This window comes from Ammospiza caudacuta, chromosome 1 (genome assembly GCF_027887145.1).
Source record: "Ammospiza caudacuta isolate bAmmCau1 chromosome 1, bAmmCau1.pri, whole genome shotgun sequence".
Lineage (NCBI taxonomy): Eukaryota > Metazoa > Chordata > Aves > Passeriformes > Passerellidae > Ammospiza > Ammospiza caudacuta.
Window position 1 is genome coordinate 47,239,721 of NC_080593.1, and position 108,322 is coordinate 47,348,042.

The following is a 108,322-nucleotide window of genomic DNA, read 5'->3' on the forward strand; positions in this document are numbered from 1 at the left end:
ATTTAAGAAATGTTATAAAATTAATCAAACATCTTATGATCCATTTTTTTTAAAATTTCTGCTAGATAATAGCTTGTAATTGGAAAGTTATTTATTATGGTGACAATTGGGCACCAACAGAAAGCAACACAATGTGCTGGTGAAGTGACAGTGCTGTTGTTGTGTTTCTGGGCAAATTAGAGGTCTTTGATGAAGAGCTCTGCAGCTTATGCAATTGGTGTGAGTTTTGGGAAAGCAAAATCATACTGAAGTTGTCTTTCCCTGCTCAAAACCTTGTACCTGCCTACTCACAGGGCTCTTGTGGAAAACTCTCTTTGGACGCTAGCAACTGTGTAACAGTGGCATGCTGGCAGGGCGAGGGTTAAGAGGTAGGACTTTCTGATGTCCATGGTAGAACTTTCTGATGCTGAGATGCTTCACAGTTTCACAGATGAAGGCTGAGATGCCTTTCACAGCTGTCCAAGCACAGAAAAGATTCCCTGTCTCATCAGAGGAAGTGTTCTGTCAGAAACGTGCAGTGAATGGACTGAGTGGAGGCAGAGGAGAGAATCTATGACAGGTACAGTCTTATCTGTCAAGACTACATTAAGTGGTATTAAAAGGTGCTTCCAAATATTTTAATGGTGGGTTTTGTTGGATTTCTTGGATGGTTAATTGATATTTCTATCTCTACAGTGCCTATTACTGTTTTAAATTCAAATAGTGTGTTGATTGTAGATGGAGACATTAAGAAAGATATATATGTGTAAAACCCAGTGAAAAAAAATGTATCCATGTGTGTCTAAAACCACATCCACTGACCAGCACTAGAATATATGCTGTTTTTTGCAGGATGGAATTGTCACCCTACTGAATTTATTGGGAAGTTTTCCACATATTTCAGAAAGCCCTTTAGCTTTTTTTTGTTGTTAGAAGGTAATTAATATTTTAATTCTGTTTCTCCTATGAGATGCCGGTTAAAAAAAAAAAAAAAGAAAAAAGAAAAACATCCAAATCCTTACCCATGAAAAGACCCAGAAGAATGATGAGGCAGTTTGCATAAAGAGAGAAGATCTAGATGGTGTCATGGATTAAAATAGCTTTTTTTTGAATGGAGGAAACAAAGTCATCATGAAAGTGATTCTGGGTAGCATAGAACACATGTTCAAAGATGGAGGATTTTCAAATAGAATTAACAGCTTGGATATGAACCTTAAAGTTTGTTCTATTTAGATTTTGACCCAGCATGTGAATGGAAAAGCTCTAAACTGAGTAAATTTGAAGTGAATTGCTAAAGACACAAGAGGAATTACGAAAGCATGTCCCTTTCAGTGCAAGACAGAGAAATTCAATAAATAAGAATTACTAGCCTGTCATATTTTTGCTATCAGCAACATTCCCTCTAAAAATCAAACAGTTCTATAATGATCTCTAATATCTCTGTGCTGCTTCTGGGTGAAAACTGTCAAATATGTACATAGGTTGCAACATTTAAATAAAATGGCACCACATTTAAAATGTATCCTGAGGTACAGCTGAAGAAAATTACAAAATGTTCTTTGTATTAGAAAATAAAACACTGTTTATTAAATTAAAATCAGATGCATAAAGTATGTCCTACTTGCAGGAAGGTCAACTGCTAAGAACAGTGTCACTTCACCTAGATAATTTCAAACCTGTTAGGACTGCCAAGCACAGACCATTTTTACAGCTCAGTATGAATAATAAATGGGTGGCAAAAAGGGCACAGCAAATCTCATTGTCTTCTCTTTGCAGTGTGTTGTTTTGTGCAGCTGTTCAGAGCACGTATAAATAGCTACCATGCCGTGTTGTGTTGTACATCACTGCTGTAATGGGCTGATCAAAGCGCCAACTGATGGAGAGGTAATGTCTGATAGCTGAAGTGTGAACCTTTCTGTTCATTGCAAAAGCTCTTCAGAAGGCTGCTCTGGGTTCCTTCCAGGGCTGCACACAAGGCTGTGAGCTTTGGTGGCCAAAGTCCTATAGATTTGCACAGTGAATGAAGCAGATTTTGAGGAAATAATTTAAAAATTTCACTTGGTGTAATTGCAGCTGGAATGAGTTATCTAGAGAAATACCTAGAATAGAGCAGATGTGCAAAATTGCCCTGAATGTGTTGGTCTTTAGATAATTCACAGAAATTCAGTTCACAGAAAACTGAAAACTTGCTAATCCTGCAACTACTTGGTCTTTTTTGTTCGTTAATATCAATATCAATATAAAGATCACTGATTTCAGCTGATATTGGAATAGTAGCCTAAAAACCTTCTGAAATGTATTTAATATAAAGGTATAGGAAAAGCTGCCAACAGAAATGTTGCTTAGAGCCTAATTCTTCTCTGAAATACACCCGTTCTGGCATCCTTAGGTGTTGTGTCTTTGAGGGGAAAAGGTTGTTCATTTCATATTACTTACACAGAGCAGGATGAGCTTGCCTTAACTGCAACCAGAACAGCAAGGTAATTGCAAACATTTTCAGGCAGGTCTGTGAAGACTATAATTTTTGCTCCCTTTCAAACTTCACTGAGTTTAAGGAATTCACATATACCTATGTTCTTCAACTTCTAAGGGATCAGTGGGAGTACCAAGCAAAGCTATCAGCAGAGGCTGAAATTCACTGAAGACAGTACATAGCTTCACTGGGAAACTTTTATGGGGTCTTCAAACTGAAAAATACCAGTGACTTACATCAAAGACCAGAAAACATTTTCTCCTTCTGGCCATTTCTCATTTGATTCATGGAGTTCTGCTTTATTTCTGTGCAAAGGAGGTTGTGTGCTCAGATTCATTATATAACTGAGTCTGAAACTCATTTCATGACTCACACTTTGATGCTGACCTCTGCAGCTGCTTGGATTCTCAGCATTTACAGAGGGAGTATGAGTCAAAAGGCTTTCATTGCAAAGATGCTGTCACATTATTATAGACTCAGGCTGAAACTAATTTAATGAATGAGGATGCTCTCTGTATCAAAGATTGCTTCCCACGGTCAGATACATCACCTCACATCACCAAAGACCAGCAGCAGCTGCTAGTTTTGCTAAGCTAAAACTTATATATATATGTATATATATGAAAATTGCAAGGAAACCCCTATGGTCCCTCTTGAGCAGAGAGCAGGCCTCCAGTAACACACAGGAGGTGCTTTTGCATTTATCTCAACAAATGGAAATTACCTAGAGGCCTGTCAAGTTATCTGTGGGAGATATCTCAGCCTGTGCCAGCCCTATGGGGTGTTTTGCAGACTCCAGGACATCTAGGCAGCTGATTCATACTGCTGAGGTGATAAAAATGTGTGCATCATTAAGGGGTACTCTGAAGAGCCACAACTCTCCAGGAACAAAGTAGCATCTGTCTCTTCAGTCTGGCATAAAGAAACTAGCATGATTTTTCCTCCATTTTCCTTTCTCTATTACTTTCTACTTAAATTTTACCCTGGAATTAGGAAAAAAGCCTACAAAAAATGGATGAACCACATGCCAAGAGACACGTCTCCTATCCTCATGGCAAGAAAAATTTATTCCTAAACTCTTCCTGATGGATGTTTCATTAGCTGAGCTAGAAAAAACCCTGGGATGGGCTTACATTACATCCCCAGGCAACCTGTCTCAGAGATTTCCATTGCCTTACAAGTAGAGAAATTTTTGTGTCCCTAATGTCCACCTTAATTGTTGCTGCAGTTTGTGTCCCTCATATCATATCCCTTCCCATGCTGATGGATTTGAAGACTGGTTCTGTGTCTTTCTTCACTTACTTTCTCTCCTGATTAAACTGTTCTTTTATGTTATGTATAGGCCACATGCCATAAGATTCTGATAATTTTTACTATTGTAGATGTGTGCCTTAAATCAGTGAAAAAGTAATTCTTTGTATAAAATAATCATGCTAAATATTGTAAAGACCAGATCCTCATGGCTTGATGATCAAAGATTTTTAATGAAAGTGATGATTATGGAGAACTCTTAGAGAATCAAAGATTGATGCTTAAATGTTATTTAAGGCAATACAAATGCATTCGCACACAGAATACACATAAAGGATTCCACACATATGAAAATCACAGGCAGTCTGCAAAGATAGAGACTGAATGGATAAATTCTGTTTCATTCCTGACTGTCTTGAATTGTTGCTCTAGAAAAGCATGAAAATCATAGGTAAAGAGGAACAGCTTATCTGTAACAGCTCTTAGATATATTTAAGTCTCCTAAAGCAGTTTTTCATGAGCAAAAGCACTTTACCGGAAGGTGAAAAATGAATGCTTACAGGAATGCCACTTATGCAATCTGAAAGGAGTGCTAATAGAGTTTATTTTGTCAGTGATATTTGTTGTTATCAACTGAGATGTGCCTATGTGTTTGATGGCTCTATGAATTTCCCTGAAAACATTGTTTATCCTGTAGACTTGGATGGAAGTCACCATAAATGTCATCCTACTTTAGATCTTGACTCTTCAGAGCATTTAAGAACATACTTAATTCTGAATAAAAATTCACTACTTCAGTAAGAAACAAATATGTACTTAGCATTAAGCGCATCTTAAAGGACTTTTGCTAAATCACAGTGTTGTTTTCAGGTAGTTTCATTTTCTTTAGCACTCAATGATTCAGTGCTGTATGATTTATTGCTTGTTACAATGCATCTTTCATCACTACCTTTCCTGCTCCTTTGTTGTTCAGATGTGCATTGCTGCTATAAATAATGCTGTTGTGTGAATATGAAAAAAGAGTTTCCTCCAGCAACTATCATTGTATGCTGTCACAAAGTTTGTGAAGGTTAAAGATTAATGCTTAAATAAGGTACTTAATACTGTTCACATCATATATCATATATCTTCTATGCACTGGCATTATTTTTTCCTCTTTTGCTAAGGGAAGATGTGTTATTGAGTAATGATGGTTGCAATAGCTATTTGAAAACGGTGAACAGTTGTTTTTATAGCTGCAAATGATGCAGACCTTTAAAGTTTGGACCATTTACTGAAGAGATTATGGGCTTGTCTTGCTTTGCTCCTATTACATAAATTTTCTGGATGGAGAATTCATCTTGCAGTGTGCTAGTGCTCTGATGCTTACCTACACCTAAAGGAGGGATTGCAAGTTTTAAATTTCTTGCAGCTGAGAATACTTAAATGTAGATGAAGGTTTCAGCAGCATGAAAAAGTGCTCAGTTAGCTGAGCTCAGTTTTCTGTAATTTTGTTTGTTGACTTTTAAGATCTTTGCTCTAAGCAGCCATGTTTTCTGCCACAAACCATGTGGATCTTGCCTGCTGAAATCAGTGCTCTCTACTCTCCTAGCTGGGTGTCACAAGGGCTGATGGAGAGCAGCAGTGCAAAGTCCTCTTGTGAGTTTGTAATTGCTCTGACAAATTGCTGCACTGGGTAGGATCTATAGATGAGAAGATGTTTCCAGCAAACCCCTGATAAGAGGTTTAGGAGATGCTGTCTTTTATGGCATTGACACCTTATGGACAGTAAAAAGAATCATTACTGACTGACAGGCAGAACTTGACAAAACAGCTGCTAGTAAAGTAGGAGGTATGATTCTCTTTTATTAAAAGACAGTGATTTATTTGAAGGACTGGATCTCACACACATCAGGCTTAGTGTGTGTTTTCTGAATCCCAGGCAGTTCCAGCAGAGCCACGCCAGAGCTTGCAGTGTCTCTGTTTGAGTTCAGGAAATCGAAAGCTCATTAACTTTTGGCTCTCAACAGACAGCTGCTCACTGAAAAGCCCTCTCAGATCTTTGGCTTGTCAATTTGTACAAGAGTTTGGAAACAGGAAGTGGAAGAATAGGTACTTGAGGAGCGAAGGGAAGAAAGTTTCCATGAGCTAGAAATCCTGCTTTTTATCTTCCTCCATTTCTAGCTAGGATAATGAAACATGTCTGTGCAGCAGCTGGAAATACTTGAAAGTGTAGGTATGCCCATGGATACAAGACAGTAGAAAATTCAATGATGTGGGAGGACTAGGTGTGAGTAGTGTGACATACTGTGGTGAGCTTTGTGGAATTTGTCAGCTGTGTCATTCTTTCAACTTTTGGCTGGAGCCATCTGGAACCACCAGGATCTGTGTTAGTAACCTGTAACCACCTTGAGAAACCCACCCCGCTGTCTCCTGCACCTCTGGGGTATTTTCTTCTGGTTCCAATGGGCAGCATGTAGGGCTTCTGTTGGAGATACTGAGGATGAGTGCTGCTGCTGATTTTTAAACATCAACAGAGATAGCTGTCCTTTACCTTTTCCACGGGTAAAACTCATGGAGTACCTGCTCTTCCTGCTGTCACTGATAGTCTGTCAAGCCTCTATTAGCTTTTCAAAACAACCCATCAATGTTTAGCTGCTTTTTATATGCTGGATTTGTCCTCAGAATTCCACCTGAGTTTGAAAACAAGCATGATGCCTCACACATAGGGAGCAGCTGATTTCTGCCTTTTAAAATGCAGACCCTGTACTCTGTGCTTAATTTTCAGAGAATGCACGGAGTTAAAATGTAAAGCCATGGAGGGGAAAAAGTGTCATGATACTGTAAAATGCTAGAAACTGCATTTTCAGCCCCTTGCAAGCTGCTGTCTCCAATGTTTCATATGCCTGATTGAGGTAGTGGGTTTCTGGGAAAGTTGGTTTTGGTAGCATCAATGTACTTTACAATAAAGGCAGGCCGTAGGACAGCTGTGTCTATTGATTTTTTAAATAGAATCATGGCACAATGATTGTGCACAAATGAAATTTCATCTTGTTTCTTCAGGTTAAGGAACAAACTAAATTTTCACTGTGAAATGGGAAAAAAATTCACATTTGCTTTGGTCTCCAGAAGAAAGGTAGGTGTCAAGAGGTGTGAAGCTTCGTTTTAAAATCATGCAGGTCCCAGGCAGCCTTTTCCCCACTGCACAGGTGTGGGGGATTCACCAGGACAAGTTTGACAATTCCCCTCCTTCAGTGGATTTGGTTTGTTGGCTCCTGCAAGCAGGTTCCCTGTCCCCAGAGAGTTTGTCCTGCTGCAGCTGAAACCCTGCCATCAGAAATCAAATGCAAATGTGTTAATTAATGAGGAGTCTTTATGGAGTGAAGTACATCACCAGAATGCTGCCACTCAGGCAGTGTGGTCACTTTATAAGCTGGCTCCACTAGCAGGTGTTACCTTGGGTGGCTTTCAGGTTGCTCCATGCTGTAAAATTAACTGTTGCTCACTTCTTTCCTTTTAATTGCTGGTGTCAAATTGTTCAATTCACTCTTCCATTTGCAAGGCAGCAGTGAAGGTGCAGAAACCACTGATAGCTGAACTCATTATTTATCCACTTAGTAGTGTTCAGGAGGGACATTCTGTGGTTTAATGGTCTCTGCTATAAAAAAGCATTTAAAAATTCAGTCACTGAGTTGATGCTGAAGGTAGTGGCCAGAAACCTTAACCTACATACCATTGGAAAGATATCCCTAACTTTGCATGACTCTGTTCCCTCAGCTGGGAAATTGAGGCTCCTGGGGGACACTGTGCACTGGAGGTGAGCTCTGTTTCCTTTGGGCAAAGGTAGAAAGGCAGGAGGATGCTCGCTCTCTGTTACCCAGATCTTCTTACCACCCACCAGCTTCTTACCTGTTTGACACCAGGAACAGAGGAGAGGAGGAAAAATGCTCTGCCTCTGACCTGAACTGAAGGGTGCTGCTCTTAAGTGATGACACACAGACAAGATCTGGGTTCATCTTCAGGCAAACCACCAAGAACCAGTAAGAGGCCAATGCGATAAAATCTTAATGGTGTTTTTGCTTTCACAAGCAGTGTTCAAATTAGCAAAGACTTTCAGCTAAAATAACAGGTCAGAGAAATTTCAACTTCAGCACTTTCTCTGTGGAATATTTGATTTTCTTCATTTTACAAGTTTTGAAACATTATTGCTGCGTCTACTTGTAATTAAAGTAAGAAAAGCTGTTACCTGACCTAAAGCAACACAGCTGAAATTTTTTATTTTCATTTTGAGTGAGGTCATACCTCCTGTCCTCATAATTTATTAGCACAGGTCCAAAAAGTAATGCAGGAGAAAAGATACAGAAGGTGAAATGCATACCCAGTCTCAGCCAGACAGAGCTAAGGATATGCTATGATGTGGTACAGGCTCAGGTTAATTTTGGGCAGGTACCACAAAGATTTCACTGTAACTTATTTAATGTAATTGCTGACCTAGTATTGAGTATCTAGAGAGTCTGAGATGAATTAATAATATATGGTTTTTTTCTTTTTTTTTTTTTCAATTACAAAAACGGAATGAGAAATTTACACATATATTATACCTATGTATAATTTACAGTTCTGTCTTTGAAGTCTAATCTATTTGATAGTCTGGAACAGTGATTTCAAATTCAGCTATGCCTAATTATTTGATCTTCTCCTTTGACTCTCTCTTCTCCAAACAGAAGAGATTTATCTTTGGACCATGTTGGGATTTGAACAGAACAAATTAGATGTTGACTGGACATTTTTTAAGCATAATTAAAATGCAGGACCAAGTCACACTTCCATACCTTTAAGAAAACTTTTTATTACATTAAATATTTAATGCTCAGACAGTTAATCCATACTAATCTTACAGGACCATGCAGTGACTGTAAAATTGCAGGCCATCAATCCTTTCCTGAGCTCCTTGGATCTGTGATAAACATATGGGCTAAGACTGCCTTATAAAGTTCAGGCAAACACTCCTTGAAGTTGAGCCATGTTTAAATCAGTAGACCAGATCATCCAAGTCTGCTCCATCCAAGAGATGCTGTTCCCTGCTGTACTATTTGGTAATTGCTGGAGCGTGCTCATCAGGAGGAGGATCACCTGCTTTCTTTGCATGCTCTGATGCAGGGCAGGGACCTTGACCACTGGACACTGATGCTCATCAAACAGGGCAGCAGAAGGGGACAAGCCTTTGCCTTAGACTTCCTGCGTGTTGGGACTGAAGAAATGAGACAGATGAAAGACAAAAAAAATCCACTTGAGGTCCCAGGTTTTTAAGCACAGAAGCTGTAAAAAAAAACGTATAAAGTTCTCCAGTAGAGCTTTTGTTTTTGTTTCTTTCTTTAGATCTTACTTTCAGTTTGTTGCTCATTGCTTTTTACTTTCCTTCTGGTATGGGTTATGCACCTTTACACAGATTTTTGTGTGATCAGGGTATTTTTTTTGGTTTTATTTTGGTTTGGGTTTTTCGTTTGTTTGCTTGGTTGTGTTTAGGTTTCTTTAAGTTGTTTTTTTGTTTTCTTTTTTTTTTTTTAACTATCCATTCATTGTGTCTTAATGATTTTCAGTACAGGAAGTTCTGAAATGTAGCCTGTAAGTTAAATTCCTACTATATATCTATAGATGTATAGATATATATATAGAGAGAGATATACATATGTGTGTATAAATTTATGTAAATTTACCAGATATTTAATTTTTTAAAATGGTGCAGTTAAAGGATCACAGGTGTCAAACTCCTTATAAAAGGAAAGGTTAGTTTTGATAAAAAAGTTATGAATCATAGCTTTTCCACTCTTATGGCTCAAAAAGAATATTTTTAATTTTTTTTTTAAATTAAATTTGTTCAGCAAAATATCTATTCCTTTCATATCAGTGCTGGAGGGAATTCAGACATGTCTACTGGCATTTCTATCATGAAACACATAATGCAAGATTTAAAATTCTTTTTTTTCACTGAAACTGTCATAGATTGCTGCTTTATAGAGAGAAATAGAATAGAAGGGGCCAGGAACCAGCAGGTATCCTATGAGATGCTCTAATTTGTGTCATTCCTTTCTCAAGGTGGTGAAAGACATTTCCAAACTTTCACGCCCTGAGGCAGGGCTAGATTACTTGGATTTTAGTTCCCTAAAACACCAGCTGCTAAGGTCTGCAAATAAACAAAAAACAATTGTGTGTGTGCATGCTTCAGCTTTTTGATGGCAATCAAGGCCTTTTGTGGAAAGAGAAGTAAAACTTTTTGCAGTATGATAATGAAACTAAAAATGCAGTTAGGTCTATCACTAGCCAGTAGACTTTCTAACCAATTTAACAATTAAGCATGGTGAAATATGTAGCAAAAGGACAGATTCTAGTGATATTCAAGCAGTATTTCTTCAACTCCTAACACCAGATTTTCAAAGTTTTCTAAAGGAGACTCCCATGATTCAATTTTTTTTTGACATTTTGAAAGCATGTTAAAATCCCTTCAGCTAGTCCTATGAATAAAAATATAAAATTATTCCTTTTTTTGAAGAAAAAGATACGAAATGAGAAGTCACCAAATACATTTCATTTCTGTAGAGAAAAAATTCAAAAGCTCTGTATGCATACGAAATTATTTTGCTCATCACCTTCCCAAAGAAGACAGATTTTAATTAATCCTTTCTCTGAGAAAGATATTAAATCCTCATCTAATCCCCGAGCAGCAGTTCATATAAAGTCTGGAATCTTTTTTGCAAGTTCATAACCACAGAAAACATTATTTTCTCCTGAAGCAAATTGTGCTACAAAAGCTTTGAACGCTTTGAGCATAGAGGCATTTTCCTTTTCCTTCGTTTAATCTCTCACTGGCTTGCTACATGTGGATGCATAACAATAATTTTTTTCCCTTCCAATTTTCTTTCTGTTCCAGAGATAAAACCTTAGGAACTCTTCGACAATTTTGGTCTCTTAAAAAGTTCTGAAAACTTAGCTCTGAGCAGCAGGTGCAACGAATGTCTCCCACACTGATTTCTGGTTTGCTTCTAATGACTTTAGCAAATTGGGTATTGTATTTGCTACTTCATATATTCCGCCCACACCACTGTTATGCACTTGAAACTTCTCGCACTCCTGCTTCCTAGATGATACTTATTATTTTATCCTGTATTCCTTTAGTACAAGAACAATATTACCTGTTTCAGAGGTATGTTTGGACAGGCACTGGAAATTTCTCAGCTAACTAAAGGAGATGTTGTTTTGTCTGTATAGACAGTAAATCATCTCGGCTTATACATATACGCACATGTGAAAAGAATCCACAGCTTACCTCCCAAAAGCAGCAAGGCAGAACAGCTGCTCTCATACTTGGGTACAACCTGTGAGCTGAAAAGGGCTGAGCCCATTTATTTGCATGAAGATCTGATGCTGCAGGTCCTCAGCTTACTGCACATAAAGCATCTGTCCTCATCTAGCTCGTGAGGGCTGCCTGTGTGCAATGCCATTGTGAGGGAAATCGTGCCCACTCCAACAACAGCACCCTATTCCCATTTCTCTGAGCATTTGTATCATAATGCTCACATTTACAACGGTGAGCAAAGAATCATTAGCACGAGATATCCACATCATTGTCACCTTATTCAAATGCGGGTGATCTAAGAGGCACAACAGTCTCAAAATGTGGGAACATAAAAATGCTGGATTGAGTTTATCTGCCTAGTTAGAATTTGCCTGTTTGGTCACTGGGGATGAGGACACTTAGAGCAACTGTATCCACAACCTGAAACTGATTGCTAAATTTTGTAATTTTCTTTAGAAAATATTGTTTCTTTCAACTGTGTTTTCTGTGTTCAAGTCAGCATGTGAAGCAGTCCTGTTTCACTTCTTCATTGGATTGGAACCGTAATTGAGTGGTTTCATTTGTGCAGAAATGGAAATGATAGCAGTTCATTTCCACATTTTTAATGAAAATATATTTCACAGTGTGATCAGGAACATCAATGTACTGCTAAGGAATATCAGATAATATATGAAGAAGTATGCCTGAAAAATATATTAGCAAAGGACTATGTTATTTTGGAAATGAAGGCTTGTATCACACCAGACTAATCTACATTTACATTATAGTCTAAAAATAGCTGGCTTGCAGAAGACTACTTTTTTATATACAAACTATATTTTACAGAAATTTTATACATATTTTTTGCTCCTGCTGAATCTTTTTTTAAATTATTTGCCAAACACTAATTAAAATAAATTTTAAAAAGAATTTTTTTTTATAGCACTTGTTTTTCTGGCAAACGAAGTTATTAAACACCCTGCTTGTGCCAGTGTGCAGTGACAGATAAGCATGAACAAAGCCTTAGAGATTTGAGCCATGCTGAGACAGTTTCTTCAGTGGGTATTTCTTCACTTCTTTCTGGTTCCTCTTCCTTTCCACTGCTCTGCGGTTCAGGGAATTCAAAATAAGTGCTGGTACAAAGCTGCTGAGGTTTGAATAGCTCATCCCTTTTGCTGCCTGAAAATATACACAATCTCTCTTCATGAAGATGACCTGGGATGCAATTTTATATTATGGCAAATATTATCTCCTTCCCCCCACCCACTTAGTAATTCTGACTTGGGTCATGTCATTTCATGTGTTTATTCTGGAGACGGTAAAAAACTGAACCTCAGTACTTGAGGGTGTTACCTCGTCCAAACTGCTCTTCAGGTGCAATAATGATAGCAGTACAGTGCATTTATTTCAATATACCTTAGATTTTTTAAAGTGAAATTGGATATGACTTGTTCCCCTTCCATACAATGACTTTTTAAATTTCTCTCTCTCTGTGTGTGTGTGTGTGTGTGTGTGTGTGTGTGTGTGTGTGTGTGTGTGTGTGCATCCAGGTGAAGGCAGTGAGAAAGAAGCCTGCTACTGCAGAGCACTATTAGTCTGCTCTTTGTAATTTCTTCAGCCTTTTTATAAGTGGAATTAAGCCAAAGAGCAGTAAGAATTCAACTGGCTGCTCCTGTATTTAATAAATAATAACCCTGCCATGAAATTGCAATTGGTAATAAAAGGTCCTGCAATTCATCTAATGGCTTTCTACCTCTGCTGTAAATCTGTAACTCCACTCTGCTGCTCATCGCCACAAGACAGAGTGTATTCATTACTTCAGGTACAACTTCTTCCATAGAAAAGAAGAACAGGGATGCAGGCATTTAAATTTTTTTCTTCCCACACTTACTTTTCTTCCCAGTACCTCTCTATGGGCATATTTTTTGACCTACATTGTGGTTTGTACTGTTTTTTTCCCCAAGGTTTTAGTGTTGATGGATTAGACCAATTCCCTTTGTTGCCCCCTTCTATCTCTGTAGCATCTGAAGTACTATATGATCAGAGATTAAAGGTGGCAGTGTAGTCTGAAAACATGTTCTTATGCATTAATTGCAATCTTTTTGCTATGTTTGGAACTTCAATTTTAAACTTCACCTAGACTTGCAGTTTTTTAAAACCTTCTGCTCCTGCTTGGCGCAGTTTTAGTTACTGCTGATTTCACTGGCTCCAATCTGGAACTTGAGCACCAATGGTGTGGCCTAATGTGAATGAGGCCTTTTACTTAATTTGACAAACCTAGCTTCCCCAGCTACCAGTGTTCCATGCACCACTTGAAGTTGCAGCACCCACTTCCAGGAGCTGTTAGGCGAGATCACCATCCTTCAGGCTAACATGCCAGAGGTTGCCTGCTTATAGTTACAAGTCACAACTTTAAAAACAATAAACCATTTAACCCTTAGAACTGCTAGAGAAAAACCCAACTACTAGAAAAACGATCTGTAAACAGAAAAAACAGCTTGTAAACAGGAAAAAATAATTTGTAAACAAACGAAGTCCTTATATGAACTGTCACTTCAAGAGTCCCCAACCCCAGGTAATAAGATCCCAAGAACCCCCACCATGTATTGGTGAGGAAGTCTCTCACTATTGCCTTGGGCAAGCTGAACATCACAGGATGATTGTAGTGATAAGAAGTAATTCAAAATAACTGGGTTCTGGGACTTTTCTAATACTGTTAAATGGTTCAACGTGTAAACAGCTTTTGTTACTCTGCTCTGTGGGATTTCATCATATATTCCCCTTTTTTTTTGATGTAAGAAACATTTTAAAGTGCTATGTGCCCTTTCTAAAATGACCTGTCCAGTTGCTAAATGGGGAATACCAGTTTGCTGTGACACACCCTGGAGTTGTAGAAATGGTCTAGTTTTCCGTGAAGTGTATGCAGGGCCATTTTCTGTTCTGATGATGTGAGGGATGCCCAAAGCCACAAAAGTTGATCTCCTGTGTGTGATGGCATCCTGACCTTTTTCTCCTGTGTGTACTGTACCCCATATTGCTGATGAAAAAGTATCAATTGAGACATGTGCATGTTTTAAGCGGCCAAATTCAGGGATGTGTGTGACATCAGTTTGCCAGATTTGCAAAGCACACAGTCACAAGGGTTTATCACCATCTGCAGTGGTGTAGTGTGACCTTGGCAGTCAGCACAGGTGCTAACAATATTACAAGCCTCTGTGTTTGACAGCTGAAAGTGCTGCTGTAAGGCTCAAACACCTTGGTGGAAAAAATTACGTGATGCCTTTGCTTGTACTAGTGTATCTTGTTGTGATGCTATTCAAGCAGGGCTGGTGTTGCCCTCTGTGATAAAACTTGGTAAATTTGTGTGACTCTTGATGTGTAGGATATAATAAGGGCAAGTTCTGGCTTGGATAGTAAGGCATAGAGTTTTTGCTAAGTTAAATAGTTGTGCATTATAATTTTTCTTTAGTAGTGGTTGGTCTAATCTTTGTGTGATGTCAGCCACATTTGCAGAATCAGTTACAGCACTTAGCAGAGTGTGGGGAAAATGTTGGAAAGCCACAGCTACAGCCTGTAGCTCTACTATTTGAAGTGATCCATTCTCATATCCCTCCAATGTTTGCCACTCACCTTCTTCTTTCACAGTGGACTTTCCTGTTTTCCCAGAACCATCAGTAAACACTGTAACACTTTTTAAGGGTGTTTGGTATTTAGAGGTTTCAGAGACAGTGCAGTTTAGCCACTTAATTTTAGTAATATATGGCTTGGTAAGTGGTAAGTGATTTGTCCTGAAAAATTTTGCAAGGCACTTTGCAAGGCTGTACAGTTAGCAAAACACCATTCAAACTGCTCTTGTGTCACAGGAATAATAATTTGTGAAGGATCTCTAGCATTCAATTGTAAACACCTGTGACGACATTTGATGATTAACTGTGTAATTAGCTCAAAGATGGTGGGTCTTTTTTTGTTGGTGAGGTAAAAACACCCACTCTAGAATGTGCAAAGCATCAGGCCTGTCTGTATTCCACTGTCCAATAATACCAGTAGGATGAAAATTAACAATAAGAATGAACACAGTGATGCACACCTCTGGGCATATCTGATGGACTTGTCAGTTTGTGATAGCTTGCTCTACTGTTTCAAGAGCAGCTTTTGCCTCTGAGGTTAATTTTCTGGAGGAAGTTAAATCAGGATCACCTTTTAGGAGGTCAAATAAGGGTGCTAATTGGGAATTGGTTAAACCTAGATATGATCTGACCCAATTGATAGTACCCAAAAGTTTTTGTGCATCATTTAGAGTCTGAATTTTGGTTGAAAATTGAATTGCTTGTGGCTGAGCAGTTTGGTTCAATATTTTGAGTCCCAGATATTTTCAGGGTTCTTGCTGCTGCACCTTCTCTGGTGCTACCTGCAGCCCAAGTGTTTTTAATGCTTGTAGCAGGCTTGGCTGAATCTGTGAGAGTTCCTTTTGTGTTCAGGTTGCAATCAAAATGTTATCCATGTAGTGATAGCGGTAGGCCCCTGGAAACTGCTCTCTCACTGATGAGAGTGCTTGTGCAACACATCACTGAAAGATTGTAGGGCTGTTTCTCATGTCTTGAGGAAGAACTTGCCATTGGTAGTGTTGCATTGGTACAGCATTATTAATGGAAGGCAAACTTTGGGGTATCATCTGAGTGCAGTGGAACAGTGAAAAAACAATCCTTCAGGTCCACAATCAGGATGTCCCAGGAGGCAGGTATCATTGTAGGATAAGGCACACTAGCTTGCAAAGCGCCCGTGCCCTCCATCACAAAATTGATTTTTCTTAGGTCATGGAGCAAACTCCATTTACCAGATTTCTTTAGTACAACAAATACAGGGGCATTCCAAGGGCTCCTAAATGGCTCTGTGTGTCCTTGAGCTAGCTGTTCTTGTACTAATGATTTTAGGGCATCTAGCTTTTCTTTCTCAAGGGGCCACCGTGGTATCCACACAGGCTGAGTAGTACGCCATTTCAGAGCTGGTATGGGATACCTTGCACACTTTAATACAGTTAAAAATCCATTCTGTTTAAAATGGCCTCTGTTAAAAATCCATTCCCATCCGCACTCCCCATGCAGAAAAAACATCCCTTCCCCACAGGTTCAGTGATGTAAGGCCAGATTGTAGCTCTTTGGCCCTCAGGATTTTTCATCAACACAGGATTGCTGCTCAAGGAGCTCCGTGTGGCCCTCAGAGGCCAGCAATGGCAGATCCTGCAAGTGTTGTAGGCCATATGTTGGCAGAGTTATGTCTGTCCCTGTGCCAATCATTCCACTGACCTTTATCTGCAAAGGCTTTGCCTTAGGCATTTCAACAGTGCAAACCATGTTAGGTCTTTGAACACCCACAACCTGAGTCATGGTTTACAACATTAATGCCTTGTGTCATCACCAAGGGAGGCTGCAGCAAGTATATTTCAGCCAGTTCTCTCCCAGGTTAATAAGTCTGAGGAGGTCTTTTCAGACACATCGAGTTTGTGGCTTTTGTACCACGTGAGCAGGGCCAGCAGAGCCCACTTGTCATAATTAATCCCTTGTTTTTTAAAAAAGGAAGTCCATATCTTCAGAACGGGTACTTCTGGTGCAGAGGTCCACACTCCCATGGTCCTGATGGTGATTCCAATCTGCAAAGGGGGGTTTGAAACCACAGGGCATAATCTGCTGCCTACCATTGGGATTTCGCAGCCATTTTCTGCTGCCCGCAGCAATTCCCACTGCTTTTCTGCTGTCCCACTGCCTGTTTGCAGCAACTGTTCTGCTGCTCATGGCAATATTCCACTCCAGTTCCTGTCTTCCTGCAATACTGCGGTTGCTTGCTGTAAATGGCTGAGTTGGATCCTCACATGGGGCACCACATGTCACATGGAGTTGGTGGTTGGAGACAGAGACAACACATACCCCAGGATTCTCATGGGACAGCAGCCTGTTTTATTGTCCTCACCCTCCTTAAGCAGGAGGATTTGAATCTCCCAGTGCAGACAGCTCACTGGTCTGGCTTAAACACCACCCAGCTTCTGTGCCAGTGAGGTGTCTGCAGTTTAGAGTGGAATGTGACTGGGTGAAGTCAAATGTATTCAAATCCACCCTATCATAGCTCAACCCAGGGGCCAGCTTATGGAACTGGGCTGGGTTTCTTATTTATAACTGAGTTAATTGCTCAGCCACGGACCAGCATGTACCCAGAGCTGGGGATAACTATGCAGGCAGGAGCATCCAGGTGAATGGGGAATGAGATCCAGAAGGGCCTGAGTTTCTTTGCTTTCCAAAGCTCTTTCTTATGGGACAGGAGAAAGGTCAGGGTCAGAATGGGTATGTGCAAAAGAGCAAGGTGCTTACTGTCTTCCCTGAACTCCAAGCCTGAGTCTTAGCCATTGGATCATCCCCTGGAGAAGAAGAGAGATGTTAATAAGATCCGGGCATCCTCTGAAATCTAACAGGGGAGTAATTCCTATATCAGTGCAGGCTTGAATGGGAATAATGGAAATGACCTCTTGGTGCACTCACCAGAGGTAGCAGAAAGAAAGGTAAGGAGTGGGAGGAGGGGAGTATTCCTCTCCCAAAGCAGATATGATGTGGTTATCCATACTCTGCAGATTAAGATGAATTAAGAATCGGTATAGAAGTGACCAGATGAGACTATTTTCAATTGGAAGGGACCTACAATGATCATCTTGTCCAACAACCTGTTAAATTGGTTTTGGTTCAATTAAAAATGGGAGAAGGAAAGAAAATTTCTTCTAAACAACAAGGTGAAAATAGAATTGAAAAAGATTCTTATTAATGGTTATTAAATGCATTATGTGTCAGAAGTGGCTAAGAAGTTGGCTTTTGGAAATCCTGAACCCAATTTTCCTCCAATGGCCTTCCTGTACTGTGGCAAACAGAGCTTTGGACTGCTGAGTCTCTGGCCTGTGGCTCAGGAGATTTTACAACAAGCTGCTGATGCCAGCTGTAGACAAAATAGGATCTAGTACCCGTATCTGCACAGCCTCTTGGCCCTCCTCTGAAAGTACATTGGTGCTCATGGTAGTTAAATGGGATCTTAAGCAGAGGGAGGAGCAGGGCAGGACAAGCATATGGCTGGTGCTTTGTTCCCTGCAGTTGCCTTGTTAATGAGCATACGGTGTGCCGGGCGATGCAGTCGGAAGGGTTGGCTGCATTCCTGCCGGCTGTGCTGGGAGCTGGCCTGGGCTCACCAGAAGCTACCTTCCCCTTTTGGCACCTTGGCTTTATTTCTGTGCTCTTTTCCCTTTCCAGCTGCAGTCCTTTGAGAAGGGCAGACAGTACCTTGGCAATTGGAAGTGGAAGATTTTGAAGGAAAAATCTTTCTGGTGGTGATGCGAGCTGTGCATTTATTCTACCTACGTACTGGCACCTGTACACATAACTACATGCCAGCACCTGATGGATGCCATACATTTTGGCCACCTGCTCAGCTCTTGAAAAGTTAGAACACTCCAAGTGACTATGTTGACTGTCTCAATATTTTATAGGAATGTACATTCATCAGGCATCTGTTTCAGTTCATGGGGCTTGGCTCATTTTTTGTGGAAGCTGCTTGCCATTCTAGTCACAGAACAAGAAAAAATTCCGCTCTGCAACACACTAAATGAATAGAGAATCAGGCCCTTGCAAAATATATGATTTCCTTGATGGTAATATTGAGAGGAACAGAGTGAAGGGATTTGAAATCTCAGGGTGTCTGACAGTTCCACTAACACAATATTCATATTTAATGACATTCATCTCCATGTTTTCTTTATCTGCTTGCTTCTTTTCAAAGATAATCCCTTAAGGATTCCTCATTCTTCTGCAAACGTTTCTTAACAAGAAATGAGAAATGGCTGTGCATCCCTTTTGCAAAATGAACCAGTCTGGAATAAGACAACAACGAGTAATAAAGATGAGGAAAAATCTCCTATTTAAAAAAAATAAAATTGTTTAAATTATATAAGAAAGAGAAACCACCAACTCGCATTTTATTATTTATTATAAAAATGCTCAGTGATTTTTGAAACTCTAGCATTTTACTATGGGTAAAATCTAAGCATTTGCAAAAGATCTGATTCAAAACTGACATTAGAGGAAAATTCAACTTTCTGTCAGTTTGGGGATCTGATTCAAAGCTGGATAGAGACTTGACAGGTGAGAAAGATCAGCCTGGAGCCCAGCAGAGAACAGTTATCTAATTCTGTGATGCTTTCAATATTTCAAAATTAAGTTTATACAGATTCTGGATGAAAATCAAACTCAAACTTTTCCATCAAAGAGAAGGGCTTTTCAGCTGTGCTTACTGGACTCTAACTCCAGAAGCAAGAAATTTAGGGATGCAGTGAACACAGTGTGCTGTTAGTTGGCCCTGTGGCCCCTGGAGTCTCTGCAGAGTGTAGCTGAAATTCACACCTCACAAAGAGCATCCTGGGAATGGCTAAGTTTGGCAGTGTCAACATGCTGCTACCAGGTCCTGCTTTGGGATGCAGATCCTGAAACTAAATGTTTGGGAGGAGGTTATAACCAGCTTCTGAAATCTTACTTTGACTCCCAAATTTTTTAATCCTAGTAACAGCCACTTCATTCTGGAGGGTGGAGGATGGATATTAGGGGTTTCTGTCAAGAAAATCCAGTATCTTTTTATTTAGCCCATAAAATATCATTGCTGTTTCTAGTCTTAAAGATTTAGAAATTTGATGTCATCTCCACCTGGAGGGGCTCAAAAATTGTATAAATGTGAGTACAAATGTGTGGTGGAATACTTGCATCTTAAGTAAGGCACACATGAAATCCTCTGTTTCACACACAGCAATGACCTACAAGAGTCCAGAAACATGGGCATCCCTTCCCAGCCACATCCCAGGCGCTGGGACCACGTGGAGATGTTTTTGGTTCCAGATTTGAGGCAATCAATGCAGCCTGTTTGGGTATTGCCTACCCGGGGTGTCCAGGTCTGCATCCCTCTGGATGCACGGCGCCAAAGGAACACAATGCATGTGCTGAGCAGCTTGTTAAGTCAAAGGAGAATGAGTTTCTGACAGACAACAGGAATTGTGTCACCAATGTGTCAGTTCTGCTCTCCTGTGCAGCGGGGATGAGGGCACACCACTCTAAAGTGGTGTTGTGCTCCAGAACCAGCAGCTGAGTCCCTCTGAGTTGCCCCAAATGTTCAGCTTTTGGGGAGGACCTGAGCACTAGGAAGAGCAGGCTAAATTTCCTCTTCCAAATCTGGCATATAAAGATTTGGATAAGCGTGGGGGTTTTTTTTTACAGAAAAGCAATTAACTTGCTGCTCTTTTAGAAGTAAGAAATATCTCATTTTCTTTCTTCCCACAGTCTGATACCGTTATTTGTTCTTTACATTTAATATGATTATGCCTAACTACTCCTGGGTGCCAAAGCTCCAAAGAGCAGAAAACCAAATATTTTTTCAATTTTACTCTGAACGATGCCTAAATACAACAAAATGAAATCTAGCATAAAGTCTCAGTAAAAATAATATACTTGAGCAGATCTTTTTTCTGCCCATTTCAGATGTACCTAATCTTTTTTAAAATTTGACACATTAGAATATTTACACTGGCTGGCTTTTGGCAGGTTATCTGCATCATGCACAAAAATACTGCCACACAACAGTTTCTGCCAGGGAAGTCAAGATACAGAAACAGATAGCAGAGGAGGAACCAGATATTCCTGCCCAGTCCCTCCTCCTACTGCTGCTGAGTTTTGGAGTGTAACATCCTCTGTGATGGCACCTCTGCCTGCCATGGAGCATCCACACTGTGATGCACAAAATGAACCATCTCCACCTATTGCATTTCATGGCTGCTGTGCAGGAAAGACCAGAGTTTTTGCATGAGGAATTTCAGGCTTAAATAATCAAAATCATTAATTTTTACTTGATCTTTAAAAACTTCGATTCATTGCTTCCTGTTTTTCCTTTTCTTTTTTTACCTTTTCTTTCCAGAGTTGCCTACCTACATCTACCACATCACATCATCACATCATCACATCACATCACATCACATCACATCACATCACATCACATCACATCATCACATCAATCTCCTGGTTTCACTTTCTGCAGTTTACAGGGTTTCCTCTTCTTTCCAGAGGGGAGTGCCATGCCACTATGGGGAGATAAAGGATAGAAATTGCACATCTGCCCCGATGTTTCTGCACATGCAGGGTGTCAGTTTTGCTGCACACAGCAACCACAGAATACTCTCTTCACCTTTCAGTGGAACCATTTATGCTCTTAGGTTTTCTGGTGCTTTGCTTCAAGTTTTCTTATTTAAGAAAACGAAATGTGTGTAGCTCCTGAGACTGAGATAAAGGCAACAGCAAATGAGGAGGCCTCTAAAGCAAGTTCTCTCTATTCTTCTTTCATATAATCCATTCTTATTGCTTATGGATATTTAAATATCTTTCCTACTTATGAAGCATGCTGTGGTGCAGTGCTATAATACAGTGACTTTAAAAAAAAAAGCCACTCTAAAGGTTAAGAAGGAAGAAGCATTTGTTATTATACATTAGATGAAAAACTGTCTTGCAATAATAATTGGACAGCATTTTACATTAAAGCAGAGAGAAGACTGAACTTCTCTCCCTGTAAAACTGTCTCAATCTCTGAAAACTTTGAAAGTTCTCAGAGGCTTTCAAGGTCCCAACTGAGGAAAAACAAAAGTGTGTTACTGGACTCAATCAGCTATTCCTTCAGCACAGAGGAGCTTCTAGGATTTGATCTTGCATTTTGTAAGTTTTTGAGATTCAATCATAAAATATTTTATTTTGCCATTCATTTCAGAATTTGCTTAATATCACCATGGAGAGTGGGGTCGGGAAAAAAATCTGAGCACGAAATTTCAAAGAGTTGTTAATGACTTGTAGTGGTTTAAAACCAAAGTATTTTATTCTAGAGAATTAGCCTAATTCTAGATGTGGTACCACAGACAGCCCACGGCTTCCAATTCTGTGACTAAACAGCATTTTGACAACAAAACACGGCAGAGACAGTAACTGAGAAATACTCACTGGAGGAAAAGCTAATAGTGATGGAAAATCTGCATTAGCCTCTGCAGACCGGAGAGTGCTGGAGCAGGGCATGGTATAACCTTTTGCAGCACCATAAGCACTACTTAGAGAAAGTAGCTGGCAAAGCCACAAGACAAGTCACTCTAGGTTAGCCCTGAGAGCTGCCCACGATCTGGCATGTGGGGTGGATACTGAGAAGCCTCTTAGCGCCTGTAATATGCTTAAGCTTAACAGCTCTGTAGGAATGAAAGTGCAAAAAACCCAAAAGCTCAGTGTAATAAATTTCGACTCTAGATAAGAGAATTCTGTAAATATAAGAAAGAAACATTAGAAGAAGGAAGAAGAGGGGTAAAAAAATGGTAAAGTATTTTCAAGACGGTTGGATGCTACTTAAATACTGAGCGGAGTTTCAAAGTCAACCTGTATAATCAGCCAGAAAAAAATGCAAAAATGGTTCCCTTCTCTTTTATATAATATATATGAGCATTTCCCCAGTGCTTTTCAGCAAAAATGTTGTGGTTCTATAATATTTCTTTTAATCTTTTTTCTTTATATTTCTTTTTTATCTGTTTCATATTTCCAACCCATGAGTCATTTGTCACTGTTAAATATTGATCACTGGTGCATATTAGTCAGAGTTGATTGCCTCCTGACTGGTACTGATTATCTGTACTAGTCTAGACTGATTCCCTCCTCTAATGTCTCCACTGAATGACTCTGAGGACTCCAGCATCTTCTGGAGGGCCTGATTATTGCTCAGACACACAGAGGTTTCTGCAGTCTCTAGAACAGCCTGGTCTAAAGCCCTAGATCCAGGCATGTCCTAATTTGGGAGGATTCAGAGTCAAAATTTGGACCTGAATTTCCCTAATTTCCCCTATGAATACAGGGTCTGGGATTTGAAGGGCCTTTTAGTGACCCCTCTCTTGCTGCCCATGCAGGCAGTCCCAAAAAGATCAGGGACATGGACGACGTGGGCATTTTGTGGAGACTGCTGCTCCAGCACCTGGGGAAAAGGTGTGCTGTGCTAGCAAGAGAGAGGAGTCTAAAGACTCCTGAGCTCACCCATGGCCATCTGTACCTACAGAAATGCAGGACTGGGTTTTGCCATGAGCAGGTAAGGAGACATTTAATTGGTGGGGTGTGAGTGTAAAACACTTTGAGTTCTGCTCAGGATTGCACTATCATTGGGGCAGAGCATCCTCACAAAGATGAGCAAAGGCTGTATTTACAAGTGACTTTGAGCTCTGGTCAGGGAAGGTGAGTGCACTCTCATTTGTCACCTTGGTGTACAGCTAGAGTGACGCCACTGGAGATGGGCAAAAACATCTGAATAAACAGAGGGTGTGTGGGATCGGTGCCCAGAAAATCGGTGAATAGAGATATAATTGATTACCTGATTATTCTGAAGAGTCTTGAGCCTCTAAGTATTTAGGACCTGTGCCTTTCCAGACAGGTTTTCTGTATGGTGAAGAAAGCACTGCCTTCCTGGGTGTGCAGCACACTCCATCTTTTTGCAGAGGTGAGGGAGAGGTCTATTTATGAGGTCAGGTAGAGATTGACAGGTCCCTTAAGCCTACAAACTTAATAAGGTTTTATTAATATGGGAGAGCATATTGGTGTTTGTTTATGGATATACCGTAAGACTGAAGGTAATCAACATCATAGCGAGCCCAGCTAAGGTAAGTAAGCAATGCTGCTGAGTGGAATACCCAGGCTCCTGGGTTTAGTGCAGGGAAGAGCTCCATGCTTTTACAGGTGTGCCTGACTCCAGAGCTAACAGCTTGGGGTGCCAGGTAATCCAGAATAGACAAAGCACATGGCTGGGGCCATGTGTGCTGACTTTGTTACTGGCTGCTGCTGTTGGGAAGAGCATGTGGATGGCTGTCGTTAGAGTTGTACCAAAAGAAAGCTCACAGGAATGCCAGCTTGGCTTTTTTTTTTTTTTTTTTTCCTATCACTCAGCTGCACTGAAGCCCGACACCTCTGGTAGCCAGTGAGAGGCTGGTTCTGTGCTGCGCTCTTACAGGAGAAGCCTGGCTGCATTAACTCTTACTAAAACCAGCACTAGACAACTTCAGCAAAACCCAGGGATGGAGGTCAAGTCCACAGAAGCCAGCAGCAGCTCCCAGGGAGGCACCGGCTGTCTGGATCTTACCCTGGTCACTTTCACTGAAACGGTGACTTTCACAGAAGTGGTGGCAGAAGAGGAGTGGGGATCCTTTTACTATTCCTTTAAGGTATTACTTTAAGGGGTGCATTACTTTTCTCAAATGCTTGCAGCTTTGGAGCTTTTTGAGCACATATGTGGGGAGGCCACTAACATTCTTTAACTTTTTTTCCCAGATATTGGTAGGTTTTTTTCCCTGCAAAAACAGCTGACAGCATGTGTGAGGCATTTACTGAAAAGCAAAATACTTGTAGAAATTGAACTTCAGATTTACATGTCTTAGCTAACTCTATCCCCTTCCAAGAAAGGACAGTACTGGTTTTCTGTAGAGGTATTGTAATTATACATGCATCTTTAGTCAAAAGCTTGCATTATTTTAACACATTTTTAATGTAATTTCTTAGATGCATCATCTTGGCATAAGGGATTTCTTTTCAATTTTCCAGCTGTAACAAATATTGTACACAAGTGAGACGGGGTTTTTGTTGTTTGGGTTTTTTTTAATTGTGAGGGACAGGTTCTAATTTGTTTGTTTGTTTGTTGGTGAGTTGAGTGGGGGTTGCAGTGTCTTTTGAAATCTGTTGTTAAGAATGCATTAGATGAGTCATTCAGTAGTGAATGCTGTTCAATTGAATGGGAAGTGTATTCAGTCATCTCCATACTAAACATCATCCTAGCGATATGTAAATGGAGGAAAAAGATTGGAGAAGTTCTGAAGCTCACATTCCTTCAGATTTCTCTGCCTGTTGCTACTGCTTAATTTTGTTCTGAATGCCATGTATCTCTTTATTTTTATGGTACGTTGTACAAGCTCAAGTCATTAAAAAGTCTGGCTAGGAGTGCCCTGCCATTCCTTCTGGACTTCAGCACCAAAGAGATCAATTTCAGCAAGAAAGATCCAGGCATTTGCATCATTTGACAACATGAGAGGTAAAAGGGGATATATTCAGGAGCAATTTTGTATCTGTGAGAGTAGTAGTAGTGCTCTGACACAATCTTAGTGGAATCAGTGGAATTACAGCAGGTTCCCAGCCCTGGTTTAGAAAGAGATGATCCATAGGGCCAGTCTTAACTAGTGAGGGTCTCTTTTAACATGCTGCTTGAAATTGCTAGGGTAATACTTGCTAACTAGGATTTCAAGGGTGAGAAGTATTTTTTATTCCCCCTCTCCATGTTAGACTCCTAAAATGCTCTTGAAAAAAAATCACAAGGGACAAGAAAAATATTTTAACAACTTTCTCTTTATCTCCTGTCTTCTTTTCACAGTTAGGGCTGTAAATCTGAACAATGTCATGGGAGCAATATTTTATAATAGTAAAAGTGACAATTAATTCCATGATTAGAAAGTCCCCAGGCAGAAAAATGCTCGTTAATAGGAGAGATTGAGTAAATTACAATAATTAGGGAACCAAGGATAGTCATGCATGCTCATCCAGAGCTAAAGGAAACGATTCTGTAGCTGAGGGCTTCTCATCAGACTTGCTCTTGAGTCTCTGCCGGATGCCTGGCTCTGGCACATGTAGCATGAACTTTGCAAGGAGACTCACTGATTTCACATCAATTACTATCTGTTGATAGGCATGGAAATATTTTGACTCTAGAGACGAGTGACAGCTGGTGCAGCTGTAGGAAAGGAAGGAGAAAGCACCTGCTCTGATGACTGCAGTGCAGGGAAGACAGGGCTCCCTGCCAGCAATTTCAGCACTCAGTAAAACCCACGTGTGGAAGTTGCTGCTGATACCTGTTGACTCCGCTGGCCATCATCATCCCCCTGCTCTGCCCATATTGTGGCTGCATCCTTGCCACTTCAGCAAGCCAAGCAGCATCATCTTCTTCTTTATAATGCTGTAGTTAAGCAGCTAAAACAATTCAAGTTTCAGTTTGGAACAGGCTGAATGAATTTGAAAAACAGAGCTCAGTGTTCAAAACATAGCTTACAAATAGGGTTTGGATTTTCAAACACACTGAAGCTTGTGGCTGACTGTGAAGGCAGGGGGGGTGAGCGGTCACTACACAGGCTGAGCCCAGACCCTATGTGCAGACAGAGCACACAAGCTATATCTGCTTGGAAAATGCAGGTGTAACCCACCTTAGCAAAGCAGTCATAGGAAAACATGATCTAAACTGATAAAAGGAGACTAGGGAGTGACACCCTGTAACTGTGTTGATGACTTTTTCATGATTCTACCCAATGACAGGTGCCAGGGTGTCTCACACGCTGCTCAAACTACATGAGCATGTGCTGGTGTCTTCTTTTCCTCCCGAGTGGCAAAAGGATGGCCAGTACCCACCCCAGGTAGTGTCTGTGTTGTACTGTGGTGGCAACATGACAAAAGTAAAATAATGTGCATTAGAGTATTTCAGTGCCAGAAAGGCTGAGCTGTGATTGCTTCTCTTCCCAAAAAATTTGCGCTTCTGTCTCTTCCTCTGCTTAACAACTAAACCCTGCAGAGTTTCAGATTAGACAATGTTTTGCCAGTTCAGGTTTTTGCTGTCTTTTTGGGGGGAAGGCTGAGGAGAATTTTATTGATTTGTTTTATCTCAAAAAATGGAACATTTTCTCCACTTAGAGGAATGCAGATTTTCTTCTGGTAGTCATTACTACAGAAGGGCCAGCTGCTCGTCAAAGCTTTGCTAATGATGTCTAATTTTGGGGCCATGTGGGCTAACTAAACTGACTCTTGGCATACAGAATGGCAGCTTTTGGAGCAGGACTGGGTGTATCCATGCATCACTCAGCATGCAAGAAGAGCTGGTGCTTTCCATGGCAAAGGCGTTGCCTCATTCCCACTGCTATTTAGGTCTTGCTGCTGTGTCATGGCAAATTGTCCCTGAAAACTCAGATCATCTTTCTTCCTGTGTGCCTTTTTGTGGGGTATCCAGGCATTTTATACCTACCTGGTATAAAATACCAGGAAGGTTAGTGTCTTAAACTACAAGGAATTCTGCTGGCTGCTTCAGCACCTAATTCAGAACAGATGTGTAAATTTGCATTAATTACAGCTCCAACCTTCCAAGCCAAAGGAAAGTTCATTACAATCCTTTACAATCTCCTCCATATGTGTATGTGTAATCCATGTGTAAAAGGGCTCTAAGCATCAATAGCACCTGCCAAATACAGTAGTACAGAAAGCACAGAAATCATCCAAATACCTGTAGCCTTCCTCTACTTTAGGACCTCCTTAACTCTGCAAACCTGACAGGGTACAAACCAGAAACCTGTCTGGAGAAAAGGTGGAATCTCAGAATAGGTTTGGCATGATTTTGCACAATGTTTGGGAGGTTTTGTCAGGGCTAGAGGAAGCATCTCCTCCTGCCAGATTCTTAACAGACCAGAAGTTTTCACAATGGTAGGAGCATGTGCTTGTCCTCAGAAAGATTGGGTAGGGCTCATCTCTTTTTTAAGAGCTCTGCTGAGAAAGAAGATGCCCTGCTTTTACACAGGAAAGTAGAGCTTGGAGTGCTCAAAAAGAGAAAGGAACAGCAACTGTGAGTTTTCTCAGTGGGACTGTGTTCTCACCATCATTTCCTACCTCCCAGCAAAGCTGGGAATCCATCAAGTAGTGTTTTTTGTTTCCTGCTGTGTACAGTCCCCACCTGTACAGCAGGAAACAAAAAAGCAGGACACAAAGGTTTTGTTGTTTACATCCAAGGTTGTTGAGAACCCCAGTGTCCCCCCTTGCCAAGTGGGAGCCCCAATCACTGCTCCAAAAGTTGACGCACCCCTGCCTCTGTGCCCATGAGCCCTGGTCCCCGTGCCATGCAGCAAGGGCACAGCAGTGGCATTGAAGTGTTACCGCTTTCAGGAGGAACTGTGTGCTTATCAAAACCATCACAAATTATTTTAAATGTGTCTTTGACTGCACTCCCCCAGCATTGCAGCATTCACTGTACCTGTGTGTTTTAGCCTATGTAGCTCAGATTTTAAACAGGATAGCACAATCTAGCACAAGTAAGTACAACTCTAAGAACATGGGCTGCTTATCCATGGAGCTAATGCTCTTTACAAGGGTCGGGGTTTTTACCATTACCAGCAAAGAGCTGAGGAGACCAGCATGCTGAGAGGTTTTGTAGGACTGTCCTGTTACATGGATTTGGCTCCAGGTGTTCTCAGAGACTGCTGAAGTCACAGTCTAACGTCCCTATCCTTTAATCCAAATATAGGAGTCTCTTTATCTCCTGAAAAGTATTTGCTTATGCTATTTCTCATTCTGATTTTCAAGCAAAGATCACAGAGCATCCCATCATTGAATACATAATAGGAAAATAATAATGGGTGCTGTCAAATTTCTGGAATAATCTCTGCAAATGCAATCACACATTTTAGAAAATAGACATATCAAATAATTCAGAGGTAACTTTGCAATCTTTTGGTGGGGGAGAGGAGGAGGATTTGGTTTACACAAATAAGGTGTCAGGGACTCCTGAACACAGCCTCTGCAAGGTGCTGTAATGACTGTTGCTATTCCTGAGATAAGAATGATCTCCTTGGGCTGCTGCCCTGTTGTTGGCCAGGCTGGCCTCATCCAGCAGCTTAAACACAGCACAGAAGGGACTGGCAGTCTGACAGCCCAACAGGGAGAAGCTCTGAGCAGCTAATTTGGGCTGTTCTACACCAGCAAACGTCATACTACTGTCCCTGCTCTCCACATAGGCACACTGTTTGCCCCTGTCTGCATCTCCTACGTAAATGTCCCTAAAAAGTATAATTTTTTTTTACATTTTTGAGATATTTAAATTTTACCGATGAGGCATACATAATAATTTTAGGTGATTAAGAAAAACACCACTTTGGAGTTTTAAATAGGGCTGTCAAAAATCATAAGATTATGGATAGACCTTTGAGTGGTCTAATATTATCTTTCTAGATTGAAAATATTCTAAAAAAATATAGATAGGTACACCATTAAAAATGTATGTTTCCTGATGACATTTAAATCAGGAATATCTGTCTAATTCTGTGGAATTTTCCTAGAGTGCAATGAGTAAAACATCCTGCAATAACTGAACAGCACTGCCCACATTTCTTATCTGTCTTGTACCAAATCACAACAGAATGGCAAATAAGAACTATTTGGTGACAGAATTGAATTGAATTAATCACATTTGTTACTGACTGTCGCCATCACACCTATAGAGAATTTTGGGACAGAGTGGAGGCTTGTTCAGCTGTTGAGGTTGGAAAGATCATTGCAATTAGCATGCATTAGATTGTGTGCATTGAAGGGACCCTGCTCATCCATGGTGATGAAGTCAGAGCTAATAAATAGGTTTTTTTAAAAAGCATAGGTTAATCAAAAAAAAAAAAGCTAGATTTCAAAAAGAGGAGAAATTCATCTTGATAACAAAATTGCCCCTTTCCATGAGGAAGTGTCTTGATTTAGTGAATAGACTTTCTCAGCCTATTTCTCAGCTTTTCTGTTTCCCTAAGTCTAAAAGGAAGAAAATTTTGTAGATCTTTCCTCTATGTAACACATAAACATGAGTGAAATACCATATCGACACAAACTCGTACAAAACTGCTTCTCAAGTTCAACAGAACAGAAAAAGTCAGCTTGTGCTCCTTCCAGCTGTGTGTTTTTTACAATGATAAGGACTCCTTGGGAAGTGACTGTTGTCAGAATATTTGATATGTTGGTGGAGGTTTAATGTGGCAATGCATCCCAGCTTTGCCAGAATGTTCCGTAACCTTGGGCTGGGAGGATAACCCCAGTAATCAGTTGGAAGGCAGCCTCTGCACAGGGGATAGGAGGGCTATCAAGCACAACCAGTAGCATTTAAATGAGAAAGCAGCAGTCCCAGAGTCAAACCCGAGGCTGAACTGGTGTTTATGCACTTTGAATCAGGCTCCATTCCAGCCACACTAATTAAAAACAACAAAAAAAGATCAACTCCTAGAGGGCTTGTTGCCTGCTGAAATGTGTTTCTCTCAAATTCAATCATAATGGAAGCACTTTCAATGACAAAATATAAAACTTAGCTTTGAACTTTCTTTTCTCCCAGTCTTTCTTACCTTCACATGAGTTTCCCCTCGGTTTTTAAGTGTCAATCAAATTGTTTTCCCAAAATTTTCAGGAATACCTTGTGTGAGATCTGAGTAGAAACATCTTCTCAGTTTTGCCTTGCTGGATGGAGAACCCTCTTTCAAAACATATTTGTATTACAGGGGTGGACAGTACAACTTCCTGCTGCTTGTGACAGCCAAGGCTGAAGATTCCAGTGACCTTCCCAGTTTTATGTTTCTTTCTTATTAAGACACAGGCTATCAGCAAATGAATCAAGAGCTTTTCAGCCATTTTTTTAGCTTTTCTTTTTATGAAGATTAGGAGATGAATTAGTAATCTGAATCTTCACATTCAGGTCATTAGCATTTGTTGCTGTTTGAAGCTTATTTCTAGCCCAAGTATTCTGTTTGTTGTGCCTCTTCTTGTAAGATATTTGGTGCCCCTTGCTTTTTTCCTTCTTGACAGTCAGAACTGTTGTTAATAATTTACGTATACGCAACTTTCTTTGAGGAGATTGATGTTACATTGTGGGGTTTTTTCACAACCCAACTTGTGTAGAAAGTTTCAGCACAGGAAAAAAGATGGATGTTTCCTTAGAATTTTAACCAACCAAGTTTGTTCTTTGTTTTTATGTATTAAAAAACCTTTATTTTGTAGGTGGTAAGCATAACCGTAGTCATGACCCCTTCAGTGGCATCACACTTCATTTCTGGAAGCCCACAGTTTAAGCTGATCACACCTGGCAGAGATTCTTCATCTCAGGACTTCAAGTAAATATTTAAAAAAGGACTTTTAAAGTCTTTTTTCTTAAGGCAACGATGCTTTTCCCATTTCCATGCCAGTAGCCCTTACAGCCATACTCTTTACTTGCAGAACAAATTTTAAGTTATGCAAAGATTACCAGAAAAATCTGAGCTGTTCTTTTTTCTGTGATACAAAAAATAATATGCAACATGGGCAAAGCACTAATCTGATTATGTCTAAGTATCTTCTAGTTTTAAGAATACTTGTTAAGAAAATAGGTCTTATGCATACTTGTGTGTGTGCATAATAATTCAAGTAGAGAAGGACTTCTGGAGGTAACCTGAACTAGCCACTTGAAAGCAAATCCAAATGATGCTAGATTTTTCAGGGCAGTGTCTGCCTAATTTCTGAATATCTCTAGGGATGGAAATCTCACAACCTTTCTGTGTTCCCATCCTGGTGCTTGACCACCCTCATGAAGAGACTTTCCCTGTAATGTCATACCAAGATGTCCCATGTTGCAACCCTTGTTTGTGGACTCTTGCCCTTTCATGGTGCACATCTGAGAAGAATCTGGCTCCATCTTCTCTGCACCCTCCTGCCAGATAATTGTAGGCAGCAGTTAGACCCCAGAAGGCTCCTCTAGGGTTTCTGCTGTGTAGGAATCTGGCAGTACGGAAAAGAGGTGTTTTATTATTTTTGCTTTGTTTATTTATTTAAAAATGAAATTAATTATATCAGAGGTTTGGTCAGTACCTTTAAAACTCCCTAATTGGCTTAATGGGTGTATTTCTTTTATTCCCTTCAGTGTAGCAGTCCAAAGTGCAATTTGCCTTAGAGATAAGCTGATCATAAATCCCTGACAGAAATCAGTCAAACTGCATGGCACCTGTCTGCCTCTGGAAAATTAATTCTCCTGGTTTTGGGGGGGTTTTTTTGGGTCTTTGGTTTATTTTTGGGTTTTTTTTTTTTTGGTGTTTTTTAAGGGTTTTAAGTTTCCATCCTAAATGGGGGATGTTAAAATAGCAAATCCATCCTGAACATTTTCAGTTTTCAATGTTCAAGATACCAAATCTTCTAAAGTAGGATAAAAAAAAATTGCTAATCTAGACTGCTCTATTTTTCTGCATGGTCTGCAATTAATGTGATTATTTTAGAGAATGAAAAAAGATTTTTCTCTTTTTTTCCCTCCTTCAAGAAAGTGCAATGCAATCTACTAGTGGTGAACTTGACCAAGAGCATGACAGTTACCCAATTTAACAAGGGGATTTATATAGTCTTCTTATGTGTTAAGAGCACTCTTGCAAAATTGCTTGGCTTGCTTCATGATTACAGCTCTCTTACAATCTCAATTGCTGCTACGCTAACCCCATAATTTTTAAAATATACCAAAGGCAAGATCATTTGTGTATTCCCAGAGTTTATCAACTGTCAAGAAAAAGCTGTTCAGAGACTTAAGCTGCTACTGGCTTGTGATATGAGGAATCATTCCTCTTCTTCACCCAGGAGACCAAGAAGATGGTGCAGAAAGATGCCAGGTCAGCAGGACCAAGAAGTTGCCACAGGCCTGCAGTGCTCATATTAAGAGGCCAGTCAGCCACTCCAGGCATGGAGTATCTCTCCCTCCCTTTTTCTGTTTCCTCATTTCTTACCTGAAACCAAATTTTTCCAGAGCAGCCTCAGCAGTTAAAACGTTTTAGATTGGGTCTCTGTTCAAGTACAAATAATCTTTGCCCATTGCTAGTTGAACCTCTCTATTAGGCAACTTCTCTAATATCAGACAAAGGCTTTTGCACCTCAAGACACGAGGAACAGCCCCTCCATTGGACTGGGCTATCAGGTATATCCCCATTCCACAGTCACAGCTGGTGCTCCCCAGCAAGAGGGATACAAATCCTGAGGGAAGACAGAGCAAGGAAGTTGGCTGGGGAGAACTGGAAGGAGGGATGGCATTGTGGTACCAAAATGCCACCCAACATCTCCAAAAGGATTTAAATATGGTCTTGATTAAAAGGGTTTGCAGGAGTGATCTCTGCCTCAAATATAAAGCAGAATACACCTCTTGTTAGACTTATTCCAGCCTCTGGATTCAGAAATTTAATTAGAGAAAGAAAATTATAAGCCATTTTACAGCCAAAGGAAAATGCACACAGTCTTCAGAGAGGTTTTCTGGCTTCCAATTCACCCATGAAGAGGCATTTTCTTCATTGACTAAACATGGCTTTAATCTTAGAGAAACATAGCAAAACCTGAATATGCTCTCTGGATGTTGAGCACTTCCATGCTGCAAACACAGCAGCCTTGTGGAACAGCAATATGTGCAATGGCTCGAGTCAAACCAAGGAAATCCTCTTGACTTTCATTTGTTGGTGACTTTAATAATGTCAACAGCATCTCTAGCTTTTCTAACCTGAAATAACTGCTCTATGACACTAGTCTCTCGTGGCATTCTCATCTACTGTAGTTATTAATGCCCATTTCAAAAGAAGCCCTTGTCAAAAGAGGTTTGGGAGATATTATTATCTTCCTTTTTATCAGAATGCTTCTGATGTTTGCACAACATATTATTGAGGCATGTTTTTTGTAAATTACCTTGTCCAGGACTGTTATTAAGAAAGGATTTTTGTTTGATGAATGAACAAGACATGAATCTAAACACTTCTATGTCATAACAATCTGAAGATGATGAATAAAACTAAAGAAAGTTCAGCTGGAGTGAGATTCAAAAATCCATCAGCTATCTCTCTAATCTGATAACTATTTTTAAAGGCTTCACAGATGGCTTCACTGGCTTAATCAATCTCTCTATCTATGATATATTTTAAAGCTTCTTTTTCTTTTTAAATTTTCATCCTGACTTCTGTACCATAGTTTTGATTTTTTGTCCAGTCCACAGTGGATCTAAAGAAGAGATTAGTGCTTTACTTTTTTACATTAGTCTTTTTATGTCCTCAAGGCTATGTTCATCTTTTCCTGCAGTCAGCTTTTCCTGGATTTAGCAACTTGATTCATTCAGTTGTTTTGCCTGACTACATCCTTTATGTCAACTCGTTTGTGTGTCTCTCTTGAAGCACTGTGCCCAGGAGTGGGCATGGCCCAGTGGGAAGATGCAGCAGAGGCACATGAGCCTGGTGTTGATCCCAGAGTGGTGGGGGCTGTTGCTCCCATGGTCGGGTGATTCCGTGACGTTCTGGGGCACTTTGCACGTGTGCTGCCTGTGAGGGTTGATGTTTGGAAGGCTGGTTCGACCAAGAGAGATTACACTCACTGCACTGCAGCCCTGCACTTCTCCTTGTTGGACAGCATGTTGCTTTTTTTCCCAGTACACGTTTCCAATTCATGAAGATAATTTTGAATTCCAATCCTGGCCTCTGCAAAGGCCTTTATCACAGTGGGCATCCCATTAATAACCATGGAAGTTTTCATTCTGCAAGTTAACACAGACTGAGAGAGGCTGCAGTGATTTAAGTTTCCTATTGTTACAACTCCTTAATCCTCAGGAATGAGATCTTTTTTCTTTTAGTCAGAATGTCAGCTCCCACAAATAGATTAATAGAAATTTTGGCTTTATTTCTTTGTCTACGGCCCTTCCAGAGTTACCTCTATTTTCAGTGTTTGCATTTTTAAGTTATCTTTGCAGTCTGGTTTAATGTCTGGAGTCTAACATTGCTTAATTGTCAGGCATTGCTTTTAAATTGGCAGAAGGGATTTAATCTGACCATTTGTACTGTGCTCTTATCCTTCTAACACAGCCTCTGATGTTCCATAGCAATTTCTTCTGTGGGAAACATAAGAAGGTTTGACTGTCAGATCTTTCTTCTGTTCCTATCAATATCAGTTTAATACAGGAATATAATTCCTTTTAAGAAAATGCTCTTCTGATTTTATACCAAAGAAAACGGGAACAAGTCTAGTCCCTTAGTTTTCTTCATGTGAGAAAGATGTTCTCTGAAATGGAAAAACCAAAACAAACCCCAAGGAGAAATCATTGATTTCAAGGACAAAAGTGATGTGAAATCTTATCTTATGATTTTATTGTCTTCCAAAAAGATATTTCCTTCCAATTCCTGTGCTAAGAAAAGCATCCCCATAAAAACAGTTTCACCATATTTCTGCCACACATTTTTAAGGAAATTTGTTTCCAATAAATTAAAGAGATTTGCAGGTAACACAAAAAGACAATTTTTTTTTTTTTTATCTAAAGGCCAAGTATCTAGCCCACATGGGTTGTCTCATCTAGGTCTCTCTATACTCAGTGGAGACAAATCATCCCAAGGTAGGTGAGATGAGTGGTGACTCATCTCTGCGACACTGCTATTACCTAGACAATACTAAGACAATTTAGAACAGTTGTGTCTCTTTGGAACTTCAAAATTAGGTGAGATGACATTATGTTGGTGAAAATCATCATGCTGGGAAAAGTGAAATCCTCTCTACACAGCTTTCATTGTTTGCTTAAACTGTCTCTAGGCTCAGGCACAGAGTGCAACATCAAATTGCCCCTCATCAGGTCTTGCTTTCCCTGCGTGACCCTGTGATCCACAAGGTAGTGTGGGTCCCTACCTGGAGCAAAGCTGAGGCTGGTTCCCAGGAGAAGCTGCTCTGGGGGGCAATGGGAGGGACAAGGACGGACAATGACTGCTGGCCAGGAGTGGGGCTATGTCCCGAGAAGCACTAAGGCTAATTATAAAGCAGGAAGTTCCATGTCCCTGCTCCATTCATTTCATTGCACCTTCCCTCCCCACTCTCATAGTGAACTACTTTCTTTGAAAGCAGAAGGAGCTCTGGTTCCTGCTCACCATAGTGGCTTACAAATGCCTTTAATGAGTGTTCTCCCTGGTTTTTGCTCTTCTATCAGCCTAATCATGTAGGTTGGTATTACTGACAGCATCTCGCACCCAGCCTGCTGAGTCCAAGTCTGTAGGGCCAGCACCTGGCACCCCTCCTCAGCTGCAGCCCTCACCTGCATCCTCCATCTTCCCCTAACTCCCATGTTGTGGACTTGCTGTTTTGAATGGAAAGATCCCAAACTACTGCATTGACAATTGCTAGGATATAAAGATTGGATGTGCACGTACCAAACAACCAAACATGGACACACACATACGGCGTTGATCCTGCAGCCAGAGCATCCCGATGCTTTGAGAGCACGAACAGCATTCTTACCTTTTTTTCTTTATACACACACCACTAGGGGACGTTTTGTCATCACGTTTCAGTCGCTACACAAGTATACTTTTCTTTAGTGGGTCACGCTTCCTTTTCAGTCTTGGTGCACATCTAGATCATGGAGTGGATGTCTGAATTTCGTCAGGGCTCGTGAATGACCCAGACTCACTGAAGCTGGGGAAGAGAGAAGTATTTATTTCCTCCATTTCTCCAAAGGAGCCCATCTATCAACATTCCTTATGAAGTGAGGCAGCTGGTTATTTCACAGCTTGCTGGAGCAGCACAAGAAAGCTGAGAGCTGCCTCTCATTTTAGCACTAAGTGCAGAATACAGACACTGCTAGTTGTTTTGTGAAGGGAGAAGTAATATACAGCCCCTGCAAACCAAACTGGAAAGAACATCACTAGCAGTGATGCATGTTAAGTATTTTCTGAAAAAAAAAACCAAGAATGTCTTTTAGACTAAATAGTTTAAATCAATTGGCAAAACTCAAATTTCACTCCTGTTTTCTATTCTCATCTCATTTGTCTGAGGATAAGTGACTGTCCATCCACCCACCAATATGCTTTTTTCCCTTCTTTCCATTGCAGACAGAGCAGCTGGTGACTCTTTGGATTCTCTTTATTGTCACAATTTCTGGAAATGCCATTGTGCTCTTCTCTACCTGGAGGAGGAAGCGGAAATCTCGAATGACCTACTTTGTTACTCAGCTGGCAATCACAGGTAGTGTATGGGAGGGGAAAGGGCACCTGACCTGCACAGGAATCACTGTTAAAATGACAAATAAGAAAATGTGAGTTGAGGGGTGAAGAATCTAGTTGCCACCTAATGCCCAGTTGCAGTTTGCCATAAAGCAAATGGATGGCTACTTATCTTAGGGCTCAGTCTGACTCTGATCTAAAAAGATGTTGCTAGATGTAGTAGTATGCAGCAGCTGCAACCCATTGGTGTCACTAAATCTTATATTCCAGTCTGAGTTTGCATCTACATTTCCCAGAAGATGTCTCCAGTTGTTGTCATGGAACTGCTTAAATTAAACTAGTTTAAGATTAATCTCTTGTGTTTTTCTACTAAAACTACTCGATCAATTATTGTCCTGTGGTGAAGAGTGAAAATAACTTAATGTTGTCCAGTTTAATGAAGGGAAATGTAACAATATACAGGTGGAGAGGAATGCATTTAGGTGTTTTTTTTTAATGGACAAAAGGATGCTGATCCAAGGACTTTGTAGTTTTTAAACAGAGTGGGAAATGTACAGGAGCCTGGTTTGTAAAATGTCAGTCTCAGCAAGAAGGAAAGGAAATGAGCATAAGCAGCACATTGTTTCTCTGTGGTCTTGAATGGACTACATTTGTGGGGGTTTAAGTTTCCCAAGGGAAAATATGTGCTGTTTCTCTAACAGTGTCCTGCTACTAATCCCTGCTTACAAGACGTCTGTGTTGTACTGTTTGTGTATATAGGATATGTTTATAGGCTTCTATTGGTTTTTTTTCTTCCCCTAAGCTATGGTAGGAATTATAGCACTTTTTCACTAAAGAACCATTTAATATATGATTTTCCAACAATACTGCTTCCTCCTTTGCTGTCTGTTGTACTGGAAAAACAAAGCACTACGCTGCCCAATTTCCACCATGCATTTTTGTAAATAACTCCATGGTCTCAGCCATGTCTGCTCAGGAGCATGTTCAGTTTGAAGAACTACTCTTAGCTGAAACAGACCAGGGTGTGCAAATTGATGCAAAGAGGTAGGCCTGTAACAGGTGATGGAAGAATCCTTGTAAGGTGAGGAGGCGAGGGTTTGCAGTGACTTCTTTTCTGAAGTGCTGACAGCTGTTTTCCTATTTGCCTGAGTCATCTGTAATAAATAGTTTTACTTCTTATCTCAGTTGTGACCTTTATTGCCACTTCCTTCATGAGGCAGAAGTATTATCCATCAGGTAAGGCAGGTCAATACAGCCTCACCCCCAGCTTGGAAGCATCAATCACAGATCAAGCATTGCAGTGTTCACAGGAGTTTCAAAATAAACACTGCTCAAAGAGCTCCCCATCCCAGATGAATGGGATGTGCTCAGGCAGCCAAGCAGAAGTACAGGCAAAGAAAGAAGAGCAGAGGAAGCCCCAGACGGACATCATCCATTTCATACTTACTGTCAGGTGTACTGGGAGGAGTCTACCGCTGTTTCTGTGCTGGAAAAGTGTCCGAGGGGGAATTTTTCCATTTTGTACCCATAGGAAAGAGGACTTTTTCTATTAGAATGGAGGTCCATGAAGAACTATTCACTAGGGGTTTAAGTACTGTCAGCATGAAGGGAGAGGAAGGCATTGCAAGTGCAATTTTGAGGGAGCTGAAAGAATCAGTGACAGTGGCAAAGTCAACAAAGCAAATACACCATTAGATGCGGGCAGCAAATAGTGCTATACAGCTGATGCTATAATTTGACTGAGATTTGTGTGTTCCACTTGCTGATTCTTCTGACTTCCCATTCCCTAAAATTATCCTTGACTTTTAAAATTGCCTGAGTTCAACAGTCTATTCCATTTCATATTACAAAAATTCACATAGAAAACTCACTTGACATTCACATCTGCAACGTTAAAAGAAGTAACTTCAGCTCTAACAACAAGGCTCCTTTCAAGCAATGTCGATTTCTTTTTTGTGATGCAGGAGTCAGAACTCTAATTTATCTTCCCGCACCAAGACTGCTTGTCAGTATTTTGGCACAAGGAAATGACTTAATTCCTGAAATGGAGCCATTTCACTTTCTTATCTTTAAAAATATTATTAAGAACAAAGCAAGCTGGCAACAGCCATCATCCTTTCACAAGTTATGAGGTAGACGCAGAACATTATGAAAACACCGACTTGTCACATTGCTTTGACATGCCAAGCATATTTAAATCCTTCCAACTAGGGCCTAATCTCCTGGCAAACAGTTTCTGCTTAGTCAATATTACTACTTTCATCTATTTTGAGGTCCTTAAAATATTTATTATTTCTGCCCAGTAGCAGAAAGAAGAATAATGGATATAGTTTTATCAATGCAGACATTTCAAAGCCATTTAAAAACTTTTTGTCTATTGATCTGTGGCTCAATAACTGTGAGATACCCTCAATTCTCACATTTAGCCACTGATGTAGTACCAAAAATGAAATTAAAATTCAGCCTTTGTGTTAGAATAAACAAGGTATTCAAAGCAAAATTGTGCATAATACATGAATAAGAAGTGAGTGCTGTTGTTCTTCTTGATTGGTTGCCAAGCCAGATGCAGATGAGAAATAACTAACTGATTGAGGCTTCTTTCAACACTGACAGAATTCAGTGGTTCAACCACTCCACAAATCTAGAGAATATTCTTACTCATCCTTTATTACATCATAATTCAACATGGTGCTCAGACTTGTGGGGATCTGTAGGAATGTGAGTAATCCCTTCAACTTCAGAATGCTTAAGGATGTTGCTGAAGCCTGGATTCACAATATTTTACATTAAATATACACTTATACAATGCTTGTGTCAGTACCACATTTAAGTCTATGTCTAACTCTCAGTTCATGCATAAATCTCTTTGAAATTATCTGGGAATTAAGAACTAGGAAATCAGCTAAGAGTTAACAGCTGAGCTGAACAATAGTACTAATCACTCAGCATCAGCTAATTTAATGAAGAGGAATATTGCCATATTTGGCTTGTGTTCAGTTTTCAGTTTGCCTTTGGGCATATTCCTCTTCTGTAAAAATGTTGTTCTTAGAAACAAGTTTGTCTGTTCAGATGGAAACTAAAGCTAGGTTTCCTACAGATTTCTATCTCCAAGGTAATTTAGTTTCTCAGAAAGAGCAAGCTCTGAAGATTACCCTGTGAGGAGGGTATTTCTAAACACTTTTCCCCAAACACTTTTCTTCTGAGCTTAGCACAAGTTATGCTCATGGCATAGCTATCTCTCCTGGCAGGAAATCTCTTACATCTTCCCCTACCCGATGCCATTTCATGTAACTTCAGTGTCTTACTGTATTTAAGATGTTTGCCTCCGACTGAAATCACCAAGTGGTTCAAGATCAAAGACTGGGATGAGTTCAAAGGCGCTGTATAAAGCTGGAAGTATTGAAGTGAAATATTATTGTTTTCAGGAAACATGGTTTGTCCACACATTTGTATCTGAACAGGTCAATTTACCCAGCTCTACCAAATGAAGGCCTTCTTAAGTTTACTCTCAAAATGTAAAAACAGTGGACATGAGGCATATATCAAACTACTTGAGTAGTAGTGGATAAGAAATATAATTTATGGGCCAAAGAGCTAGTACTTTGTAACAGCAAGAACTGCTATTATTTGACCAATTCCAAAACCAATCAAGCAATACATTGAAAAAGTCTATATTTAAATGAAAAGAAATGAATTGAAGAGAATGAATGAAATGAAAGAATTTTTCTTCTCATTATTTTCCATTCAACTTTAACTACCACTGACAGAGGAATGTATTTAAGTTCCTTTTATTGACGAGAAGTAGGTAGCTTATTTAAATCTTTTTCTCCAACATTACCATCCGGAAATTTGGAACTTGAAATGTCACGACCTTTAGCTCAGTGTGCTTCTATTCCACCATTTAACAGAAATCAGTAATTTAGGAACAGTGTTACATTTTGTCCATTGTTAGGGGTAGAACTACATGTAGGCACTTAACTGCATGCCAAATTTTAAGCTACAGTCTGACAGTCTTGTTTGGAAATATGTGCTCACATATGTATTGCTTTGGCTGTAATGAAGAGAGAAAATAGAAAGAACATCACATAACTTTTATGGTAGCTTACATATAAAGAGGAAAACAAAAGATTTTCTGTAAGCATATGCAGCTGTACAGTCCATATTATGGTATAAATACCAAATCCTAAGGGATGACTTGAGAATTACATTAAAAAGGCAAGGAGGTAATTTAAAAAGTGATATAAAGATATTTGTATCATTACCTTCCTCGGTTGCTCCCAGAAAGTTGAAGGCCTTGGTCCTCACCAGCTGCACTCATTTTGTTCAGTGTTTGGTAAAAAGCCAATACACTGAGAACCTGCTACGAGAGGGCAACACAAGCATATAGGTGGAAATGGACCCTGCTAAAGCAAAGAGTGCTGCTTTATTCCTGTGCTGCTTCTGCCCAGAGAGAGCATGACAGTGAGACTAAAACCAGCTGGGCTCAATCACCGACTTCTAGGTCGACTTTGGATTAGATGACTGAAGGCAGAGACTAATTTTCCAGTTAAATGCACTAAATGAGTGTATCTAACTGTGCAGCCACAAGAGCTAAACATGAACAAATTTTGTTCTTTTCTTCTTCTTTTTTTCCCCTACACCAAAACCAGTAGGGTACTGGGTACTGACTGCTTTAATGTACTGTGCCTGTCCTTCAATAATTTTCTTCATTGTTCTATATGACTTGAACGAATGAAGATGACTTGTTACTCCATGATCTGTAGAAAAGCTTAATATAATAACACCATTACCAAAATTAACATGTAGAACATTATTAACAGATAATGGTCTCTGTTCTAGCTTTTCATCAGGAAAATGATACTTGGAATATTTCTGCACTTTAGGGAAATCATACATACAAATTCATCAGTTTTACAAGTACCTTAGACATCACAGTGATTATGAGCATTGGAAGTTAATTGCACAGAGGCAATTAGCAGCTAAATCAGCAAGTCACCTTAATGGAGGTGGACTGTTGGCAGCCAAAAAGTCCAAAGAGTTCCCAGTTATACTAGAAAACTTGCCTTTCTTGCCAGCTGGGTCTTGGCTGGAACCTACCAATATGATTTACATGGCTGTCCACCTAAGACACAGAAACTTAATGCACAAAACTGAACTAATTCCCAGAAATCTGTCTTCCTCCTCTTTCCACGCTAATTGTCTGCTATTTGTAGGAAAAATATGAAGGCTGAAGAAAGGTGAGAAATTTCATCATCCTACCTGAAGAAAAGAAAACTTAGAGGAAGTTACAATCATACTGCAGAATTCACTGCTGAAACTGAGAGAAGGACATGTGCATTTCTTATATTCATTATGATCTAAAACCTCTTGAAAGTGTAATTAATGTAAGGAAACTGTCTCTGCTAATGGATCATCTGTGTTCTGCACTGCATGCTCCCATCACTGCTGAAAGAGGTTTGTCAAGGTTGGAAAGAAAGTGTAATTTGTTAATATTTCCTCAGGCACAGACACTTAAATTTTACAGAATACCCAATGGCATCCAAATTCCCCACTTTTGCAAGCAGCTTGATTCCCAAAAACCTATCTGTAAGTCTAAGAATTCTGCAAATCACCTAACTGCACACATGGCTTGATAAATAGGGAAAGAAATAGATTACATCCACCTTTCCTCTGTAGGCTGTGAAAACGATAGCATTTAGTACAACTTTCATTTTGCATTTACAGAATAAATGTGCTTCAATTTACCAAGAGCAAAAATGGTCTCTGGGAGTAAACACAGCAATATTAATATTGCTTATTCAATGCATCCCATGAAACTATGTGAATTAAAAAAAAATTGTTTCATGGCTGCATTAGCTGCCTGGAAAAGTAGCAATCATTTTTCCATGCTGATTCTGCCAAGATGAATTCAGTAAGAGGAAAGCAACATGGGACTTTAAGCGAGGTATGTATTAGCATGCCCCCACAAACTGAAACATAATGCAGGATAAGATAAATGTGATCACAGCCTGCAATGCCCTGTGGCAGCACGAGGCAAAACAGATTTGCTACCCATTGCCATTCCTTGTGATTCAATAACATCTAGGAGAGACTTGAATTCTCCTTTGAACTTTTACTCAGATTTGAAGATGAATCATAGTTCCCTAGTTTGTAATATGCAACTTGGACACTGGTGCTGTGCAATTCCAGCTTGATATTATGAATCATCTTTTACTATACTCTAATATTTCTTACGTAAAGAGCCATGAGTATTTCTGCATGTATTCATTTATCTCTGCATAAATGGTTAGTCAAAACATAGTTTCTGTTTTCCCGAGGAAAATATCCAATACATGCATCCCTCTTAAAATGCATTTTCTCCCCAACCAGTCCTGAAGTAGATGGGGTAAAAAGTGGAATATCCTCAGAAGGCAGGAAAGGAAACCAGAAGTGAACTTCAACATCAAAACTGAAAGACAGAAAGAAGCTTTATGTGAAAGGGGTGTTCAGGGCCTCTATTTTGCAGTGTTTGGTCATCCAGCCAAAGGAAAATGCTCACAGAAAACGAATAGATTTTATGTTTTAGAGGTGAAATCATGAAGAATGAGGTCTGACATAGAAAACTTGGTATCCTGAAAATACTTTATTCTGGTCCAGTCTACTAGTGTAGGCACATTGAATTTGGGACTAGTGCTCCAACAATCCATGGAGTTATACTACTTCCCTGTGAGGTCTAAAGCAAAAGAAACTTCTCTTGGTGCAATATTTACCTCCTTGAAAAGGTAAAGTTATGACACCACAAGATTGGGACTATAAGAAAAAAAGGTAGCCTTGGAGACTTGGCAGTAATCCTGGGATCTAGGGCAGTTGGATCACCTTTGCCTTTCTTGTATGTGCCCAAAAGGTTGGAGTCAAGCAAGTATATGTGGAAAGACAAAGAAACAGCAATGGATCAAATCCTGATGCAGAAACCAGAGAGTTTTAGGCCAGAATGAGATAGCCCAAAAACCTGGCTGGGAGCTATTGTGGAGATGGGACATTTGGAGAATGCAGAAATGAGCTGTAGATTTGCTGACAACAACTTCTGCCTTAGAATTCAATTCCAAACCAAACTCTACGTGTTTTTAACCAGCCCACAGATGGAAGCCTGTTATGCTATATTTTTTTAATACTCATGTAGTTTTAGATAATTAGATATTTTCTTAGGGGTTCGCTGGAAAGTCCAGGGATGGACACAGTATTTGTGTTTGCTTAATTGCTTAGACTCTATCCACTGGAGCTCACTGCAGTAGGAAACAGCAGCACTAGCACAAAAAAAACCCAGAAAAACAAAAAAACAAAAAACAAACAAACAAAAAAGCACTGATGTGCAGTAACTATAGTAGTAGAATGAGTAAAATGCAGTGTCCCTCCCATTAGTGGCAATATAATGGTAATTTGCTACTGGAAGCAAGCATGATCATCCCCTTAAAAACCCTGTAATGACTTTTATTTATATAGCGTACTTTAATCTTACAAATGCAGGAACAAAATGTCCATGATTCACGATTTGTAATTAATGCAATCACAACCCGCTAGGCAGACATCCTTAAACAGTGGTTTTCTGTCTATTTTCTTTGAACAGTGGTCTTCAGATCCCTTTCAGGCAGCAAAAATCACTCTGCAGCTTAAACCCAAGTGCAGAGCTGACGTTCACACAGGCAAGGAGAACTCATGAAAAAAGTATTTTCTTTCCTCAATGCTGCACTAAATTGTTCTGGAAGGGGACAATTTGTGTGCTCATCATACATAGGAACTCTGTGTGGAATTTTCAGAGTGCCTAGGGATAGAAACTGTATCTTCCTCTGCAAATGCAAAACAACAGACACATTTTCTCTGCTTGTCAGTAGTTCCAGTGTAGGATATGGTCATGTGGGGTTTTTTTTCACATTCCAGTGGACCTCCTGGGACCTGAGAATTTAGTAACAAAGATGATATGCCCTCATTTCATCTGCATCTCAATCACTTTAACACTCTAAAGCCAGACATGTCCTTTTCTAATTTGGTGGTTTTTTGTTGGTTTTTTTTTTTTTTTTTTTTTGAGTTATGAAGTATTTTCAGTAGATGTGGTGATTCTTCTACAAAGATGTTGAGTATTTCCTTATACAGCTTTTAGCGACTTAATAGGCTTCAGTTCATAAATCCTCTTGCATCTAAAGCAGGGGAAAATTTAACTACAACAGGTCTATAAATATGCAATACAGTGTCCAATGACTATTCCCTTGCAGTGCATGTGTATGCTTAAAATCACAAGCAGGCACCAGACTTCTGTACTAAGTCATCTGGGAATGTTTCTGAATGCCATCTCTAAGGTTTGGGCCCCTGTACATCCCCAGAAAGGAAGTAAGAAATATCAACATAACATCTCAGTGACAATCTTGTCTTCCAAAATTCACCCTAGATCATGCAATTTTAAACTAAGATGGAATCGGTTCTTCTGCTTGCTTTGCCTGGCTAATAAGTCATTTCTGAAAGGATTAAAAGTGATGAATGGACCTTATATGTCCTATCTTTGTCAAAGGCATTGTTTTCTCATTTCAACAGACACACACTGGCTAAACTTGATTCCATTTACCCACCTACAGATTTCTGCACAGGAAGTCCACATTTACCATTTCTATTCTTTCAAAAGAAGCTGTCATTCCTTCAGATCTTTGCATACAAATGTTTTTCCTGACTAGACAGCTGTGTGACTAAAATGAAAGCATTTCCTTTCAGCTGGTTGTTTTGACTTTTTTTGCCAGTAGCTTTTTACTCTCCACTTTCACCTGCAATATAATTTCTCTAACCCTCTGCTGACACACTGTGCAGCCAAGTTACTCCACTGTCACAGCTCTGCTGGTACCAGTAGGGCTGTGTGGAGATTATAAAGGTTTGTAGGGGCAATGACAGCACTTTGAGGGCTGTAAGACAAAAATGTAGTATGGTCTGGGCTCATATGCTAGAGCAGCTGTGTGGCATTTGAAAGAAACAGCAAAAAGAACAACAAAATTCTAATCTTGGTAACTTTTCCAGTCAGCCAAGTGAAATGCAGACTAGGCAAGTATCTTCAGCTACCTTCCTTGTCTTACAGCTGGGTGGTGACTATTTACATTTGCTGGCCTTTGACCAAAGCAATTTTAATCTGTGACCTTCTCCACCTGAAGAAATTACTGTTATTTGGAACATTACACCTTTTGTTTTATACAACATCATTAATACTGAGATTGGCTCAGCTGCTAAGAGTTTGGTGCTAATAATGTCAATTTTGTGGGTTTGATCGCTGTATGAGGCCATTCACTTAAGAGCTGGACTTTGGTGATCCTTGAGAGTCCCTTCCAACTTAGAATATTCCATGATTCTTTCTAATAGCAGGGAGGATGGAGGGCAGATGCCCTGTTAGCCTCTTACTATGTGTACAGAAGGAGGTCTGAAGAAAGCCCACACCTTGACATCAGTTCTGGGAAGAAAAATGGGACATAATTGTCACAGAGATAATTGGATTAAATCTCATGACTGCATTCTTGCACACTGGTATTCATGTTAGGGATTATTCCTGCCATCTATTTTAGGCACCTCACTGTAGGTATATAAGATACAAAGTCACCCTTCTCATGCTCAATTTATAGCCAATAGAGCAAAACTCTCCATGCAGTTCTATACTTGGGCTTAAGTTTCACTGATTTGCACAGAAGGACTCAATTCCTAATTTAGGTCTCTAAAGTTGACTATATAAATCCCTCCAGTGTTCGTACATCACCAAATATGTCAGGATTACTATTCATTTTTGACAACTAAGAACCCAATATTCCTCCTTTTCAATCAGAACTCAGAAGGCTCTGACTCAAAGCCCACCAAGTTTTACACGGAAGATATTTCTCAGAACCTTTCCATTTGTTTATTTTTAAGCACAGCAAGGCATAGCAATGTTACCTGATGGAAAGTGCAGGATTATTTCTTTTGTGCTCAGAATTGTTTCTTAATAGCCATATGGAACTTGTCCAAGATTTTCTAGGTGCTGCCCAAAAGACAATTTGTTCATGAAATCACAGAATCGTTTAGGTTGGAAAAGATCGAGTCCAACCTAACACTGCCAATTCCATCACTAAATCATGTCCTTGCATTTCACATCTACATCTCTTTTAAATACATCTAGGCATGGTCATTAACCCCCTTCCCTAGGCAGCCTGTTCCAATGCTTGAGCATCTTTTCTAAGAAGAAATCTTTCCAAGTATCTAAACTAATTTTCCCCTGGCACAACCTGAAGCCATTTTCTTGTTCTATTGCTTGATACTAGGGAGAATAGACTGCCTCTCAACTTTCTATATTGTCCTTTCAGGTAGTTGCAGAGATCTAAATGGGATATGGAACAAAAGTGACAAATTTAAGTGACAAAAATTACTCCAAACCTGTGCATTAACACTACAGCTGCATGATTAGCCTTAAAGGAGAATTTTTAGGATCATAGAATAAATTAGGTTAGGAAAGAGCTTCAAGATTGTTGAGTTCAGTGCATGTAAGTGCTGTGCTCCACTGTGTTGGTGGAAAGAACCACCTGAAATCACTGAAGGATGCAATGGGGATCTGGTTCTGTTTCTGCACACATGCAATACAGGCACAGCCACATCCACCTGCCCATCCCCACACCACAGCACTGAAATCCAGAAAACCTTGCAGGTAAGTCACACGTTTCTCCACTCCTATTATGTTATGTTGCAGGCAGTGGCAAGCAAGAAAGAAGAGTGAAGATCTGCTTAACAAGAACATGATCAGTCAAAATAGCATGGAAATTACATCTGGAAAAATCTCCAAACATTTCATTCACAAGTCAAACTTTTTGCTAGTTCCTAAGGAACAGGGATAACAGCACTGAAAAGTGAAGTGTTTGATTATGCCAGTTTCTTAGAGGTTACTGATAAAAAAGGAATGGAATTTTTTCTTGAAAGGCATATTTGCTTTCATTGTAAACTAGCAAAATAGAACAAGAGACAAAACGTTATTCAAATAAGCCAGAAACCTGCACACTAGAAGTGGGGAATAAGGGGTTGTCTGCATGAGGAAACAGATTGCTTTGAAATTCTGGGAATTTGAAGACACATGACAAAAAAGAGATGTTTATTTGTTTCCTAAAAAAACCCTCCACAATCAAAAACCCATCTACATTTTGAGATGGTATTTTTTTTTGATGGACATTTTGTAGTCTTAAATAGAAGAATTATTTCTACACATTTTCATTTCTAGCTCCCATAGTCAGAGAGAAAATCAGGAGCTGATGTCACATCTGGAAAGGATGGAGAGCCCCCTCTTAGAAAAATGACTTTGCCATGCTGCAGGGATAGGGACTGTAAAATCACTGTTTAATCTAATGTGTTATGGGAGTGCTGGAGTTACTGCTATATTACTAGTAAGTCCAGAGAAAAAATTTAAGGTATATTAAGTATGGTAATTTCAATGTTCATTTTGAAACTGTCTCTCCTGCTGATAAGCCAGTTGAAATACAAGAAATGTCTTTTGCTGCTCAGTCATCTTTGTTTAATGAAACATGCAAAACTTTTAGAAATCAAGGGGACATTTTTATTTACACCCTTTTCCTAAGAACTGCAAGGTCACAGCAGTTTGCTCATGGAAGGCAGTAGCAGATTCCCTCTAAAAGAGCTGAAAAGCAGAGTGGCATTTTCCATCATCCTTAGCATGGAATCCAGTGTCACCACTCCTGAGGACAGCTTTGTACATAACCCCAGTAAAGTAAGGGTCTTTCAGTGTTATGTTCATCTTTTTGAAAGGAGAATTCCATAAACACTTCCATGCTTCATTCAGAGAATCAATTTAAATTTGGATTCCCTCTTATCCCTGTCAGAAGCACATGCAGACACACAGCAAGCTTGACACATTGTTAGATGGCACACTCCATTTGACTAATCCTCACAATACTGGGAGCATGAGACCCAAGAAGACTCTACTACAGTACCTGTTCCAATCCATTCATGGGATCCATGCATCTCCAATCTCTGATGATCAGCTCTGATGAGGTTTTATAGTGTTGTGTTACTCAAATAAAGAATGAGTTTCTTTGTGTCAAAGAGTTATTAGTGGTAAATCTCATTGCTCTAAGACAGAAACTCTAATGAAATTTTAATGCACAAAAGACAGCACAGTGATAAAACTATTCACCTGAAATCTTTGCTTTGCCAAGGTGTCTAATCTAATATTAATAAGTGACAACCACATCAGTTGCACATCAACCTAGTTTCTCTGAAGTGCCCTCTCATAATATGCTGTAAGATCTTTTCTCTCAAGCACTGAAACTTAGACAAACAAATCAGTGATGCATCCTGTGCCTTTGCAGTCTGTCTGTAAGTCTCCCTGCGTGGGTATGCTGGTACTCACAGCTTGCCTAGTTCAATGGAACACCACAACATGGTACTCAAATGCCTCCCAAATTCCCAGTTTGCCTTCCACGCAGTAAATAAACCAGTTTGGTTTGTTCAAAATAGAGCACTTTTGGCTCTCCTCAGGTATTTCTCAAAGGCAGTCACATGTCTACCAAATGCTTGTTAAGCCAGATATTTTTGAGTAGTGTGGGCCTGTAGCAACGCAGCGTATTGGACCTGGTTGTAGAACGAATGAGACAAGGTTCAGTGCTGGCTGTCTTCTGAGGCCTTGGAGAAAATGGATGGTTAATGGAAATCAGCATGGAATTGTTTTGCACTGTGTCTGGGGCAGGGAAAAGTGTGTGTACATTGCCTCAAGTATGGATTTTCTGTCACTAATGGCATTAAAACCATGTTTTGCACTCCAAAGTTACCTTACTGTAAGTGCATACCATGTCCAAAGGCATGGAGCATGAAACAACTTATATACTTAAAACTGAATTTCAGCCCTCTGCCTACTAACTTCTTTTGGTTATGGTGGAGGCATAAACTCCACCTCTGAAAGTAACTTTTAAGTGCTCTTTTTGGGAGGAGCTCTCACTATCTAGACAGTTATGCAAATCAAATATCTCCATTCAGAGCTGGAAGTGAAGAAAGGGGAAGTGGAGAAAGGGGAAGGGAGCAGTGGAGAGAAGGAAATGAAGGCAGTACAGTTTATTCACTATTAAAGAAGATTCCCTAATAGATCAAAATACACCAGAAGGGAAAGTAATTTCCATTTTAGGGGAAGTTGTGAGCCAATAGAGAAATTGTTGTTTGAGATAAAGCTCTTGAGGCCAACTGAAAAAATAAATCCTATGTTGACAATTTGATACTGACTAGAATGGTGCCTGTTGTCTGTATGAAGGTTTTAGATGTTCCAACATATCTTGCATCCTTTTTGACTGCATTTTGCAGAAATACTTCTTAAGGCTGCAAAATCTGCACCCTGTAGACAGTATAAAGTTAATGCTTAGTTTAAAAAAGAACTAGGCAAAATAGAAAAATAATAAAAAAAACAGCATTTACAGAAAATAATAAATTATAGAAGAATTCCCCAGCACACTGTAAATATTAGCAATGCTTATTAAGCTGTTGAGCTCTACAGCAAGTCTCATTGCTCTTCTCTTTCTGGGGAAAGTTCCAGGTCACCTGCACAAGTTGTCTTGATTTTGAGAGAAAGCACATCCTCAGATGTGGTCCTAATTCATCAGGTAAAGGAGAAAATTCATATGTCTGGACATTAGGTCTGAACATAACATTATTGGATATTGCTGGGCAAGGGATGACCTTAGGAGATGGGAAGATTGCTGTTTAATGCAGCCAAAAAATAAAGCACTATGCCACTTTTTCCATGAACATCAGGATTATCTTTTAAATGGTTCCTTTGTTATTCTACCTGGTAAAGCACACAAAGCACATGGACACAGAAAATGCTCTTGTCCTCTGTGGCCTTTGTAGGTCTCCAAAACTCTCACCTTGGGAGCTAATTCACATTAGCAGGCGAGCCAAAGCACCTTTGCAGGACTGGGCATCTCCAGAGACTCTGTGGTTTGGGAGAACACTCATTAGTAGAAGGGAAATGGTTCAGGATGCTCTGAAAAGGTTCCTTCTGTAGAAGATGAGATTACTCCAGAAAGGTTGTATGTGCCACCTGCCAGTCACTGAGCTTCCCAGGAAACCACACTCAGACTCCTGACTTCTGGAACTGGAGGGACCAGGGTGACTGGCAGAGGAGCACAAGCTGTCGGCTGGAAAGCCACGACACCAACTCCAAGAGAGCACATCTCAATATATTAAAATGCATTAGAAGTATTAAAGCACTTCAGCTTGTGTGCTTTAGGAGTTATGAGCACAAAGGGCATTTGCCTTTTAATAATGTTTTTTATGAGGTGCCTGAGTGGCTTGCAAGCAGTTCAATATCCACTGCTGCATACCATTACTGCTGTAGTTTCTAGAAGACTGCTTGGGAGACTCAAGAAAGAAAATTACTGTGATCAAAGTCAAATTACAATACACAATTGCATTTCTGTGAATCCTCTACCCAGCTAATACAAATAGACTGGAAAAAATCAATTCAACAAGATTGTTGGAAAAACAAAGCCGTGCTTCCAAAACCAAGCCCCTTGAAGGTATACTTTTAAATAACTCTGTGCTCCACTTACAAGGTTTATAATGTCAATGTGAATTTGAAAGGATCTGTAAAAGGAAATGGTTTTGAATTCTTCTATTGGACCTCTTTGTATGGAGATACTATCACAAACAAAATGTTTTGCTCTTGCTCAAGACTAATTTGATCATTCTGAAATATCACAAATGAATGGACTCCTGCAAGATAGAGTTTTTCATTTTCAACTCTATTTCCAAATCCTTAAACACTTACTCATTAGTATACCAAATACATTTCAGTATGAGTGCTTTGGTAGGTTAGCATGGTTTTCAGCTAACAATATTTCCACAATACATTTTTTGCGCCTTGAGGAAAATGTTCTTGAAATGATAGTGGTTATAAATTCTTCATACTGCTGAATTTATGAAGTCTATTGATTATGCCATTTATTCATCACAAAAATTGTTTCCAACCTAAATAATTCTAGGATTCTAAGATGTTTGTAAAAATACTCACATCCCTTTCTTGACCATTCATTGCTTCAGATATAGATAAACATACTTGGATTTTCATTATTTTTTCCTCACAGTTACATTTTCAGTGTGAATTTTAAATAAAAACAAAACTTCATATTCATTCATCATTTGGGAAGACATTCCCAAGACAAAGAAGTACTTTGCTAGGATGTTGACTGACAGGATGTGGAAGAGGCACAAGTCAATTGATTTTAGCTTTCAAATTAGAATTGTTGTTTACAGTCTCTATAGTCAATCAATCTCAGTGAATTACCTCCAGGGAAAATCCAAATATCTGGTTATTAATCTCAAAGATTCTCATGCATTTTTGGTCAGGAAAAGAAGCCAGGCATTTTGAAAAAACTAATGTCTTTTATGATTTTAGCATGTTGGGGGTTCAATTTTGGGCTGCGATTGCAACCTTGACACAGCATCTGGCTGGCTGGCTTAGCCCTTAAACTAAAAATCAGATGCAATCCAAATACTTTTGACACTGTGGGGGACTTTGACTCCATCAGAGCAAAGCTCTGTGTAGGTCTTGGAGATTTTTGCGCCCCAAATTGGTCTCCGGTGGAACCCTTTGGGAGCCCAGGGAAGGAGTCAGAGAGGTCTGAGTTGGCCACACTGACAACATCTGATGCACCAGCTCCATGCAGTGCCACAGTCCAGATGTGGTGTGTGTAGGCACAGCCCTTATTCACATCAGTAACATAGTCTGGGAAAACAGAGCAGCAGCATCTCTAAGTCTGGCTGCAAAAACAATGTTTAATGCCTCTTTTCATAAATCACTTTCTTCAAAACACCGCATTTTTCGAACAAGGCAGAGTGCAAGAACAGGTGGGGTTTTATTCTTGTTGCATGTAATGAGGCGCAGAGAAACATGAAGGGCAAGAGGTGAATTCAGGGTTTTCTATGGGGCTCCAGAGCAAAACCAGACACGAGGATGGTCTAGGAAGGTTGTTTTGATAATCTTAGGAAGGTTATTTTGATACCCTTTCCTGTAGCCCAGTGGTGGCCCTGAATATGTTTTGTAGATACACTTGACAGTCAATGAAATGAACCATGCATTTTCTACATCAGCAGCAGTCAGCTTTTGCTGTGCCAATTTATGTCAGTTTATAGGAAGCCTTAATTCTTGTTTTGACAGCTACAGAATTGTTATGTGGTCCTGAAGGACTGATTATGGCTTTTCTATCTTCAGCCTGTTTCAGACATTCAAATCCTAATGACAGTTGTGTTATGTTTGTTTTTGGTTTTGTTTTTAATAAAAGGTGCTTGGCAGATAAATTGTATAATCCTCTGGGTCCAACATTTCAGCATTAAGGGGAGAAATTGATTTCTTTCTGAATTACTTGAAAAACATTACCTCTAAATTTTATGGATTCCTGTTTGATTCCCTGATGGCTATCCAGGCAGGTTTGTCACCTGGCATAGAGGATATTTATTTTACAGTTACTCTACATGAGAGTTTGACTTCTATTGTTAACTATAGGTAGGTGTGTGGCATTTGCTACCTTTCTTCACGTGCAGTAGTAAATGCTGAGAAACACAAGTGTGTTGCACAAGTGTGGCACTGCCAACAGCATGGCAATAACGACTATGCTTTACCTGGAATCATCACTTAGGATCTCATTAGCTCCCATTAAAAGACATGACTTTAAACTTTTGACATCAAAAGTACAAATACATCATTAGCATACCTTTTAGTCCATCATCTGTACTGCAGCACATCTAGTTGCAATCGAACAGAAATTATTCTAGAAACAGCCTTTGCAGGCACTGAAGTTACATTAAGAAGATCAGTGTTTTTCTATTCCCCTCTTGCATATTCAAGCAGTGGTATTTATTTACTTAGATTGTCTTTGTGTCACTAACAATAACACTGACACATTTCCTTTTACCCATCTTTGCAAAGGGCTGTAGGATGACACATCCAATTCTTTCATGTGGCAGTTCATCACCTGCCAATATGTCCAACTCACGTTCACCTGTTTTGCAGGTTTTATCTGGAGAGTCATTCCCTTTAGCTCCATTGCCTAGATGCTTACCAAATGTTTACAAATGATTAATAGGATTTATGGAATTCACGTCAAAGATATCATGCGGCACTTCAGAGACCTAGTTGCTCTATTAAGACCAAATGCTTAGAAGTCCATTTTGGCCATGTTCAGCTCAATTACAGGACTGAGATCCACACCACATGTAATGAATTTTCAGCCTGTTCTGGCACTGCAGTATATTTAATGGAAAACAGCTCAGTGTGAGTTTGCCTGATCTGCCTTTTCCATGTGATGATTTTACATGGGAATTTGCCAATGAAACTAACCAGTGTGCTTTTGTTCGTGCTATGAGCAAACACCAGGGGAGACAAAGCAGATACAAAAATGGGAAGGAACACTATTCTACTATTCTGTAAAGGAAAGCCTAAGCTTCAACAAAAATTGAGCTGCAGCATGCAGTGTCACTGCTTGAGCACCATGGGAGTCTGATTTGCAGTTTGCTGTGAGGGAAGAAAGAAGGCTTCACCCTTACCACTCCTACTTAAACTAAGCTACCTGCATCAACAATATCTGAGCCAACTAAGGCAGCGTTGGAAGAAGTGTGGGTAATCAATGACTCTGGTAACCTGGGTGCCTGAACTACACCAACAGAAAATACTCCTAGGATGGTCCACATTTTTAGATGACAATAGTCACACAGTTTCTGTTGTGACCAATATATAAACCTACGGTCCTTCGAATAGTTGAGGTAAAGAGTTGGCAAAAGGATCAACACAGAAGATTCAGAAGAAATAGCAGAAGGTTGTATGTACAAGATGTTGGGGAAGAAAATAATTAAAAATTGAATTGTTTGGTACTTGGTATCTCAGAAGGTAATTTTTTTTCTGGAAAACACTTCAAGTATAGGCACCACTTAAAATATATACAGCAGCAATGAATTACAATCAGTGTGATTCCCTTGTCTTTTGAGGAGGCATATTCTTGTTTTTCTGTGTTTAAGTAAGACAAATTCATCCACAGGACTGTGTCTTCTGCATTTACACTGAGACACATTCTCTTTACACAGAATGAACCACTGAATGAACCATTGAATGAATTTACACAAAATGAACTGCATGCAACAAAATAATATTTCATCTAGTAGAAAGTGGTCTCATCTACGTGCAAGTAACACAATCTGGGAAGAGGAAACTTTTTGCTAGGATTCAGAATTATCAACAACTTCATCTGTCCCTGCATATTCCCCCTAAGGGCAACTGCCACTCCCAAACCACAGTATTTACAGAGTTCTGAAGAAGGGGGCATCTGAATGAAAATTACTTGCCTTTACTGTTCTGACTGGTTCATAATACATCCTGGTTTTACAAGGAAACCGATCTCCAGTAATTTATTCAACTTTGTGGGAGGAACCAGTTTTTCTGAATGATGAGACAAAGCCCTCTGTTTTGCCCACCTCTCCCCACTGTATTTGATGTGCTGCTGCTGTTCCCATTATCCTGCCCTGTTTTGGTGGGTGCCATTCTCCTTCTTGGCAGAACTGCTCGATCAGTCCAGCCCCCTCCAGCTCTATCCCCAGAGCAATGGTGTGGTAGGAAGAGATATATTAATAAAGGTAAATTAAACATAACTTTAATGCCTTTCACAATGGCAGGGCATATTAAATTTTAATTCCTGCAGGCCTGATCTCCACGTCTTTTGTAAGTGCTGTTTCTTAAGAGGTTGGTACTGTGCAGTATATTCTTTTCTCAGCCCTTCATCTTTCAGCCTGGATGAGCTATGGAGTGAGGCTGGTGCATCACTGCATCCATCCTTTAAAACATCTAGCCTAACAGGGCCTGCCTCATCTCATGAGAAAGTGGATCTCAGAGCAGAAATATAAGAAATGCAACAAATAAATTAGGTGCTCACACAGTTCAACAAAATTTCCTGTCACTTCCAATGAGCCTGAAAGAGAAGAAAGCACCACTTCTGCCACAAAAAAAAAAAAAAAAAAAAAAAAAAAAAAAAAAAAAAAAAAAAAAAATCCACATAGCTTTAACAGGTCAATTGAGCAGGTTTTCTCTTGACAATTTTCAAGCGGGTTTTGCTTCATACATTACATTTGGTGTTCTGTTCCAGCCTGCCAGGCTTGAAGGAAAAAATGCCCAAGAGCAGCATAGTACACATTGTTAGCACCTGTGGCAAAACTGCTGCTCCAGTGCAAAATGTGTGCTCCAATGCAGGCACCACAGTGGAACAAAGCACTTGTGGGTGTCCTTGCTGATTCCCTACAAATACTTAGTGCACCCCACATTTTGGCTCACACTTGCTGTCCCTTTGCCAGAGATTCTCTGGCAGAGAGCTGGGATCCTCGCACTGCGTTAGCACAATCACATCTGCTTCTTATCAACACTTCTAAAATAGTTAAAATCAAGATTGGCAGATCCATGGCAGCTCCTGGGGTTGTCAACCACCCTCCCTATTGGCCCTGCCTCCAGCATGGTGCCCAGATGCTCTGCAGTGCTGGAGCAAGGGGCTGCAAACCACCATAAACTCAGATAAATGCACCTGGAGGGGTTGTGAAGAGGAGGAATCAGTTGTCAAAGCACGAGGGCAACTCTTGCACCCAGGCCCCTGCACCCACCCTGCTCCACACGCAGCCCATTGCTGCTCCATGACTGCACAGAGAGGCCACACACCAGGCTCTCCTGGCTCAGTGTTTAAAGAGCTAAAATGTCAGAATTTGAAAAGGCATCTTGTAAGTATCTTGTCCTACAGATGCCCAGAGCAGGGACACAACCTATTTCACTATCAGGTCCTGAATGAGAACAGAGTTCTGGGTATATTTTTCAGGACATGTGGTTACAAAATTATTTCTAGTGCAGTAAATGCTTGCAAAGCCACCTGTGAAATTTACAGTGGACATCACAGGCTATGGGAAGAGTGGGAGAAAATGAGCTGCAGGGGTGTCTGCAAGAGGCAGGGCAGCTTCTCCTGTTATCTCTGCCCTGTGCCTGAATTAAAGCTGACCTCCAGGACCCCTAAGAACACCTAATTTAAATATCTTGCACACACAGGCCTGTAGAAATATCAGATATGAGTTTTGCTAACTTGCAAGGCCAGTTCACAGCACTGACTCTGGTTAGCTGATAGCACATAAAGTGTGATACACAGCAGCAAGGTCAGAGAGCAGTGGCCGCCTCATCAGCTTAAAATCATGGACAGGACCTGATTTTGCTATAGGGCAATGAAGCCACTTTTGTTTTTATGGGTCTATCACTCAGTTGCAGGCAGGTGTTGGTGAACTGCTGCTTCTGATGCTTCCAGAGGATCCACTCCTTGGGGAGTGGTGGGTGATGGGAATGTACATCACGAGGTCCAGGAAAAATGAGCCATATGAAATGCTCAGCCCTGACCAGCAGCTTGCACCCTTTGTCTTGCCTTACAAAATGTTGTGTTTCCTTGTGCTTCTTGGTGCTGTTTACAAAGCAGAACAAGATATACCTCGTTAAAATGGAATCACTGTAAGTGACACGAAAAGAGAGCAGGTATTTTAGTAAGAGGCACAGCTTCACCAAGATGTCATGGATCACCACATCCAACTTAATAGAACTGTTCTCATCAGGGGAAAATGAAACTGCAGCTGAGATGACATGTGGAGCTTTTTAACCCATCACAGCTTACCAGCAATCTGCTCTCCACTTCTGACAGAAAAGACTTTCATCCTCAGGGTGAGCGTCTTGAGGGAAGAGTGGTGTCAGTAGTAATAATAAAATGATAGAGACATTTTCTTGTAGACTTGCTAGTGCAGATTTTTGTCTGAACCTCCTTAGTTGCAATGAAAGGAATATCCTCAAGTCTGCACAGGTACATCCCTGTGGCAATACCATCAAGTCAATGAATTTCTATGAACATATTATCTGAGACAGTTGTAACCTGTCTATTCCCAAGCCAGATTGCTAATTACCTCCATTTGCTTTCTATAATGAACTTCTTTCTCTGTGGAGGGCTTTTTGACAAAAAAGTCTGTTTCACTCACACCAACAGCAAGCTGACATTCATATTTCTCCCTCCAAGGGCAGTGATTTCTTTTTTACATTTCTGAGATCAGTCATGTGAGGCAGCACCCACTACCCAAGCTACTGCAATCACCTCCTGAACCAAGTGGTACCTGGGCTCAAAACTATAGAGGCAACGCCTGCACTCACTCGTGCCTGTAAAAAAAATCCAAAGGCATTTTGCTACAATGATGGAAACCTGAGTTGTGTTGGCCTTTAGGACCCAGGATTTTCACAGGTTGTTTCAGTACCTGACATATTTCCCAACGACAGATGCTGCAGCTCTATATTCAGCATGTTTCAGTCTCCTCTGGGAACAACAGGGCGCTTCTCCTTCTCAGGCACTTTCTTGGCCTTTTTGATAAATGCTGTCTAAAAATGCTGCATTTTGAAATGCTGACAGGTTTGTAAAGGCAGACACTAATTCTGCCTTTGAGGACTGTCTGTGGCCATGGTGGCAGCAGGGAGGAGGCAGATCAAGGTTTGCAGACCTGTCCAGTTGCACAAACCCCACAAAGATCTTCTTCCCTCCCTCTGCCCAGGCAAAGCTATCTTTACTCCCCTTCTCCCTCTACTTTTCCTTATTATTGAAATCTCATGGATTTTTTCTTTTACATTTGTTTGTAGAAAATCCACTCTCCCTCAAGAGCAAACTTCTTCCATTCCTATTACACTAGTGCCACGTTCTCTCTTCAACACGGAATTGTTTCATCTGTATCCTTCTTTGAATATACATTTGGCTTAGAAGTCAAAAAGAATCACTTTCTGGCATCTTTATTTTGAATGAGAAGAGAATATATTTCATTAATTGAATTTCTGCCTATTTTTCTGAGTAATTAAATGGTCTTATAACCCCACTGTTGCCTAGCAATGCTGACACAGTACCACAGTAAACACACTGCTGCTTAGTAAAAAAACTTAGAACACTGTTTAGAAGGCAGTGGGAATGACAAGGCTTGTACACAGCTGTGAGTGAAGATTGCTTAGGACAGTTTTTAGAAATTATCTTGGTGCTGTTTGGCCCCATTTGTCAGTGAAAGAGCACAAGTGTTTAACGCTTGAGCCACCAGCTTTGTAAGGAGTGGTGAGCACACTCAAAGTAATGAGGACACTGAGGTTTAGAGCAATGTATTGGCTATGTCAGCTTTGTGTACCTGACATTCACCACTCAGGATGGCAATGATGCAATCCAGTGACACGGTTTGAGGTGCAAGCTTGCCAAAAGCAGCCAGGGAATGTGTGATCTGCTGAGATCATCGCTGAAACCAGCTGACTTCCATGCACCGACCTCTACCACAGCAATTCAAATTACATGGCAAATGAGGATTTCAAGATGCTGTGGTCATGGATATAATTGCATCTGAGATGATCCAAGGGTGGGAAGGATTCATCTACCAGTGGCAAAAGGTCTGCTAGCAATTCATTATCTCTATACCATGTTCATAGTGCTGGCATGTCAGGGCTTTGTGCAAAAAGAGGCTTGTAAGAAAAACCACTGTGACGGTGTGAAAAATATAAAGTCTAGTTATTGAAGGTGTGATGAGCATAAGAGAACAGATTAATGAGCAGCACATTTAGTGTCTAAATCACTAATAACGGTTTGCACTAGGTACTTGTGTCTCTGGAGAGTATATAGCAATCCTTTGTCATAATTTGTGGGCTTGCTGCATTTTCCCTTTATGCTGTCTGATCACCAGCACAAAGCACATTATTTATTTGGTGGCCCTGTATAAATTCTGCAGGACAAACCCTCGAGACATGTGTGTTCATACTGAGAGAGCCTGGTCCTTGGCAGAGATGGGATAAGAAACATTCTCTGGAGCAGGCAGCAGAGGACTGAAGGATCCTCTGAGAACAGTCTGGTACATTTAGGATTGAAAAGACAAGAGATATTCTTAAAACCTGAGGAGGGCATGAGGGCATTGAGTGGGAGAATGTTTCTATAATTAAAGGGCATTGAGAAATCTGACTGAATTTGGCCCACACAGGTGCATTGGCTTTGGTACACACATGTATGTTGTGTTCAGGGGCACGTGCTTGGAGGCTCATGCTGAACCCTCCACAATTCTGAAATTCAGCACAAGGAGCTCTTAGAACATACTGCTGGGGGAGAGGAGCTGAGGCTGCCAGCACAAAAAAAGCTGTGAAGTTTAAGCCTCATTTAAAAGCCTCTGCAGTCACCTGAAAAACCTCACTCTACGGCTCTCAAGGGAATGACAATTCTGAGTTGTCTTTAAAGCTCCTGAAGTACTTAAGGCTATAGATATATTTGTAGGTAATGACACACAGTGGGTAAAGACCGGTAGCATGAAAAACACAGAGGTGATATCCACATTCTGTATTTCTGGAGAGGCATCTGCTTCTGCTGCATAAACTTTGCCATGGCTCCTGAGCCTGAGCACTGCCTGGTAGCTGCACGAGTGGGATGCATGGAGGGCAGCCCTGGAGAGTATTTTTGGGCTGAGCATCAGCCAAACAAAGGCTCATTTCCCTGTGGATCTTCATCACATCTCCAGTGAAGTGGGGGACATGCATAAGTTAAAAATCACACTCCTGACGCAAGAAAGCTGAAAGGTGTAAGCTGAAAGTGTGTTACCTGGGACTGCCAAATTGCTTACCTGAAGGAAACCACCAGGATGCTGTCCCCTCTCTCATCACAGCTGCAAGGTGCACCACTAAAGCACTCTCCGATGCACTGAAAAGAGACAGGAAGACGGCCATGAGAAGAGGGAATTGAGGAGATGACCGAGGTGCTGTCCCTTCTGCCTCCCTCTCCTCATCAGAGCACTGAGGTTGGCAGGAGGATGGGCAGCCTCCGCGCCCTCCCCCTCCCGAGCAAAGCCGAGCCCTGATTTAGCACCTGCTTGGCGGATGCTCAGACCATCAAAAGCCGAAGGATGCCCTGAGGTGAAGCTCTATTGACGTGCAATACTTTGAACCAATATATATTTCATTACTGTAGAGAGAGAGACTATGAATCAATAATTCAGGGGTAAGGCAAGGGAAAGGGATCGGTTGGAACCACTGCTGGAGGATGCACTTCGCTTTCTGAAACACTTCAACTGTGTGGTTTTTTCAAAGACCACCTTAATTATATACCTACAGTCTTTTCAGTAAAGTCTTAAAGCCACTGTACTCATCAGAGGAACAATTATTCCTTGCCCCATCACCCTAATCAATGAACAATATTTAACATAACGTTTCAAACCGCAGACTTCCTTCTGGATATTGCCTCTGATCCAGCCTCTCTCTGGAGGCAGGGGAAGAGAGAAGAGACAGAAAATGGGGCTGGGAAACGCTGCGAGAATAAAGAGCAAACCAGTATTAATTGAACAGTAGTCATAAGGAGGGAAGCAATGTAGTTACACTAATTTAATTTTGAACTGAGACTTGAAGAGGAAGATAAATGGAAGAAGAAAATGAGGAGATAAAGGACTACTGATACAGAAAAAATAACCTGATTTTCCAGTGAAGCAAACCAGGTTGGTTTTTCTGAAGCATTAAGCTGCAATCTCAATTTCCAACTAGAAATATCTGGAATTTCTGTAATTTCAAAGGGCTTAGAAGAAACCTATTTTGCAAAACATATGCCTATTTCCTTGGAAATACTGACCCAAACTGTTTATTTCCCCAAACATTTTTTTAAAATTGTTGAAATAGTTTGTTTCCAAAGGCATAAATTTCAAATCAAAATCTTCTGATATGGGGGTTAAAATATCTTTATCGCACTACACTTTAGAGATGGTTTTTGAATGTGTAAAATGGTGGTAGCAAAATGAAACACTTTTTTTTTTAATATAGACTGAAGTTTTTTCTTCATATTTCTTGATTTTGTCCTGAAAATTGCATGAAATGTTTTCCTAACCTGTTTTCTCCCTTCGTGGTAACCTGTGCAAGAACAGCAAAATGACACCTTACTTGAAGTGGCACGACATTTTCTTCCATGGACTGCACTGAAAACATTTCTCTTGTCCATGTGAGAGAAGCTGGTTTTGAAGACGAAACTTAATATTACCTGTGTGTAAAACAGGAGTACCAGTTCTTGTGATTCATTTGTAAAACTTGCATCTCTCTGAGCACTCATGTGTTCAATAAGAAACAGAACAAAGGCTGGAATTTCTCTTTAGATTTTCTTGCAGGAGAAAAAAAAGAAGAAGAAAAAAGAAGAAATAGCCTGAGGTGTATTTTATTTGGAAAATATAAAAGTAAAGGCATAAGTAGGTTAACTTCAAGCTGACAAGGCACAGTTAGTCATTAATTAATTAAATTTGCAAATTAACTCCTGACACAATTTCCACTAACTTTAGCAGCATTTGGTTGCCACTCCAGGTGATTTCACAGGAGACTTTTTAAAGTGAAATAACAGATAAAGAATAAAGGATGTTCAGTGGTTCAGTATTTGTCACAGCAGTAATCAAGCTGACACACTTAGACAATAATTATGGGGTGTTTTCTGAGGCTTTCCCACCTCCTCTGGCATACTGGGCTGAGGGGTCATGGCTTGACTGCCCCTAGGACTGGGGAGCAGACACACCCCAAGGGTCCTACTTGCCTCTGTGGTTCACCTGAAGTCTTGTATTTGCTTCTTCCAATGCTTCTTCACTTAATGTCTTTGTAGATTCATTCACAGGACTCATCAACATAATGACAGACATCATTTGGCGCTACACTGGAGATTTTATGGCCCCTGATATCGTTTGCAGGGTCGTTCGCTACTTCCAGGTACAAAAACCTCGTGCTTTGTGCCCCCATAGCAGTAAACACTGACAAAAACGCTGTGTAGAATTTTTTCTAGCAGCAAAAGTGCTAAATGTTGAAAATGTTCATTTAAAGATCAAACACGTTAGAGCATATTAAATATTTTAAATTTTGTGGACAGGAAAAGCGAAAAATACCTGTGTGAATATACAAGGGGGTGGAGGGGTTTCCTTTTCTTTTTTTTTTTTCCCCCATTAAGCTTTGAAACATTCCTAGTTCAGAGTTCTCACTGACATCACCTTCTGCAATAAATGTGTCTCAACTGTTGTCCTGTTATGCTTTCTGCCCCAGGTGGTCCTTCTCTATGCCTCAACTTACGTCCTCGTGTCACTAAGCATAGACCGGTACCATGCCATAGTTTACCCCATGAAGTTCTTGCAAGGAGGTAGGAGAATTTCAGTACCTTGTTCTTGCTGTAGACATTATTGGGCAATTTTTTAGTTCTCAAAATTCCAAACCTTGTTGCTATGAATTATTCATTCCTGCTCTAGCTGCATTTGAACTCTGTTACAGTTTTCCAAAGGACGAAGTAGCTGTGGTTTCAAGATTTATTAAACTCCACTTAGCCCTCAGCAGTTTTTACAAGTATTGTGTTAGCAAAGAATGAAATGACATTTTAAAAAGCATAATGGTTTTCATTATATTCCAGGATTTTTAGAAAGTTTTAATGGACAAAAGCTATCCCTTGTTCCACTATCCTGACTGTAGGAGCTGAGACATCTATAATGTCTATTTATTCACATTAAAAAATAACTTGGATGGAGGGTGTACTGGGAATTCACACAATAATTTGATGTATCTTCAAAAGACATAGCATATAAGTTTGGGTATCTATTGTTTCTTATAATTTCCTCTGTTTGTTTGGTTTCATTTTTTTTTTTTTTACAGCACTCAGATATATCCTGGCCTCTTAGCAGTACAGTTTAAAAAAAATTATTTCTTCCCCACAGAGCCAAAGTGGGGTGCTAAGAATGTTGCACTGAGTGAAGAAACAGAAATTGCAGGTGGGGAGGAAGAAGAACAGTTACAAGAGCCATGAGGTCTGGAGGATGTGCTTTAATCAGATGCAAGTATCATTCTTGTTTTGGAGCACTGATGGCTTTTGCCAGACGGCTCCATTCAGGGGATCAGATTAATGGTCCTTCCTGGCCTTAAAAACCTGTGAGTCAATCACAGCTCTGACAGTATGCAGCTTTGGCAGATGTTAAGGTCTGAAAGCTTCAAAAACTTGTGTAAAATTTAGCTTTATATTCCCCAGTGTGTAGATCAACTCTTTCAGCACAGGGAGATGGATATCAAGGTTTTCTCAGTGGGCTTTGGAAGAGGTGGCATTGCTCTACAGCTCCTTCAGGAGGGCTCATCAACCAGGCAGGGTGGGGGCTCATAAACCTGCTGGCTGAGCAGGACAGACCTGCTGGCATTTCTTATTCATGCATGGCACAGGAAAAGCAGTGCTTGTTAAATTACTGCCTGGGTATAGTAAAGAATTTGATGGGTAATCTTTGAAAAGCTCTTTGAAGTTGAAAAAGAACCCGTGAAAAATCACTTCAAATCTTCATAAAAGCCTTTTTAAAATCCCATTTCCTATACCTAGACCATAAAGGTTTTTTTTTGTTTGATTTTTTTTTAAACTGGAGAAAAGCAGATGTTGCCCCAGTTGAGGGTAGCATAATCATCAGCTGGGTGCAGCTCTGGTCAGGGGAAAAAGGTCACAAGCAGAGAGAACACTGACAAAACCCATCTGCCTCTTGCAAGGTCTGGCTACACACTGATGCACAAGCAAAGTCCATGTTCAAAGGAAAAAAGAAGAGAGCTGTAAATCCAAAAGAAGGCTCTAGAGAGGTATATTTTAAACATAGCAACCTTCTGGAATGTACATAAAATAATCACCTTTTGCACCCAGGTATTCCTTGCAGAGGTGCTGTGTGGGACGCTTTTGAAATGCCCTCTTAGCTATTCTACAGATGGAGAACAAAGAGATTTACAAATCTTTGTCATTGGTGATGACACAGAGGAACTTCATGAATAGTTCTGAGTCAACCTATGGCAAATTTCTTTGCAAAATGAAACACTCATCCCCCCAAAATCCTTCAATCAAGAAACAAAAGAGTTCTTTCTTCTTATTGATTTGAAAAATTATGTTTCCATGTAGCCTTGAAATATCATTTTAGAAAAAAAAAAGTCAAACATTCCACTTTGAAAATGTCAAACTATTTTTTTAAATTGTGGTTTAGTTACTAGCCTCAAGTCTTGTTATAAAGTATTTGCAATGAGCTGTTCTTTGCATGGTTTTTAAGAAAACAAACTTCAACCGCTGAATATTTTATACATACCAAATACATCAATGACCAGAGAAAGTGCAGTATGGGAAAGAAACATGCCTTTTAATCCTAAAGCTTTTACTATGAGACATCTAATTCTACAACCAAAAAGGTACTAAGAAAAAATTGTAAAATAAAGATCAAAAAGAAAAGAAACTGAGAAATTATAGCAGAAAATATTTTATGAATACTTCATCATGTTTGAAAGGTATATGCAAACAACATGCAAACTAAACAACAGGTGAAAAAAGAACTGCTGAAGAAAATGACAAAACCCAAAAAGGCGTAAACTGATCCCTGTGGGGCTTTGGGCTGGAAACAGTGCTGTCACTAAGATTCTGGATTTAAAACCTAATTTTAAGGTGGCACTCAATTTATCAAAGGATTTTACAGTATTGACATTCTGGATAGCAGAAAGCAAAGGTCCTTCCAAGAGGTGACCCCCTGTCCCGTATTGCTGGGAGCAGAGAGATGCTCTCAAACCCGTTGTCACAGGGCAGGGGTGGTGGGAGCAGAGCGAAGGGAACAGTCACAAGGAAACTTCTTTTAGGAGAGTCAGAGCTCACAGCTCCCAGTCCAGCCCTGGGAGTTAGTCTTGGCCACCACAGTTTGAAAAGCTCTAAAGGAAAATGCTCAGACTGGTTCAATAGAATATTGTATTTCAAAAGTTATTTGTTTGATTTCATTTATAACTGATACAGCTCTATTTATGGGATTTTCTGGCATTTTGAGCATATTAGAGCAGCTATTAAAAATGCAGCATAAAAAAAGCCCTGCTGGTGAGGCAGACAATTGACATTATTCCAACAAAACAAAAATCTGCTTCCCTATCAGTGCCCTGTAAACACTTTAGACTAGCAAGGCCATATTCTACCAAATGCAAGGGACATTTAAAAAATAAAAATAAAGGAACATTGCAGAAAAATGCTATGAAACACAAGGAAATATCTCTATTGCCAACCCAAATTACCCAGTTCTGTTCAATATACAGTAAAAAAAAAGGTTTCTTTTCCAGCTCTGATCGTTTTTAGTTAGAAAAACACTGAGGCTTGCATGATTGTAATTTAAGTAGTTAGCTCACATTTGAAATGTCCTTTCTGTGATGAAATATTTTGTGAAATTTATTCTTAATATTCCTTTTGCTAAGTTTATTCCCTTATGCTTTGGGAAATTTCACTGTTCTCTTTTGCCTGTACAATATTTATAGCCTTAATCTAACTCTCTCACTTAGGCAGATGTCATCAGAGTTCCCTTAAGCCTTAGATTAGCAACACCATGCTTTCCTGAACGTGGGTAGCATTTAAAAATGAGCAGGATAACTGAGTATTTGCAACTGATGTTTTATAAAGCATAAAATTACTTTTTGAATGTTTCGCCCACATGCTTTTGTATTGCTCTTAGAGCTTCAAGGAGGAAAGACATTCTTCTTGATATGCATAATTTAAAGTGGTTTTCTATTTCACACACAACCTTGGGTATTTTTTAGGACAATAAAGTATTTGAACACTAAAGCTCCCAGATTAAAAAAAAAAAAAAAATCTGTCCCCATATGTTCCTCTTGCAATCTGGCTGAGGAGGAATAAGTGTCACTGATAATCATGGGTACTCCACAGATAAGCCCTTTTTCCCCACACTTTTCAGCTAGAACTAACTGGATTTTAGCCAGAAGATGCAGGTTTTTGAAAATTAAAGCTTTGGAACTTTGTGCTCCAACCCATTGATATTTACGAAATCTTGTGGGTGCCACCAGACATCATCTCATTTCCCACTTGCTTTTCCTCACTTGGCAGTGGCCAGAAGTCAAGAGGATGAACCTGCTGGAGGTTTTGAGGTCCTTTAGCTCCCGTTCTTCGCCATGAAGTCCAGCAGGATCTCCCAGTTCCTGTATTTTGCAGCAGATAAAACAGGGCTGGGCACTGGATCACCGTCATCTGCCCTGTCTTGTGGTTAGCAGCCCACTCCTGGCATGGCATGGGTTCATCAGCAGGAGCTAACTTTTACTCCTACCATCATACAGAGAAGGGCAGGAGATGCCCAGGCTCTTCAGGCCCATGTTTCTTTGGGACAGTAAAATTGCAGATGGAGTTAAAGGCAATCTTGTTCTGATCCTGAGCTGAGGCATTTTCTTTTTCCTCCTAGGAAATGTTTGGCAGTCTTTCTCACTTCAAGGTGCATCACTAGGCATGCAGTAGGGCAGGTCTGAGGTCCTTCACACCCATAAGTGATGTTCTCTCGGTGGCATAGAGCTACCATTTGCATTTCATGTTTCTGACTTGCTGACCCTGACCAGTGCCTTTCTCAGAGTGTTTCAGATTCAACAGGCCCTAAGCATCCTTAAATAAAACTTGCAAAAATACAAGCTCTTAATGACATGACAATTTATCATGAGAAAGAGATTAAATCCTTTTTCTCCTTTGAAGTCTTTTCAGCACCAGCCAGCTGCAGGCTAAAATTCCCTTTCTTCACAGAATTTCCTCCTCCTCCCTGCCTTTCTGTTAATAGTGCTGTGAGGGTTCACTGTCACCAACAACCCCACTGACACTGTCTGTTTGACTCTGTTACACAGAAAGGCAGGCAAAAGTGCTCATTGGAGTGGCCTGGAGCCTCTCCTTCCTGTTTTCCATACCCACTCTGATTATTTTTGGGAAACGGCAGCTCTCCAATGGGGAAGTGCAGTGCTGGGCTCTCTGGCCTGATGACTCCTACTGGATCCCCTACATGACAATTGTGGCTTTCCTGGTGTATTTCATTCCTCTGATCATAATCAGGTGAGTCCAAAGCCCAGTCAGCAAATGTGTGGTGAATGCTGTCAAGTGTGCAATCAGCTTAATGCTTTAATTTCTAGTCATTCATTACAATTTCATTTCCATACCTGCTGCATAGCTGCTTTGGTTTTTATCACATAATACAGGGGTCATTGTACTTGCCCTGGGTGTTCTCTGTGTGGTATTAACAGCCAGAAACATTTTCTCTGAAAAAAGGAATGAATCTCTAAGTGTGTCCACTTATCTCCACAGCTTCAGGCTTGAAAGATATCTTTATAAACCCAGTATGAATATTTGTCCATTATTACAAAAGATAATTTTAATAAAAGAACAGGAAACTGCACTTAACACTAATTAAACTAAAATTAACTTGAAGTGCTCTCAAGCTTCACAATACTCGACAAGGATTCCTTCACCAGGATTGGAAAGAAATCTCCAAGTGCTCCAAGTAGTTGCCAATTATCCTAAAGTATGAACAAATGTACTTCTTCCTGTTTTGTAATAGGAAACCTAAGCTAGGAAACCTAAGCAGATATTTGAGACTGATTTGCCTCAAGTCACAAAGACAATCTGCAGAAACTGTATAAAACTGAGGTCAATCAATATCGCAGACTTCGTGATCAGCCTCCCTCTAGAGCACTGCCATTAGCTGCTGTGGAACAGAAGGTAACTGGCCATGAGGAGCCACCAATGCACAAGAGCAGTCAAAATCAGATGTGGGAGGGGAGTGAGGTTTCCTAACTGCCTCAAAATGCTGCCAGTGTCAGTGACAGTTCTCAGAGCCATTACTGTTCTTTCTTTCACTAGCAAGGTTACAATTGTATTTCTTGGTGTCCATCTCTTCTTGTCAGCAGCAAGAAAGACTTGTTGGGACTCCTCTTTTCCCCCCATAATTTGGTGCTGCTTGGACTCTGAGAGAAGAGCTATTTTTGCAATGTCCCTTGGATTTATCTCTTGTTCCAGCTGCTTTTCCAATGAGTGATGAGCCATGAGTGTCCCTTAGCTTCCTGCTCATTAGTGCCCTGGGTGAGAGTGGGGTGGGCAGAGACTGATCTCTTCTAGATGATGACAGGAGTGACTACATAACCTTGAAGTTTATTACTGTTTTATCACAGAGATTAAGTTCTGCAGCTTTTAATGACAACTAGTTTATCTCTGATAGAATCAAAACCATGTGGTGCTTGAACTTATCTAGCTGACTTTTTGATATGGATTCAAAATGGACCAGTGTTGCTCCCTAGAGAAAAAGGATGATTTTTACACATTGTTCATAACATGTCAGTTCACTAAATCTTCTAATTTTTGTGCCAGATTGCATAGATATAATTTAAAAAAATCAAGAAAGTTTTCCTTAAAGGAAAGTTTGAGAAGAAAGGAAAAACTACCCCCAAGTTATCCTTCCTGGGTGGGATAATTTCTCTGCATGTTTTCCTGTATCTGAAAGCCAGCCAAGTTTTCAATATGCAGAAAAAATATTCTTGGGAATATGTAAATAAAAATGTGGGTAGATCTGCAGCCCAGCAGTAGCAGCAAAAACAATAAACATACACTGCACAGACAAAAAGCAATTTAACATGAAAAGAAATGGCACCAGAAAATTTTGAGGCTGGCTGTTACTGTGAAAGGGGTTCTTTTATGAGCTTTCTCAAGTAGGCAGCAGTTGGGAAATTCTAGCCAGCATCCTAAGTGTTTCAGGAAAAAGACCCCACAGCCTGCCCAGTTACCAGTCATTCCACAGGTGTGTGAAACATCTCTTTCACACTCTAACATACACATAGATTTGCATGGTTTCTGTTACAGACCAGCCACTCCTTTTACATGCCATCTATACTTGTTTGGCAAGAAAAGGCAAGCTACAGAGCAATAAATATTTCAGAGCTGCTGACATTACGCTCCCCTCCTCCCTGCCAAAGAAAGATATTCAAACCAGATCAGCTCTGTGACTTGCTTTACAGTAAATCCCCAGAAGCAAGAAGGTGATGAAGACAGGAGGGGAAGGAGAAAGGCAGTGAAACTGGCATTTCATGAGATTGTCCTGACATCTGACACATGAATAAAGCATCCTAAATTTTTTGTGGCTTTAACCACAAGCAACATTCACACAAGAAGTTTATGGTGGGACAGGAGCTAAAACCACTGGTTTTGGAGCCAGGGGCAGCGCAGTGTCCATCACCTGCCCAGAAACATTCCTGGTTTCAGTGTTTTTTAACACAAATGCTCCTGTGTCCTTGCCAGCAGAAAAAAATATTTTTGACAGGTCCAAAGTGGTGTCTGGCACTGGAAGGAAGGAAGGGGAGTGGTGCAGGGAAGGATTTATTTTGTGCTTATTTATTTCTAGCTGTCAGTGATACTATTTTCTTCAGAACAGAGAGGATTGTCTAAAACCACAGAAAAAGAGGATTAGCTACAGGGCAAGGTCAGCAGAGACATTATGAAAAAATGCCATGCAATTTGGAAGGAAATGGCTATTTTTTAGAACACTTTTTAAAGTCTCAAGCATAAAAGTGAAGGTTGCAGCTTCCCAGCCAATGTATCTGTAAAACATCTGGCAACATAGCCTGAAGGTGTGACATCTATTCCTTTAAAAATCATTGGCAGTCCAGGAGTTTAAAGCTAATCCACCTGATGTGGCTGCAGCATACAAATACTCTGGTAAGCAATTTATGGCTCAAGAACAGCAGGAATGGCTGCTAATACCCGCTGGGACTCAGTTTCTCTGTAAAAGTTTTATTCCACCCAATACTTTCAGGTGCACAAGATGATAAACGAGATGCTATTTCATAAGGGTGAGAGGAATCACATATGTTCCAGTTGTGTGTTACTCTGACAAGAGATTATTTATAAAATGAAAGGTGTTATTTAATAAATTTAGGAAGGCTTTTTTTTTTTTTTTTATTTTATGACCTTTAGCCGAAGATGTTACTTAAAAAAAGCCACAACATGAAATGGAGAGAAGATCCATAAATGTGTGACTGAAAGGTCAAGGATCAGTAGAAGAAGCCGTGAATACATATAAGCCAGAAGCTAAGTCATACACCACACTTAGTGAGGAAGCAAGGCAGGGTGCACACAAAGAAAAAAATTAAACCTTTTCTGCAAGAATTCATATTGTTTGCACAGCTACTTTATTTTCTCTGCTGAAGCACTCTGATTTAGCTGCATGGCAGGTGTCTGATGCAATGTGGGACACTGGCTGCCAGAGTTAATTCTTAATTAGTTCTGCTGCCTGAATCTGCTGAAAACCTAACCTCTAGAGCAAAGCAGTTCACTGATGACAGCACTTTTTCTGGTGCTGTTCATCTGAAGTGCATACAAAGGATAAAATCTTACTTTTCAGGTGCAGGACTTAATTCCACACTAGATAGGCTGCTTTGGCTGAGCTGTTTTCACTTGTTACAGTTCAGACACCATCATCTTTTAAGCTTCTCTCATCCAGCTCTCAGCTCTCTCTGTAGAGCTGATCTCACGTGTTCCTGACAGCCTTCAACTAACTCACAGGAGTTGTGTTATTCATAACTCTGCAGCCCATGGAATGAATTATTTACCTGATAACCTTATGCTCACCATGGAAAACCCTTCCACTGACAAGCTAAACCCCCAGATGTGGTGTGAGCAAACTCTACAGATTCCAAGCCAAAACGTGAACCAGAAGAACGCAGCACTCTCTCCCCCTCACCCCCTGGTTTTTTAAAAATGTATGTATAGAAAGGTAATTTCTGATGAAAACTGCAACAGCCTGAAAGACCTTAATACTTCTGAGGTATATTCCTACCACTTCTTCACAACTAGAGAATCAGCAATCAGTTATCAAAAAGCTTGTGGTTTTTCAGCAAGTTTTTTTATCTGATTACAATACCAATGAGCAATAAGACCTGAATAATGAAAAGAAAATGAAAAGCTATGATTGGTATTTTTAACCCCAGTGTGTGGATATCTTTGAGAGCTGAAAAAAGTGGAGAATATTTGTTCTTTTCATATTAAAACTTCCCTTGTCCCCACTGTCTCAATGTTGTGCAAGAAGAACAACAGATCCTGAGTCAGGCATTTCTATACAATGCTTAAAAATTTGGCCTGTTCCCTCTTATTTACATTATTCTACCACTTCATCTGCAGTTGATATTACCAACCTATGAAACCACAGAAGATTCAAAAAAAGTAATTAGGGAACTTGTAGTAATTAGCTCTCTCCTCTTCTGGGACAAGTGTCATCAGCTATAACCAAAGCCTTTCCTCCTATTCCGAAACACACCAAGCAAAGCTGAAATGATATCTCTGATTGTTGAAAACCTCTGGGACACTGTTGAACAGAGGTTAAATATGGCTCAAATCAAGATTACACACTGCTCTCCTGCAAATATTTGCACCTGGGCCCCTCGGAACCTGTGATGGGGAAACAGAAGAGCTACTGTGTTTCTAGTCTGCATTGCTACTCTGTGCCAAAACATAATTATGTTCTGGCACTCGAGTATCCAGAAATTCAGAGTTTTTTAGCTGTTATTCATGACTGCTAAATATATTTTTTATATTTTAAAATTATAAATATGATACATAGACATTTACCTAATATAATTGCAAACTCATGTTTTAAAAAAATTGCTTAAACTTCTCTTGAAGCACAGAGGAAAAAGTTATCCATCTGCTGTTTAAAATCTGAACTCCAAAGAGAGCATTTGCTTTGGAGCAGCTGAAAAATAATTAGAAGAGAAAAAAAACCAAAATCATCTAAAAGGAAAAATATGGAATTAAACCCAAGGCATTGTAATGAAATAAAAAATAGATTAAATAAAAGGTATTTCTCTGAATTAAATCAAATAAAAGGACTGGAAAGGCCATTAATAAAAATACCAAAGGTCATTTTTTGAACTTGATTCAGTGAGGCCATTCTTTTTTGCCTGCAATTTCTATTTCTAAATAAAAACCCTGGGTCCTGCACACACGTTCTAATATCTGTCCATCTCTTCACTTATCCATTACATGTGGCTGCAATGGTTTGCTCAGATGAGTTTACTTTTCTCTTCAGACAAATAGTGCTGTAAATTAGCTGCCATAAAACAAAGCAGCCACATCACTTTGCACAAATAAAGTATAGGGAACAATAGGCAATACTGGATGATAAATAGAAGTAATTAACAGGGAGCTTAAGTGCACTTTTGCCATGGTAAAGGCTCATTTTACTAGAAAATACTGAGGCTGTGTGGGACGCCCTCATAGTGGGCATAGATTTTATTTCCAATAAATAAAATGTAGATTTTGTTTCCAAAAAAATCTACATTTAAAGAGTGGGCAGATCAATAACACTTATGATTGTTAATATCAGTACATAGCTTTACCAGAAGACATTTTATTCAAACAAACAAACAAACAAACAAACTGGTCTATGAATTAAAAATACAGATGGGGTGAGATTATTCACAGTTGCATTTGTATGACTAACCCTAAGTTACATATTTACACGGATAAAAAATGCTGTAATTACCAAAGAGGCATATTGAACAACACCATTAACTAATAGCAGGCTATGAGGGACATGCCTCTTAATCTTTTAAAATTTGGATCAAATTTTTGGAGATGCAAAGAATTTAATTTCTGAGATACACCCATAATGTGAGCCATACTTTTGTATTTTTCTCCTACCTCTCGAGATACCTATTTTATCAGGGTTAGAAAAATCATCACATTTTCAGATCAACAGCATGTCCTTTCTATCCTGTGGTCATCAAAGCCTGAGCAGCTACTTTTCAGAATGGCTTGGATGAATTTTCCATCCAGGCTTGACTTTTCCACCTTAGTACATTTTCATTAGTCTCTCTCCTACAGCCTGGGCTGGAAGATCAGTTTGCTGTGCACTTACAGACACAAAGAACCCTGACAACACCTGGGCCTCAAGAGCTGCACATCACAGCTCCCTGTGCTTTCGGGGGAGACAAGGGCCAGCAGCATGCAGGCCTGTTGCATGGGTTAAAAAAAGAGCTTTGTGGCAGTGTGTACCACAGGCTTTTACATCTGGGCAGTGAGGGCTGAGCGGTTCAGAGTCCAGAGGAAGGGAGCAGAAATCAGGATATGGTTGGAATAGTGCAGACTATTTCCAAACACTCCTCTGAATATCAGTTTGTCATCTGTTCCCTGCTACTCTTTGCTCATCTGCCACTTCATTTTTCAAGTGAGAATTTCTTTGAGATTTGAGCAACCTCTGTATCCTCCTCCAGCTGCCTTTTACAAGAAAGAAAGGAGCTACGAATATATTCTGAAAAAAGCTGATTTTCCCTCCTAAGAAAAATACTTCTCTTCCATAAGAGCCCTCTTTTTACTTCTGTGGCTTTGAAACACACGTGCAGGTGCCTGTTATGATCCTATGCTTTAGTAACTCGTTTCTGGAAAGTCCAATTTCTCAGCTCCATTGCTGGGGAAAAAATAAAGGGTCAGGCACTACTATGAATTGGAGTCCCAGAGAGATCAAATTATAAATGAATAACTGCGGCTGGCACAAGAGCTGCTCAGAAGTCTACCTAGCATGTACACTTTCCTGACACCCACCCTGAGCAGCTTTACACCACCTCTGGTCCACTCTTGATAAGGAAGGCTCCATTGGCTTCAGCTACAGAGAAAGGAAAGATGAACAGAAGCAAAAATACCGACACAGGTCCACTATGTTGGCAGCACTTTGTTAAGCTGCTGGATGAAAACAACAATTCAGCTTTCCTCAGGAGCTCTAAAAATTAAGGATTCAAATGAATCAGCATGCAATCTCATACTTGAAATGCCAGTGAGAAGACAGATGCTGTAACTGTATCTGGCAAAAGACATGCCCCTACCAGACTGCAGCCAAGAGGGCAGAAATTCTGGGGTCAAGGCAAAGCAAGTGAGGAGCCTGGCTTCATAATTCAGTCCTTATGGCATTTGGCTGAAAGTAAGGATATTTTGACTACAGAGTTAGACTCCTTTGTCCTGATGCTTAAGAAACTCTGAATCTTTCCTGCTGGACAAAGGAAAATCTGCATTAGAAAGGACATTGTCTCAGCTGCAAATAAAGAGGTCAGGCTGGAGACAGCAGGCTAGGAAGAAAATAAAAACAGGACTTTTAAGAGTGAGCCGGTAAAATTTCTGAGATGACAACAATTATCATTATAATACATTCTGATTCATTGGAACAATCACAGGAGAAACGTACATGAATTTTCCACCATTGTCTGTAAAAAGTACAAAGAAACTCTCGAGTTTCAAGTGCATGAGCTGTCAAATAAACAGGTTCTTGAGAAGCCAGGAGATGAAAGGAAAATGTTCAAATCAGCTGGGAGCCAAGCTGGACTTTTGAAGGGATTAAGGAGAGCAAGCTGTAGTCCAAGCTGCAGGCAGATGTGAGCAAACCCCTCACTGGGCAGGGACGCTGCTGCTCTGCTGCACAGCCCAGACTGCACCTTGAATTTACAGCTCTCACCTTCTGAGCCTGGAAACCAGATGGCTCAGACTTCCACACAAAGGGAAACCTCCAAAACTTCATAGTTTTTTGAGCACAAATTCTGCCTTTGCAAGCGTGTCTAGAAATTGAGGGCGCTGTAGGAAAGACTCGTGTATCAGTCTGAAGGGACTAATAAGAATAATGCCTCTTCTGATAACAAAAATAAGCCATATAACAGTAAGACACATTTTTGCCTCTATAAAACACCCTGAAATTATGTCCTTTGTTGCACCTATTTCACATAAGGACCACTAAGGTTTATGACAATTAATATCCTCAAGCAGGAGGTGGTTTAAACAGTTCTTCATCTTGAAGGAATAATTTTTATCTATTCTATATTAAGTGAGTAGAAGTCCAGATTGGCTATTGCACAGGGAAACTCCATAACTATGCAAGGTCACTGTATACTAAGACACCTTTCATCTTTCCTATTGAAAGTATATAAACCTCTCTAAATATGCAAATTGTGGTGGATCTGATTTTGAATCATCTAACTCTTCCCATTTATCTGACACTTCAGTTCTCCTTGATTCAGTTCTCCACAGGACACTGAGATCCAAAACTGAGCACTTCTGTATTTATTTGCATTTCTCATGGATCTTGCCCTTATCTAATTCCCCAGGGTGAAATTTTATTCACCAGCTTCACATCCAAAAAGTAACAACAAAATTGAAGTATACATACAATAAAACCAGGTCCCTCCCTTGCTTCCCTCATCAGAGCTGGTGCTGCAGGGCTGATACTCAGATGGATTTGGCATTGACTGGCTCAAAATCACCAATGAGCTCTTGCCTGAAAGATTTTTGGCCGAATCACTGCATTCCTCTGAGCCTCAGATTTGACATCTGCAAAGCCAGGGCAACCATAAAGATGTCCATGGTGAAAAGTCTTCACTTTTCAGTACAGATAATACTGTGGGAGAGTCATATAATAATAATTATTATTATTGTCATTTACTATTATTATCCCTATGCAATCCCACCACCTCTGTGAACTCCTTACACATGGACAAGTATATTCTTAGAGCACAAATGGCTGGGATGTCTGTTAAATTTATTGTGCCTAATACCAGCAACTTTTCCCCTTCTGCAGCGTCATATACTCAATCGTGATTCGAACCATCTGGATGAAGAGCAAAGCTCAGGCTGTCATCCTATCCAGCTGTCCTGGTGAGTCTCAGCATACCTGTGACTCCTGTTTTGTGATTCAATTCCAGCTGATCCTCACAAATCTGGGAGTGCTTGGACATGCACATGTCATGTTGGGCCCCTATCGCTGTGGTGGGAATGGGGTTTCTGTATTTGTTCATTCATAACTCATTTCTACATTACTTACCTTCTTCCCTTTGACACTAAATTCTCTTTAGAGGTATAATAGGAAACATCTATGAGAAAATGAATAAAAAATAAAAACTACTTGTTCTAGAAGTTAGAGTTCCTACTCCTAGAACTTTGTCCATTCCCAGAATAGTTTTTTTCTAGCATATACTTGGCAACACTTTTTCTGTGTCTTCATATGTACTTGCAAGTCTAAATTTTTTTCAAGATCAGAAATTCCTGGGCACAGAAAGCTAGAAAGTGATTGGAGTATTCCATCCCAAGACTACACATGCCTCAAATAGATCTCTTTGGGGATCTACTCTGCTTACTTTTTCCTTTTTTTATTTTGGGTGGCTCAGGTTTTGATTGTCCAACTTGAGCAGATTTGCAAGTGTCCAAATTTCAGGAACTACTGAGGTGACAGTGACACCAGGGAAAGATGAGATTGTGTATTCCTGTCCTGCCTGCCAAGGTGCACACTGACACATCCACACACCAGTCCTGTTCTTTCACCAGCTGAACTGTTCTTTTCCCAGGTGGCAAAACCTCCCGTGGCTACAGCAGCCGTGGGTTCATATCCAGGGCCAAGGTGAAGGCGATCAAGTACAGCATTGTAATTATCCTTGGTAAGTGAAAAGCCCCAGAGCTGGGAGCTAGGGAGGATGCTGACATTAGGAAGCTGCTTTTCCTCAGCAACCTCTGTCATCAGCAGACAAAGTAGATGGCTTGGAGAAGGAGCTTTACTCAGACACCTGACTTGCCTTCTGATCCTGTCCTTCCCCTCTTTTCTGGCTGATATATTTCTATTTTAGGTATCTGACATAACCTTTGAATTAAATTAGATGCACAGTCTCTTGTGTACATAAAGAAAGTGAAGAGACAATGTCTAAAAGGAAGAAAGAAAGAGGACATCACTTTTCTATCCAGACTGCCAAAAGATTTGGCAATTGAGTTGTCTTTCAGGCTTAGAGACGCTGTATATGGCCTGTGAGATGCTGGGGTGGTGCAAGGGAGAGAAGAAAGGTGAGATGTGCAGCAATTGTATTTAATGTCACAGGTGTGTTGCCTGCCAAGATGGAAAGAATGAACTCTCCTTTCCCAAGTGGGCAGCAGATGACTTAGTGCAGGTGTTCTCTGTCTCCCAGGGAAATTACATTATTCTGATGCAATTAGGAGGCTGATATTCTATCTCAATAAATAAAGGCAGCATCACACAGAGCTTATGATTAGCTGCCAGAGACATGCAGGAAAGGAACTAAAGCTGTTTACTCCCAAGGGCTGACAGTCATCCCTTGACACTGAAAAAGAGATTGCTTCTCTTTCCAAAAATGTGTAAAATTCAGATTGGAGAATATTGTGATAACAGCCACTTGAGTAGCTTAGCTCACTGTCTAGAGGCAGCATCTGCAGACATGAGAGAGGCCAGTGTGATTTATATTTTCCATAGGCTCAAGAACAGCTTCTCTGTGTCTGAACTTTTCTGCGTGGCAATCAGAGAAAGCTTTTGGCAGACACAACTACTACTGCAAGGCCATCAGATGTTGAGAACTCACATGGATGCTCAAGTATTTCAGCAGACCTTGATAATATTAGGCACCCAGCATCTCTTGATGTGCAAACAGATTGACACCTAACATCCATGGATTTATTTAAAGCCATTTAAAGTTCTGCATAGTGAGTGCTATGATCCACACTCTGGCACTGTGTATTGCTATTTTGCATATATCTAAGCATAGACACCTCCTGTTTGGTTGTTCTAAAAACAGGAAGGGAGCTTACCTTGCACTTTTAGTGAGCACTCAGCTGACTGCCAGGAAAGAAATTCTGATTAATGAGACAAAAAAACAGGCACAGGTTTACTCTGCTGTCTCATCTGAGTCAGGATGTCATCATGAGTCTGATTTCACAATTACCTGTATGTTTGCAACCCAGGTACTATAGCTTAGTTGAGTGAACTACCTGTCCCAGCATTTCTATGCAAATCCCGAATCAAAGGCCTTTGTGAGAAGAGACGGCACAGAAATTTGTGTGAGACAGATTTATTCCCTATGCCTGCAAATAAAGCTAGATCCGTGGCTAACCTTTTTTTTTTCCCTGTCACTCTGAACCAAAGCAGAGGCTATGAGCAGACAGTCCTCTCTTCCCTTCCTCAAATTCATCTCTCAAATGGCAGTACAGGAAACCAGGAGAATCTTCCTGCGCACTCCACGTACACAGCGTTTCCATCCAGCATGCCGAGTGGCATGTTGGTTTGCCATAATGCAGTGTGAAAGGGTGTCACTCCTTGCTCCTGGGTGTCTGAGAACCTTATTTTAATAGGTGGCTGTGACAGGCAGCACTGTCACAGAGCAGCACTTTGGCTGTGTGTACATTTAGATTGGCTGCTCACTCCGGGGACCATTAAAAGAGCACTTCACTAGAACTGATGATGCTTTAACTGGCTACCTATTTACCCTTTATGTGTTGTGTAGTGTTCAGAAGTGTCTCAATATGTCTAGAGGGAGCACTCTAAACACTTAGAGAAACACACGTAATATATTTTATAGGCATTAAAATAAAAATAAAGACAAATAAAAGCACAATCTAATAAGTATTCTCTTAAATAAGATCCTGAATGGGGAGAGGTTTTTTTTTTTGCATGAACAAATATTTATGTGTTATGACAGTTGCTCCATGAGTGTGTAATTACTTCCCTAAATTGGTAAACTATCCAGTGTCAAGCTCTTCCTCTCTCTGTCTCGTCTGCAGCATTTATTCTCTGTTGGAGCCCTTACTTTCTGTTTGATATCCTGGACAACTTCAACATACTGCCTGAGACCAAAGAGCGCTTCTACGCATCTGTGATTATTCAGAACCTGCCAGCCCTGAACAGTGCCGTCAACCCCCTCATCTACTGCTTCTTCAGCAACAGCCTCTGCCCCCCTTCCGAGTATTGCTCCTTTACTGTCACTCTGACTACCCCTAAGAAGGGAGGGAACACATAAACACAGTCCTTAAACTGACTAACTGTTTTTGACTTCTTTAATTCTGACCATTCTCTATTTTTTTGTAGGGAAAGAAGAACTCAAAGGCTGGGGGGGACTTTGCGGGAAAGGAGCAATGGAGGGCAGGAGATGCAGGTCCTGTCGAAACCAGAATACATCTAGCACTGACAGTGTTCTGCAAAGCCACACTGGCACCTGTACAGAGGAAAACAGAGGTCCCCCACAAGCCCTGTGCATGGTGAAGTGGATGGACACTGCTGGGCAAGAGCCTGCACCTTGTACTCCTCTGCACCTTGCAGCACACATTTTGGGTGGGCACTGCAGCCTCAGCAATTGCACACTGCCAGTGCCAAGCTCACTATGAGAGGTTTGCATGCCTCTGTTGTGGGGTTTCATCTTGACCCTCTGTTTAAAGCAAGCTGTAATCTATGTGCTCCAAACAGAAAAAAAAAAAATGTAAATGGTGTCTAGTCAGAGTCTTCTCTATTTTTCAGGAGTCACTAAAAGCCATCTACTGCACCATCTGGCTCTTATAACCAATAGAGTGTTTACAAGCAATTACAGAGCAAGGACCCTAGCTAAAATGAAAACACAGACACTTTTCCAGTGAGAAAACACCATTGTCACTCTGTGTAATTATATCTGGGTTTCATATGGAGCCATTTACAAAATTATAGCCAGAGAAGAGGGGAATGGATGGCTGGGATACTGCCTGCCACATCACCTGGCCCAGCCTCTCAGATCACACCAGCAGCACTGTCCCTGTACCTCTTCATCCCCTTCCAGTGTGTTATTTCCCTGCTGTCCTACCTTGGCACATCAGTGGCACACCATTGTCTCAGCAGGACTCACACATGACACATCTGCACAGCCATTTATTTCTGGGATAATGGTGAATGGCCCACCAGACCTTCACAGACTCCATGGTGCACCCCACATGCAGATCCTTCCACACTTCTGTGGCAAAGGCCCTGAGCAGCTTCTTCAGGATCCTATGGGAGCTGCCATGCAGGGCACTCAGCCAGAGCAGATCTTCCTCACCACCCACATGGCAGCATTTCCCTATCCCATATCACTGTAAATCACCCCTGTCACTTAAATCACGCAGGGAATCACACACATCTTTTCACAAACTCAGAGCTGGAAAAAGACCCAAGCAAAACCACAGAACTCCAATTACATTTAGAAAAAATAATCTGTTGATGGTCCAGTCTTGTGAACTCATTATAGATTTCACAGAGGGCCAATGCTCAGGCCGAACTTTGCTACTGAGTGCCCAAGCACCTGGGCATCCCCTTCCCCCAGCCCTCTGGGTATCTTCCCACCACTCAATATAGGGAAAAATTTCTCATGCAGCCAGGGGAGGTGACATTAACTTCAATGTTCATTTTCCAACAAGGCAGCTTGAAGTGTTTGTATTAAAAATGCACTCTAACCAGCTGTATGGCAACTGAGTTTGTTTCCTCTCAGTGAAAAAAATTGTTTTTACTTAAGTGGACTCAGTTTAAAAGGAGGTTTTTATTATTATGATCTTTTGCAATGAGTTTGTTCCCTGTAAAGCAAGAACTGAATAAAATTTATTTATAATTGCCCATATTACAAAAATACATTTTCCTAAGTAGGAGACATATAAAATCATGGGGCTTTATGTTCTCAGGAAAATAAATAAGGTATCTCTTTTTATTACCACGAAGTTCTGTTATTTAGACTCTGTGTCTAAATTTTGCTACTGCTTAATTAAAACTATGAATCTGCAGCAGCCTTTACTGCAGTGACCTTGGATAGGCTGTATATAAGAACAAGACAATATTTTCTTCCCATGGGCATGTAATAACTTTCCTAAAATTGGACTGCTTTGTTTAAGCTTCATAGATTGCAGATTTTAGCTTTTTCATCTGATAAATGTACACTCACCACCTACTTTTGAACAATTAATGGAGTTTTTAGACTCAATACCTGGAAATCAGATAACATTTCTGAGCAGTACTTTGATTTGCAAATTTAGTATGACTCAATCCCACTAAAGTTTACATAATAGTCACTAGGGTCACCACATGAATTATCCCATCCATCTAAATTGAGCATTTGCATGAGTTGTGTCGGACTCTGGACTGAAATAAAGTCATTATCAATCTATTTTCAAGGAAACAGCTTTTTGTTTCATTCATTATTCTACTATGTACCATTTACAAGTTGTTCTTAATCATTTTTCCTCTGGACATGATTGTGATGCCTTTCCTCATATGAGAATCCTTCAGTTTAAATGGCCACACACTGCTTTTGTCTGCATCCCTTGCAAGTGCTTAAATACAGAAATAAATAATTCATCTTATTTTCCATGCTGCTTTCTTACTGTGCAGGAGACGGCATTTTACTACCTTTTTTCTATTCTCCACATCTTCTGTGTTAAAGCTGAGTTTTTCCATTAGTCTGGAAAACACTTGCATGCTCCTCCTTTGTTTCTGGGGAAGAGAAATTTAGGGAATTTCATCTGTCTCCAGCAGGTTTCTTATTCCTTGTCTGCAACTCACCCCACATCTGTTGGCTGTTTGGTTGCCTAAAGGTGCCAGAGTTGCTCTGGCAGACCCCACCCTTAGGAGGAGGCAGCAAAATTCAGTGTTGAGGTCTGAGTGCCCAGAGATGGGGGCAGAACACAACAAAAAGAGGGCACCCAGCTGGCTTGTCCATGACAGCCCTGGAGCAGGTCTGCTTTTCAGCAGCTTTAACACTTCCAGAGGCATCTGTGAGATCCTTCTGACATTGCCACAGTGAACAGAAATATTCACACACACGACTGCTGGGACATAAAGCCTTGTGTGATGATAAAGTCCTGTTTGACTGTAGGTTCCTGAGAAGCATGAAAAATCAGATACTCATCTCTCAGGGAAGTCACATCAAACAGCATAGGACTAGGATACTTTCCAAACTAACACTAATCCAAGAAAACATGTATGCTTTCAGTGCAAGTTTCAAATAAAATCTGAATGAGAAAGCTATTTAATTCTCTTTTGGATATTTTTGATGTAATTTAAAGTTCAGTTCTCTTGGACCAGATTTCCATCTCTTGCTAAAAGTGTAAAGCAGCATTTTGTCTTTCAGTTTGGTTTTGCCTTGGAAATTTCTGTCTCCTCTTTTTATTTTTACTTTGAAGAAAACTAATGCAAGGCAGCAAAATTCAACATTTCCCATTGTGACCATTGTAGAACATCAAAGCAAAACTCTACCTAGAAATGTGTTTCTACCTAGAAATGTGTTTCACCCTCCTGCACATTGCCAAACAAGTGCTAAGAAGTGCATTATCATTCCAAGAAAAGAAAAATTTAGCCATTAGTTTGTTGTTTGTACGTTTGGGGCTCTTTTTGAAAGATATTTTTCATAGAAATATAATTACACTCTTTGAGATGACACAAAATGATTTGACTTCCACAGAGTAACAAAAAAAAAATATTCTTACATATCTGCAATTTTTGTGAGGCATAAATGAATGAATGTTCATACTCTACACGTTATCTAAGCATTTAAATATGAATTGTTTTCATAGGAATCAAGCACATGTCATTATGGAAGTATGCTTTGGAGTATAAGCTATTGCAGCACCAGACCGCTCTTAATAGCAATCTACAAAGACACAAAAGAGAAGTAAAAGCAAGTCTAATACTTATTGTAGTTCAGTTCAAACCCTGACATTTGAACAACAGAAATCTTCATGCCTACTCAGATTACATATTTTCTTGACAATACAAGATGCAGGAAATGAGGAAAATCCCCTCTCAAACCATAGGACCCTATGAAAAAACAAAAGAAAAATAACCCAACTGAACACCCCACAACACTGGCAAGGAATTTCTCAAGATATGAGCACTTTGGGGTAACTATGAGCCAAGATAAGTGAGGATAGTCACTTGGCCCTCTTTACAATGAATACCCTTGCTGACAAGAAGGCCTCAAGTTCAGTGTCCTTTCAGAAGTCCCAATTCCTTGTTTGTGCAGATATGTTTCAAACAAGAACACAGAAGGCATCACACTACCTGCCACTTCATTTTACCCTTCACAAGGACTGCATTTGCTTTTCATAAACACTTAACGGAAAAAGAACAACAAAAGAAAGTAATGGTAGAAAGTACACTAAAAAAACAACTGTATACATATATGCTGTGGTCACAAGTGCCTTTGGTCATCAAGAGAGGAATCATTCCACAAATGAAGATAAACTGGTGTAGAAGCTATCTGTGTGTACCTTCCAACAGAGAGCCTTGGTACTTACAGGAGAAGGGATTTTACTTTATTCATCAATCTTGAGAAATGTGATTAATTCGTGGAGTAAATGCAATATTTAGTGAAAGGTAAAATATGCTTCATTTTCTTTAGCAAACTAATTTATTTTACATAGTGTTTAATTTAGATAAGCATTATGGCTGAATGGCTCATTAAATAATCTTTTGTCATTTTTGATGGCATCTTATTCTGAGTATGCATAAAATATGGAGGTAGAGGGTTAGGCATACAAACATGCATGAATTTACAAATAGACATTGCTGATTTCTCAGGCTGAGTTGGTTACATTGGTACATAATTAGAATCTTCGTTGTTGATTTAGTCTCAAACAAGGCAAATGAAAATGGGTTAAAATTCAGCAATTTTAATAAAGTCAGTAAAAATGAACAGAGTCTGAGGCATCACACAGAAGGATGACCTTCAGGACCCAAATAGTAGAAATGTGATAACTACAACACAGTGTTAACAATCAATTACATTGATTACAAGAAATTCTGTTGTAAATTGGGAACTCTTCAGCTGGAAATGTCTGAAGAGAAGAAAGCCTTGAGCATCCTCAGCCAGAGGATGCCTGGTTACCAACACCACCACAGCCAGTGGGGTCAGGGGGCTAGCATGATCCCCACAGGTGTCTGGTGAAGCATTTGTCAGAAGAGCTCTAAGACTCTGTGAGTGTCACTGTTGTTCTGATGAGACCACTGGGTGTTAAACAAGAGAAAGAGGGAGCATGGAAAAGAACAGTCTGAGCTTCTGGTTTGTTGGGACTGGTAAAATAGAAAGCTGGAAAAGGGATATTTCTGCTGCTTATTAAGACAATAATGTGGGAAAATGAGGAAAAGGAAAAAAAACCTACTTAAAAACATAAGTCTGCAACAAACCCTGCCCCCTGGAATAATCTCACTATGAATAAATTCCTCTAATACAGTGATCAGCCTACCCAGACCTTGTTGTATGGGCTGGAAACAAGCTTTTGGGTTATAAGAGAGCCCTTGTAGTTTCTGCTATGGCTGTTTATTGAGATCTATATCCACAACAAGGCAAGGCAAGGCAAAGCTTTCTCTACAAGCTTTTCAAAGGGACCAGGAGTTGTTCCTCTAATTTTGGATCTTTCTAATGGTCATACCTCTGTAATGGTGCAGCAAGGATGAACAGTATCAAAGGGGACTTCTATTTAGAGGGATAATATCCTCTTAAGTCAAGCTGAGAGAGCTGGAAAAGCCAATGACCTTTCAGGCATGAGCATGCCCTCCCCCTTGCTGCCCGGCCAACTCACATCACAGATTTCAGGAGAGTACAAGGTAGCACCTGGCCTTTTTGATTTTGCTCAGGCTTCCAGGCTGAGATCAATACTGATGAGAGCAGAGTTATACAAGCAGTGCTCTCTGACGCTTAATCCTCTGTCCTCTCTGCCCAAGACACTCACACTCTTCTCACACAACAACCTGTGTGCTGGAGCAGCAGCCCACAGCTACACTGGTGGCTTGCAGGCAGCCTGGATCCACTCACCACTGTCTGGCCTCCCACTCTACCTCCTTCACACATGGTTTTACAAAGAGGTGACTAAATGCCTGTAATTGCGTAAGTTATATATGGAGTGACAGCAGAATTCAGCCTCCTGGGCAGGAAAGACTAATGCCAAAGGGAAAATTTCTTGCAACTATAAATTGATGAAGTGCCCTTAACTTGAAGGATTTGGGCCCCTTAAATGCTTTACACAGAAAATTAAAGATAAATCAGACTCCCTTGATCATGCTAAAAGCTAAAAGGCACTTCAAGTAGCTTCTAGGGAGAGAAAGGAGACTTTAAAGTGATCAAGTAGCAAAATATCACCAAGTCCCATTTAGACCTCATGGCTTAATCTTCTCCTTGGGAGGATTATTTCAAGAGAGTTTTTAAAAACCTAGAGAGGGAATTACAGATTTGTATATATGTAATGTAGGTGGAAGAAGCATGCTCAGTTTTAATATAGGACCAAAATAGCAATTTAAAGGTGACTCAGCATTATGGTGTTTATGAGATGTTGTGGGTGCCAGATAATTCATAGTAGAAATTCAAATACCATCAAACACTTGGCATTTCCCAGAACATTCCCCAGAGAATGGGCTGGTAATGTGGAACAAGGTATAGGGTCATCTGGAAATAGTTACTGTCAATCAAGCTCTTCTAGGAAATTATTATTTTTGAGAGAACTTTGAAGTTTTTTGATGCAGAGAGTATTTTCTGAATCAAATGGAGAAGAGAGGCACTTCAGCATCACCATGGCCTTGGCTATAGGGTTAAGCAACCTGCTGAAGCAAGGTCTTCACGTAGCTTCTTAGACACAAAGTCCCCAGGACTAGAAATAAAGAGACATTTCCTCACCTCCAGTCCCCCATGATGTCCAGCATCCACTCTGTGGTAATGAACCCCTCAGACTCATCTCATGACTTCCCATTCTAGGAAAAGACCCTCACAGAAGAGCACCCTGGAGCTGTGCCATGATTTAACCCCAGCTGGCAGCTAAACACTACACAGCTGCTTGCTCACTCCCCTGCCACAAAAACTTGTTGGCTAAGAGCAGCTCAATGTTTGAAACAAAGTAAAATATAATAATATTATTAAATTGGAAAAGAAAGAGAGGAAAAGAGAATGCCCGAGAAAAAATAAACTTGACCACCATGTGCTGACCGATGCCAAACCCCATCCCCACAACCAGTAATCTTGTCCAGGTAATTCCTTCAGTTTAAATACTGGGCATGACATTCTGTGGTACAGAGTATCTCTTTGGCCAGCTGTCCTGGCCATGCTCCCTCCTAGCTTCTTGTGCACCTGCTCAGTGGTCACGTACGAGACACCGAGAAGTCTCAGGGTAAACACTGCTCATCCACAGCCAAAACATCAGCATGTTATCAACATTATCCTTGTACTAAATCCAAACCACATCACTCTGCCAGCTACTTAGAAGAAATTAACTTTATCTCAGGCAAAACCAGGACAAGCTGCCTCTGCTTTCACACCCCTCTGCAGCTCCTTCTCTCTTTCTTAGCCTATCTTTCCTCCTACACCAAGATTTTCATGTGGCTTGGGGTTTCTTGTTGAGTCTGGAAAAATGTCTTCCTTCTTACCAAAAGGGAAATAAAGAGAGAAGTTTCATGCAAATGGGTCTAACCTGGTTCAAGAGGGGGCAAATGGCTCTGCCTCAGTTTTCCTAAAGAGCACTGCTTGGCCAGGAGGAATCACTGCAAGGCACCATACTGCATGCCTACGGTAAATGCTCATTTCAAATTCCAAAGCCGTGGGTGAGATACCTAATTAACAATATATGGAGGCAAGCTGTTGGTATGGCTCACACAGGGACTCAAATATCAGAAAGGCCTGGTGGGAATTCAGCATTACACATTTGGATGTGTTTAATATTTGGAGCCAGGTTCTCTGTTTATGCATCTCAGCAGGTCTTTATCACCTTCCACTGAAGATATGGTGGGTTCATTAGATCAGGCCTACATCCATATATCGAGGAACTCCAGTGTGAGCCATTCTGAACCACAATCAATCATCAGAAAACAGGCATAATTTTAATTTTATAATTATGAGAATAATTGCAAAAGATTAGTAGTCTAGCCAGCTGGAGACTTTGCAAAAGCCTGAAGGCAATTAAGCTGCTATATTTTGGAAGTATCTAATCAATTTAATTTCTTTTCTTAGATAAAGCAGCATGAACTTCAGTTTGCATTGTTGGAGGAGGCCTGTTGGGTGATGAATAAATATTTCTGGTAGATTAACCCAGCCGTATCACAAGTCAGGAAGATTCTTTTTGCTGGTTTCAGTAGGAGTTGATCAGGCTCTGTTCAGGAAGAGCACAAGACCTGTTTAATGTGTTTACATTTACTATTTCAGGCAGGACTGAACTGATTTAACTGCCACCTCAAAACAAACTGACATTTAAAAAACAGGTTGCAGAGACTTTTCTTCAGGTCGGCCAAGCAAAATGCTAGGAGAAAAATAGTGCACACTGACATAGAATTATCTAACAAAACACCTAAGAAATGGGATGGGAGGAACTACTGAAATGGTGACAGTGGTGAAATAAGTAATGCTTGCTTCCTCTTTCACAGGTCATTCCTATTTCTTGAAAGAATGCCCTGATACCCTGCTGAATCCACTGAAATTCAGTGGATTCAGATTACACCACAGACAGGAGAGACAGGAATATCATAGAATACCAGCAGTCCTGAAAGAGCATGTATTTGATGACACTATGGGACACAGATCTTTCCAGGATTTTAGCACGAATCTCATACACCTTCTTGACATTTTTATGGGTTTGGCAGTGGTATAACATAATTCCTGGATCATCAAGTATGCTCAGAGTCACATCTATAGGAACTAAAGGCAATCTCAGGGAAAATACAATCCTCTCCCCAGTCAAGATCAGAATTCTCATGGATTTTACTCCTTCCCACCACAAACTGGGATTAAGCAGCATAAAATCCATGCTTTAAAGGTCCCAATAGACAAAAAAGTCTTAAACTCAATGAAATGCGCTACCCTGCCCCCAGACTGTGACAAAAGTCATAGATAGGCTTTCAAAAGTGGGCTTTGAGTATTTCACAGGTGTCACTCTGTTGGCGAAGATGAAACAGGAAAGCCTTATAAATATGGTTGTCTGACAAAAGATTTTGAGAATATCGGAACTATAAGTGAGATTGACATGAAAGCAGGCATTGAGATCCCTTAGTTACTGAACAACTGGAAAACAATAGTATGGCCACTGAAGGTAATCCCCCTTTGGATGAAACAAGACCCTCTGCTTGCAGGCAGGTCCAAGGGTCTGAGCAGACCCTGCCAGCTTGGCAGAAGGGGTCCAAAGAGTAGTTTTTAGGGTTTAAAATGTAACACAGTATGGTAATATAGTGATTCTTACAGGCTGCATGTAAATGCTATAAGATTTGTATATTGTACTAGATTGGTTAGTGAGAATCAGAACATTCAACACAGAAGAAGATTTATTGTGTTGTAATGGGAACTTCTCCCTCTTACCCCTTTTACTCTCTTACACTCTTACTCTTTTACACTCTTACGTTTTTGCCCCCTCCCCTTTTACGCTCCTACCCCTTTTATTCTCTTATGCTTTTGCTCTCTTACCTTCTCATCCTCTCTACCCCTTTCTTCTCCGGCTGGCAGCTCCCAGCAGGGCCCTGCACCCAGGCCCTTTGCAATGAACCCCAAATTCCAGCAGGCCCCTGCACCCAGGCCCTTTGCAATGAACCCCAAGTTCCATGAACTGGCTGCAGAGATCTCTCATCTCCGTCCGTCCCGACTGTGCTACCCCTCGATTCTCCGACACACTCTCTTCATGGAGAGTTTGGGGATTCATTGTTATCTTCTCTTTCATCTTTTTTCTCATCTTCTCACCCTGGGGAAACCCTGGTTCCTGCAGGGTAACTTGTACCATGCACTTGCATCTGCAGCCTGAACACCAGACTGCAGAGAGAAGGAATGAGACTGAATCAGGAAATATTTAGTCATGGTCAAAAGCCATGTCCAAGCCCATCATTTGAGTAGCCCTCTGGATGGCAATCTTGTGCATGCATAAGGTTACAGACAAAAAGTCTGGGGCCATAGTACCCGGAGCCAGTTTGGATACTCTGCATGCTGCTGCACCCAACTGCATTCTTAGACACTGCCTCTGCAGATACACCACCCCTCTGTCTAGGAGACAGTCACACCAACTCTGACATCTGCCTTTTTTAGTAAAGTAAAAGCTTTTGGATAAAAGCCTCAGCATGCCTGATTGCTTTGCTGTTTGTTCAAGGAGAAGGTGAGCTCCAGGGTGAAAGTGCCCTAAGTGCTTGTCTCTGCCAAGACATTCTTATTCAAGATTAACAGTACAGCAGTCTGATTTTAATATTTCTATGGTGTAATAAAAGCCGCCCACAACTCCATTTCTGCCTCACAAAGCTAATATGACTCAGATAATTAACTCAAAGACAAACGATTATCAAGCTACAGGACATTCACCAGTGGAGTCATTAAACCGTTTAAACACAGAACCGCTGCTCTATTGACTGACAATCTTTATATGATTAGCTGAAGTCATTTCATGATCTTTTCAGCCAGCAGCACAAAATACGACTGCAGTTTCCCAGTTTTCTTCTTCTGAATTGCAGCATTAGCTGCCTCTGAAGTTTGAATCACAAAGATTTTTTAAGTTTCTGCTGTTATCTATTAAAGTAATTTATGGTTCATACTATTTCAGGTGGCATACCTGCAAGCAGAGACAGAAGTAGCACTTTTGCTCTAAAGCTGCTTTTAAGTTCTGTAAAGCATTGCTGAAAAGCAGAAGGGGGAAAAAAAGGCTTTTCAAGTACAGTGACTATCAGGAAAGCTTGTTTACTACAACCCACAGCTACAATCAGAACTGCAGCATGACATTTTGGCACACCAAACCCCCCCATTTAGGGCTTTCACCTGCCACCCCATTGCAGCTTCATAAATCCCTTACAGTGCATCAGAAATTCCCCTGTTACCATGTTGCAGTGTGTTGAAATCCAGAGCAATCCCCACACAATCCCTGAGGGCAGGGGTCTCCTTTCCACCTAATCCTCCAGCTCCACTTGCTATACAGAAAAGGGATGGGAGGAAATGCAGGAGATTAATGGGGGACAGGCAGAGCTGGCTGCAGGTGCCCTCTGCCAGGACTGTGCAGGCAAAGAGGGCATTGAGAAATCACCTTCCACTGAAAGTCCTTTCCCCAGGGCTCTTGCAATGGCTTTGCTACCAAGTGTTATGCAATCTGAACCCTGTAGGCAGATCAAAAAAGTGGAGAAATATAATATTGATCTGATTCAGTATACTTATCAGTGATTTGAAAATATAAAGGAAATCCCTTGTGCTAAGCTATGCAGATGTCAAACAGATAAACACAGATGGGGGCTGAGTGTTCACAAAAGCAGGACAAGGACATTCTGTAAATTAGAACTATACAAAAGGCGCATGAGTACAATCAAGCACCAAATTATGAATCAAGGGGAAAAGAATGTCCCCTCTATCTAAAGAAAGTGGTGCTGTGGATGCAAAGCCCAAGAGTAGAAAGGGACTAGAGATAATAATAATGGACAACAAAGCATGAGTGTTATCAGGGCATCAAAGGACATCAGGGACAAGAAACAAGGGGTCATTCAATACCCTTCCATGCACAATGGGAAGGACAGACATAAAAATCACACCCTTTTCAAAAAGCTTTTACAGATTTTGGATGTTTTTAACTAGTGAAGGGAATCACCATGAGGAAGAAATACTGGATTCCTCATCTTGACTGTTTTCTTATCAAAGCTGAAGAACTTCTCTTTTATAAGTGTAGTTCAGCAAGCCTTCTTCAGTTTATGGGATTTGTAAAGCAGAGTTATATTCTGCATGGCTTTGCCTCTTCCCTTCAAGCCATAATTACCCATAATGGCTCATGGAAGAAACAGAGGTAAAATGGTTGTCCAGCTTCCAACAAGATTTTTGCATCCTTGGTTTGGGATAGAAACAAAATAATGATTCTAAATGTAGAATCAAAATCAGCCAAGTGCCCCGGTATCTTCTAGGATGTGTTGAAGTGGCACAGGGAAACCAGTGGCTGGGTGAAGTGTGAGCAAAGCAAACTCCAAACCTCATCCCAGCAGGACACAGAGAAAACTGAGCATCTTAACAGAGGGGATGAACAAGACCATGGTTGGGTAGCAGGAAGAAACTCACAGGATACTGAAGGAGATTTCCTGTTCCTATTGTTGTCAATGGAAATTCTGACATTGAAATCAAAAGGAACACAAAAACATTGTTCAGTTTATCTGGGAGAAAGCCAGAATTTGGACAACATTGTGATACTATTTAAGCACTGCTAAGACAGCTGTCTTATGAGAACAGGAATGAGATACAAAAAAGAGAGTTAAAGAACAGACTGCGAAACCAGGTACCTAAAAAATTGATGCCCTTCTTGACACTACATTGGTGTAAAGGAGTAAAATTCCAGTTTTCAGAGATTTGGTGACACTGCTATCTATTTTGTCACATGACCAAGGAACAAAGAGAACCAGATTCGATGAGAAAGGCTATTACACTTGTAAGCAATCACTATTAATGCATTATCGTAATTAGCATATCAGTATTTGGAATTCATCACTCCTCTCTGACACTTAATCAGTTTTAATCTTTGTAAACTTGACTGAAATGAGCAGCACCTGCAGTAGCTCTGGGTGGATTTCAGATTAAAAATATCATGATTGCTATCTTTGGAAGTAAAAAAATGTCACAGAAAAGTGGTGAAATACCACTCCCTGCAATATTCATCTGAATGAGTGCCCTTCGTATATTGCTTTTGAGTCGGTCTCCTTTCTCCCTTTTAGATAAAGCCAGCCAAGATCACATTACTGGTAAAACTGGGAGTTGGGGGAGATGGTTTCTAACCCCCTTGAGGATGTTAGTTCCTCCTTTTTCTCTTCTAGCAGCAGTTCTGGCTTGATGCAAATCTTTGCATGTAGCAAGTAGGAAAAGAGTGATTTTACATTTTCACAGTGCTGCACAATGATATTACCAATTGCAAATTTGATCTGCAGCGTGGACTGCTTATGGTTCTACAGCTGAGTCGCTGTGTGCTTGGATCAGCTTTTGTAATTTTGAGAAGGATTTATTTAAAAAGAAAAAAAAAGTGCAGGGAGGGAGGAAAGGACTAAACTGGCTCATTGGTGCTTGGCAAACACCTGAGTCTTTTTCTCTTGAATGGAGGATGAGTGGGCATTAATCCTTCCTGAAGGCAGTGTATTCAGCTGAACCCCATGGGGAGCATGGTCCACTGTGACTATTGAGATGTACTGCCTCAGAAAAACCTGACAAGTGGCCTTGTCTAAGTGCCAGGATGCTTGTAGCCAAGCAGCAATGGGCCAGGCTTCCACTTGAGAGAACCCTGGCACCTGGACCAGCAAGGAAAAATCTATTCCCACCAGAAACAGTACTGGGGCTCCAGCAGGCTTGAGCTATCCTCAGAAGATGGGCTCTCTTTGGAAGGACATGTGTATTTATCAGCATCTCATGAAGCATCTCATGTGGGAGTGCAAGCACAGGGCCTACAAGCACCAGGCAAGACTGGTAAGGATTTTCACAAGAGTTGAACTATATTAATATTTCATTCCGTTTTCATCTCCGTATTTTTAAGGTCTGAAATTGGAATCACACCAACTAATGGCAAAGTTGTAGTAGCAGCAAAATACAGAATTAAGCCTGTTTTCATTTTTTGTAATTGGAACAGGGAAGCAATATTGTGAATGTTCAGGGGTTTTTAAAAATAATCTCTCTGTGTTCAACTGCATCCAGGCTTTGTTTAAATATATTGCTCCCTCTTCACCTTCAAGCTCAGATGGTGGTATTTTTTGTTCAATAAGACAGATGTGAAAATAATTCATTACCTGTTGTAATACTGGAGGCTGAGGAAATGCAGTTATGAATGCTTTAGGGAATTTGTTTACATGCACTCACTCATTGTCTGTTTTACCCAGACTGAATGTCCTTTTTTGTTTTTCCTAAACAAGACATTTGGAGACATTTTGAAGGTTAATTTAGCATATCTCAAATGTCACCTAAACTCCGACTGATAAAATTGATCTAATTTCTTTTTCACCCTCCACCACCACAAACTCTTAGCAACTTATTAACTTAAAAATTCTTTGGGCCACAGTGTCTGCAAACTGCAGACATCTAGAAGCACGAGCAGAACCCTTGGTTCTGATGGAGTAAATCCCACTTCCTTGTTTTCCTTTCTTTTTGATTTCCACAGAAGATGATAGCAGGGCAGACAGTTCCACCTACATCTCCATGCACTTACAGACAAGGGTGCTGAGAAAGAAGGGATGGGCATCCTGACACAGCATTTAGGCTGACAGCTTCTAAGACCTTTGGGCAGCAGCTCTCAGCGGGGTTTGAAGACAATGGGTTTTCTCACAGCTATTGAAGCTATTCTAATCTAAGGCGCCGTGTCCATCAGGCTGTCTGAAAACAAGCTTTATTCTTGTTAGCGTTGTTTTTAGCCAGATAATTTCTGAGAACCACTAGCATGCTGGGAGGTGGTGGGGACCCACTTGTGGAGGACAGTTGGAGGTCAAACTGCAGCAGCCCTGACAGATCAAATCTGCACCAGGGTCATTGAAAGGGTGCACATATCCATGTGCAAAAATTGCCTGGACACTGTCAAGCCTGATGAGACACCTTTAACTGAGAGAAAACTGGAGGCACCAGTCTTCACTCTACACAAATTCCTGCCTCTCTCTCACACAGCGCGGTCCTGCAAAGGTATTAACCCTGCAGACACACCAAATGAACAAAGATATGGGTGCTCCAGGTAAGACCTGTCTCTGGCTAGCCTGCACATTGACATTTTGATATTATTTGAAAGTAGACATAAACACCTAGATTTGTTAGGCTGCAAGTTGAAGTTTACCTGAACTCTATGGTTATGTTGTGTAAGTCAAAGATGGATTAAAGTGAAATCTGCAGCTAACAGTCTAAACATTAATAATGGTTAGAATAGACAAAACTAGCAGCATAAATATTGCTTAAAAATGAATAGCTAGAGTGGAGAGCCCCTAGGTTATGGTATATGAACTATAACTGACACATTACAACATTGACTGCAGAATCAGCTGAAATTCCCACCAAATCTCACCTAAGGGAGTATGAAGAAAAAACATTGCAACATTTGGCAACAAAACAGGGAACCAACAAAGAGTGATAACACCCCAGCCTGTAATTCGTCTGATTGTCCATACTGTCACATGAAGGATGAGGAGTTCAAATTGTAAGGGTGTAATTGCCCAGGGATTTCTCTGTTTGGGGTCCCTCTTTAGAGGCACCTGGCTTGAGATACCAGAGACTGTCATTGGTCTGTGTCCAAAAAAGTATTTTGGAGATGGAGATGAGAGCCTGGTGACAAAATTTCTCTAACACTGCAAGACAAGGGTAAAGTCAGACCCCAGTGCCACTTCAGACTTCCCCAAAGGGAGCCTCTCACTTTATGCAAGGTGTATCTGTCACCAGACCAGTGCATGAGACAGCCACCAGCTGGTGGATGTACTGGCCTGACCTAACCAGAACTTCCCACCACAACTCCTAAAGAACGGATTCATTGCTGACAAACCCACGATGAGGATGGGGAGGTTTGGTCCAAAGGCTTGTGAAACTGCTGATCCCCACAATTCAGCCATTTATGCTTGCCATAGTACATCTTCAGGAGTCCAACAACAGCAGGTCATCACCATTGCAAGAAAAGAGTCAGACCTACCAGGGTACACAGTGACCTTGAGAGGACTTTGTCAGTCAGTACAGAGTGGCAGCAAAGATGAAATGAAGTTGCCTTTGCAACATGTCAGCATCCATTCAAAGGTGTCCTCAAGTAAGCTGGCCTGAAACAGACGGTCAAACTCCAAGTTTCAGTTATTTGCACATTTATCAGAAAACTCAATTCTCACAACTGTTCCTACAACAAAATTCCAAAGAATATATTTTTTGCTACTGAATGTGACTTTGTTTTATTTGGAAGTATCAGCCACAATGAGCAAGATCTGAAATACCAGAGTGAAACAATAGCAGGATGAAGGGAAGGAAGGCATTCAAAGTTACTAGAAGGAAAACTGCAATTTTCCAATCAGCTCACGAACAAGGGTTCACTGACACTCTGACAACTAGAGCTTCAATCAGCCTGCCAAGTCTATTTAATCTAATTTGCTGATGAGATCAGGCCAAGCCTTCCTATTCATTTTGTTCCTTGATCTAATGCTAACCACACATATTGCTGTAGCTCATGCCATCCACCCCGGTACCCTTGGGACTCCCCAAGAACAAGTGTGCATACAATGCCTGGTTACCCTTTGGTGACAGCACAGAAAAATCCTCCTTTCTACAAGTCAGCACTACTCTAAGCACACCAAATGAATTACCCAAAACGCAATTGTGATAAAAGAGCCTCATCATGGTGCAACTTTAGAGAGAAGGAGGCTGATATTGTCTCTGTTACTATAATTACATAAGAGGCATGTAAAGCAGCAACATAATTGCTCAGCCCACACTGTGACTATTCCTTGGAATTTCACAAAATTGATAGTAGGAAAACAACAAGTAAAGGCACACAGCAACACATGTCGTTTCCAGGTGAGTTACAGTCAGTTACTATGTAAAAGACTAACAAGACAGGCCAAGAAAGAGAATTTGCCATGAGGAAGTCAGACCCGGGCAGATTTGGATCTGTAACACATTCCCCTCCCAGATGGGGAACTCTGAGTTTGAGGTCGGTGGCTCAAAATTCTCACAACCCTTGTTTAGCCCAGTACAAATGATGGCAATGTGGTTTATCCCCTGCTCAACTGCTCTCCCCATCTGCCAGGCAGGGAGGGAGAAGAGAAAGGATCATGAGCACATTTCCAAGAGGACAACATTGTTCCTTGCTGGCTGCATTTTTCAAAGTGAACCAGGCACTGCACTTCCATGCATTGGATCAATGTAGCACCAGCAGAATTCTAATGCAGATGGGTACTTCAATATGCAACTTTATCCCACTGATTATCCTTTCTACAAAAGGTCATGCTACCATCTCTCCAACCCATCTTCCCGCATTCCCTGGGACATTTGCCTCAGGGGGATAAGATTTAAGAGTAGGGACAATCCTTTGATATGGTGGTATGAAATGAACTCTTTTGTCTGTAACACCACTGATACCAAAAACACATTTAGGTGTGTGTTTGAATGGAGACAGGCTGAGCACCAAAATGCAAGTTCAGTCCATCGGTTCCAGGTGCTGGTCACTGAGTTGCCTGTACTGGGGTAGCCCCTACTTCTCCCTCACCCTTCTGCCTCCCATCCACAGCGCACTCTATGCCCATGGCTAAACATCTCCCAGAAAGTAAGGAAGCCCCTAATCTTGCTAATCTGAGAGCAGAGGCACAAAAGCAAGAGCAGGGACACTTCAGGCAGCTCACTAAGAGTCTCCATGCATGGCTGAAGCAAAACAGTGCCAACCACACATCGACAGAAAATCCTATCAGCCCCCTCTGCCAGCTACAGCAGCTATTTTTGCTTTGCCATGTAGACTGTGATTTGCACAGAATGCTCAGAATTTCCCTCTCAGCTTTCTTTGGGACAGGATGGACTTTACCTAGAGGTTTGTTGAGCTTGCAGAGCCACCAGCATTAATGAAAAGCATCCAGAAAGGGTCATCATTGTCTGATACACCTTAATCCACAGACAGAGGGTCAGTTCCACCACAGCTCAGATTCCTCTCTTCCAGCTGGAAGTGAGTCCATAGCAACATGAACAGAAGCATGGCTGTAAGAAGCAGATTTCTTTACTGAACTTTAAAGATTAGATAGCTTTCTGAAGCAATTTTTGACCTTCTAAAAATGCCATTTTTATTCATTCAAGCAATTTGCGACATGAAAGTTTAAATATTATTCAGGGGAATCCTTTGTCCTTTTCAAAATGCCGTTATACTCATCAAGACACACATATTTGTTATTTATATGTCTCTTTTTAATTCTATTTTGCTGTAGTACTGAAAGCAAAGTTCATGACCTTTAACTACACTTTGAATTCCTCTTTACTTGCATTGCCTAAAGAATTTACACTACACTGAGCTTGCTGCAAGGCTCGGAGGCTGTTTCTTTACCTTCTTTGAAATATGCTTGTCTGGAGGTAGGAGCCAGGGCTGTGCTTCCCAGCCCCCTTGCAGTTCAGACAGGAGCCCCACGCTCCTGCAATGTCTCCAGCTGCTCTCTGGGCTGCAGGGGGTGAGGGTCCCTTAGCAATGCCTGGGCTCTTTCTGCTCTCCCTCACACTGGCAGAGCAATAATTGGGATCTTTGCTGTCCCTCACACTGGCAGAGCAGTGTTAAGGATGCAAACATCACTGCACAGATGCACACAAGGTGGTTTTTCATCTGACCAGGCAGGATACCACTGAAACTCAGAGGCATTTCTGCCCAAGCACTCAGGGCCAGCGCTGCTGCAGCCACTTTGCCTTTGTCATTGGAGCCACTGAGATGAAAGCTTTATGCCTCTGCTTTTCTTCCAGCTACAATCTCTAAATCCCTGCCTGCAGAGTCGATATGCTCCCAGCCCTTCACCCGTCCCATCCTTATTTGTACACAGGCAGCAGCACCATGTCAAGAAACATCAGAGCTGCAGGTTTCAGGCTCACTTCTCTTCTCAACTGTAAGCCAGCACTTGCAAAAAGAGTGTTTAAATCGACCTAAATCCAAAGGAAAACAGCTATTTCAAGAATGGCAAAATTCCATTATTTTTGCATTTCCATTTAAAGTGAGAATTCTTTTCTGGGTTATGTATTAACCTCTCATCTAGTGATACAGCTTACATAGGGTAAAATATTGACACAAGAAATTTTACACTGAAATGAGCTATGTTTCTGCAGTTACCTGAGCAAAAACATATGGAGAATATGAAAAGGCAAGAAAAGCAATTTTCTAGAGCTCTGACATACTGATTTTATACAGAGAATAGCATATGAAACATTGAACTGAAAGCAAACCCCAGCCACTTTGGACCATGACTAAGTACCCTTGAATTGAAGTTGATGATGTGCATTCCTTCAGTTCAGTGTTTCCAAATTCCTTGTTGCTGTTGAGCTGCATTCCCAATCAATTAGTAGATGCTACACTGTGCTGCCAGGTAACAAACTGATCTCAGTTAGCAAATAAACAAACAGTCTTTCAACCAGACAACTGTAATTCAGGTCTTCTAGGTGCCATCCTGGATGTGCAAGGTTCTAGAAACTCCTTCAGGCCTTTGTGTAATAGGAGAGCACTGGATCTGTCCCACTCCATATGGGCTGCTACTGGGTACTGAGTCATGATCAACAACACATCAGTCATTATTTTTTTGGCACTTCGGTGTCTGGTATAACAACTGCTAAAATCTTACAGCTCTGTACTAGGGAGGTTTAGCTTGGATACTATGAAAATTTCTCCACCAAAAGGGTTGTCAAGTGCTGGAAGAGGCGGCCCAAGGGAGTGGTTGAGTCATCATCCCCAGAGATATTTAGAAAAGACATAGATGTGGTGCTTAAGGACATCTTTGGAGGTGGCCCTGGCAGTGCTAGATTAGGGGTTGGAGTCAATTATATTAAAGTTCTTTTTCAACCTAAAAATGATTCTATGATTCCAAAACACTTTTGCCCCAGGATAGGCAGAGCTGACCAGTGCCAGGGTGGGCAGCCTGTATCCAGTACCTCTCCTTCTGGGAGACACAGGTGGCACCCACCCACAGCACTACAAAGCCTGCCTGCTTTGCTCAACACAACCACAAACCATAACCAACAGGCTTATTCCCATACTTCCTAGCAGTTATCTCCTGACCTCTCTCTAAATCTCTGGCTATTTGGTGCAGTTCAATCACTCTACATTTTGTTCTGGATTTTCATACTTAAGTCAGTGCTAGCTGTTGACAATATATGAGATGCCATAATGTTGTTCTCCCCGTTTTTAGCCATTTCTGCAGCCTGAGGCTTTCCTTTACATATCATATAGTTGTTTTCTTTTCTTTATACCTGAGGAAGAGTAGGGGGGATGCTAAATAAAAATAACAAAACCTTTACCTTAGACAGGGTATCTCATATACAGATCCACCCTGCAATCAAAGCTCCTGCCCTCCACCTGTGCATGCACAGAGGCTGCTGACTGCTATGTACCTTACTTATCATGCACTTCTCTGTCACCTCTTAATCAAAACAATCTCAATATAAGCTTGAACAATTGTCATGAAACATCCAAAATCTTATAAATTATGGAAAAACCTATCTGCAGCTTTAGTATGGAGTCCCTTTGCAACAAGAGAGCTCTCAAGCAGAGCTGGTGAGGTATTCAGCTGTGGTCAGTTCTCTACCCAGGACACATTCACAACCTCATAATGCATAATTTCACAGATACTCAACTTTGACATCAAAACCAGTCCCTGCTTTTCACAATTTCAGGCTTTAGGGTGTGATTTTGTAACATACAGCAAGTGTCAGAGAGGGCTTGCTAAAAGTTTTCCAGCATGCATGTTTCCTTTACCTTCATCTCTCAGCTGTTGGCTACACATCTACACACAGTTTGCAAAAGCACTTTAAATTAGCTTTAATTTCAGCAACACCAAGTATCACCTTGACCTGTTTCCTATATCCTGTTCCTCATAAAGCTGCAGGAATGCCTCAGCTAACCAAAGGAGAGGGTGGAGGCGGAGAGCCAGCAGACCATGCTTTCTGGCAGCAACGGCAGTTTGTGGAGTGCTGACATTGGCTTTGTGCTCAGAAAGCAGGCAGCCTTTTGAGCTGTCAAAGCTTTCCAAAACACTGTCTGGTAAAATGTACTCTGAGGACAAAGCATTGTGAGGTACCATGGATGAAAACTCTGGTCCAGCATTGTGCCTAACAGAAATCCACTATTCACGTGCCCTTGGACCACACAGGTCATGTGTGCATGCCTAGACCCTGGAAAACCCAGAAATGTGCCAAAGTTAATCCCAAAGCACAAGCCAAAATTAAGGTTGGGTGTGACAGTTAATTTAATCATTCTTTCTACATGTGGACATACATTATAGAACAGAATTGCTACCACAAAGTATATTTGATTTATACTACACATGCAATAGGCTACCCTGATTAATTCTATTTCTTTAGTTTACCTAACCCCAAATGTTCAGTGCATGGCCACACACCTTCTTTACTCCATGCTTTTCAGATGTGCTGCCTTAGATTTCTTTCTCATAGCCATTATCACACCACAAGTTTGCATTAGACACATCAAGGAAATTATGTCCCCAACACCCTTGTGAGGAAGCCCATCCTTCCATATCTGTGGACACAGGAGTCTTGCATCACCTGGTCTAGTTGATACTTTCCAGTCAAATTTCCTAGCGGCTTCATGGACAGCTGAAAGTGCTCAGCCCTTTGCAGCAGATTCCACTTGCATTGGTGAAGGGGCCCAAACTAGGAAGCCTTGCTCACCCTTAAGTTTGGTTGATTTAGTTAAACTACCAGCAGATAATAAAGGGGATAAACATGACAAAACCACACCTTAGGAAATAACCCACTGTATTAGAGAAGCACACATCACTGTCTCCTCTAGAGCTGTGGGAGTCTGCAGGTCAACTGCAGACACAAACACCCACTCCACGTCCTTGCTGTCCCCAAGCCAGTCCCCTTGAACCTGTGCACCTCACAAGACCCACAGAAATGCCTCAGCTCCACAGCTTGCCTTCCAAGCCTGTGCTGATATTTATGCCTGCAAGCCTACAGGACCTTGGCTTGGACCTACCTGCAGCCCCCTCTGGCTTTTTGTTGTGCCCTTGGAAACAGGACTGTAGTCCTCTAGGCCACAGGGTGAATTGCTGGAGTATCCACAGCACTTCAAACAACATCCAGACAGCCTCCTTTTCCTGGTCCTCCCTGCAGCAGGTGCTGGTCCCACCTGTGCTGACTCAGGAAGGGCTGCGAGTGCTCTGTAAGCGTGGCAGCTGGAGCCGCTGTTTCCAAGCCCTGGAGCTACAGGGCTGCAACAAAAGGGGCAGGGATGTGCACACACTCCTTGAGCACAACCTGCAGATATGAGGCAGGAGAGGGGCTTTTCTGTCTGGGGTATGAGGATGGAAATAATATCTTAAAATCAGGCTGATGCAACTTACTGATAGCTTGTAGGCATCTTGATCCTTCCAGTGAAAGGTCTCTCTTGCTCTTATAAGCAGAGCTTTGGGGAAAAGCTCTGAAATATAAGCACTTTCCAAGGGGAAAAAACCCCTAATTAATAGCCCTGTGAACAGTAAAGCCTCTCTCCTTAGCTTTCCCTCCTTTACCATAACAACTCCCTTTTCCCATGTCCTCACTACACCTGCACAGAGACAACAGTGCTTTGGGGCAGAGGTACTCCAGCAGCTGGGTTCTTGCTTTTGCAGGGCAGAAGGAAACTCTGACCTCTCTTGCCTTCCTCCTGTGCACCAGTTTCACCAAAACCTGTACCAAATATCCTGTTAGAGCTCTACCTCCTCATTAAATTTCATTGAACTTAGGTAAGAATTTAAAAGTTTTTCAGTAGGGCCTGACAGAGCAGGGCTGTTCTGAAGGACCAGCATCCCTGGCTTCTATGACTCTTGTTTGACCCAGCCACTGAAAGAAGATGGTTGACTGTCCATGTATTTCTCCATGAGACTTTTTCTTCTTGGGAAGTTTGAAGGTTCCCATAGTTGTGTGATAAATGAGACTACAAATTAATTCAAATAAATTTATTTTCCCAGATGAGTTTCATCTGGACCAATTCCTGATCTGGTTTATAGCCCTGACTACATGAAATTTCATGCTAGCATGAGAGCTGGCTGGGGGACAATGAATTAATCAGTGGCACTCGTGTTTATGCTGTCATGTATGTGGAAATACAGCTTTAGCCAGACTAAATCTTTCCACCATTTTAACATCACTTAGCTTAGAAAGGTTTAGAAAAATATTGTATTTAACATTCTCATAACTGTATTTTGCATTAGCCATTCAAGTCAAATCAGCTTTTCATTTCTTGAAATGTTCATCCTTCATTTTATTTTTAATTCAATGAAAAAGAAGAATGTATTGGTTTTTTTTCTCTAATTGAATGTGATTGCTGTGTCTCCCCTCAGCCTTTCAATCTTTCTCAGGCACAGAACAGTTCTGGGAGGTGGTATTACAGCTTGTACAAATTGTGTGTTTAGACTTCAGTAATCCTGAGGAAGTAGAAAATCTCTACCTCAGGGAAAGTTTAGTTTATCCTTCTCTAAATCCTTCCAAAATCAAACACACATGCTAGTAAATGGATAGGGACGTTTCATCCAGTGATGAGACTGAACCCAACCACTCAAGAAGCAAAGCCTGAGTAAATGGGTCCCTGGATACAGGAAACAGACTAAAAACAAGGCAACCTCCCTGAAGTTCCTGGAGTAGCACTTGAAAGGCATCTCAGCTGGCAGAGATAGAGGAAACCCACCTGAACTCTGGCGTGCCAGCTGTGCAGGTCAGCACGCTCTGTGGCGACAGCCCACGGCACAGAATGTGACATCCCCGGCTCTGGGTGCTGGGAAGGACCTTGCTGGTCACTGCCACCACCCATCTAGTTCTCACAGCTGTGATTTAGGCACTCACAGAGGAGTCAGTGAAACTCATTTATGGGGTCTGTGTCCAAGGGTGCAAGTAATATCCAGAGAGATTCCCTGCAATGGACCTCTGCCACTGACTGTGCAGAAACAACAGATGCAGAGAACTCAATAAGCTGAGACAGCAAGAGGTTTTGGTTCCTTTGCTTTTTACCTTGAAATTCTGCTCACATACCCTCTGCTATCAGCTCAGATGGCAACAGAGAAGGGTGTCCACAGACACACAGTCACCTTATGTGAAAAAGTACAAAGGGCTATCAGGAGACCAGAAACTGATTAAATGTGTCTGTACTGCTTGCCCTCAATTCTATTTCAAAACTGTGTGCTTCCTTCATCCTTGGTTCTTAACAAATGTAACTTGACCCACCAAAACAGATCAGTGTGATCTGAAACGCTCTCAGAGAATATCTTCTGACATTTTGGCCACTCTATCAAAGGAAACGGCCCTGATTTATAAAATGAACAGTGAAATTTTTATGTGTATTTACTGTAATTTCCTGCCACAAATTTGGAGAAGAAAGTTCCATAAGGAACTGTAAGCATTTACAGAGTGGTAGCAACATCAAAAGGTTCATTGCTGTTGTTGCTTGTGGAACTTAAATGGGAGCACAGAAACAGATAACACGCCATCGTAGTTGCCTGCTCTGCACAGACAGCATTTAAATCCCTTTAGTCACAGAGTGGAATACGACTTTTAACACAAAGGCATTAGGTGAAGCACAGTGGTAGTAAGGGTAAAAAAGTGATAAAAAGGTGGGGAAAGAAGGGGAAAGCACAGTGAGACAATAGGGAACAGAGAAGCAGTTAAGCTTGTAAACAATAGTGCTATGAAGTGACATCACCAACCACAGCCATTCAAATTTTGTGGTTTTAAACACACTGGACATATCCTCTTCAGTTTCAAAAACTGTCAGCAGGAGTGAGCATTGTACAGGTCACATGCTCATTAGTGCAGCTCTTCACAAAAGCTTTCCAATTGAACTGCTTAGCACAGCAGAGCAACATCCTCCTGTTGCTTCTTCAGTAGCTTGTCTTAATGTGCTTTAACATCAGTCTTGGAAAGAGAACAAAAAAAGGAGCCTTGGAGTGGAAGGATTGCAACTCTTCACGTTTTGCTGTTTCATGGGGGAGTAAAAAACAATGAAGAAACTCTAGTCCTACATCCATAGCAAAAGGGCAGCTTGAAGCAGTGATCATTGAGGATCCTGCAATCTTCTTAAAATAAAAACTTACTTTTTTCTTGAAAAGCTTTCAAGATTTACTGTTATTACTACTATTACTACTCTTTATAACAACTATTACATGTACAGCCCAGATCAAGCTACTTGTAGGATATCAGTTTCTGTCCCTTCCTCCTAGGGTGAAAGTTTCAGCTTAAGTAGCCAGTTCTGACTGACTTGATCAATTTTTTTTTTTCTGGACGCTGGGCCAGGACTGTACACCCTAGAATGAAGGCACACAAAATAATTCATGAATTTGGAAAAGCCATTCCTTCACCTCTTTTGTACTAAGCCTTGTGCATTATGATTAAGAATCCAAACAATCCCTCAATTTGTCCAGAGTGCCTCCTCCGTACATTGACTCTGCCACATTCATCAGTCAGATCAAGTTATATTCCTTTCAAAGGACTGCACCATGACACAGTGTATAACATTTGTCCAAAGCGCTCTTAAGATGAAATCAAAGTCCTTGAGAAACTTGGTTTCCACTATGACCTAAAAAAAGATGTCATGCAGATTTCCAGCAGCCTGAAGAAATCCCTCAGTAAAGCCTTCGTCTGGATGTGCTGCTTAGGGCAGTAGCAACGTAGTCCTCCCTAAGAACAAACTCAGCTCCTACCAACTCACTGGTTCATGACCACACAGAAGACAACATGCTCTGATCGTTGGCATAAGCCAGGCATTTTGATGAGATTTACTAAAACCAGGTCACTTTTGGAAGACACAAGCATCTTCTCCGTTTCAGCTATACAATTTTTCTTAAGTCTGTTCTGTTCAGTTTTATCCCATTTCCCAGCACTGAAGAGGAACAGAATAAAGCAAAATGGAAAAAGAAAAAAAACCCAAACCACCCAGAAAGAGACATTCCAAATAAAGTCTGACTTTATTGAAACCATGTTTCCTTTAGATAGTCCGGCTGCCCCTTGACATTGCAAATATTTATGCTTTTCAATTTATTTCAGTTGGAACTTTATTGCTTCACTACTTCCTTATGTGCAAGGGCAACTTTACAAAACAAGCCATCAGGGCTGACAGGTTTCCTTCGAAATTCAAATATTAATTCAGTTGCACATCGAGGGTTCAAAGAAAGACAGTAAGACAATACATGTCACAAGCTCCTAATTCAAAAGATTTCTACAGTATCTTTTTATTTCAGGCAAAACCTCACGGATTAAACAAACCTGTAGTTCTTCAAGTAAATAGGCAAGATGTCATTAGCTTAAAACTAGTTACAGATTCTGTAAGCACTACTTCCTAAGTAAAGTTTCATTGGTTTTAAGCATTGAAGGTAGTAAATTCTAAAATTAAAGTTTTGAATAAAGAAGTTGTGGAATACAAATTCTTTTGATCATCTTGCTACCCCCTATTCTTTCTCAAAGTAATTATTCGTTTCATTTTTCAAGGTTAGACTGGATGAGGCTTTGAGCAACCTGGACTAGTGGGAGGTATCCCTGCTCATGGCAGGGGGTTGGAACTGGATGATCTTTAAGGACCATTCCAACACAAAACATTTTATGATCAAATTATGTAGTAACACAAAAATAGCCAAAGTGTATCAAATCAAAGGTTCTTTATGCAGCAGCCAGTAGCATGATAACTGCAGCTAAATCCAGCAAGAATCTAGAATAAAGAAAATTAAGGCTAAGGAAAACATCTACACCTAGTGCCTTTATACAACTCGTGTTTTTAGTCAAATGGCCTTTGAAATACTCCAGGAATGTAAATGCATTTACTAAGCTAGATTCTAACTTCAGCTTTGAAAAAAAATTTAATAAGCAGTGGAAGGTAAATTTCTCCAAGTATAGATGCATTACATTTTACATTCCAAATAAAAGCAAGACAGCAATTCACACATCATCATAAAGCTAATTTAGGAAAAAAAAAATAGGCGGCATCCTACTCTTGGCTATTTTCAGGCATTGCTACGTAGCTTAAGCCAAGAAAAAAGCAGATTTGTCAGAAATAGGTAAACTATGAAAGCCAATACTTCAGAAGAAGTTAGGATTTATTCTGCAGAGCTCAGACAGAGGTACCTACACCAAAACACTAACTCCCTGCAAATAATGTTTGCTAACACCACCTCAAGACACTCCAGGGACTTGTAGTCAAAGAAGCTGAGCAACCAGTTGCTCAGTAACATGAAGATGATACTGCTCAGGTGCTCAAACACAGGGATTGTTAGTAATGGAAGAATTTGGTGCACTGGCTGTGAAAAATAAGCTTGGTCAAGCCTAAAGAATGAACTAGAGTGATTTGTCTCCTTTCAGGTAAACATTTAAAGGAGAGAGGTTTTCCTGTTGCAGGCTCAGTTTCACCTTTAAATGCAATCTAGTCAGTGTTTTCATATTCTTCAGGCTAAAAACTGGAGCTCATCCTTCCTACCAAGCAAGTGAAACAAATGCTGCTTGCACTCAATACTCATTTTAAACATTAATAACCTTGACAAGGTGGAAGACTGGCCACAGGGACCTTCCCTGAGTCCTGAGCCAGATATGAAATCAATATTATTCATTCACTCTGTGTTGTCTATCCATATCTCTTGATCTATTGGCAATAAGTGTTCTATATATGCTGTAGCAGAAAGTAATAAAGTTGTTGAACTATTACATGATGAACCCACTCAAACAACTGATGCTTTCAGACATTATATGAATTACATCAATAATGGAGAATTACAGCATGAGATCAGGAACAAGCCAGTTTGCTGAGGAGATTCTGCCTACCACTGTAAATCCTCCTATTACTCTGTTGCAACCCAAAAGGTCAGCTTAAAGCTGCACTACAAACAGTTCATCACAACACTTGACTTTGATTTTGTACTGAAATAAAAGTGCTTATATTGTACAGCTACAGCTGAGAACTTACTGCAGCACTGACAGGTTTCACTACCCAAGCAAATTCTGCACAGCTGACCAGCTCTCAAATTTAGAATTTTGCATGCCATGCAGAAAAGCAATGCTGATTTCTGACAACCCTATGTTTATACTCTTCCTTACATATCTGCTTTTGCTAGAGGAGTTTTCTTAACTTGGAGCAAGTCCTGTGTTTCGGAACTCCATGTCTTAATCATAAAAATTCAAGTGTTTGATTCAAGTCACTGTTTCAACTAAACTGCAAAAAAGTCAAAAGAGCATTTTTTAAATGGTATATGAATAGAATAAAGTCAGGGCAGTAGTGAATGGGACTTAGCATCTTCATTTCACAAAGGTGCTTCATTTGGATTTCACCCTGAATATTAAGCTTGCACAATTATCAGAAGTCTGGTACCAAATTCTGCCCATTGTACTGAAGAAATTTTACACAAAGCAAGCAGCATTTTGGATTCCAACAGACATTTCAGGCAGATTGTCATAGTTCAACCTAAGCAAGCAGCCAAGGCACTTGCTCACTCCTTTACCAGCAGGATCAGGGAGAGAATCAGGAGAGCAAAAGCCAGAAAAGTCGTGGGCTGAGAGAAAGACACTTTAAGAGAGAAAGCAGAAAATGCTCACACAAGCAAAAACTGCTCACACAAGCAAAAACCAAGGAATTGATTTAGTGCTTCCCATGGGCAGGCAAGTGCTCATCCATCTCTGGGAGAGCAGGGCCCCACCACCCACAGCAGTGACTTGGGAATACAAACACCATCACTCCAAACATCCCTCCCCGCTTCTTCCTCCCTCTCCCCACTTTGTTACACACTGAACATGACGCTATGTCTGCAATGTCCCTTTGGTCACTTTGGGTCACCTCTCCTGGCTGTGTCTCCTCCCCACCTCCCACACAGCCCCAACCTCCTGGCCAGTGTGGCAGTATGCCTTGGCTCTGCCAAAGCACAGCCTGCAGCCAAAACCAGCACAATGATCCAATATTACTAAAATGTAATGGAAACTGTCTTCAAGTATGGAAGTGTTCCAGCTTTATGCCTAAATTACTTTAAGGCCTGCATGTATTTAAAGCCAAACTTACTCGTATAACACATTTATCGATTTGGATCTTGCAAAGAGAAAAGCAACTTCAATGAGAGCTAAGAAGCCTCCAACTTGTGTTTTCTGGCTGAGGTTGCAGCGATAAGCATAATGTTAGCATGGTGCTCCTATGTGTTAAATGTTGTGTTGTTTAAATAAAAATTCCTTCCTTTGAAACTGAGAGCAAAT

The 108,322-nt window shown here is 40.6% G+C and overlaps 1 protein-coding gene across 1 annotated transcript; it reads left to right on the top strand.

Annotated features, from left to right (window-relative positions):
• Nucleotides 1-24,156: 24,156 nt before the first annotated feature.
• On the top strand, nt 24,157-79,745 carry NPSR1 (neuropeptide S receptor 1). Its single transcript, XM_058816308.1, has 9 exons — nt 24,157-24,303; nt 36,742-36,874; nt 62,541-62,644; nt 62,972-63,065; nt 67,568-67,769; nt 76,315-76,391; nt 77,078-77,167; nt 79,290-79,470; nt 79,594-79,745. Exons 1-9 carry the CDS (start codon nt 24,157-24,159, stop codon nt 79,685-79,687), a joined length of 1,122 nt encoding a protein of 373 aa, XP_058672291.1. The 3' UTR covers nt 79,688-79,745.
• Nucleotides 79,746-108,322: the final 28,577 nt, after the last annotated feature.

What these genes read in the sequence shown, in the direction of transcription:
- NPSR1 (XM_058816308.1), top strand. Translation starts at nt 24,157, where the DNA reads ATGGAGGTCAAGTCCACAGAAGCCAGCAGCAGCTCCCAGGGAGGCACC. An exon ending in TACTCAGCTGGCAATCACAG is followed by an intron (nt 36,875 to 62,540) that starts GTAGTGTATGGG and finishes ATGTCTTTGTAG; the next exon opens with ATTCATTCACAGGACTCATC. An exon ending in ATTCCTCTGATCATAATCAG is followed by an intron (nt 67,770 to 76,314) that starts GTGAGTCCAAAG and finishes CCCCTTCTGCAG; the next exon opens with CGTCATATACTCAATCGTGA.